The sequence below is a fragment of the Eurosta solidaginis genome, chromosome 3 (genome assembly GCF_040869045.1).
Source record: "Eurosta solidaginis isolate ZX-2024a chromosome 3, ASM4086904v1, whole genome shotgun sequence".
NCBI classification, from domain to species: domain Eukaryota; kingdom Metazoa; phylum Arthropoda; class Insecta; order Diptera; family Tephritidae; genus Eurosta; species Eurosta solidaginis.
Genome location: NC_090321.1, coordinates 237,166,807 through 237,310,985, shown reverse-complemented (window position 1 = coordinate 237,310,985; position 144,179 = coordinate 237,166,807). Strand labels below are relative to the sequence as shown.

At 37.1% G+C, this 144,179-nt stretch overlaps 4 protein-coding genes across 7 annotated transcripts; 1 reads left to right on the top strand and 3 right to left on the bottom strand.

The window, feature by feature from the left end:
- The first annotated feature begins 24,681 nt into the window (after positions 1 to 24,681).
- On the top strand, positions 24,682 to 26,237 carry LOC137247032 (uncharacterized). The gene is made up of 2 exons (XM_067778098.1): positions 24,682 to 24,818; positions 25,613 to 26,237. The coding sequence occupies exons 1-2, from the start codon at positions 24,744 to 24,746 to the stop codon at positions 26,129 to 26,131; spliced, it is 594 nt and encodes a 197-aa protein (XP_067634199.1). The 5' UTR covers positions 24,682 to 24,743; the 3' UTR covers positions 26,132 to 26,237.
- A 21,433-nt stretch (positions 26,238 to 47,670) lies between these two features.
- On the bottom strand, positions 47,671 to 126,597 carry koi (klaroid). 4 transcript variants are annotated; one of them, XR_010951284.1, is made up of 9 exons: positions 126,355 to 126,597; positions 81,481 to 81,679; positions 66,292 to 66,843; positions 65,767 to 66,215; positions 65,486 to 65,674; positions 54,056 to 55,690; positions 53,875 to 53,987; positions 48,377 to 52,406; positions 47,673 to 48,324 (listed from the first exon to the last, which is right to left on the bottom strand). XR_010951284.1 is itself a non-coding variant. In XM_067775620.1 (8 exons), the coding sequence occupies exons 2-8, from the start codon at positions 81,630 to 81,632 to the stop codon at positions 52,194 to 52,196; spliced, it is 3,303 nt and encodes a 1,100-aa protein (XP_067631721.1). In that variant the 5' UTR covers positions 81,633 to 81,679; positions 126,355 to 126,597; the 3' UTR covers positions 47,673 to 52,193. The 4 variants fall into 4 exon arrangements, 3 of the variants coding, with proteins under 3 accessions (XP_067631722.1, XP_067631723.1, XP_067631721.1); XM_067775620.1 differs by having other exon boundaries at positions 47,673 to 52,406; XM_067775621.1 differs by lacking the exons at positions 81,481 to 81,679; positions 126,355 to 126,597 and adding an exon at positions 78,917 to 79,042 and having other exon boundaries at positions 47,671 to 52,406.
- Positions 102,911 to 105,340, bottom strand: LOC137245262 (uncharacterized). Its single transcript, XM_067775623.1, has 5 exons — positions 104,804 to 105,340; positions 103,929 to 104,213; positions 103,551 to 103,863; positions 103,422 to 103,489; positions 102,911 to 103,240 (listed from the first exon to the last, which is right to left on the bottom strand). Exons 3-5 carry the CDS (start codon positions 103,639 to 103,641, stop codon positions 103,055 to 103,057), a joined length of 345 nt encoding a protein of 114 aa, XP_067631724.1. The 5' UTR covers positions 103,642 to 103,863; positions 103,929 to 104,213; positions 104,804 to 105,340; the 3' UTR covers positions 102,911 to 103,054.
- A 16,640-nt stretch (positions 126,598 to 143,237) lies between the features above and the next one.
- Positions 143,238 to 143,941, bottom strand: ATPsynF (ATP synthase, subunit F). The gene is made up of 2 exons (XM_067778097.1): positions 143,760 to 143,941; positions 143,238 to 143,633 (listed from the first exon to the last, which is right to left on the bottom strand). Exons 1-2 carry the CDS (start codon positions 143,836 to 143,838, stop codon positions 143,389 to 143,391), a joined length of 324 nt encoding a protein of 107 aa, XP_067634198.1. The 5' UTR covers positions 143,839 to 143,941; the 3' UTR covers positions 143,238 to 143,388.
- Positions 143,942 to 144,179: the final 238 nt, after the last annotated feature.

Genomic DNA, 144,179 nt, shown 5'->3' with positions numbered 1-144,179 from the left:
TCTTCGAGTCCAACACAGCCGCCGACAGAAACCACAACACAACAGTGTCCGCCAGATGACGTGCCTCGTGAAGCTGAACCTTCCACACCACAGGATGCAGCTAGCCTCAATCATCCACCACGCACTCGCTCTGGACGTGTAATTAAAACACCCGCAAGGTACCGCTGAAAAGGAGGGATGTCGGGAACGAGCCTATCATCGGTTCAGGAACACACATACAATCGATTCACAATACACATTCCTATATATACATATTACTGCACACCACTTTTATTGTACACACTTTGAATATACATATTATTGAAGATTGTTCTAGACGCTAACTATAATAAAACACGTGCCTTCTCAATGGTTCTATTTTATTTAACAAAAGTAATTTGTACCAAAGTTAAGGTACATTACATACATCATACAAATATTTGACCTTTAATCCCAAGTAATAGAAATAAAGTCTGACCACTTTTGATTTTCGGTTCGTGATGGACATTTTTTGGGATCCGCCCATATATACACAAACAAACAAATTTTGTTTTGAAAAAGAATAGCAAAATGCGTAATTTCATTTCGCGAGAATATCAATAAATATGTATGTACGTTTAATTTGTTATTTTGATAGAACAAAATATGTTTGTTCAGCTAATTAAAAAAAGATGAACAAAAACAAATTAAGGGTGTTTAGGTTTGGGTGTAACCGAATTTTATATACTCAGCGTGAGTTTGAATTGTACTGTTCATTTCAGATAAATTAGTTTTTCGAATTTTGTTACGAGGGATTTATTTTTTTATTGAGGCTCTAGAAATGTTCTGTAATGTTTGATCGGAATAGAGGCGTTGCACCGCTCATTAAAAAAATGCTCCTAATTTCTTCTTACAATAAAACTTGGTAAGTGAAATATCATTGATACAAAACTATTTTTCGCTAAGTTATAACATATTATTCCATTCTACGACCCTTGTTATTACGATCCTTTAACTTTTCTTCGAGTTATGGCTCCCGAAACATAGAAAATTGTTTGATCATAAATTAAAAGTTCTTCCTTTTCTTTGCTATAATTTCGCATGAAAAATGAAACACCATTATAAAAATCGGCGTGGCCCGATTTCCTTAATTTATCTTCGAAACATTCTTTGTAGTAAAGGAAAGCTCTATGTCGAATTTTGTTATGATAGGTTCAACGGTTTTTGATTTATGATTAATAATATATGTAAAATTTATTTTATCACAAGTGGGAGGTGTAACGCCCATTTTCAAAAAACATCAGGAGTCTTAATATCAGTTCACACATCAAATTTTAACATTCTATATGAATTCTTTATTAAATAGTCAGGTTTCATGTCTTTTCCAAAAAGTTATATACATATATGTAAAAAGTGGGCCTGGTTACCATCCGATTCCATCATTTTTAATAGTGATGGGAGATAAGAGCCAAAGAACCCATATACCAAATTGCAATATTTTATTCTCAATATTTACTCAAGTTATCGTGTGTATCGACCGATAGACGCACGGTTGGATGGACATGGCTAAATCTATTTCTTTTTTCATCGTCAGCATTTTGATATATGGAAGTCTATATTTATCTCAATTCGTTTATGCCCCTTATGTTACCAAAATTAATACAATCTGTGTGCAAAGCACGCTGAGTATAACGAGATTGCGCTTGTGTAGCTTTAACTTTAATTTAGATGTGTTTTTGTTATTTCAAATTCCTGGAATCTTATTTTTTATTTACAGGATTATTAGGTATAAATAGCGCCCACAAAATTAATATCGCTGTACTTTATACTTTAAAAGTGGTAGAAAAAGTTTTAATTTGAAATGAATTTACAAAATCAGTTCACGCTGCCGTTTTTCCTGCTTATCTGCATTTTAACCAATACAACTGCGCAATCTGAAGTTGGCCAAGGGTCACAGGAAGTACAGCAAGGTACACAGGAAAGACAGCAACCTCCAGCACCTTCGAGTATAGTAAGAATATTTAATTTGGACGCCTGTCTTGGCACCGGTTACTTAGTCAGACCTAAAGTGGTGATTACAAGCGAGCGTATTCCAACAGACATATTTTTTAACCATCTCACAGTTCTAGCTGGTGGGCAAACCCGCCATGTGGAGGCAATTCATCGTTATTATGTTCGTGATCTTGATTATGAGATAGCTGTTGTTAAGTTGTGTAGTGAATTTGTTCTGGAGAATGGACTACAAACAATGCGAATTTCCAATGTTCCAATACAAAATGTGAGAAACCCAACAGTTCGAGACTTTATAAGAAATGCGGCTTAGAAATTGTCTGTTGATTGGAATATCACCCTAACTCGACTGAGCGCCGAATTGCGAAACATTTTTAGATGGGCGTTTTCGAAACAGCAGTTTAGATATGGTGATATTCCGCTCAGCGGTGAAATTCATTATATTTATTTCTCGTATCATGTAAGAATAAATTGATAAAATTGTGGGAAACTAAATATTTTTTATTGTATGCAATGAAAGTGTGACGCATGTGAATGAATTAAATTATGAGACCAAACTTTGATTTTTAAAGTTCCCTCGTGTATGAATAGATCATTAAGATGAAAACAAAATTGCGGAATGACTACTTTAAGGCCCTACCAAACTCCGTGTAAAACAGCTGATCCAACGAATTCTATGGAAATCAATTTAATCCGTTATTGAAGCCATAGAATAACGTCTTAGTCATAACGATACCATAGCCAACCAATTAGTTAAATATAAATTAAATAAATATAAATTTTTGCGTTGGCGAATTTATTCACACTTTGGGGATTGTATTTTTCGTTTGAAATTTTTCTTATTTTCTATTTTATGAAGTTATGACATTTTTTAGGTTAAAGCGCCAATAAGCGATGCCAATATACATTTATTAATGATTAAGTGAAAATATGGTTACGAATTGGGCGTTATGAATATGGCAAGTTTTCCAGGGCCTTTGAAGTGGCGATATTTTGTCAAAACAGGATTTTACTTTGGGAATAGGTATCACTGGATGTCGCACTGATCGAGCTTTTAAAAAAAACCCTAGGAGAACGGTGCCTCTATTTAAAAAAAAAATACTTTTCGCGTTTTACCTCGAAGGAAATTTAAGCCTAAAATTCACTTCCAATTGCCGTTGTGCTTGTTTTTACTTTATTCTACAAATTGGAGGGACGGAACCTACATGTATATTGCCGACAGAAATACACTCTATGTGTTTGCGAAACCACTGCTTAGGGGCGATCCCGCTTAGAAGAACTTGTTTTCCAATTGAAAAAACTTTTTTCTAGGTTGTTGATGTTGCTTTTCGAGGGACTTTATCCCAAGACTTTCAATGTGTTTGGCGGAGCACGTTATTACCATCCCAACATCTAATGTTCTCTAGTGCATCTCTAATCGAAAACTAGTTTAGAGAACCAGGTTAGAATTCGATTAAAGAACTATTTGGGAAACATTTGAATTGCGATTCTGTCAGAGTTATCAATTATTTGTAGGGCAAGATCACTCTTCCTTAGTGTTATACAAAAGTATGAAAAATAGTCAAAAGTTTCTCCAAAATTTTGGTAGTTTGTTTGTTTTGTTTAATGGTGTGTTCAATTTATGCTTAATATTTAAGAATTCATGAGCTTAACGCCGGAAATGAAGAAAGGAAATTTACAAAAACAAATCTACATAACACATAAATTAATATAAAGACAGAATGTCTCAATTGTGTTGTAAGAGTAAAAATGAGATAAACTGAAATAGGCAAGAAAACAAATACAAGAAGGATGACTAGTGGTTAAAATCTTCGTGGTTCGAATCTCAGTGAAACCTTTGATAACATTACGAAATTGCCTGATGATGATTACGTGGCGGTTTTCGTAATGGTCCCATCGCAATATGACAGTAAATGTTTCTTTCTTTTCAGTTTCTCTTAAACAAACATAATAATTGAATATTTAGTTGTTATAAGCCGGTGTTAAACTCATGAATCCTTAACTATTAAGTATAAAATATTGGTAGTTGCAAAACCAGTTTTTCAATTCTAATAATTAAAAATTGTAAGTGAAAATTTATAAAAAAAGTTAGAGTGAAACTGAGCAAAATGATAGTATACTATTTAACTGGTATTAGGAGGAAAACGTGCCCTCATCTACATTTCAAATCAATGCAGAGCTAAATACTGAAGGAATAAGTGACAGCGAATATTTCGTTTAGGTTAAGTCATGATCCACTCCAGGGTGTTATGCGGCACCGCGCCCGTTGTAGGTTTGCAGCCGGGAAGTTAATCAGGCTGTGTTTGAACGGAGCCTCTCTGATACCGGGCCGCCTCAGGGAGTATTTCCGTCTTACCGCGGTACTGCCGCGGCGGACGTCTCATTTCCCCTTCAAATAATACTAGACCCTTAGCTGGTCTCGTCTGGCGAAGGGTCGTACGACCAAGATGAATTCCAATAAAAAAACTAATAAAATTTCGTCCTCCTCCGCAAGGGGAAGAGCACCGTCGGCGCAACTGCCGAAGAGCAAACACGCCGTAAGGGCGCGAATACAACAGGGGTTAGGGGGGCCTCAAATAGAGGAAATAGCGACTTGGTGCGGGTTGGCACCAGTACGGCTGCGGGTGGAGTTGCGCTAGCAACGTCGAGCACCACCGCACCTGCCGATACCGAACGCCGAGCAAGCGCCCGTCTTCCCGCGGCTGGGGCAGGGGTCTAACGACCTGGCCACTCGAGCCAAGGGAAGAGGTAGCCGCAATTTTAAGTACAACCGGGGGACTGACCGCGATGGCAACTACGGGTCAGCTCTCCCCAAACCGTTGGAGGGCAACTTCAACAGGTTCAACAGCCTCTATCGACTCGGCGGGGGCCAGTACCAGTAAGACTGCGAAGGTAGTCGCGCCAGCAAGAGCGGACACCGAAGCGCCTGCTGCTACTGTGCGCCCACCAGACGCCAGTTCCGTTACCGTTCTCCCTGATTGCTAAGGGTAGACGGAGGCGGCAAAGAAGCCTCAAACCGGGAGAGCGACCGCTGGAGGAAGCTTCGGTTATGATAGATTCGGTATCGTACATGGGTTTCTTCTATGCAACCGCTATAAACAAATCCATGACTACTGGAATAGTGCCAGACATGTGGAAAATTTCGACAATAGTACCAATTAGGAAAGTAAAAGAATCAATAATGGCAGAAGAACTAAGGCCGATAAATACATTGCCGAACATAGAAAAAATTCTGGAAATCGTAATAAAAAATCAACTGCTTAATTACTTAGAAAATAATACAATCCTTATGAAGGAACAATCCGGTTTCCGAGAAAGGCACTCCTGCGAGACGGCGTTAAATTACGTCATATCTAGCTGGAAGGAAGAGCTGAGCCTAAAAAACATATAGTAGCAGTTTTCATTGACTTGAAAAGAGCGTTCGAAACAATTGATAGGAATATAATGCTCGATAAACTACAAAAAATTAGTATTAGGGAAAATGAATTGCAGTGATTTGGAAGCTTCTTATCAGACCGGAAACAAAGAACAACCTTCGAGTCAGTAGTCTCATCCGAGGCACAAGTGAACATAGGTTTACCACAAGGGTCGGTATTAGCACCAATCCTGTTCAACATTTACATAAACGATATATCATCAGCACTGAAATATAGTAAAGTCAGGTTGTTTGCAGATGATGCGCTACTTGAAGTAAATGAAACGGACATTTCAATAGCAAGGAGACAAATGCAAGAAGATTTGGACTCATTGTATAGATGGCTTTGCACTAATAAACTCAAGCTTAACGTTAACAACACTAAATTCATGGTTTTATCTAGGACGACCAATAGAGAATCACTTAATTTAGATCTAAAAATAATGAATACGAGCATTGAGGATGTCAAAATAATTAAATACTTAGGGATCCTGATTGACAATAAACTGAGGTTTACAGATCATATTGATTATATTGTTGCCAAAATGGGCAAAAAAATTGGATTTTGGAAGAGATCGTGTAAACTTATTAGTAAGAAATATAAGTTGAAAGTTTATAGATCCGTCATAGAAAGCTATGAGATTTATATTGAAAGTGAGGTACGACACTTCCATAAAGAGTATGCTTGATGCACTAAACTGTCTGAGCGTGAAACAGTTGATATTTTACCATAGTATGAAATTTGTATTTTATATCAAGCATGGTAAATTACCAGCCTACCTAAGTGAAAAACTTGTTTATGTGAATGAAACCCATTCTTACATAATCAGGGAAAATAATAATTTTAGATTAACTCTTCTCAAAACAGAAATGGACAAGCAAAATATATTTTACAAAGGCCTGAAATGTTTTAATGAACTACCTAATCATGTTAAAAATTGTGAAAACTTAAACACCTTCAAAAAAAGTTTATTAGAATATTGCAAAACCCTTCCAATAAGATAAAATATTTTGTATCTGTATTTCATGTTACTGATCCTTGAGCGTACACGGCAATCCAAATAGACACAGAGGAACCTTATGCATCAGGTCAAATACATATATCGCTCGCAATCAAATTAGGAAAGAATTCCTGAAAATATCGTCCCAGACAAACAGTTGGAGTGTTCATGTGAATCACGTATATTCCTACAACAATGATATATTATAATTAATTATGTTTACATAAAAGCTGGTACAGGGAGGATTGGAAACACGTCCTTTCCAACCGTCCGATAAGAGTGACTCATTCTGCTGAGCTGCTAGCTTTTGGGTTGACCGGAATAAAATGCATTCCGACAGCATAAATAATAAAACTGTGTAATCATACGTCTTGGAGTAGGGCAGGATTGAGAAAACGTCCTTTCAACTTGCCAATGATATGACTCCAAGACTCGCCCGTTGGGACCACCAGTTCCCGTGCTGATCGGAATCTCATGCATTCCGACACCCCAAACGCTAGAAATCCTATTATTATTAAAATGTATTTATAATTTGTAATAATCTAAGCTTTAGGCTTAAAACGCCGCAATAATAAATAAATAATAATAATTTAACGAATTTACTTGCAAATCCCCTTATTTGCAATCCTCTGCTAAGTTCGAATCACTAAACTGTTGAATAAATAACTCCAATATTGAATAATGGAAAAATGGCCTTTATTAAAGTACTTCACAATAACACTTATACTTTGCTACTCGCTGGCTTAATAACCAAACTGATTGATAACTCAAATGAAACTCTACTATTGGCCGCCAGATCGCGTGCTTAATCAAACTGATTGATAGCTCAACTCAAACTGGATTACTTCTTACTCGCTTGCCCCGCTTTTATAGTTTACGCTGCATACTTCTAGGCTCTTCGACTTCCAGAACTTACTAGTTGTTTCGGCTACAAAATCGCCAGCCACAACTACGTGCACAAATTATTGCTCTCTCTTGTGACAACTCAGATAAGATATATGCATGTGTTTGTGCATTGCCGCTCCGCTGCTCGTATACGTACATATGTGTAGACGCAATTATTTATTCGTTTATGTAGATACATATAGATTGAATTATTGATGTGAATGTTTGTAGTTTACAGTCTCTCGCGCGCACATGTCATATAAGTAAATGCATCTGTGTGTGACATCTCTCTGGGCTGCCTTATATATGTGTATACTTGATTTAATTATTAACGTAAATACTGCTTGGTATGGCCTTAGCATCGCCTTAGTGATGGGATAATTTAGTGATGCTAATATCTGTGACACTGCCCTCCACCTAAGTCTGATCGTCCCGATCAGACAAATCCCTCGATCTAAACGTTGCTAGCCTTTCCAAATGGACCACCTTCATTTTGGTTCGTCGTTTACCCATGGTTTGTATGCGGTACACTACATCGTTGATCCGTTTTACAACTTTGTATGGGCCTTCCCAATTACACTGCAATTTCGGGGACAAACCTTTTTTACGTTGTGGGTTGTATAACAGCACCAAATCTCCTTCCTGAAAACCTTCTGAATTAATTGCTTTATCATATCTGGCTTTCATCTTGTCCCTCATAATCTTTGTTCGTTGCCTTATCAGATCATGTATTTCTCTTAGCTCTTCTTCCAAATCACTAGTGGATTTCCTGACATTTCTCTCCGCATTGGCATCTATCCCAAACTTCAAATCAGCTGGTAGTCTAAGGTCATTGCCAAAAATTACTTTTGCAGGGGTTTGGCCCGTTGTCTCATGCACTGCTGATCGGTAAGCCATCAAGAATAATGGTATGCGGCTATCCCATTCTTTATGGTACTTGTCAACTACTTTCCTTAAGTGCTCCTCCAATGTTCTATTGAATCGTTCTACCATACCATCGGATTGAGGATGCAATGCAGTTGTCCGTGTTTTTCGAATGCCCAATGACTTACACATTTCCTGGAACACAGCTGATTCGAAATTCCTGCCTTGGTCAGAATGTAACTCCATTGGTACACCATACCTTGCAACCCATTCGTTTTTAACCACTTCTGCTACTATTTCTGCTTCTTGGTTTGGGATTGGGTATACCTCTGGCCATTTACTGAAATAATCCATAACCACCAGTGCGTATTTGTTTCCGCGGTTGCTAGTAGGAAATGGACCTGCGACATCCATGGCGATCCTTTCAAATGGCGCACCTGAGTTATATTGCTTCATCTGGCCATGACTTCGTGTTCTGGGCCCTTTCGCTCTGCTGCAAACCTCGCAGTTCGCAATCCACTCAGTGACCGACTGACGGCAACCAACCCAATAGAATCTCTGTTTAATCTTCTCGAGCGTCTTCGTGATTCCAAGATGACCTCCGCTTGGACCATTATGCAGCTCTCTGAGCACATCAGGAATCCTCTTTCTGGGAACAACTATCAGTTTATTCTTGTATTTACCATCCTCACTCTCCCATACTCGATGAAGGCAACCGGATATCAATTCTAAACTGTTCCACTGTGCCCAATATGACTTTGCAATGGGACTCTCTGCTGACATCTCTTCTCTGTTTGGTCTTTCATTTCGTTCGAGCCCTTGCATAACACGTGACAGATCTGCATCTTCTAGCTGGCACTTTCTTAGCTGTTCCTTGTCCCACTCATCTGTACATGTTATATTCATTAGCCGGACATCTATAATGTCTTCTTTAGCCTCGGCTTTTGAACAGTGCTTGCATTCCAAACTACATGGTCTTCGTGACATTGCATCAGCATTTCCATGGGTACTTCCTTTTCGATGCTCAATGGAAAAGTCGTAGCTTTGTAGTCGCTCGATCCACCGTGCCAATTGTTCTTCCGGATTACGGAACTGCAGAAGCCATTTCAACGCTGCGTGATCTGTCCTGACACGGAATCGCTGGCCGTAGAGGTATTTGTGAAAATGTTTAGTGCACTCTACCAATGCCAACAGCTCTCTCCGCGTAACACAGTAGTTCCTCTCTGGTTTTCCAATCGAACGGCTGTAATATGCAACTAACTTCTCCTGTCCATCGACCAGTTGTGATAAAACGCCTCCTATAGCATATCCACTCGCATCTGTATCTAGAATAAGTGTTGCTCCTGGAATCGGATATGCTAACATTGGGGCAGTGCACAAACGCTCCTTCAATGTTTGGAAAGCCACTTCTTGCTCCTTCTTCCATTCAAAAGCTTTATTTTTTCTTGTAAGCTCATGGAGGCTATGGGCTACGCTGGAAAAATTTTGTACAAATCGGCGGTAATATGTGCACAGCCCAAGGAAACTTCTTAATTCATGTAGGTTCTGTGGTCTTGGCCAATCCTTTACAGCCTCTATCTTTTCGTTCGCAGTGCAGATGCCCTCTGTCGTTACCTTGTGACCCAAATAATTTACTTCCTTTTTAAACAGCGCACAATTTTTGGGACTTAACTTCAGACCAGCGCCAGCTATTCTTTGGAAAACTTCCTCCAAGTTCTTAAGATGTTCATCGAAATTCTTGCCCAATACGATGATGTCGTCCAGCTACACCAAGCATGTTTCCAATGTAGTCCTTTCAATACCTGATCCATGAGTCTCTCGAAAGTAGCTGGTGCATTACATAGTCCAAAGGGCATTACTGTAAATTGCCAAAGACCATCTCCGACGCTGAAGGCTGTTTTCTCTTTGTCTTCCTCCTTTACCTCCACTTGCCAGTAGCCGCTTTTCAAGTCCAGTGTGGAAAACCATTTCGTACCAGAGAGCGAGTCCAGAGTGTCGTCAATTCTTGGCAATGGGTAGCTATCCTTTTTCGTAACGTCATTCAACTTCCGGTAGTCCACACAAAACCTCATTTTTCCATCCTTCTTCTTTACAAGTACTACCGGTGAGCTCCAGGGACTAGCTGATGGTTCGATGACGCCGCTGTCGCTCATTTCTTGTATAATTTGACTCACAACTTCCCGCTTCGCCAGTGGAACACTACGGGGAGCTTGACGGATCGGCCTCGCATCTCCCGTGTCAATTTTATGTTTCACAACGTTGGTGCGGCCTGGTTTAGAACCATCCTGGTCAAATATGTTCGCGTACTTTAGGAGCAGTTGTTTTGCCTTACTCTGATATGCTTCCTCTAGCCGCTGCGTCCATGCCGTGATGTCATTTGAAAGATTAGTATTACTAGCTGAAACGTGTTCCTGGAGCTGTTCACATTTAATAACTACTTCAGCCTCTTGGCATCTTCCCAAAATAGCTCCTTTAGTCAGTTTGAGTGGTGAATTGAACTCATTGAGTACTCTTACCGGAACACGTCCATCTTGTTTTGTCATAGCCAGGGTTTTTCCTACAAGTATGTTTAGTGCTGATTTGTTTGCTGCTTCGACAACCCACAATTTGTTTGTCCCACAATCTCCATCAACCTTTGCCCAGATGACTGCTTCGGATTTTGGTGGTATTCGCTGGCTCTCTTCCACCAGCACTCGTTTACTGCTGTAGCCTCTCTCGTAGCCGAAATTAAGTGGTACATCCATGTTCTTATATCGCATCGTCTTGCTTTGCATGTCGATCTTGATGCCCTGGTCGATTAAGAAGTCCACTCCAGTTATGATTTCATCAACAATCTCTGCCACTATAAAATTGTGTACTACCGTGACGTTCCCAATTGGACCTTCACATGATACTTCTCCTAGAACCGTGCTGTCTTCTCCAGTGGCTGTACGCAATCTTGCTCCATGCAATGGTGTTATCTTCTTGTTGACTAAATCCGCTCGAATGATGGAATGAGATGCACCCGTATCTACAGTCAGTAAACGTTCCTTTCCATCCACATGTCCTCCGACAGTAAGATTGTTTGACCTTCTTCCAATTTGTGAGATAGAGATTATGGGGCATTCAATTGAGGGAGCCAGCTGTCGCCCCTTGCGGCTGACTCGCTTTAGTTTAACGATTGAGTGGACTTGGAGATTTGCTCATCTCCTTCAGCTCTGCGTTTACGGCCACCCACATTGTTGGAGCTATTGGGACCGGTGCTGCAATGTCGTGCAATATGACCTGGGTTGCCGCACTTGAAACATTTAATAACTCCGGCATTTTTCTGTTGTGATCCCTTCAGTGCTTCCAAAATTGTGTCTACCCATTCTGGCCTTTCTACTTCTACACGATGAGCCTTATATGCTGGTTTACTTAATAGGGAGGCAGTTTCCTGAGTCAATGCATGTGATACCGTTTCAGCAAATGTCAGTTTTGGGTTCGCGTATGTAGCTCGCTTCGTTTCCACGTCTCGTATGCCATTTATAAAACTCTGGATTTTTACCCTCTCGGTGTATTCCACGGGTGCGTCCGCATTTGCGAGATGAGCCAACCTTTCAACATCTGAAGCAAACTCCTGCAATGTCTCATTTGCTTTTTGGTAGCGGTTTTGCAACTCAATTTGGAATATCTGTTTCCTATGCTCGCTTCCGTAACGTCTCTCGACAGCGGCCATCAATGCTTCATAGTTGTTCCGCTCTCCTTCGGGAATCGTCTGTAGGATTTCGGCTGCTGGCCCTTTCAATGCCACGAACAGAGCTGCAACTTTATCTTCATCATTCCAGTTGTTCGCTGTCGACGTCTTCTCAAATTGGAGCTTAAATACCTGGAATGGAACAGAACCATCAAACGTTGGGGATTTTACCTTCAGAGTAGACGTTGAAGTGATTGGACGGTTCAATTGTAACTCCTGAATCCGATCTTTCAAAGCATCCATCTCGGCCTCCACTTTATTTTGTCGTTCACTAACAGCCTCCAGCTGCGATGAGAATTTTGTTTCCTGTGCCTCCAGCTTTGTTGAGATACGTTCTTCTTGTGCTTCGAGCTGTAATGTTATGCGTGCCTCTTGTTCTTTTAATTGTTCTGCAATTTGTGACGCCATGTGTGTTTTCTGTTCTTCCAATTGTGATGCCATATATGTCTTCTGTTCTTCCAGTTGAGTTTCCATCTTGGATGTTATCTGTGTCGACATTTCTGAAATGCGTGCCTCCTGTGATTCCAATTGTGATGACATGTTGGTAGATATTTGTGATGACATTTCGGACATTTGTGCCGATATTGCAGCCAATATCATGTTCAGGTCTGTGTTCGCCATTGTCTGCGGTGTTTCTTCCATTTTTGTTATTTCCTCGCCATCAAGATGAAAGTCATACTCTTCCACATCAATTCCTTCTGCTTCCATTGCCTCTCGTAGCCGTGCCTGAAGTTCAAGTTTAACGCCGCTTGTATTCAATCCACGGCTCTCCAACTCCTTCTTTAGTTGCTGGATCTTCAATTCACTGAACTTTGCCATGTCCTTGTTGTCCTCTGGAATTTATTCAACAATCCCACTTCTGACACCAATTGTAACGAATTTACTTGCAAATCCTCTTATTTGCAATCCTCTGCTAAGTTCGAATCACTAAACTGTTGAATAAATAACTCCAATATTGAATAATGGAAAAATGGCCTTTATTAAAGTACTTCACAATAACACTTATACTTTGATACTCGCTGGCTTAATAACCAAACTGATTGATAACTCAAATGAAACTCTACTATTGGCCGCCAGATCGCGTGCTTAATCAAACTGATTGATAGCTCAACTCAAACCGAATTACTTCTTACTCGCTTGCCCCGCTTTTATAGTTTACGCTGCTAGTGATGGAACGATATTTCGCTATTGGTGATTGCATCGCCGCTATTGACAAATCGCTAATAGCTATAGCTATTGCAATCCAAAAATATCAGTGATTGACGATTTTCCTTCATTCGATTCTTTTGAATGGCAATCACCTCTGGCAGAATATCGCCAATAGCGATTATAGCGATTGGCGATTTTCCTTTAGCATGAAATTCTAATACTAATATTGATAGCGGGGATGCAATTATCGATAGTGAAATATATTTCATCACTTCTGATCTATGTGCTTTGCTTTCCGACTAGAGTTGTGCTTTTTCGTTCATTTCAGAGATTCGAATCTTTAGTTCTTTTTCTGATGAACGAACAAGTTGTTCTTTTTGTTCATCTGTTCTTTTTTTTTTCAAGCAAATTTGATCACTGCTGCTCGCACCCGCGAAAAAAGCCAACAAGTATAGATGGGGGTGTGTATTCAGCAATGCTTTGTGTAGGTATATTTAAATGTGTTATGAATAAATAAGTTAATATATATATGTATAACTAACTTCAAAAAAGTTACAAATTTCGGAAGATCCAGGAAATTGAAAGAGTACAGACACAAATTGTAAATAATAACTTTCCAAGTTTATTAAATGTAATAATTAGTTTCTTACAAAACATGTTTTTCATAAATAGTCCATACATATATTGTTGTAGCAGTGCCACACACAAAGAGGACCACACATATCTTTAGTGTAAGTGGCATTATCGACATTCGTGCTCACTGTGAATTTCTGCGTATGTATGTATGAATTTACAGTGTTCGCGAACGGGAAGAGAGAAAAAATAACATTAGATAAAACGAACTAAAAGAACAAATGAACTAAAAGAACAAAAAGAACCAAAATCGAAGATCTAGTTCACTTGTTCAGTTGAGAGACCCGGTCAATTGAACAAGTTCAGAACGAAACGACCCAACTCTATTTCCGACTGAGTAAAAAAGTTTATTGGCGACAAAAAGGAATAATTTTCTCGAAAATTGGAAAAAATATACTTTTACAAAAGTTTGCCAGTTATTATCGAAAAATGGGGATAGTCGTCTTAAGAACTGCACAACGAAAAAAATTTCTCGTCAACAGATAGTGGTAAATAAGGGCGAAAAAAGTATGCTTTTTGTACAGAGAAATTGTGGAAACGGCGAACGGAACAAAGCAAACTTATGCAACAACAATTTTGACCACGAAGTGATGTGCAATAATTGCAAAAAATAGTTTTGCAATGGGCATGGAAGCACATCCTGATCCCAAATTGTTAAACTTTCGGTGAGGGCTAAACATAGGGAAGTTACCCTACATTCTGAAGGTCCACTTCGAGAAACAGTACTAAAATTTTACCCGTGTGGCGTACGTAATGTATATGAATTGGGATCAAGAACAATGGAAGCCAGTTATAACTGATCGTTCGTTTTTGCCGTGGTTTGTTAAGGTGCCTACCGAGCAAGAGCAGTGGCGTGCACGACAAATATCAGCAGCACAAATAAACAAATTAGAGGGATTATGGAAGGAAAATATCGATGCAACATTTCAGGATTTAGAGAAGCCAGGTATAGACACTGAACCATCACAAGTGATATTGCGTTATGAAGATGGTTATCAATACGAGATAGTTTTTGGTCCACTTGTGGGCCTAGAAACAGAATACGATAAAAATTTAAAAGGATCGCAAACACAGGAGGGTATAGATATAAGATGGGACGTTGGCCTAAACAAAGAAACAATAGCATTTTTTCGCTTGCTAAAACTGATTCGGACATGAAACTAATGCATGTGTTATTCATAAGTTAATACTTCTAGGCTGTAGCGGTTAACAGTTTTATAAAATAAAAGAATTATAGAAACATATATCACTCGTCTTATTGTAAACAGATTAACTCAAAATTTAAGTTTTTTGGGAGAATGCAATTCAAGCTTTGTCATATGGTTTGTATATGGTTGAATTCTCCGGCTAATTTCTAGGGCACTGAAGTGGGTGGCTAATTTTCTGCTAAAGAATATTTGTATAATAGTTTGAACAATTTGCTATATTTTTCCTCTGTATTTTTCATTAAAAATTGATTCACTTTACTATACAAATATTATGCAGCCGAATACAACTTTCAGGATAAATTCATACGGAGTATTTCTGAATACATCGGTGTAGTATAATATAGTAAATAAATCATGTTTTTATGGTGTTACATATACAGATTTATTTTGGGTTGATTCATCTTACATTTAAAAATCAAAGCATTTTCAATTAGCAAAATTTATAAAACAAAGATGCATAGACATCTATTTCAACTAGTTTCATCTCATTGAGTGTAATACGAGACTGAACATATTAGAATTTCACATTACATCAGTTTACTATAAAAGGTACATATTTTCGTCTTTTTATTCCAATTTTGGTTCATATATTCTGTATACTAAATTAAATTAATGTATAACATTCAATCTACTCCGGTAAACAAACTTAAACATTCAATTTTTATATCCAAGTATACAAATAATTGCAGATTCGCTTATCAAAGATAAATGAAAGCGATCGCCATAGCTGTAAAAAATAGCCATATCTATATTCACTGATAGCTCAAAATCGCTGTATCGCCCATCATATCTTCGGTATAAAATCGCTTGTTAAAATAAAGCGATCGCTATAGCTATAAAAAATAGCCGTGATTCAAAAATAGCCATATCTATTTTCACTGATAGCTCAAAATAGCCATATCGTCCATCACTATACGCTGCACACTTCTAGGCTCTTCGATTTCCAGAACTTACTAGTTGTTTCGGCTACAAAATCGCCAGCCACAACTACGTGCACAAATTATTGCTCTCTCTTGTGACAACTCAGATAAGATATATGCATGTGTTTGTGCATTGCCGCTCCGCTGCTCGTATACGTACATATGTGTAGACGCAATTATTTATTCGTTTATGTAGATACATAAAGATTGAATTATTGATGTGAATGTTTGTAGTTTACAGTCTCTCGCGCGCACATGTCATATAAGTAAATGCATCTGTGTGTGACATCTCTCTGGGCTGCCTTATATATGTGTATACTTGATTTGATTATTAACGTAAATACTGCTTGGCATGGCCTTAGCATCGCCTTAGTGATGGGATAATTTAGTGATGCTAATATCCGTGACAATAATAATAACTCTGCCAGGGATATTTCTCCCGGTGGCCGGGATAAAAAGCGGGCCGCTAAGGTCCTTAAAAATTATGAAGGGGTACCGCTGGACTCGCTGCACATTAGGGCGGGTCGATTTAAAAATCGCTCATTGTTTTGTGAAAATCGTATTCTAGGGATCAAAATAAGAAACTTTGCCAAAGGAACCATACCTCTAAAACGAATTCTGATGTCCCCCCTTTGGGTCGAACTTTTGGGTAGGGGCAATTTCAATTCTACCTGCTGTGTCTTGTGGTGGCTTAAAAAAAAACACAAACAATTTTACCGTCTGCAATTGTGTCACAGTGATACCTTCATTTTTTAAAACGGTTGAATAAAAAACCCACACAACTATGTTTACGACATGCAAATGCATCACAGTGATGCCTTGGTTTTAAAAGGGGGTTGTAAAAACGCTAATTTCTAATAATTTTTTTAATTTCTTTTCTATTACTAAGTTAAATTCATTTTTTCATTTATATATGTTCTGACTAAAAAAAATTTCTAAAGAGAAAAATAAACTCTAAAATGAATAAACATAGGCATTTCAAAGTGGGATTTTTCAAAATTTGCCCCTACGACCCAAAGGGGGCGACATCAGAATTCGTTTTAGAGGTATGGTTCCTTCGGCAAAGTTTCTTATTTTGATCCCTAGAATACGATTTTCACAGAGCAATGGGTGATTTTTTTGCCTCCCCACAAATCGACCCGGCCTACTGCACATAGTGCCAGGAACGCGGTGGAAAGGGCGCAAGCCCTGCTGCCGAATTTCCGAAGCACTCTCGTGCCGGCTGCAATCAGCGATACCCCCTACAAACACCAAAGGTCGGACGAAGATATCAAACCTCCTCCGAAAAGGTACCAACTGCACCCTGGGGTAGGTAAGCCCAGCTTTTCCGAGGTGGCCAAGGACAGGACCTTATAGGTATCCTGGACCGCGGAAATTACCGTGGAGCCTTCCCGAAAGACCGGTGGCCGCATGACCGGAACGAAATCGGTAACTCCGTTCTCGAAGTTATGATGGAGTCTCCGCACACCCCGCCACGTGGTACTAATGCGGGATGGTACCAGGGCCAGATCAAGGTCCTCGCTTGCGATGACGCAAGAAATGTTACTTTATATAAAGCAGCAGCTGCAAGGCTGGGCCCTATCCCGGGGCTAAGAAAGAGGTCTTCGACAGGAAGGACATTCTAGGTCAGGCCAAGGGCAGGAGCATAGGTTCCAGCAACTCCAGCTGAACCAGAAAGAATTCTGCGAATGCTGCAGGTCATGAACCCGGCTCTCCCGATGCACGACTGGAGTGTGATCCGAGTCGAGGACGCTGTTGGACCGAGGAGGCAGGTCGTCTTGGCCTCAATAAAGATGCTCTTGAGCACCGCAGTAGGAGCAATGGAAGGGTGTATTACGGCATCGAAGATGTCATAATACATGTATACAGTGGCGACGCGCAACGCGCATCCCTTTCGGCTGCCTCGATGACGAAGAGGAAGCGGAGCTTTCCGGCGCAGAGAGTATGGTTTCCGCCTAGTCAGATTGTGCAGTTGCTCTGGGCAATCCGACGATGGAGGGTTACCTGCTGAATAGCGACGGGGAAAGGCCGACGTTACGGTAGTGGAGGGAGGGGAGTCTGAATCAACTCACACTGACGGTGCTTCAGATAAACCTCCACAAGTCGAAAGCAGCCTTGGCTGCTCTCATTAGTCGCCTTTCTAAAGGCGACTTCGACGTGGTCCTTATCCTAGAAGCCTGGGTGAATAACTCCAGGATCTGCGGTTTGGTGGCCAGTGGGTTCAAGCTCATCCGAGCTTCAGCAGAAGGTAATGTTAGAACCTTTATCCTGGTAAAGTCTGAGCTAAACATCTTTCTTTTACCTAAATATAGCAATGAAGACATGACTGCGGTCAGCTTGGCAATTGGGAACACTGGCATAACGATGGCATCCGTGTACATGCCGTATGATGCTGAGGAACCTCCTCTGCATAGGATGGTGAAAGATCTGGTGGCCGACCTCAGCAAAGGCCACTTAATTATCGGAGCGGACGCAAATGCGCATCACGTCCCATGGGGAAGTTCCGATACCAACACTAGTGGTGAGTCACTTTTTGATTAACTACTAACCTGGTAGTTTGCAACATTGGTAACTAACCAACTTGTATTACTAAAAATCGTAGAGAGGTCATAGACCTCACCATTTGTAGTTGAAAGTATGTATGGATGTGTAAAAAATGGCGTGTTCTAGAGCAACACTCCTTCTCAGACCACCGCTTCATCGAAGTTGTGATAGACTTTTTGGTGGAACAAGCCATCGTAAAACGCAACCCGCGCAATACGAACCGGGAAACCCACAATTTTCTGTTATTTAGGGACCTACAGGAATTTCCCTCACAAAATCTTCAGCGGAGGAGCTTGAGGATATGGTAGCGACCTTTACAACGGCACTCTCTAATACCCGCGAACAGGTTTGCCCAGAGCCAAAACCACGCGGAAACCGAAAACCCCACTGGTGGTTCCATCACCTGGACTTACTTCGGAAATCCTGCAGGACACAGTATAACAGCCCAAAAAGCCTAGACAATGAGCCAAAATGGCTATTATACAAAGACAATTTAAGGGCATGCAATAAATCCCTAAGACAAGCGAAGAAAAATTCGTGGAGACACTTCTGCACAGTAGTAGAAAGCGTTAATGATACAGCAAGGCTGCGATGCTTGCTTGCAAAATCCCAAACTGCAATGAACTTTTGTGGAGGCATGTCGGTACCTGGACCAGCTCAGAAGGGGAGATTCTAGAGCTGCTTCTGGACACACATTTTCCTGGAAACCAGAATTACCCACCAGAAGTACCTATAACAAATCTGGCCGTAAATATACCCATAACGGAGGAGAGGGTTAAGTGGGCAGTTAAAAGCTTTAAACTTTTCAAAGCTGCCGGACCGGACGGGATCGCTCCCGCACAACTCTTTAACTCCTTGGAGGTAACAGCCAGATGGCTATGTCATATCTATTCTGCCTGTTTGGCTTTAAATTATATTCCGCATGCGTGGAGAAAAGCTACGGTCATCTTCATTCCTAAGGCTGGTAAAGCCTCTCATTACGAGCCAAAGACCGATTAGTCTTTCGTCCTTTGTGCGAAAGGCCCTAGAGATTTCATAAGTGTTTTCATCACGACCACTATTGATAGCAAGCTCATATCTGACTATCAACATGCCTACATCAAGTGCAAATCCACTAAGACTGCGCTGCACAGCCTAGTCTCTACTATAGAAACATCCTTGATCAAAAAGGATTTCTGTCTAGTGGCCTTCCTTGATATTGAAGGATCCTTCAACTATATAAGCCCAGACGGCGTCAATAACGCCTTGACGGATCTGGGCTCTTATGGAACGTAACGGTGAACTCGTTATTACGAGACACACGCTGGGGTGGCGGCAAGGTTGTGGCTTTTGCGGACGACCTAGCTTTTGCTTATAGGGGCAAATTCCCCCAAACCTTGTGTGACTTGATACAAGTAGCACTGCGGGATGTTTCCTTGTGGGCCTTCAGATGCGGACTCAGCGTCAATTCAGACAAGGTGGAACTTGTTCTACACACCAAACGGTACAAAATACCACCGTTAACCCTACCCGAACTAAACGGAGTGCGCCTTAATCTGGCCAATATGGCTAAACTCCTAGGCGTAGTTCTGGACAAAATGTTGAACTATAAAGTTAATATTATCCCCGAAACTTACTAGAAAAAGTGCACAGACCTATTATGATCTGCATAAGTGGTGCTCTGAGAACAACGCCAAGCGCTGCTCTTGAAATCATTCTTGACATCCTACCTCTGGATCTAGCAGAAGACCGCGCAGCTTCAACGTCAGCACTGCGGTTAAGAGAATCGTCCAGTTGGAGCACTAAGCCTACAGGTCACGGCAGCATACTGTGTAACTACGACTTCCTTCCAGGAAGTAAAGACCGGTGTGCAAACACAACAGTTGCGGACAGCAAATTTATAGTAAAAATTCCCATCAGGGAAGATTGGGTGGAGCCGGGCAGATTCCTGGATACCATAGGCAGCATTTTCATATTCACCGACGGTTCTAAGCTGGAAGGTAGGGTGGGAAGGGGCGACGAGGAAGAGGAAACGGTGACGCACCTCATCTGCAACAGCCCGGCGTTAAGTGGCCCCAGACAACGCCTGACTAGGCCACTCTGACATAATCGGTTTAAGGGCTAGCCGGGGAGATTTCATCGGCACAGTAATATTCTAACCCCCGCTGAGCGTGTTGTGCGCTGGGCTTGGGACCCGCCACGTAAAACCATACTCCAATGAAATATACCAGCAATCCTCGGATAAATACAGTCTCTATTGATGACGACCATGGCAAACGTTTGAAGGACAATGAATTGAGGGAATGCACCTGGAACGCCCACTCCCTGAATGGGATTGGTGCAGATGCCCGGCTGGTTGATGTCCTCGTCAAAGCAAAATCTGACATCACCGCCATCCGTTGGAGGAAGCAAGGAAGAAAGAAGATCAAAAATTGTGACATCTATTGGAGTGGCCATACGAATAAGCGCAGTTTCGGCGTCGGATTCGTGGTGGGAGAGAGACGTTGTCTCCAAGTTCTGGCGTTCACGCCTGTGGACGAGCGTCTCGCCTCTATCCGAATAAAAGCAAAAGTTTTTAATATATCATTCATCTGCGCCCATGCATCGACAGAGGGGAAAGACGAAAGGGTTTCCCCAGGGAAACGCGAGTCACTCTAGCTCAACTTCGTTCTGGATACTGTAACAGGTTAAACTCTTACCTATCCAGAATCAACCCCGACATACAAAATGTATGCCCCGCTTGCAATGTGTCCCCACATGACACCAACCATCTCTTTAATTGTAATGTGGAACTAACGCCTCTAACACCCCTTTCATTGTGGTCTACCCCTGTTGAAACAGCAAGTTTCCTTGAACTCCCGTTAGAGGATATTGATGACAATTTTGATGGTTTGTCGTCTCACCTTTTTAAGAATTGTTCAGCTCTCGCCTACCCAATATGGCTGCTTTTTAATAAATCTCTTGGGCAAGGTGTTTTCATTGATGCATGGAAAATCTCCTTTATTACACCAATTTTTAAATCTGGCAATAAAAATGATATTACCGTCCTATTTCTAAAATTTCGACTATCTCAAAACTTTTTGAATGTATAATAAAAAATTAAATTTTCTTTGCCATTAGTCGTCTCATCTCGGTAGATCAGCATGGTTTCATGTCGGGGAGATCAACTACCTCTAATTTAACAGTTTTCTCCGAATACTGCATTGAAGCTTTTAGTAACCGGGCCCAAGTTGACACCGTGTATACTGATTTTTCGAAAGCGTTTGATAAAGTTAATCATCGTATCTTATTATCGAAGTTACAGTGTTTCGGCTTCCACTCAAGTTTTTTAAGCTGGATCAAATCGTATCTCTCAAATCAATCTTGTTCAGTTGTAGTTGACGTACTCTTTCATTGCTTCTTCAGGCGTTCCTCGGGGAAGCATTTTGGGTCCAATTCTTTTTGTGATTTTCTTCAATGATATTACCAGTTGTTTTGAATTTTCAAAATTTCTCTTGTAAGCTGATGACATGAAGATTTTTAGTAATATTACGTGTTCCGCTGACTCGTTGAAACTTCAAAGTGATCTAGACAATGTTGTAGCTTGGTGCCAGAAAAATATGCTTCCCTTAAATATCAAAAAATGTTCCCATGTCTCCTATTCCAAATCCCGCTTTCCTATCCCTACTTTATATTATATTGCAGGCTCACAACTAAAAATTGTTTACAAAATCACTGATCTTGGGGTGGTCTTTGACTCGAAGTTCTCGTTTCAAAGCCATCTTAATTATATTATAGCTAAGTCTTACTCTATGCTGGCTTTTGTCAGACGTTTCTGCTCAGATTTCTCGAATCCGTATACCTTAAAAACACTTGAATATGCTGTTATTAATTGGCGTCCGTATTATTCCTGTCATATAAGTCGTTTAGAGAGAGTTTAGAAAGTCTTTATAAAGTACGCTCTGCGCCCCCTTCATTTTGATCTTCCTGTTCCGGCTTATGAATCTAAATGTATGCTTATTGACTCAAGACATTAAATTGTAGGAGAACCTACCTATCTCTCACTTTCATTTTTAAATTAATATATGTGGTGGTTGACTGCCCCTTTTTACTTGAACGTATATTCTTTCTTATTCCTAATATTTGTTTATGGAATCATGCCACATTTTACGTTGGGCTGGCGAGGACCAATTATGCGGCCAATGCTCCTGTTGTTAGAGCTCTTAAAGAGTTTAACTTGCTCCCAAATTCTTCAGTTTTGTAGTTTTCCTACTGTGAAAAAAGATTTAAAATGCTACTAAATGACATGTTAAATTAGTTGGTAGTCTATCTTTACCTGTAACTAGTCTGTAAGAAATGTAATAATTTCAAGACTAAATAAATATTGTTACGAATATTAGCAAACTAAGGAGTGCTGCTATCTCTAAGCCGATGCTAAACAGTGATATCATGCACATCCATAGATCAATCATTTGTCGTCTTTCAGTGAGTTTTACAGCTCCGGCTCACGCTCACTTCTCACGGGAATGCTCTGGATCATTGAGAGACTTGAAAAGCAGATGTCGTGAAATTTTCGCACACGTGAAATGTGATAGGCAGATGTCACCGCTGTTTTTCATTTAACTCATATGGCGAAAGGCTAAGCAGCGACATCTATTTTTGAAAAAGTAGGTTTATTAAAGGCCGCGTTGCCAACCTAAAAAGAAGTAATTAACAAATTATCTGGCTCACAAATTGAACCAGACTTCTATCTGGATTTATCTGGCTCAAATCGTTGTTGTTACATTTACATGCAAAATTATTTATCTGGCTCCGGATTTTGCCACCGGATGATAGCTATTATGTATCTACATAAACGAAACAATAATTGCGTCTACACATATGTACCATGTACGTATACGAGCAGCAGAGAATCAATGCACAAACACATGCATATATCTGAGATACTCCTTAAAAGTATGCAATGAGAGAAGCTATAAAATCGTGCAATTGTAGTTACAGCTGAGAAATTTGAGAGCTGATGGCAAGTAGTAGATTCTGGAAATGGAAGCGCCTAGAAGATGCGAACGTTGAAATCAGAGAGTATAAAAGGCAGCAAATGTAAAGGCGCTGGGATTCAGTTTGATTTGAGCTATCAAGCAGTTATTGATTAAGCACGCAATCTGTCGGGCAATAGTAGAGTTTCATTTGAGCTATCAATCAGTTTGGTTGTTAAGCAAGCTAGTTGCAAAGTATATGTGTTATTGTGAAGTACTTTCATAAAGGCCATTTTTCCATTATTCAATATTGGAGTTATTTATTCAACAGTTTAGTGATTCGAACTTAGCAGAAGGGCAAATAAGAACATTTGCAATAAAAAGCGCTACAATATTATTATTATTATTAATTTGTGATCGACCGCAGCTGTTAGGTGGGGCGAAGCACTGCTACAACAACAACAACAACAGCAACGATGAGATGAAAGACACTTTTTATGAACAATTAGAACGCACATACGAGCGCTGCCCCCGTCATGATATAAAAGTCGTGCTTGGGGACTTTAAGACCAGGGTGGGCAAAAAAGGTGTTTTTGGCCCTACAGTCGGAAAGTTCAGCCTACACAATCACCCTTATTGTCATTTCGATAACTATTGAGGACTATCGACACATGTTTGGTATTGGCTAAAGCGCCAAATACACGACACGAACATTTCCGCGAACATTCCGCAATCTTGTTCGCAGCTTTGGCCATACACCATACGAACTTTTGGCCGAACATTAGTTCTCTTTCAGACAGCGATGAATACGGACAACAATTGTGCTGCAGCAATATTGCTCGCTGTGGCAATTAAGCGTAAAAAAAAGAGAGAAGATCGCAAAAAAAGAATTTGGTGAAAAGAATGGTTTAAAAAACGAGCAGTTCTTGGACAACAACAACAACCGCCTTGCTTTACTTTGCGCTTTCTAGCTAGTGGCAATAGCTTTGAAGACTTAAAATTTTTGACAGCAATTGCGCCCCAAACTACTTATTTTTTTATAACTGTATCCTTTGTGGCATCAGGATCTACTTCTTTTAATTTTTCGATTAAAGTCGCATAATCATTATTCTTTTTAATTCTATTACAATAATCTTTGCTTTTTACTTGCCACAATGATGGCAAAGATTTATACATTTCAATAAATTCACTCAGAAATTTTTTATTGTCCATTTTAATTACTACGATTATGAGCTATTTCGCCATACGCGCACGAACAGTTCGCGCAAATGTTCGCCAAAAATTAAAATATTTTGATTTTTGGCGAACATTTGCGCGAACTGGCAAACACCACCATACACGACAGAAAAGGTCGCAGAAGCATGACATAACGGGAATGTTCGCGGAAATGTTCGTGTAGTTTGCGGGCGCAATACCGGCGTGAATCAAAAAAAAAGAGAGATAGTTAGAAGTCTGGTGCTGGTGCTGAGGATGAATATGTTCCTACTCTTTGGTGCTATGATTTGCCATGCTTTTTGAAAGATCACGAAGAACCTTTGGCAGGCTTACCACAATGCAGGATGAAAATACAAACACATTTGAGGTAAGAAAAAAAGTCAAAATTTTATTGTTTCTTTTTTTGTGAACACAAACATTCATTTTGTTTTTATTCCGTAAATGATTCACTTTCTTATATTTAATATATTGTTCTGCCACGGAACTGCTCCCACTGTATTAAAATAATTACAATATTTTTCTCGAGTAGTTTTTGCTAAATTGGATGCATTCTTTGCACTTGAAGCTTGAAGAGCTGTAAGTCCATGGTCATTATGCCAATTGGCGTATTCTATCGCTCCGGGATCTGTTTCTTCAACATCGAATCCACCTTCAAAATACGTCTCCTCATTTTCAACAATTCTTCTCGCCCGAGAAAGCCTGTAGTTAAAAATTATTTCTTCTTCCTTGAGTGTGTTGTGGCTAAATGGCTTCATGATATTTTCTAACAGGGGAAAAGCATCGTCAGCTACGAATACAAATGGTAGTTTTTCTTCGCAGTTTGGAAGCGGCTGAGGGTCAGGAATTTTCAATGTTTTATTTTTTAGAGATGAAAAAAATTTTGTTTCGCTAAAAAGACCGGCATCAGACGCTCTTCCATTTGTGCCAACATCCACCATCAAAAATTCGTAATTAGCATTAACCACTGCCATTAAAATGGTGGAAAATTTTTTTTTATAATTATAATAAAAAGATCCAGATATTGACGTGTTTTCCATCAATTGCGCCTATACAATTTGGGAATTTCCAGCGTGCATCAAAATTTTTCGCTTCTACCTTCCAATCTTTTTCTGTTTGTGGAAGCTGAAAAGTAATGAAAAACTTATAAATCTTTCTTTTTAGGAATTCACTGTTCGACCAAGCAAAAGAAAAGTTTCTGAAGAAGATACACTTATTAAAAATGCATGCGAGAGACTTGCCAACAGCCGCGAACCCACAGAAGGTGACTCCTTGGCTCAAGCGTGGGCTTCGCAATATAGTGAAATGGAGGCCTCTCAGAAAACGATTGCGCGAAAAATCATATCAGATGTTTTATTTCAAGGTTGCTTGGGAGCATTGGAATTTAGACACGCGATTCAAATCCAAAATGTTTTTAACCCAAGTCAAATATTAACACCAAATGTCATTCCGCAATACCCAATGCGCACTTCTACACAACTTAACTACGCGGTGCCCCAACACATGCAGAATTATACAATAAGAGTTCCGACTCCTTTAAGTAGCGGCTCGTCCATAAACAGTAGTAGAATGCCACCTCAAGTCACACAAAACGTGCGAATCGTTGAAGATACATCATCCATTAATTCGGGCTCGGTAGAAAACTTACAAAATTTCTTTGCATCGTTTGAAACGGACGAATAATTTATTTTTATTTTTACTTCAAAAAACCAATAATTTTCAGACACACATATCTACACATGAAACTTTTCTTGTTTAGTCGAAAACAAATAATATAATCAATAAATAATTAAAAAAAAAAAAAAATAAAATAAAAAAATTGCTGTCAAAAAATTTAAGTCTTCAAAGCTATTGCCACTAGCTAGAAAGCGCAAAGTTAAAGCAAGGTGGGGATGAGGGGGAATCGCTTCTCTCATTATTGTATCCCGTTTCGTTATGAGTGGCAAAATTTTTTGTAAAAGTTGGTCAAATGTTGCCTTGCTCATACGAACGTAATTTTTAAAATCATTTTGTGACGTGAATTCTAGTTTTTTAATAAGAACTGCTCGTTTTTTAAACCATTCTTTGCACCAAATTCTTTTTTTGCGATCTTCTCTCTTTTTTTTACGCTTAATTGCCACAGCGAGCAATATTGCTGCAGCACAATTGTTGTCCGTATTCATCGCTGTCTGAAAGAGAACTAAGGTTCGGCCAAAAGTTCGTATGGTGTATGGCCAAAGCTGCGAACAAGATTGCGGAATGTTCGCGGAAATGTTCGTGTCGTGTATTTGGCGCTTTAGCCAATACCGATTTGGTGTCGAAGTGACGACGACGTCCATACGATGTGATGTCGACTGAAAAACGGCGACGATGTCGACGACGACAAAGACAATAAGGGTGAATGAAACTTCTCATAACGGACTGAGGCTGATTAACTTTGACGGTGCTCGATACATGGTCATATCCAGCACGAGGTTCATGCATAAAAAGATACATCAAGCTACATGGCTGTCTCCTGATCGAAATACTCGCAATCAGATCGATCACGTTGTGATATACGGACGGCATGCCTCCAGTGTTTTAGATGTGCGCACGATCCGAGGACCTAACATCGACTCGGACCATTATCTCGTTGCAGCCAAAATACGCACCCGCCTCAGCGCGGCTAAAGCCAAGGAACAAAAAACGCAAGGAAAGCTAGACGTCGAAAAGCTTCAATCACAACAGACTGCCAATGATTTCGCAACTCGACTTTCACACCTGCTCTCTGATAGCACAACTCATCCTGAAGGAATACAGGAGCAGTAGGAGCATATCTCCAAAGCACTACGTACTGCCGCCGAGAAAAAAATTGGTTACCGACGGCCACGAAAAAACAACTGGTACGATGAAGAATGCCGCGTTGCAACCGAAAGAAAAGACGCTGCCTACAGGGCTACGTTAAAAACGAGTGTGAACGCTATCGTGAGTTGAGAAAGGAAGTGAGACGCCTTTTCAGGAAGAAAAAAGCAGAAGCAGAAAGGCGTGAGTGCGAGGAGTTTGAGCTGCTAGCCACCAGGAATAACGCACGAAAATTTTACCAAAAAATACGGCGACAGACGAAAAGTTTTAAGACCGGGGCAATCTCCTGTAGGAACGAAAACGGCGACCTTGTAACTGATGTCCAGAGAGTGCTTAGATTATGGAGGGAACACTTCTCTGCTCTCCTAAATGGAGGCAGCGATTCACCGCGCAGAGATGACGAACCCGATCCCGCAATCGATGATGATGGAATATATGTCCCCCCGCCCGATTATGACGAAGTTAGAACAGCAATAACCAGATTGAAATACAACAAGGCCGTGGGCGCTGATGGATTGCCTGCGGAGCTATTTAAGCACGGCGGCGAGAAGTTGGTAAGGCGAATGCAGCAGCTTCTTAGCAAAATATGGGCGGACGAGTGCATGCCTGACGATTGGAATCTAAGTGTTATATGCCCAGTCCACAAGAAGGGGGATACTGCAAAATGCACCAACTATCATGGAATCAGCCTTCTTAATATCGCATATAAGGTCCTTTCAAAGGAAAGATTGAAGCCCACCGTGAACCGGCTGATTGGACCTTATCAGTGCGGCTTCAGACCTGGTAAATCTACCATCGACCACATTTTCACAATGCGCCAAATCTTGGAAAAAACCCGTGAAAAGAGAAGCGACACACATCAGCTCTTCGTCGACTTTAAAGCCGCCTTCGACAGCACGAAAAGGAGCTGCCTATATGCCGCTATGTCTGAATTTGGGTTCACCGCAAAATTTATACGGCTATGCAAAATGACGTTGAGCAACACCATCAGATCAGTCAGAATTGGGAAGGACCTCTCCGAGCCGTTCGAAACTAAACGAGGTTTCACACAAGGTGACCCCTGGTCTCCGCCAGGTCTGGGAGCATGATATAAGGGACTTGGTAGCTTTTATCAGGTCCTCGACATGGCTGGAAGAGGGCTAATGGTGTCTTACTGTGGTACCACAACGGGCCAACTGATAGTGGCCTATGTGTGCCCATGGGGCAGCCACTATTGCCTAACCTAACCTAAGTCATGATGTAATATACCAAGCAGGCGAAGTCAATATTACAATAAAAAGAAAATAAAAACAAGTAAGGAAGGTTAAGTTCGGGTGTAACCGAACATTACATACTCAGCTGAGAGCTTTGGGGACAAAATATGGGAAAATCACCATGTAGTAAAATGAACCTAGGGAAACCCTGGAATGTGTTTGTATGACATGGGTACCAAATGGACGGTATTAAAGAGTGTTTTAAAAGGGAATAGTTCTATAGGTGGACTCCATTTCGCGATATCGCCATAAAGGTGGACCAGGGGTGACTCTAGAATGTGCTTGTACGATATGGGAATCAAATGAAAGGCGTTAATGGGTATGTTAAAAGGTAGTGGGCCTTAATTTTATATGGGAAGGCGTTTTCGAGATATTGACCAAAATGTGGACCAGGGTGACCCAGAACATCATCTGTCGGGTACAGCTAATTTATTTATATATGTAATACGAACAGTATTCCTGCCAAGATTCCAAGGGCTTTTGATTTCGCCCTGCAGAACTTTTTCATTTTATTCTACTTAATATGGAAGGTGTCACACCTATTTTACAAAGTTTTTTCTTAAGTTATATTTTGCGTCAATAAACCAATCCAATTATGTTTCATCCCTTTTTTCATATTTGGTATAGAATTATGGAATTTTTTTCATTTTTCGTAATTTTCGATATCGAAAAAGGGGGCGTGGTCATAGTCGGATTTCGGCCATTTTCTACACCAAGATAAAGTGAGTTCAGATAAGTACGTGAACTAAGTTTAGTAGAGATATATCGATTTTTGCTCAAGTTATCGTGTTAACCGCCAAACGGAAGGACAGACCGTCGACTCTGTATAAAAAATGGGCGTGGCTTCAACCGATTTCCCCCATTTTCACAGAAAACAGTTATCATCATAGAAGCAACGCCCTTACCAAATTTCACATGGATTGGTAAATTTTTGTTCGACTTATGGCATTAAAATTATTCTAGACAAATTAAATTAAAAAGGGCGGAGCCACGCCCATTTTGAAATTTCCTTTTATTTTTGTATTTTGTTGCACCATGTTACTACTGGAATTGAATGTTGACATAATTTACTTATATACTGTAAAGATATTAAATTTTTTGTTAAAATTTGACTTTTAAAAATTTTTTTTTAAAAAAGTGGGCGTGTTTGTCATCCGATTTTGCAAATTTTTATCTAGCTCACATATAGGAATAGGAGTAACGCTCTTGCCAAACTTCATCATGATATCTCAACGACTGCCAAATTACAGCTTTCAAAACTTTCAAATTACCTTCTTTCAAAAGTGGGCGGTGCCACTCGCATTGTCCAAGATTTTACTAATTTTCTATTCAACGTCATAAGGTCAACCCACCTACCAAGTTTCATCGCTTTATCGGTCTTTGGTAATGAATTATCGCACTTTTTCCGATTTTCGAAATTTTCGATATCGAAAAAGTGGGCGTGGTTATAGTCCGATTTCGTTCATTTTAAATAGCGATCTGAGTTGACTGCCCGGGAACCTACGTACCAAACTTCATCAAGATACCTCAAAATTTACTCAAGCTATCGTGTTTACAGACGGACGGTCATACGGACGGACGGACGGACATGGCTAAATGAATTTATTTTTTCACCCAGATAAATTTGATATATAGAAGTCTATATCTATCTCGATTAGTTTATGCCGTTACGGATTACCGTTATGCGAACAAAGTTAATATATCTACTCTGTGAGCTCTGCTCAGCTGAGTATAAAAATTCAAAAGCAGCGCATGACAAATTTGAAGTGAAACTTCGGAAATTCATTGCTTAGAAGTAGTGTACGAGGCTCATTGTAAATTTGCGAAATGCGTGCTAGAGATTGCAGCTGTTCTAATGTTTGTTTAAAGCAACGAAATATTCTGAGAAATAACCTCACGGGCACGCACACATATGGATAATGTCAATACGTGCTTTTTAATTAACAAATAAGTATGTACAATAAAAAAACTAATTTCTAATTTGAAATGATTGGTCGCTATGGGTTTTTTTTTCTCAAAGCAATGAGCCAAGCTTAACACGTGAAGCAAAGAAACAAAAAAAAAAACAAGTAAGGACGTCTAAGTTCAGGTGAAACCGAACATTACATAACCACCTGTACACTTTAAATGCTGTTGTTGTTTGTTTTGCGTGCTTAATAGTGCTACAAGGCTACGCTATAATACATATACATATGGTTCTATTCTAAACCAACTTTCGTTTAAAAGAAGCAAAAAGGATACAGAGGCTAACACCAATGACCTTGAGCGGGTAATAATGCAGTTTTCCTTCAGATATGGGGATTTCCCTACTGTTTATTTTAAAATAAAGATATAACAGAACAATAAACATAAATACACAAGTGCCATGGTACTTAAAAGCGTTATTACAAAAAAAAAAAACAAGTAAGGACGGGACTGTCTTCGGCTGTGCCGAAGACTTCATACCTTTCATGAATGGGGCTGAACAATAATCTTATCCCATTCGTAATCTCCGAATAATCGGATGTATAAGATAAGTAATATATAGTGAACAGATGTACATACCTAAACGATTTTTAAGATAAATATAAAATAAACAAGTAAGGAAGGCTAAGTTCGGGTGTAACCGAACATTACATACTTAGTTGAGAGCTATGGAGACAAAATAAGGAAAATCACCATGTAGGAAAATGAACCTAGGGTAACCCTGGAATGTGGTTGTATGACATGTGTATCAAATGGAAGGTACTAAAGAGTATTTTAAGTGAGAGTAGGCCATAGTTCAATGGATGGACGCCATTTAGGGATATCGCCATAAAGGTGGACCAGGGCTGACTCTAGAATTTGTTTGTACGATATGGGTATCAAATGAAAGGTGTTACTGAGCATTTTAAGAGGGAGTGGGCCTTAGGTCTATTGGTGGACGCCTTTTCGAGAAATCGCCATAAAGGTGGACCAGAGGTGACTCTAGAATATGTTTGTACGATATGGGTATCAAATGAAAGCTGTTAATGAGTATTTTGAAAAGCAGTGATCCTTAGTTCCATAGGTGGACGACGTTTCGAGATATCGCCATAAAGGTGGACAAGGGGTGTCTCTAGAATGTGTTTGTACGATATGGGAATCAAATGAAAGGTGTTACTGAGCATTTTAAGAGGGAGTGGGCATTAGTTCTATAGGTGGACGCCTTTTCGAGATATCGCCATTAGGGTGGGCCAGGGGTGACTCTAGAATGTTTGTACGATATGGGTATCAAACGAAAAGTGTTACTGAGCATTTTAAGAGGGAGTGGGCATTAGGTCTATAGGTAGACGCCTTTTCGAAATGTCGCCATTAGGGTAGGCCAGGGGTGACTCTAGAATGTGTTTGTATGGTATGGGTATCAAATGAAAGATGGTAATAAGTATTTTAAAAGGGAGTAATCCTTAGTTCTATAGGTGGACGCCTTTTCGAGATATCGCCATAAAGGTGGACCAAGGGTGACTCTAGAATATGTTTGTACGATATGGGTATCAAATGAAAGCTGTTAATGAGTATTTTGAAAAGCAGTGATCCTTAGTTCCATAGGTGGACGCCTTTTCGAGAAATCGCCATAAAGGTGGACCAGAGGTGACCCTAGAATATGTTTGTACGATATGGGTATCAAATGAAAGCTGTTAATGAGTATTTTGAAAAGCAGTGATCCTTAGTTCCATAGGTGGACGACGTTTCGAGATATCGCCATAAAGGTGGACAAGGGGTGTCTCTAAAATGTGTTTGTACGATATGGGAATCAAATGAAAGGTGTTACTGAGCATTTTAAGAGGGAGTGGGCATTAGTTCTATAGGTGGACGCCTTTTCGAGATATCGCCATTAGGGTGGGCCAGGGGTGACTCTAGAATGTTTGTACGATATGGGTATCAAACGAAAGGTGTTACTAAGCATTTTAAGAGGGAATGGGCATGAGGTCTATAGGTGGACGCCTTTTCGAGATATCATCATTAGGGTGGGCCAGGGGTGACTCTAGAATGTTTGTACGATATGGGTATCAAATGAAAGGTGGTAATGAGTATTTTAAAAGGGAATGGGCTTTAGTTCTATAGGTGAACGCCTTTTCGAGAAATCGCCATAAAGGTGGACCAGAGGTGACTCTAGAATATGTTTGTACGATATGGGTATCAAATGAAAGCTGTTAATGAGTATTTTGAAAAGCAGTGATCCTTAGTTCCATAGGTGGACGACGTTTCGAGATATCGCCATAAAGGTGGACAAGGGGTGTATTTTAAGAGAGAGTAAGCCATAGTTCAATGGATGGACGCCATTTCGGGATATCGCCATTAAGGTGGACCAGGGGTGACTCTAGAATGTGTTTGTACGATATGGGTATCAAATGAAAGGTGGTAATGAGTATTTTAAAAGGGAATGGGCTTTAGTTCTATAGGTGAACGCCTTTTCGAGAAATCGCCATAAAGGTGGACCAGAGGTGACTCTAGAATATGTTTGTACGATATGGGTATCAAATGAAAGCTGTTAATGAGTATTTTGAAAAGCAGTGATCCTTAGTTCCATAGGTGGACGACGTTTCGAGATATCGGCATAAAGGTGGACAAGGGGTGTCTCTAGAATGTGTTTGTACGATATGGGAATCAATTGAAAGGTGTTACTGAGCATTTTAAGAGGGAGTGGGCATTAGTTCTATAGGTGGACGCCTTTTCGAGATATCGCCATTAGGGTGGGCCAGGGGTGACTCTAGAATGTTTGTACGATATGGGTATCAAACGAAAGGTGTTACTGAGCATTTTAAGAGGGAGTGGGCATTAGTTCTATAGGTGGACGCCTTTTCGAGATATCGCCATTAGGGTGGGCCAGGGGTGACTCTAGAATGTTTGTACGATATGGGTATCAAACGAAAAGTGTTACTGAGCATTTTAAGAGGGAGTGGGCATTAGGTCTATAGGTAGACGCCTTTTCGAAATGTCGCCATTAGGGTAGGCCAGGGGTGACTCTAGAATGTGTTTGTATGGTATGGGTATCAAATGAAAGATGGTAATGAGTATTTTAAAAGGGAGTAATCCTTAGGTGGACGCCTTTTCGAGATATCGCCATAAAGGTGGACCAAGGGTGACTCTAGAATGTTTGTACGATATGGGTATCAAACGAAAGGTTTTACTGAGCATTTTAAGAGGGAATGGGCATGAGGTCTATAGGTGGGCGCCTTTTCGAGATATCGCCATTAGGGTGGGCCAGGGGTGACTCTAGAAGGTTTGTACGATATGGGTATCAAACGAAAGGTGTTACTGAGAATTTTAAGAGGGAGTGGGCATTAGGTCTATAGGTGGACGCCTTTTCGAGATATCGCCATTAGGGTGGGCCAGGGGTGACTCTAGAATGTTTGTACGATATGGGTATCAAACGAAAGGTGTTACTGAGCATTTTAAGAGGGAGTGGACATTAGGTCTATAGGTGGACGCCTTTTTGGGATATCGCCATTAGGGTGGGCCAGGAGTGACTCTAGAATGTTTGTACGATATGTGTATCAAACGAAAGGTGTTACTGAGCATTTTAAGAGGGAGTGGGCATTAGGTCTATAGGTGGACGCCTTTTCGAGATATCGCCATTAGGGTGGGCCAGGGGTGACTCTAGAATGTGTTTGTACGATATGGATATCAAATTAAAGGTATTAATGAGGGTTTTAAAAGCGAGTGGCTCTTAGATGTATATGTGAAGGCGTTCTCGCGATATCGACCAAAATGTGGACCAGGTGATCCAGAAAATCATCTGTCGGGTACTGCTAATTTATTTATATATGCAATACCACTAACAGTATTCCTGCCAAGATTCCAAGGGATGTTGATTTCCCCTTGTAGAACTTTTTCATTTTCTTCTACTTAATATGGTAGGTGTCACACCCATTTTACAAAGTTTTTTCCAAAGTTATATTTTGCGTCAATAAACCAATCCAGTTACCATGTTTCATCCCTTTTTTCGTATTTGGTATAGAATTATGGCATTTTTTTCATTTTTCGTAATTTTCGATATCGATAAAGTGGGCGTGGTTATGGTCGGATTTCGGCCATTTTTTATACCAAGATAAAGTGAGTTCAGATAAGTACGTGGGCTAAGTTTAGTAAAGATATATCGGTTTTTGCTCAGGTTATTGTGTTAACGGCCGAGCGGAATGACAGACGGTGGACTGTGTTTAAAAACTGAGCGTGACTTCCACCGATTTCGCCCATTTTCACAGAAAACAGTTACCGTCATAGAATCTATGCCCCTACCAAATTTGAGAAGGATTGGCAAATTTTTGTTCGACTTATGGCATTAAAAGTATTCTAGACAAACTAAATGAAAATGGGCGGAGCCACGCCCATTTTGAAATTTTCTTTAATTTTTGTATTTGGTTGCATCATATCATTACTGGAGTTGAATTTTGAATTAATTTACTTATATACAGTAAAGATATTAAATTTTTTGTTAAAATTTGAATTTAAAAAAATTTTTTTTTAAAAAGTGGGCGTGTTCTTCATTCAATTTTGCTAATTTTTATTTAGCACATATATAGTAATAGTAGTAACGTTCCTGCCATATTTCATCATGATATCTTCAACGACTGCCAAATTACAGCTTGCAAAACTTGTAAATTACCTTCTTGTAAAAGTGGGCGGTGCACGCCCATTGTCCAAAATCTTACTAATTTTCTATTCTGCGTCATATGGTCAAATCATCTACCAAGTTTCATCGCTTTAACCGCCTTTGGCAATGAATTATCGCATTTTTTCGGTTTTTCGAAATTTTCGATATCGAAAAAGTGGGCGTGGTTATAGTCCGATATCGGTCATTTTAAATAGCGATCTGAGATGAGTGCCCAGGAATCTACATACCAAATTTCATCAAGATACCTCAAAATTTACTCAAGTTATCGTGTTAACGGACAGACGGACCGACGGACGGACGGACGGACATGGCTCAATCAAATTTTTTTTCGATACTGATGATTTTGATATATGGAAGTCTATATCTATCTCGATTCCTTTATACCTGTACAACCAACCGTTATCCAATCAAAGTTAATATACTCTGTGAGCTCTGCTCAACTGAGTATAAAAATTTAATTTAAAGATTTTAATGGGCTCAATGCTATATAACCCTGGCTTTTGGCGAAGAGTGCAGATCCAAGATTCACCACTGCGTTATCCACTGTACACCCTTGAATTTTGTGAACTGATCTCAATCCGTGCGCCCCCTAGCGAAACTTTTTGTAATATATTTTATACTGACTTCGGCCTCTGAATAAAGTTTGAAATTTCAAGTCTTTAGCTCACAGAGAAGCTACTTAAAAACCGATCTCAAAATTCCAATTTTCCAACTTCTTATCTAATTATTTCGAACCGTGCGCCACCTAACGGCATTTTTTTCTACTTTTGTTGCATTGTCTCGGTGTCTTAACATATCTGTAAAGTTTCACGTTTGTAGCTCAATGAGAAGTTACTTAAAAATCGATAGCGAGATTTGTATTAAAAATGCGGACAAACATTCAACAGACCTAATATAAAGGAAATAAAAATATAATTAAATTAACACTAAACAAGTAAGCATGGGACTGCCCTGATGGGCACAGCCGAAGACTTCATACCTTTCATGAATGGGCCCGAACAATAATCCTATCCCCTTCGTAATCACTACATAGTATAAAACAAAGTCGCGTTTTCTGTCCATATGTCCCTTTGAATGCTTAAACCTTTAAAACAGCGCAACGGACTTTGATGCGGTTTTTATTAATAGATGAGTGATTGAAGAGGAAGGTTCATATGTATAATAACATCCATTAAATAGTGGAGAAATACTGTTATTTTTGAAGTTTCTAATGTGATGTATATATAAAAGAAAGTGGTATTGGTTACACTATTTATAACTCAAGAACGGATAAAGCGATTTGGCTGAAAATTGGTGGAGGTAGCTTAGAACAAGGAGACGGGCATAGGATACTTTTTATCTAGGGTCTTGAGATCAAAACGTGGACCTGGGTAATCCTGGTATGTGTTTGTACAATATGGGTATCAAATGGAAGCTGTTTATTAGCACTTTGATACGGGGTATTTTTCGTACCCCTGTGTGACTAGGGTCTCGAGATATAGGCGAAAACGTGGGCCCGGATACCCCTAGAATGTGTTTATAGAATAAGGATAACAAACGAAAGCTGTTGATGAGTGCTTTAGTACAGGGTAATTTTCATACATATGTGTGACTAGGGTCTCGGGATATAGGCCAAAACGTGGACTAGGATGTGTTTTTACATTATGGGTATCAAATTCAAGCTGTTGGTGTGTGCTTTAGTACAGAGTAATTTTTATACCGCTGGGTGGCTAGGGTCTCGATGTATAGGCCAAAACGTGGACCCGGATACCCCTTGCATATGTGTGTAATATGGATATCAAATTTAAGCTGTTGCTGAGAACTTTAAAGTAATTTTCATTGTGATACTCGATTTAGTCGCATCAATCTGAAAAAACTGATAAATAAGCATGCGAAGCCGAAATAAAGACATCAATTAATAATACCCACATACCTATTTACATACGTCCTATTCGATTTGCCTGAAATTTGGTATATAAGTATGCCTATATTAGTATTTACGATCCTTTTTTCCGGAAAGTAGACCAGAGACGGACTGGGACTGGGATTAGGCCTAGGACTGGGACTGAGACTCGGAGTAGAACTGCTACTCGGAATGGACTGGAACAAAATACATACCATCTTGTGGGGATGAAGAAGAATGAGAAGAGCTTGAGAGAAGAGAAAAGAGGGAAGGAAAAGGAGACTGAGAAAACGATAGAGTGAGACGAAGATAGAGATAGATGAAGCGAAAAAGACGAAGAGAGGAGTGAATAAAAGGATTAAGAAAAAGTGAAGAGGGGGAGAGGGTAGAGTTAGACGGAAAAAGCTTATTAAAATATATGCAGATAGACCAAATTTATGGCAGAACAACGTCTGACGGGTCTGCCAAATAATCGGCTGTATATTATAGTGAACAGATGTGCATACATACCTAAGCGATTTTTAAGATAAATAAAAAATAAACCAGTAAGGAAGGCTAAGTTAGGGTGTAACCGAATATTACATACTCAGCTGAGATCTCGTGAGCTCTGCTCATCTGCTGGGGGCCTACTCTGTATTGCGATGCGAAAGCAAAAATACGCGAAATCGCAAAATCGGTACTAAGTATCTTGACATTCGCATGCATATTTTGACTTTCGCATTCACATTTTGCCCATTCGCAATTTTTCTCCCTTTTCGCATTGCCGGCACTCTGTATTGCGAAAGCGAATGTCAAACAGCATTCATTTTCGCATTTTTCCTGCTACAAGTAATAGGCATTCGCATTGTACAAATATGTAAGTATTAATTGATGATTTTATAAATTGATATCTTTATATTCATTGTACATTCTTTTGAAAATATATAGGACAACTCAAAAAACAAAACAAACACAAAAGCAACAATTCAAACTCCTAGTGGACTTCATGGCAATACACCCAGATTTGGCCAAAGGGTTACTTAAAACACCCAACGCGAAAACAACGGCCAATAATTTGGAGTTGTCCCTTATAATCCTCCTATCAATTCTTTCTTCATTTAAATCGTCCCATAATGCTACAGAATCCATTTTTTAATTTGTTCAACAAAAATTAATCGTTAGCCGAAATTGTAATCGCCTTGTTTGTTTTGTTCTCTTTCTTTGACTTTGGTCAGTGATGCATACTCAAGCAAAAAATTAGCGAAAAATAAAAAAGCGACACTGTTAGCAATGCGATAGCGCTACAGAGTTCCAATTACCTTTCGCATCGCAATTTATTTTCGCATCGCACTGCCTTTCGCATCGCAATACAGAGTAGGCCCCCTGAGTATAATTATAGCTGCGTTGGTTTCGTAGATGGTTTATAAGTAGTTTTTAATTCCATATCACATAAGTTTGAGAAATATCAACCAAATTGTAGACCAAGGGTGACGTTTTTTGAAACGATTTTCATTCATCCTTTGTCATATAAGGGAAAATTACCATGAAATTAGGGCAACCCTGGAATATGTTTGTATGACATGGGTATTAAAAGAGTATTTTAAAAGGCTGTGGGCCTTAGCTCTATAGGTGGACTCCTTTTCGAAATATCGCCATAAAGGTGGACCAGGGGTGACTCTAGAATATGTTTGTACGATATGAATATCAAATTAAAGGTATTAAGGAAGTTTTTAAAAGGGTGTGGGCCTTAGTTCTATAGGTGGACTCCTTTTCGAAATATCACCATAAAGGTGGACCAGGGGTGACTCTAGAATATGTTTGTACGATATGAATATCAAATTAAAGGAATTAAGGAAGTTTTTAAAAGGGAGTGGCCCTTAGTTGTATATGTGAAGGCGTTTTCGAGATATCGATCAAAATGTGGACAAGGGTGACCCAGAACATCATCTGTCGGGTACCGCTAATTTATATATATATGTAATACCACGAACACGAATCTGCCATGATTCCAAGCGCTTTTGATTTCGCCCTGCAGAACTTTTTCATTTTCTTCTACTTAGTATGGTAAGTGTCACACCTAGTTTACAAAGTTTTTTTTTAACTTATATTTTGCTTCAAAAACCCAGTGCAATCACCATGTTTCATGGCTTTTTTCGTATTTGGTATAGAATCATTCATTTTTTCATTTTTCGATATCGAAAAAGTGGGCGTGGTCATAAGTCAGATTTCGCCCATTTTTAATACCAAGATAAAGTGTGAGCGATTTTTGCTCAAGTTTTCATGTTAACGACCGAGCGGAAGGACAGACGGTCGACTGTGTATAAAAACTAGTAATGGCTTCAACCGATTTCGCCCATTTTCACAGAAAACAGTTATCGTCATAGAATCTATGCCTAAATTTTTGTTCGACTTAGGGCATTCAAAGTATTCTAGACAAATTAAATGAAAAAGGGAGGAGGCACGCCCATTTTGAAATTTTCTTTTATTTTTTATTTCGTTGCACCATATCATTACTGGAGTTGAATGTTGGCATAATTTACATATATACTGTAAAGATATTAAATTTTTTGTTAACATTTGACTTTTAAAATTTTTTTTTAAAAAGTGTGCGTCTTGGTCATCCGATTTTGCTAATTTATATATTAATTAATATATAGAAATAGGAGTAACGTTCCTGCAAAATTTCATCACGATATCTTTCTATCAATTTCTACACCATTTTAACAGCTAGAAGCTTCAAATTTCACCAAATACTTACGTATATAGCATATATTGTTGTCAGAGAAATCATAGAAATCGATGGTATATATAGTATCAGCCCAATTCTAAACCAAAATTCCGTGCGAGTTTTTTCCCTTCTCCCATTCCTCGTATTCTAAATAAAAATTCCTTGTGAGTTTTTTCCCTTCTCCCTTTCCTCCTATTCTGAACAATGTTCGAAAAAGCGGAAACCGGTTATGGGAGAAAAGTAGGTATTATGAATGTGAGGGAGATTTCTCTGCCATTTCATAGGAGTTTTTTCACTTGTTAAATTAAAGGGAATGCATCAAAATAGTTAAAGGAAACTGGTTCTTTTAAGAAAGAACACTTATTTGTACAAATTTGTGCTAAAATATGTATTTACATTCTACCACAATATTCTCACTGTTAATACGACAACAACTACAACCACAATATTCTTTATTTTAAGTCGAAAAGTATATCATAAGCAACGGTAGAGCTCTTGGTATACATATTTGATGCAGCCATCCAGAAATTGCGCAAGGATTTTTAATAAGACTTAAATAGATTTTGGCATATGACGAAGGACGAATTCAACTCAACTTGGCCGCCAGAAAATTGCTTTGCTGAATGAAAGCAGGCAACTCCGGCAGATTTGTGTTATGTTCCGCTGTTGATGTTGCTGTGGCACCAATTCATTACTCATTTCAGTGAATACCACATGAAATGCAATAAATACTGTGCATTGTTTATATTTTATTTCTTAATTTCCAACAAATTTGCAACAATAATTAAACTTTTCAATTTTTTAAACAAAATAAGAAATGTGCAACGAAATTTCAATTGACAAAACAGCTGACTTCGAAAATTCGAAATTCCTACTCCCCAATTATTGTTCTCCCTAGGAGAACAGAATTGGAGGAATTTTTCCGCGGGAATAAAAAAATCCGCGGGAACAAAATTCCGCGAGAATATTTAGAATTGGTCTGTATATAACCTATATAAACTGTCATTTGTGTCCCCTTTTTAACGGCTAGAAGCTTCAAATTTCATCATATATGCTTACGTCATATATTCTTGAAATAAGTTATTCATGGTCATTGTTTTTTAGCGATTCGAACGTTAGCAGAAGGTTTGGAATAAGCGGGATTTCTCAAAAAATCGTTACAATATCAATCTTAAAAATGGCTTAGGTATGTACATCTGTTAACTATATATTTCTTATCATATACACCCGATTATTTGGATTATTGTAATTTAGCCTCAAAAGAACGAAATTACTTTTAATATTTTTTTTGGGGAAGTTGAAATGTAATAAATTCCTTTGCTGTGCAGAACAAGAATTGGTTACTTTTTCCAATTACTGAGGAATGTAATGGAATTGAATATACCCAGCTCTGACGAATACTAACCGTCATTTCGCTTATTAATAAAAAATAAATGTATGCTTACCTCTGAGTCATATCGCAAGTAGTTAAAATCGTATTTGAATTTGTTATTTCATTCATTCTTCAATTTTACATACTTACTTTTCATTTCAGATATTGGCAAAAAAAATTTAAACCTTGGTTTTTTTCTTTTATTTTTGTTTAAACATTTGGTAAACACGAACTTTAGACATCTTACAACTAATACATTTGAACATTTGAATTAGTTTAAAATAACTACTTAATAGATAAAGTTTAGAGAGGAAGTTTTTGATAAATATGAGGTTAAAACACTGGAGCACTTAATTAGAAGACTAACACGAGTTGCCTTTAAAATATAAAGATATAAGATATACATATCTGCCTTTACATACGAAAAAGTTATTAAGTGGAGAAAGTTACTGACCGAAAAACTATAACAGAGTCTTATATAAGTAGCATAAAATAAATTAGCAAACAATATTGGCCCACTAAAAGTAATTAATACTTACTTATTTGTACAAATATAATTTTTATTTTATTTATTATAAATTTGTAAGTGAAATATAAATAGAAGTTACTTAAGATATGGTTGTTTGTTTAATTTAATATATCCTGTTTTTTTTCTCCACCTGAAAGCAGCTTAATTTAACATTTTACTATTAAATCTTATGAAATTATTTAAAAATATTATTATAAATAATTTTTTAAAACTATAGGATGTTGACTCATTTCCGTGGAATTGATTTAGAAAGCGAAATATGACTATAAATAGTTATATTTCAAATATATAAATAAAAGCAGGTTCCGTCAGAGCAAATATTTTATTAATATATAGTTATTGTTAGTTATATTAGGGACGATGAGCGTAAATATGTTATAGGTTTAAAAATATGCGATAAACGTATTTAAATACGAGATAACCTTGTTGAGAATTACTGCGCTGATTAAACAAAACAAAAATGAGAATACTTACAACATTTGATGTAAAGGAAATGTTTTCCTGGGAGATCGCTCAGCTGTGGAGTCCTCCCCCCATTCTCAGTTTTCTTTTTTTTTTTCAAAAACGCCTTATCTCAAAATTTTATTCAAAAACTCTTAGCAATTCACAAGGTATCCTATTTGTTGTAGGTTGTGTGCATTAATCAAATTTCATATTGTAAACCATGGAAACAACTCAAATCTTAAAATACATGAATACAACACTCTTGTGAATTGCTCATGACGCAATAAAACCAGACAGGTGAAGTTAGACCTACAACAACAAAAATTTTACGGCCCTTATAATACTGTCACGAAGTTGAAGGGATGTCAGAAAAGTAAATAGAACACAAGAGGAAAACAGAGAGTGAGAGTAATAGCGAGAGTTAGACTTGGAAGAAAGCAAGAGCGGAAAGAGTAAGTAGAAAAGCAGGAAGATTTACGGAAGAATGAAAGTGATAGGGAAATTTAGCCGATTAAAGTTAACTAGAAAATGCAGAGGGGAGAGGAAATAAGAAAGGCAGGTGGATAGATAGAGAAAGTCAGAACAATGTCTGTCGGGTTTGATCCTACGGCTTGGAGTATATTTGTTTTATTAAGGAAATATAGGCGTTATTTTTATGCACGTTACTCGTATTTTAGAAAAGCCTAATTGTAGTATTTTTTATGACACTGAAAAACTCAATCAACACTTAAATTTCTGAGGGCGAGTATTGTCAAATGCGACTCCATTTCAACTGTCTGGGTTATTGCTATGATTCAATCACAAGATGTTTGCTCGACAGACACATTTTTTGACAATTGCAGCCATTTTGGTCCCAAATCGAATTGACATCCATTAACTGTGATGTTTCTTTGCGAATTTTTGAAAAATATTAGTGGTAGAAATAGGAAGCAATTAGTTTACAAATACCCGATAAGTACTTAACTGCATAATTCCTTAGAACATTTATTTTAATTGTATGATGAATATATTAACTATGCCATGATCTATTAGTGTGGCTGAACATAGGTTTATGAAAAGTACGGACACCAAGGAATCGTGCACTTTCGTAAACCTATTAACATACGAAACCTAAACTAATTCAAAATTCATCGTTTAACGTCAAAACCTCGACTATTAAATCGTCTCACGTAAAAATGTCATTAGTAAATAATGGAGATGCCATAACGAAATGTACTCATTGGGCATGTTACCTTATTCAGGTAAAAGTCTAGAAGAGGAGTCTACTGCTAATACGCGTCCAAAAATATCGAGAGAGGTGACCTCGACACCGATAATCCTAAGGCGGAAGAGGAAAATTGTATCTCTGTCCGGAGATATTTGCAGTTGAAGTTGGCAATTTTTATGTGGTTGATGTAATGTTTTTGTGCAATGAAAAAGATTTGTGTACCAAGGGATTTTGCACGCATTTAATTTTGATCCCACCTTCTTGGTGGACCGGCCAGGGTAATTTTTTATAAGCTCGGCTGAAGGCCGCCAAAGCAACCCGGGGTAATTTTTCGGTTTTTCGTCAATATATTTTGAACGAGCTAAAATTTTGATTTCCGCCTTCGAATTATTGTTATCGAGGTCAATACACGTCTTTTGATATTTCTCCCGATATTTATGGGCGCGTATTAAAAGTCGACCTTCTGTTCTATTAATTCCGTATGTTCGGAACATTCGTCTCTATTTTAGAATTTGGAGAATCGGTTTATATTTGGAATATTATGCATATTCGGATCTCGTGAGGTAGTATCAAATGAACGTATTCCGAATATTATAAATTAACGGTTTATCCGGAACGCTTCCATGAATACTTAACGGAAAAAAGCTTTCCGAAATTTCAGAATAAAAAGGTGAATACTCCCTGTGTAGCAGGACCGAACAAAAGCTTAACTCTTCTGTCAAAGTCAAGGTAGGTATAAAGTTCTAAGACAATAAGCCATTTTCTTTTATTTTTATTGGAGTTAAGTAGGCTATTTGACCTATTTTGGTTTTCAGTGCAAATAAAACATTTTACTTCACTGTCACTAGTCACCCTAGCATCTTCAGGAGCGAGATCTATATTCAACAACAAAATCATTATACATATTTTGCATTACATTTTGAATTTTAACAATTAAACATTGAGTTACATATGACAAAAACAAAAACTAAAAAACTTACATCATTTGTTTATATTATTAACTAAAAAATTAATTAATTATTAGTACCGCGCGCATTGGGTATCATTGTCATACTAAAGTGCTTATAGGCATAGTAGGTACGCAGAGGCAATGTCAGCTGTGTCTTCCTTTTTATTGACTGTGTTTTCCCTTTGTTGTAATATTCGTAAGCTTTCCAAAGTGTATCTCGCTCTCCCTCGTTTGTTTTTGTCCAATATTTTTGTGTTTGTCAGATCAGCTGGTTGTTGTGTGTTGTGATAATGTGGTGTTGCTTTTGTTTTCTGTATGTCGGCTTGGTACTCTGCTAGTCGTACTTTCAGTGACCTTCGGGTCGTACCGATGTATAGCTTATTACATTCCTCGTTCTCTTTTCCTTTGCAGGTTATTTGGTATATGACGTTGCTTTGTTGTAGGGGTTCGATGGGGCTTTTTGTTTGTGTGAATATATGGGATATAGTGTGGTTCTATTTATATACGAGAGCAATGTTTTCTTTGTTTTTTAAAATATTTTTGCGAATGTGTTCGGTGAATTTCGGTATGTATGTTACGCTGTGATATTGCTTTGTTTTGTTTTCAGTTTGTGTTTGATGTTGGTTTTGGTTTATTTTCATAGTTTGTTGTTGTAATAAACTTGATATTGTGCTATCAGGGTAGTTGTTGCTTTTAAGTGTTTGTATTATTTTGTGGATGTTGCTGTTATGGAACTGCTCATGGCTTAGGGACAAAACTTTACTTATGAAGTTTTTAGCAGTGTTCATTTTATAGTTTAGGGGTTGAGAGGAGTAGAAGTTAATCATACGCCCAGAGGAAGTGGGTTTTGCGTACCAGTCGAAAATTAAAGCATTGTTTATTTTGTATATTTTCACATCCAGAAAGGGAATGCAGTTGTCCAGCAAACAAAAACAATAACATTGTAAATGAGCTATTACATTAGCGCAAGAGAAAAACAACAGCTATCGTGCTCGGCAGCCAACGCTCCGAGACTCTACGGATTACCGAAAATCCACATGCCAAACTTCCCCCTGCGCCCCATTGCATCATCAGTGACTGTCCCGTGCTACCACTTATCCAAGTATATAGAAAATACAATGAAAGCCATAATAAGCGAAGAGTATAACGTAAGAAGTGCGTTTGATTTGGAAGAGAGACTTAAAGGCATGCGGGTAAACAACGATGAAGAGTTGGTATCTTTCGACGTTGTCTCTCTGTTCACCAACATCCCAACGCACCTTGCTATTAATATTATAATGAAGAAATGGGACAAAATACAAAATGTAACAAATATCCCCAAAAACAAATTACGCGACTTACTCAAGTTTTGTCTGCTGGACAATATCTACTTTATGTATAATAACAAGATATACACCCAAACGTTTGGTATGCCCATGGGAAACCCCCTCTCCCCTACAATAGCGGACACCATAATGGATGACCTCATTGAAAACTCTTTTAATACATTAAACCAGCAACATAATGTACAAATTAAATTTTTAGTCAAATATGTGGACGATATATTTGCGATGGTCCGACGAAATGATGTGCAAATAATCTTAGATACCCTCAACAGCTACCACAACAAACTACACCTGACGCTTGAAATAGAAAAAGAAACTGCATTCCCTTTCTGGATGTGAAAATAAACAATGCTTTAATTTTCGACTGGTACACAAAACCTACTTCCTCTGGGCGTATGATTAACTTCTACTCCTCTCAACCCCTAAACTATAAAATGAACACTGCTAAAAACTTCATAAATAAAGTTTTGTCCCTAAGCCATGAGAAGTTCCATAACAGCAACATCCACAAAATAATACAAACACTTAAAAGCAACAACTACCCTGATAGCACAATATCAAGTTTATTACAACAACAAACTATGAAAATAAACCAAAACCAACATCAAACACAAACTGAAAACAAAACAAAGCAATATCACAGCGTAACATACATACCGAAATTCGCCGAACACATTCGCAAAAATATTTTAAAAAACAAAGAAAACATTGCTCTCGTATATAAATCGAACCACACTCTATCCCATATCTTCACACGAACAAAAAGCCCCATCGAACCCCTACAACAAAGCAACGCCATATACCAAATAACCTGCAAAGGAAAAGAGAACGAGGAATGTAATAAGCTATACATCGGCACGACCCGAAGGTCACTGAAAGTACGACTAGCAGAGCACCAAGCCGACATACAGAAAAACAAAAGCAACACCGCATTATCACAACACACAACAACCAGCTGATCTGACAAACACAAAAATATTGGACAAAAACAAACGAGGGAGAGCGAGATACACTTTGGAAAGCTTACGAATATTACAACAAAGGGAAAACGCAGTCAATAAAAAGGAAGACACAACTGACATTGCCACTGCGTACCTACTACTTATCTGAAATTGTAGTCACTGAAAGGGATTTTTCAATTTGGGAGTGTCAAAGATCTGTCATCATTGAAGAACTAACCTCTAGTAATTGAATCATCGGTTATTGCATCATTCGAATTGCCCATCAATTTTAAAAATCGATTGAGAAACGTCATAATCAATTTTTGTTTGTTTAAAACGTCTTGCCTGTGCTTAATTAAAATGTGCAAAAGAGGAAACGTGTTATGAGATAAGTCATTCATCAGCCGATTTTAGCCTAAGGCCCTTGCTGCTATGGCTTTATAGCTATATTATAATTTTAGCTTTTGAATAAATAAATAAAATACATACAAACATATAAGTAAAGCTAATATAAGGGTGTTGAAAAATTCGATTCAAAGGTATTAGACAAGTTATACAATTGCATGAATCTAGCCTTACAAATATTTTTCCTATGTTGTAAATAAGTTTCAAAATTAAAAGGTATTTTTTTTTCAGGAAAGCTCAAAATAGGACCAAGAAATTCACACTTTCGTTAGAAGGAGCTATATAGCCTCTAAGGGCGAAGTAATGGTATATCAATTTTTAAACTCTCCAGGTCAAATACCCAAGTTAAAATAAAAAATAAATAAATAATAGTTTAAAAAAAAACTAAAAAAAAACCCGCTTTTATAGCTAACCGAACTAAAAAATAGAAAATAATTTTCAATTAAAAATAGTTTATATAACAGTAGTAGAAGGTCAAACAATCATTTATTGTTAATAACCTCAAAATAAAATTATAATAAAATTTAAGTTATTAACAGAATAATTTAATTCACAGTAAAAAGCGTGGGGTGCATTTGACTACAATTCATATCTTTCCTCTCAGATAGTTGCCAATAGAATGATTGTAACATTCAATACCAAGCACCCCATGCTTTTTACTGTGAATTAAATTATTCTGTTAATAACTTAAATTTTATTTTGAGGTGATTAACAATAAATGATTGTTTGACCTTCTACTACTGTTCTATAAACACTTTTTAATTGAAAATTATTTTCTATTTTTTAGTTCGGTTAGCTATAAAAGCGTGTTTTTTAGTTTTTTTAAACTATTATTTATTTTTAATTTTTTAGTTCAAGTAATTTTAAAAGTTTTAGTCGAGAGTGATGAAACCTCGAAACGCCAGCGGTCCATGGATGAATCCAACCCCACAGCACCGAAAAGGGCCAAGACGCAGGGAGGCTGGACGCGGTCTTTCGCCGAAATTTCCAAGGGTCGGCACATCATTGGCATTATAGACGAGAGTAGCGAAGATGGCAGGATCCCGAAACAACAGTGGAAGTGGATCGAGGCCGCGCTCGCTACGGTGGCCGTTAAGGTTAAGAAAGACAACCCTGGTCCTACGCCATCTTGCACCGATGCAGGGTGGTTCCAGGGCAATGTCAAGCTAATTGCGTGTGACGACGCCAGGTCGATAAACCTCTATAGGGCCGCCGTCACGGTGATAGGGGTGGTATATCCGGGCGCGCGCCACACGGTAGTGGAGGCGCGTGATATCCCCTCACGACCAAGGGCTAGAGCCTGGGTTCCAGTGACGCCAACGGACCCAGCTGACATCCTGGACCTTATGGCTGTTGACCTTATGTCACCACAACATGACATTAATGCATTGTCATCGAGCCTTGATACGTGTGCAAAGTTTCAATCAAACTTATGGCCTTTCAAAGTGGTAATAACGCCAATTGACCTTATGGCCGTTGACCTTATGTCACCACATCATCACATTAATGCATTGTCATCGATCCTTGATACGTGTGCAAAGTTTCAATCAACCTTATGGCCTTTCAAAGTGGTAATAACGCCAATTGACCTTATGGCCGTTGACCTTATGTCACCGGACCATCACATTAATGCATTGTCATTGAGCCTTGATACGTGTGCAAAGTTTCAATCAAACTTATGGCCATTCAAAGTGGTAATAAGGCCAATTGACCTTATGTCACCAAAACACCACATTAATGCATTGTCATCGGTCCCTGATACGTATGCAAAGTTTCAAATTAATTAGACTTCTAGAAACCGGTGAAAATTAAGCTCAAAAATTCCGTTACATACAGGCCAAGCTAATAAAAGCGTGTTAAAAACACATTTCAGCTGTATCTGCGAGATAGATCGTTCTTCAACCGAATTCTGAGATAGTTAAACTTATGGCCATTCAAAGTGGTAATAAGGCCAATTGACCTTATGGCCGTTGACCTTATGTCACCGCACCATCACATTAATGCATTTTCATCGATCCTTGATACGTGTGCAAAGTTTCAATCAACCTTATGGCCTTTCAAAGTGGTAATAACGCCAATTGACCTTATGGCCGTTGACCTTATGTCACCGGACCATCACATTAATGCATTGTCATTGAGCCTTGATACGTGTGCAAAGTTTCAATCAAACTTATGGCCATTCAAAGTGGTAATAAGGCCAATTGACCTTATGGCCGTTGACCTTATGTCACCAAAACACCACATTAATGCATTGTCATCGGTCCCTGATACGTATGTAAAGTTTCAAATTAATCAGACTTCTAGAAACCGGTGAAAATTAAGCTCAAAAATTCCGTTACATACAGGCCAAGCTAATAAAAGCGTTTTAAAAACACATTTCAGCTGTATCTGCGAGATAGATCGTTCTTCAACCGAATTCTGAGATAGTTGTTTTTGAAACAAATTCTGAGAAAGTGCGTTCTACACAGGTTTTCTGAGATAGGGCGTTTATGAAACGGCAGCTGAGATAGTTACAATCCAATCAACTGTCGATATATGGAATATTCAAATGGACAAAACTGACCGACCTAGCTGTGTTTTGAATTTAACTTTTATAATGAAGCTGTATTTAAAATTGGAATTATATCTGTTTACAATGAAATATGCGTCATATTCACATACGATCTCCACGAAATTTATATGCAGTTTTTCATTTCATAAAAATTTAATATTTTTTTTATAATTTTGAATAAACTTTCCATTTACAACTTCAGTGCTTATATATATTCAATACATTAACAGGCTTAAGCATTTGTTATTAAAGTAGTAATAAATATTAATCATTGGCAAGCAAATATTTTGTATCTAAAAATATTTTACGAAATTAGTATATTAAAAGTAATAGGTAGTATTTAATAAACACTTTTCCTTAGTTAAATATCAAAACTAAAATTAAAGTTTTTTAAGTATTTTTAGAAGTAATAGGCGTGATTCCATCTCAAATTGAAATCGAGCAGCTTCGATTTGAACAAATTTTCGTAAAAAACAATTTTTGAGACCTACTATGAAAAGTGCTGCCAGTTAAACAGCATTTTCAAATCTGATAGTGAAAAAATATCGCTTTATTTCAGAATTTTATTAAAAATCATCTTCAGATTTTATTCAAAAACTACCCATTTCAGAATTTGTTTCAAAAACCTACATACATACATTTTCAGATGAAATAGAGAGTGGTTGAAACAAAGTTCGAGACTCAGTCCAATTATTCGACCAAATTCAGAAAGTTTTTGAACAAAATATGAAGGTTGTTTTAAATAATTGTTCTGAGATAAGGCGACTTTGAAAGCCAACCGGCATAGCCGATATTTTTTTCCGCAATGTGGAAAACAAAAATTTCGGAAACTATTGAAAAATATGACTTTAACAGACAGGTCTAACTTTTTTCCGATAATTAAAAGAAATGAATGGATTGCTTAACAAAAACTGTGTAACCGAATATCGAAAACGTTTTCGAAAATTCGAGGAATTTTCAAATATTGTGAAAATTTCCAAAATTTTATTAAAAAACGTATTGTTCTATGCTATTTTGTGACCCAAATGACTATGTTCGGAGGAAAATAAGTTGTCAAAAATCATTGCGAGTTCTGAGACTGCGAACTTCTATTTAGTCAGACTAAAATGGATCGGACTACAAAACTGTATATATACAAAATAACCCGAAATTCTATACAAAAGTTGGGAAATTTTCAAGATTTTTGAAAGCATTCCGAATTTTCTAATTTTTTCGTAAACGTTTTCGAAATTGGTTTAGATGGTCGTTTCATGATTAATACAGTTTTTTATTACAAAAATAAGTGATAAGCTATAAAAGTAGTTTTTGCTTTTTTATAATAGACGGTATTTTATATATTACTTCTAATTGCTGTTTTTATGTACAGATCCCTTTTTCGCTCTTATTTGGAATCCAAAATTATTTTTGGTTGTAAAGATGGGAATTCATGTTATCAGCCAACTTAAGGCATTATTAGTCGTAGTGCTTTTGTTTATCTATATTTTGTTAAAATAATTTCTTAAAAATAAACGATTGTGAGCACACAAAGAAATCTATTTGTACTATGGCTTGTGAATATATGATTAGAACCAACACTGCATTACCGGCAGTTGCTAACATTCGCCAGATGGCTTGCACTGCCATTGTTTTTATTGATAGATGATTGATTGATAGAACAGCTGATTTCTGTTGATATTTGATATGAGACTTTTATATGTGTTGCGCAAGATGCGCAGTTTGAAAAAACTGAAATTTAACATTTTAACTGCTTCGTCGACTGAGTGGAATATCATTTTTCCACGATTTCAGGTCGCAAGACGTCGTTAGGAAAAATAGTTTTACACTGAGTTTGTTAGAAATTCAATGTATGAAAAGGCATTTAGAGCTTGAGCGATTCCGATTTATTTGCTCAGATAGCTAGTTTTTGAAACATTTCTTGCTCTGGAGATTTCGTAGGTTTTTTGAGGAACAGTGTGCTCCAAAAAAATTAAATGGGTAATACAGAAATTTGCTTATTTAGGACGGTTTTGAACTGGCAGCTGACTACTTTATACACATGAAAGTTCATCAACTCGTCCAAATCGAAAGACATTAATTTTAAACATTTGCCGGTTTCAGATGGATTTCCCCATAATATAAGCAATAACTTTTCTACCAATAAGTTTTAATAAAAGCAAAATCCAACTTACAAGTAATTACTTAAAACTAATTTGCCTCATTGTTGTTAAATTACCAGCTATTACTTAGTTTTAGAAAACTTTTCACTTAAGCATAAGTAGGTACAATTAAATATTAAGTATTCTTCACTGTGGCAGCAATTATTTTCTTTGTTTATTTACAATGTTAATGTTTAAAAAATGAAATGGATTTTTGAAAGTAGGAAACGGCCAGTTTTGCAATAAAGGTGGACTTTACTACTCTCGAAAAAAGCAGCTCAAACTTTATTTCTAAAACTATATAGTTTTTAAAATTTTAATATTATATAAGTATATATGCGTGTACGTGTGTTTATTAGTAAGTGAGTGAGGTTATTATTTTAAGGCCTGCTATTCTAAATGATTGAACTTTGCTGTTATGATTAGTAGATTTCATTTCTTATATTTTAAGGCACAAAATTTACATTTAGATATTAGTTTGTAGTTGTAATTACACGATAGTTTAGAATTCAAACATACTACTAACTTAATTTTTACAATAAACTGTACTCATAAATATACTTAATAATAGTATAAATTAAATTAAAATTTACAAATTTATGCTTGCTTGAATTACGCTGCTGGGGGTTTACCATGCACACGGAAGCGATAGAGGCATGTGTAGAGCGCATGGCCATGATTTGATTCGATGCGTAGCTCCACAATTTCATATGGCCGCTTTATTTCCTTATTTTGTACCGGAAAATATTGTAGGGAAGCATCATTATCCTCATATTCATACTTACCAAAGAGCACGGGCTCATAGTCCTTTTCATGCTCCAAGCCCTTGGTGGGAAGAAAGAGAGATAAGTAAAATGTATTAGACAAAAGTCGGTATGGGCTGCCATTTGAAATGTATCTCCCTTTTGCGTTTTAGGTGTTGGGTTCAGTTCTTGGGGAATATATTTCTAAAACGCAATAGCACGGAATAAAATCCGAATAACACCTGAACGCCCAAAATTCGCTTGAGCACAGTGAAAGGAAATTTTAAAGCCATAGCCATTGTTCGTCCGATATTCGGCAGGACGAAATGAATGCGTTTTATTCTACTATCCGTTCATCTTCTGAAAGCAAGTAAGGAAATAAATGAACACTACGGATGTATGTTCGCCTTAAAATGCGTATAAACGGTCATAATTCACTCCTATCCCGGAATAATTTATGCGAGAGATTCGATGCACAAACGAATGCGTGTCATACGATTATCAATTTATCTAGCAAAGCGGATTACTGACTTAAGATACAGATATTTATTTATCCTATGTCTGATCATAGAGAACAAGTAGCGGATAACAAATAATCGGATAGAGCGGATAACTAAATTGTATGGACATCTGAATAGTTTCGATGCTAAAACCTTTGTGGACCTTTCGATCCTGTTCTTCTTGTAGCTGCGCCAATAAAGACCCACAAATTGAAATTGTGAGGTTGAAACTGCAAGTGTCCTTGGACTTTCGTTAGAGAATATTGATGACAATTTGTGAGCATGGAGCGAAGCACTGCTAAAACAACAACAACACTATCAACAGTTACATCAACTGTTACGTTAACTATAGCTACTTAGAGAATCCGTATAGCCTAGTTTTGAACAAGACCATTTTCGCCGTAAATAAATCCTATGGATATCCAAATGTCAGAGAAAGCTTTCCAACGTTGTTAGACCTTGCGGATTAACTTCTATTGGAATGTGTGGCCTGTCAGGCCCGGGCCCAGACTTTGTGAGCCCAATAAATTCGGCAGGCCGTCTACCGCTCACTTCCAACCGGAAGGGCTAACTAATCTATCTTTTTGTTGTTCTTGTTGTTGTAGCGATAAAAACACTTCCCCAAGTTTACGGGCAGGGTTGTCGATGTCCCGAGAATGACTAAATATGATCACATTGAACCTTCTAGGCCTGCTAAATATATGTATTGTACATCCATATTTTTGACAGTGTTCCCCTCAGGTAGGTGAAGTTGACAATTGGGTTGAAGAAACTGTTAAGCCATAAAGCTTTGTATTGCGCTTATCGCCCCTTGAACTCGCTTAGCTGACTTGGTGCAATCGGACACTCCCAGACAAGCCTTCATCTCACCACAGCTCGGTATATAGAAGCAGAAGCGGTATTTAAGTACCGTTGGAGATATCAAAATCAAATCAACGAAACTGATATGAATTTACACAGCTCTGTTACATTTACACGTTATCAGAAAACCAACCAAGTTTACGCAAAGAATTCAGCGTCTTCAACTCGTTAAAACTCTTTCAAACTCACCCAAACTGTAAAATTTCTTGGCGCTGAATCAATTCGTCCATTTGGCGAAAGCGAGCGTGGAATATGCTCCAAAGTGAAACCAGTCACATAAACGAATGAATTAAGTTTCAGAACTGTAAGTATAAAAAAATACATAAATATATTTATAATAACAAAATGTACTCATACAGCACAAACTTACCTAAAAATCCTGGAAAGCCTTGGAATGCCCAACATTCTCCAGGTTGCACTTGCGGCGAAATGGCTATACGTGGCGTATTCGTGGGATACCATAACGGTATACCAAAAACTGAGATCTGCGCCGATTTTGTTTGATAATTTTCTGTGCAACGCGTTGAGAGAATTTGTCCGCCTGCAGACTCTAAAGCAAAATCAACTAAACCTGTTTTGTCTGCGTCATAAATGGCCAGCACCGATTTGACAATTTTCTGTACTTGCTCCTCAGATAACGCCGATGTAATTTCACCTTTTAATGTCACTGCGCTTTCGTTATGTTTAGCCTCAACCGCAATTAGCACCTCACGCTTCAGACGTTCGCTGATGTCACGCATTAACAGCATACCCGAACGGTCGATTTCATCGCGTATTTTATTATCGGTGCCTTTATTCAAAGCTAGCAAACGTTCTTCGAGATAATCTTTGGCAACAAACATATTTCGTACCCAATTCTGCAAATCAATATCTTCTAGTTGTGCGCCGGCTGGTGTGCGTTCTTTGAAACCGAGTATTTCCACAAGTGTGAGTTTGATTTGTTGATTTAGAAACTTGAACTGATCATCCTTGAGTGCCGCCAATTTACTTTCGATCTGAGCCAGCAAACCGCTGAAACGTTTATCTGCGGCCAATTCATGTTCCTGCATTCGTTTGAGTAAATCATCTTGCGTTCCCTTCAATTTACTTATCGACTGATGTAGGCCTTCATTCTCGGAGAGCTTATCGGAGAGCGCGAGCTTAATGAAAGCAATCTCTTTGTTTAGATCATTTATAAGTTGTTGTTGCCGTTGACTGATACTTTCACCAGCGCCGGAACCTTCACGCATCTTTTCTATTGCAATTGCCTGCCATTGCTTGCTCTCGAACGCCGTCGCTATACGTGCATCGACATATTTCGCCAGTTGAGGCGCACTTAAAATGCGCACTAAAAATTCATCTAAATCAATGCGTTCCAGCAGCAGGGTATAAAATTTGTGTTCATGCAATTCCATGTGCTCAGTTATTAGCCGCTTGATATCTGCCAAATTTTCACTTGACAACGGCACAGGACGTTCAGCCCATCCGCTAGCTTCGAGCCGTAAGCGCACGAGCTCAGCCAATCGCAACACTTCCGCTTCACTAAACTCAGCCAATTTCACGTAAGCTTTATCTTGTTGTTTTTCTAACGCTAAACGCTCTAAATTTTCACGCATCAATTGCACTATTAATTTGATTTGCCCTGGACTCAATTCATCTACGCGCGCCGTTTGTACGCGTTTTTCTTTCTCAAATTTCACATTGATCAGCTGTTGCACATAACTGTTTACGTGATTTAAAATATTCTCATACTCTTCTGCGGTTAGAGCTTTTTGTAAGCGTTGTTCGATATTGTGTAGCTGTGCCTCACCATCGCCGCTACCAGCACCAGCTCCACCTACATAACTGCCATAAAATTGATTGAACGTGGTTTTGACGTTAACGGGTAGTTCGAGAACATAGCCTTTAAACGAGTTTCCAGTTGTATATAACGCGCTCTGCCAGCTGGCAAGTAGTGAGAGAGGCACCAGAGCCTCGCTGCGTGGAAGATAGTATGCGCGCTCTTCTTCGCTGAGCAACCACCAAGCTGAAATTGTTAAGAAAAATGAATATATGATTTAATTAATTCTTCTGTCGTTACAATTCGATTCGCAACCATATAAAGACCATACATATTGCTCATGAATAGGGAACAAGGACGGTTGAACTTGAATTTGGTGAAGTCTTGAGGTAGTCCGACATCCCCACGCAATTCACCAAGTAAATCGTCTGTGAAGCAACGTGGGAATTGGGTTGACTGAGGCATAATGTACCATGCTGTACCGCGGATATGTCCTCAGCCTAATTGTTGTGTTTTGACGTAGCTTTGGAAGGTTCGCTAACTTCGACCACCACCCATCTAATAGTAATCTCTGAGTAGTTGGTTTGGGTTAAGCGCCCATTTTCCGTGTTGTTGTTGTAGCGATAAATTTGCTCCCCGAAGGCTTTGGGGAGCGTTATCGATGTGAGGGTCCTTTGCCAGATACAGATCCGGTACGCTCCGGTAACACAGCACCATTAAGGTGCTAGCCCGACCATCTCGGGAATGTTTTATACGGCCACACTAAATCTTCAGGCCATCCCTCCCTCGCCACCGGAGCCAGAGTCTCGTCTGTTAGTGAAAAAGGATTCGCCGCGGATAGGTGAGGTTGACAATTGGGTTTGGAGAAGCTATATATTGCGCTGGCAACCTGAAGGGTTGCGCTACACAGCCCATTGAATCTGGTATTTTAGTCGCCTCTTACGACAGGTAACCTACCGCGGATATATTCTGACCCCCTAACCCGCATTTTCCGTGTCCAATCTGGTTAAGTAAAATAATAACCTGCCAGAGCTGGGTTGTGCCAGGGCACTGACGTTTCAGTTGTTAAATCAGTACTTCAATCTGCTTAACGGACACGTCCGCTAGGAGCATCCAGGTCTTCAAGGAAATTTCTAACAGTTTCAATAGAGCTGAAGCATAGCAGGACACGTGCACACTCCAGAGGTCTAGTTCTGATAAGAGTTTTACTGTCAATCATATAGTCTCATGTCTTCTTTAGTGGGTCGAGAGCTTACAAAATCTTAAGATGCCGTCGATGGCCTGTAGATCAAAGGTATGTGTTACGGCGGATCTTAAGATGATGTCCTCTTAAAAGCCCAGGAAGCAAGCTTGGGTTAAGCATTGTGTGATGGTCTGTCCCGGTTGGAATTGTCTTAGTATGTCATTATGCCCTTTAGAATTTACCTTTTTTGTCTATGTAAATGATATTGCGGATACATAAGGGCACAAACCGCAGCAGATTTGAGTGTAGTTTTAATAGCCTTCTAGCTGTGTCCCTTAAGTGCAGCACCCACAGTAGGAGGCCTGCCGGCCGACAAAGTCTCTTTGGTTAGTAAGTGCTGGAGACAAGTGACGTGAGTATTTTGTTGCCTGTCTGCCTTGCAGATTCCATTAGGCGTAAAACATGTAGGTCCTCCTTGGAGGTATATCGCACCTTCCATTTATTTTTTATGTTATATCATGAAATATTTCACTTTCTGACTGAGATCTGAATTCAAGAGTTGATAATATGCGGGCCTTGATGCACTACGACCTTTCATAAGATATATTTTGCTCTACTTTCAGCCTATAACCGTATGAGCAGGCTTTTATTGTTTTTATGTACCTCTTCCAGTCTTTTCGCTCATTTACTTCAATAGTGTCATAACTCAAAAAACAAAATTTTCCAGGAGAGCCATGCAAAGATTTTAACTGCCATATGTTGCGCATATAAAGGCAAATTTTCATTTTTATAGCACGTGGTAAATTTTTAACTGATCGCAAAGGCTTTTTTATACAACATAGATAATGGTATTGGGTACGTTTATATGTTATTAACTCAAAAGTCGTGTTTTTTGAGTTATGACACTATTGAAGTAAGTGAGCGTTTTGTTCTATATCACGCTTATCTTGAGGGACTTAAGGGTCACGACACCTGGGATAGTTTTTTTCGCAGTATACAGATGAGCTCTGGACCGTAGAATTCTGCTGTAGCACCCTGCTTGGCTAGGTAGTCTACTGTTCAGTAGCTTCATGTCCATGATGCTCGGGAACCCAAGCTAACAAAACCTTGTAAGACTACAATGCATTCATCCACAAGCTTAGAAGTTGTTGCGTAAGACTACAAAGCACGCAAGGCTGCCAAACTATCTTACATTATGAGGATACTCGTCGAGGATAAGCCTCTCCGTATACATTCGATAACCCAAACTTCTATTGAATGGATTTCTGCCTGAAAAATAGTGGAGTAGCATACTATTGGCATCAACTTTTTTAAGTTGGACCCATAGATACCAACAGGAGGTCATCATTTCGTTCTGTCCGTGAACCAGACATCTGAGTCAGGGTTGGTGTATACGCATTCCTTTCCTTGTTTCCCAAAGAGCTTTGTCCACCATGTACACCTCAAAGTTCCGTGAAATTCTGAGCGCAGGGGTCATTGCAATATGGGATTTTCTCTGAGATTTCTTACTACCCTAATATGGCCTCTCATGTTTCCGATCTTTGGTTCAAAAATATTTTGAAGTGGTAGTAGAGCACATGTTGACTATTTCTATAGAAGGGAGGTATTCGCAATTAGGTTCTAAATGCATCAGCAGGGGACATTATCATCGCATCCATCATGCAATACAAACTAGTCGATACAGTTTTCTTAATTTTTTTATTGCGGGTCGTCGGTGCTGCTATGTCTGAATTTAAGTTCCCCGCAGAGTTAGTAAAAGAATCTGCCAAATGAGGTTGAGCAACACCGCCAGCTACGTAAGGATTGGGAAGGGCCCTCCGAGCCATTCGAAACCAAGCGAGGCTTCAGACAAGGCGACTCCCTTTCGTCTGATTTCCTTAACATATTTCTAGCAGCAGAACTAATCCGTGATGGTACAATCTATTAGAGATATACTATATTATAAGAGCGTACAATTACTGATTCAAGGGATTGTGTAGCGCAACCCTTTTAATGGGTTGCCAACCCTATTGTCAACCTCAACCTACCCGTGGCGAATCCTGTTTGTTTAACAGCCGAGGCTCTGGCAACCCCAAGTTCTTCATGGATCTATGGGAGGGCGTTATGACCTAGAAGGTTTCATGTGGTCATATTAAATCTTTCCAGAGATGGTCGGGCTAGTACCTTAATGGTGCTTGTTACCGTAACGTACCGGATTCTGCATTCGGCAAGGGATCATCAACATCGATAACCCAAAGCCTTCGAGGAGTGTCCTTATCGCTACAACAACAACAACAGCGTACAATTACTAGCGTATGCTGATGATATTGATATTTTGGCCTGAACAACAAACGCGCTGTGAGCTCTAGTTGGTCTTGCGGTAAATATGGACAAGACGAAGTACTTGCTGTCGTCCAAGAAAGAGTCGACGTATTCACACCTTGGCAGCCACGTCACTGTTGACAGATATAAATTCGAGGCTGTGAAGGATTTCCTCTATTTGGGAGCCAACATTACCAGCAAAAGCAATGTCAGCTTAGGAATCAAACGGAAAATAACTCTTGCCAACAAGTGCTAATCCGGACTATTTGTTAATTGAAAAGTTATTTCCTCTCTTGACAATCAAAAATTACGCTATACAAGTCGTTCAACATACCTGTCCTGATGTTTGGCTGGAATCATGGATGGTGTCGAGAGAAGATGAGATGGTTCTGTCTGTCTGTATAATGATGACCTTTATGAGACTTACACATATTGACGATAGTGCAGCGAATAGAGCTCACAGGCTTTTCTGGCCACATCTTGGTATGCGAATGGACGAAGACATTCAAGGAAGTATTGCAGGCGACACCGCAGTTTTCAAGCAGAGGAAGAGGGAGACCTCCACTGAGTTGGGAGATGCAGGAGGAAGACTTACCTCCCTTGGTGCTCCCATTTGGCGTCAATTATCGCCAAACAGGGATAGCTGGAGTGACTTGTTACGAAACAGTCAAAATTGATTTGGCGGTTAAGCGGAAATTAATGATGATGAGGGTCGTTGATAAGAAAATGGGTTATTTTGTGTGTAGATTGAGAGATTTTGAATAGGTGCCTTCTCTACAAGTCTCTTTCTGCTATTCAGTGGACGAAGCATGGGGCATATGAAATCGAAGTGGTAAAGGATTTGTAAAAGCTTAAAAGTGTCTTGGACTGGTGTATAGCAAGCTTTTATAAATCCTTGCTTCGCTGGGGTCGCTCTTAGCTTACTAGCCTAACGAGGCGCATGTATTTCTTAATTGTCTTCTCGTGGCTTTTAAAAACATTTTTACAAGCTTGCCAAAGTCCACTGCTAAACTAAGGAAGTTTCGCAATTTCTTCCCGATAAAAAGTCCGGGTAAGTCGCAAGAAACGCATAGCTATTCTTGTAAATCAAATTCACTTAAAAATAAAAATTAAATTGAACTCATATCCTTCTTCATTAAAGGATCAAACCAAAAAATTAAGGCATCAGTACAAAATTAAGTTAAATACTTCAGGAGTATTCGAGGAAAGATGCTAAAGGGCTAAGGTTAGGCAATATTTAAAAAAAAAAAAGTAAGAACGAATTAAAAATTAACTTACTGACTTTGATCCAAATGAAGAAGGATAGAGAATATGTACAATGTTTTTATCTGTTTAAGCCTTTTTAAAATACCAAATCATTTACACCACATGTTTAAGAGTGAAGTAGAAGGCATACTCACCTAAATTTGGGGGAAATTAAGCTGCACAACGCTAACTCTTAACATAGTAAAACGCGTTTTGAAATTTCGTTGTTGTTTTTGTTAACTTTATTGTTGTTGCTTAATACGAACAAAGTTGTTTTCATTAATATTATTAGATACATCAAAATAAACGCGCGTGTTACGTACATATATATATATATATATATATATATATGTATATAGTATGCATATTACATAAGGATATGATTCAAAGATGAATGGAATATTTGAAACTGTGGTACATTTATTTAATAAAAAAGTATTGAAATGTTTTCAACAAAATCTAGTTATTTGAATTAAGAAATTGAGTTTTAACAAATTAAGAGATTGGTTTTTGAAATTTGACTTTTTTTCGACTTTACACTGTAAGTTTTTCATATCACGAGTATTTCTTTTTTAACACTTTCTTTAGGTAAACTGAAATTACTATTATTGCGTATTGTAGGTGTATGTATGGCTAAGTTGATGTTGATTACAGACTAAAATGCAGCTTGTTTCTCTATCCTTCTCCAAATGGTCAGCAAACAGCAAAAGCGCAGAAAAATTTATATATGGTGAATTTCTCCAAGCACGAAATTTCGGTGTATACATTTAGGCGCAAAAGGGAATTTGGTGATGGATTTGGCGGTTGAAATTGAATTTAGGACTTGTGTGTGAGTTTTCATAGGAAAGGGATCAAAAATGATGCCCGAAATGCAATGAGTTTTGTACGTTAAGAAATATTTAGGTTGCTTGTAATTAACTACAATATTACGTATTGAACGAAATTTCTAAACAATTCGTTAATACAAAACTAACATATTTTTGTACATTTGTTCTTATGCAAAATATAAATTAAAGACTAAAAAAAGAGATTGTTAGACTGTTTTATGTTATGAAATTATGTGGAAATTTGTTTTTTAACTTGTCTTTATATAAGCCAAGAAAAAAAAAAGTTCACTTAAACTTAATTCACGTAGCTGGCTATATAACCAAAGAAAAAGAGTTAAGAATAATAAATTATAAAAAAACGACTACGCAAATATATAGCACAAAATTATACAACAATAAGTAAAGGAAAACAACTATGTAAAACAAAAATCAAACGAGCTTTAACAAGAAAAAAAAATCAGAAAATCACAAAATATACACATTTTATCATTATTACTACATATTTTCCTAATGCAACGTATTCTAGTTGTGATTTATGCCTCTGTAATGATTCGTTGAATTAATATAGCCCCATTTGGTTCAAAACAAATTATTTGCTTTGCAAAATTTAATCTAAAATTACGAAAAATTTTATTTCAAATTATGAAAAATTTTATTTTAAATTGCAAAAATTTTAATGAAATTAGGTACGGAAAATTTAACTTTCAAAAAAGAAAAACAAAAACGTAAATATCCACTATTTTATAAAAAGAATTAAACAGATTAGTTGCCCTCTTTTCTTTTACGAGAATAACTGCTGTAACAGCTCAAAACACAATTGATAAATGAACATTTCTATATCAGTATCATGTCTAAAAACGTCCCAAATGTTCCTCTCGTTGAAAGTATTTTCGCCCTTCATCCAAAATATTACTAGAAACCGTACGTAAATACATAACATAATCATCGGTCCAAGTGCGAAAATCATCTAAACGATTATAAGTTCTCTCTCGCAGGGCAGCATAATTATCTTCATTGAAATATTCGGACATATTGATTTTCGAAAACTCTGGGAGTGCGGGTAATGTGAAGGTCATTTCGGAAAAGTGACGTGGTGGAAAAGGTTCATTAGGATGAAGATAATAAAAGAGGCCTGTACAAGTAAAGATATTTTGTTGTTGTTGGGATACAAAAGAAATGAAAAAGAATATTAGTAAGATAAAGGTCCAATAAATAATATAAACTCATATGATTACATGTATGTCAATGGACCGCGTTGAAGGGGAATTTACGAAGTGCATATTAATTTTTGCACGGAATGGTGCATAATATCAAAAACAAAGTAAAATACCTAAATATCAGAGAAAATTGGAGTCATAGAGAACCGCCTAGAATGGTGGGAAACAGTAAATCATCACATCGCTGGTAGGTAATCCACCACTGAGGAAATGTACATAACTTCAAATTCGCCATTTTTAACGCTAGAAACACTTTAATTTTGATATCATAATCACGATTTAACTATTTTGTAACTCGCACATTAACTTCTTATGAAACTTTAGCCAAAACACCACACACAGCGATTATCTTCAGGCAGGTTCAGTATGTTTCCAAGTTTTGCGCACAAAAATTTCCGCAGGAACGGTATAAGACTAATGGCGTCTCCCCTTCTGAAAAAAAAAATGTTTTTCAATTTTTTATTTATTTCTTTTTTTTTCATTGTTTTTTTTTTAATATTTCATTTAAGTTTTTTTATTTGTTTTTTTTTTTTAATAATCTTATATTTTTTTTTTTACTTTTGGTAGTTTTTTATTTTAATTTAAATTTTTTTTTTAATATTTCATTTAAGTTTTTTTTTTTTTTTATATTTTTTAATTTTCTTTTTTCATTTATTTACTAATCTTATATTTTTATTTTTGGAATTTTTTTATTCTAATTTAATTTTTTTTTTAATTTTTTGTTTTTTTGTTTGTTTTCTTTTTACATTCTTTTATGCATTATTTTTTTTTTTTAATTTAAAAATAAAATTTAATTATTTTTTAATTACCGATTTAGTTATTTTTCAAATCGTTTTTTTAAATGTTTTTAATTTTTTTCTGACAGTTTTGGGCAAAGTAACATCAAAAATTTAGAAACAAGGGTTTTCTAAGCGGGGTCGCCCCTCGGCAGTGATTTGGCAAACACTCCGAGTGTATTTCTGCCATGAAAAACTACTCAGTAAAATCGCATCTGCCTTACAGAGTCGCCGTAAAACATGTACATATGTAGGTCCCTTACAGGCAATTTGTAGGAATTGAAAGGAGCACGACGCAAAGTCTCTTCTGAGGTTATCGCGCCTTGCATTTATTTATTTTTTTGTTTTAGTATTAATTTCTTTATAAATTTTTTCTATTTATTTTTTATTTTTTTAATTTATTTTCTGTAAAGTTTTTTAATATTTTTTTTGTACTTTTATTATTATTTTATTTATTTTTTTTTTATTTTATGAAATTTGTTACTGAAATTTTTTTATTTATATTTAATTTTCTATTTTATTACAGTTTTTTGGGTGTTCGTTAGGGATTTTATTATACTAAAATTTTTAATTTAGATTATTTCCTTATTTTTTATTGTTTCTCCTATTTCCTTTGCTGCTTTATTTATATACATCGTTTGCATCTATGAATTCTATTTCGTTTCAATTTTTCGTTTGATTTCTTTTTATCAGATCGAGTGGGTTTTTAGCAGCAGACAAATCGCGCAAACATATTTCTGTTCATTAATATTGGATTTGTGTGTACACTTGTATATATGTATGTTTGTACACAGAAAGCTACACACCTTGCTCTTGTGCAAAAAGGCCATTATTTATAATTAAACTTACTCTATTTTGCTAGACCGTGTCACTATCACTTTTACTTTAACATTATTTTAAAATAATTTTCTTAATTTTAATATATTTTTTTTCATTAATTTATTTTTGTGCATTCTTTCATATCGAGCGAATGCCACACCGTCCTACCTGTTGTATGAAATACACGCTTCTGTTACTCACATTGGTATGGCTCAATAAGGAATTTTATTTGCCGCCCTCTCGGTTATAGGGGCTATGTTAAATGTTAAAGCCTTCAAAGATAAACCAGGCAGCGGTTAAAATTTTTGGAGGAAGAAACGGTCGAGGTAAAAAATAGTAACAATTCTATTCTTTAAGTAAGTAAGTAGTAGTGAACAGCGGAGGCATTGTTAAATAAAGCGCTTCTAAAAATCCAATGTAACTAGGCTCGGATGATGCGCGCCTGTAAATATACTACACAATTTGGACTAAAAAACATGATTTGTGGATTGCATTCCATTGCATTAGCATTGCATTCTCCAAAAATTATATACGGCTTTGCATTTGCTACGTCATGGCAAATACGTAACCTCAAAAACCATAGTTTATTTTTGTTGATGCGTTGCAAACATGTGATATAAGTTATATATATGACCGATTTTTTTAGACAACATTTTTTGTAATATATGTAAGCATTGTTTGAAATTCGAAGCTTCTATCTGTAAAAATGGGGCAGAAATTACGAAAAGTACCAAAAAGTACCCTTATATACCCAATATAGGGAGTTCAGGATTTTGTGCAAATGGTCTAGAATCATTGCATTGCAAACCTCCGTAGCATATTTATTATAGTAAACTAACAAAATATACGGCTTGGCATTTGCTGCGTCATTTCAAAAACGCAATATCAAAAACTGTAGCTTATTTTTTTAATAATGAATAGTAAATCAATAACTGTCAAACAATTCAAAATCTCACAGAAAAATGTTTATTTACAAAAATTGCGCACGATCCGTACCATATATTTGCTATATCAACATTTCCAGCGTCAAATATACAAAATTTTGAACTCCCTTATAAATTTAGTTTTGTTTTCTTTCTGATTATAATTACATATTTCTGTAAATATTTTGAACACAACATTCCATGGCAAATATGTACATATGTATATTCATACTTGCTTCTCGACACCTGTAATCGCTAAGCGAGTTTACTAACACATTAAGCCCCGTTTATCAATGTTTGTGAAATTTTCCACACGTGACAACCGCAAAAACAGTCAACAACACGTTCGTGGCAAACTACAAATACCTGTCTCTATATACAATTATGCATACATACATATGTATGTAACTACAAATGTACCTACATATATACAAATAGTGAAAACGAAATGCTTGTACTGGCAGCATCAATAATTCTACAACAATTTTCAAATTCACTGCCATGCTCACAACACTTCACGGTCAGCATGTCTGACAATTTATTAGAATTTCAAATTCGTTCAATGTCAAGGACTAGGCATGTGTGAATATATAGACGTATATATGCTTGTACATATATACACATTTACCTATGTATATATGTGTTTGTTAATGTTTATCTACCCACGTATTACTTTCAATATTTTTATGCCGAGTCCATTGACATATTGTAACCTTCATATAACAGTAATAGATAATACGTAGTACTCACCGCCCAATAGCAACAATGGCAATAAAATCAATAGTAGTAACAGAAATCGTTTTTTGCCACGACCATCGGCATTAGACGATTGTAATAGCCAAGTATCCAAACAAAGTACAGCTGAAATCAATAGATAAACATATTGAAATATCCGAGATATAGATGATGATATGTAATGCGCAATGGAGCCAAAGAAACCTGAAAGCAAAAGATAAGCATAAATTTATGTTTTAATGTAAATGAGGCTGTTATTGGAGTTTTTTGTTTTTTGTTTTTTGCATGTCACTCACCGCGCTCCACTTTTTGCCCATATTTAGTTCTATATAAAGAACTATCATAGTGTTTAGGCGTCCCACCACCTCCACCACTCAATGTCGTCCACGCGTTAGTTATTGTGGTTATAATGGTTGTAATTATATGCATATACCAAGATTCCTGTTTCTCTGAATATCGATTGTACTGTCGTTTGCGGTAGCTATCAAGTTGATAATCTACCTCATCACCCGAATCATAGGTAAGCCTCTCCGTATCTTTGCGGTTTTGTGCGAAACGCGACGTTTCATAACGACGCCGTATGAATTCCTCTTGCGCGGGATCACGTTCAATCATGTAATTGATGCGATCAGAATGATTTTTTAATCCATGGCGCGACATATTCGGCATAGCAATAACACCAGGCGCCAATTCGCGTCGATACGGCGAATGCTCAGAGTAGGTATAATCTGTCTTTGGCGTAGTGCTAGAGCATTAAAAATATATATAGATAATGTATAAAATAAAGAGTTCTAAATACATCCATAAAATCAAACACTCACTTCCAATACTCCCCGGCACGTTTGTACTCCAGATAGGCAATATGATCGCTAAGATCTCCATTATTTGTAGTATTATTCAATATGCGACTATATGATTTATTGTTGCTATTATTGGCACCGAGTATTGGTGAGGCAGCTGCCGATGCAGCCGCTGCCGCCGACCGTTCAAATTCTGCATTTAAGACATTTTGTGTGATTTCTTTGTAACGCTGTGTTGTAGCTTCGGCGCCAGCACCACCAGTGAATTGTGAGGCAAAACTGTCTTGTAAATAATTTTGTATGATGCCTTTGGGCGTTGATGTGGCAGCACCACTGATACTACTGCCACCGATGCGTTTGCCCTTTGTAATCACTGTTGTGCTGGAGGTGGTAGTGGTGGTCCTATTTGTTGAGGACGACGACATTTGTTTGGATTTATGTGTTGATTCCTCAATGTATTTATTTGTAGATGTTTTAGATTTAGTCTCTGGACTATTGTCCTCACTGGAGTAATCCGATGTTTTGGCCTTTTGATTGGTGGATGATGTCACCTCAGATTCCTCAATTATTGTTCTGGTGGGAAGTAAGTGTTTTTTTTGCAGAGAGAAAACAACATAAGATGTAAAGAAAATCATATTAATAAGGATTTTTTTTTCCGTTATTAAAAAAAAAAAGAACTATGTACACCAATCTTGAAAACGTGTTCGAAAATTCGATACGTTTTTGAAAATCGGTGTGAAAAATCGTATTTTGAATATATTATTGTATATATTTTGTATCTAGAATACCATTCGGAAGAAATTTGTTAAAAACCAATGCTAATTTCGAGCCTGCAAAATTGAACTTTTGATCGAAACGGCAAGTTCAAAAAGTTTCCTGAAATTTTAAATTAATTTTCAAGACTTCTGAAAAATGTTGGAATTTTCCAAAATTTTCGAAAACGTTTTCGAAATCGAGGTACATAGTTATACAATTCGTTTGTTTTTTTCTTTTTATTTAACGAAGTAAAAAAAAAAATATAACTTATTTAATTTGCAAATCATTTTTGCTGCATCTTTTTTACTCGCAGGTGTAAAAAAAAAATTTTAATTACATAACCTCGTTTTTGTTGGAAAATTTGTATCAGAGGTGTACACGACACCTTTACGAATTTCTTGAAACGAAATCGTTAATTGAAACGTAAAATATCTGTTTCAGCATGTTTCGAACCTACATCCTTCATATCAGGTCTGAGTGTTTTATTAATCTTTCAAAACCAAAATTGATCAGCACTAAGTCTATGTCAAATACAAATTTTCTGCTGCGTTTAGGTTCATTTATATTGAGGAAGTGCTTAAAGATTACCGCCCCAACATCCTCCCCCCTCTTCACAATTTTAAAAATCGATCGACACTTGGAATCCTCGTGTGAGTTTTCTTATTATTTCAACCGGTGCGCCATCTATCGGACATTTTTTCCTATTTTTCTAAATACCTCGATTCGTGCAGCTCCTATCGGAAGTTTTTGTGATATACATTGCACTGAAATATGTACGTTTAAAATTTCAAGACTCTAGCTTCCTAGAAAGTTACATAAAAACCATCGAACGATTCATAATATCTTATGAATTTTCTAATTATTTCGTCCCTTGCGTCTAGGCCGAACTTTTTTGTCTCCTTTTATTGCATTGTCTCTATCGTATGAGCTATGCGTCAGCTTGCACGGTTTTGGCTCAAATAGAGGTTTGTTTATAAAACTTGATCGCAAAATTCCATCGTTTGGTACAAAATTTCCAAATATCTCAACCCGGGCGTCACCTATCGGAATGTTTCCTCTTATTTGAGGCGCTGTCATCGGATTCTACGTGTGGGGTGTTCAGTTTTTAGCTCAATAAGAAGTCGCTCAATAATGTATCACAAGATTTGGATTTGCACGATTTTTCTGAGTAGCAGATCCGTCCGACACCTAGCGAACATAGGAAGCTTCTAGTATTTGCCAAGAGGACGGAGTTATTCTATAACATAGGTCCTGGTTTTTGATAGGGTTTTTCAGTTTGGTCGTTAAAACAAACTTCTGGTAACACTACGGACCCAATCAGTCTATGTGAGGTCCTCATGGACTGGCCAGTTCAACCTAACCTAACCTTGCTGCGTTGTCATGGTGCCCTGAACTACAGCAGCGAACAGAGAAATAGCAGGGGCAATTTTTATCAAATTTCGCCACTTAAGTTCTTTTTTATTTTTCATATTCTAGGAAACAACATCTATGAATTTGTAACTGAAATAGAGAAAAGCAACCTCAAAAACTTTTTCTAAAAAATTGGAGAATTCGAGAGTTTTACGAAAATTTCGTACTCATGATTTCCGGTTTCGTGAAGTTTTTTTTAGTAGGCAGTATTGTAGCTCCATCTACATATTTTAGCATAAAAAAGTACAGGTATGTACATTAGGGTGGGTCGAAAAAAAGTTCCATTAGGCATAGCCAAACAAATAATTTTCGAGCCTGCGAAATGTATTTTTTTGACTTTTTTTCGACTTTGATTTTTAAGGTTTTTTTCATGACCTGAGATTTCGCATGCTCGAAAATTATTTTTTTTGGTATGCGTAGTGGAACTTTTTTTCCTAAGCCTAAATCCTATCGAAAAATCGATGGCGCGATATCGGTAAATAAATCGAACCAGTTTAATGTACATATAAAGATATACATATGTACATATATATGTAGTAAAGGTCTCACAAAACTCGCATTGAGTTCTGAGATTTTTTTCCGAAGCGTTTTATATTTTCTTCCATACAAAAAGATGTTCACACTTTGTATGGAAGGAAACCTAAAATTCTCTTCGGAAATAAATTGTCAAAAACCAATGCGAATTTTGAGAGTCATATAACTTGTACTAGAGTTGGCAATTGTTCATGCACTTGTGATCCTGTCACAGCTACTGACAGATCATAGTAAATTTCAGCTACAGCTTGAAAGGAGCAACCGTAGCTGACTGACTGTGATAGTTAGCATCTGTTTCCTGTTTCCAATCAGGCTTTCCAATAACACCAATAGCAGACTCAAACATAGTTTCGTGACAGGAACTATTCGGTGCAATGCTATGAACCAATAAGCCAGTTAATTAAACTGCGACTGAATAATACAAAATAGATGATATCAGGGACGGAAAATAATATTTTTTTTTCGGAGTCGAAAAGTCCTGGGCAAAAAATTGTCCTAGGTGCAAAGGTTTGAGTTCCCAGGTATCCCTATAGCAATATCACGTTGAATCATGCATCCTTTTTATTTTTCGAACTTTTTCCATTAAAGTTCACATATAAAAGTAAAATCTGTATTTTTATTTTTTGAGTCCGATAGAACAAGTTAAACTCGGATTCGGAAAAAAATTTTTAATTCGGATAAGCCGTTTCTTTGTTATCAAGCGGGACTTTTATTTCCGGACTCTTATTTTTAAAAGTCCGAGTTTAACTAGTTCTATCGGACTCAGAAAATAAAAATCCGAAAATTTTTATCTTGAACCAAATATATCTAAAGTCCAAAATTAATAGTTTTGCAAGGAATTATACAGACCAATTCCTAATATTCTCGCGGAATTTTGTTCTCGCGGATTTTTTTATTCCCGCGGAAAAATTCCTCCAATTCTTTTCTCCTAGGGAGAAGAAAAATTGGGGAATAGGAATTTAGAATTTTCGAAGTCAGCTGTTTTACCATCTGACAGTGCATTACGCATTTCTGCTTTTGTTTAAGAAAATAAAGTTTAGTGTCTTTTGACGAATTTATCGTAAATTAAAGAAAAATATACATAAAAAATGAATAGTATTGCATTTCATATGGTTGTGAACGAAATGATTCATGAAGAAGGTTCCCAGCAACACCAACAGAGGACTATAAGAAGAAGGTTGCGCGATAGTACCAATCCGTGGGAGTTGCCACAATCGTTGTAAGTATTAGAACATCTTCTGTTTTGCTTTTATATTTCATTAAATTTCTGGAATTTACAGGTTTCAAAAGTATTATAGGGTTAACAAACCTGCATTTCGGTATTTGTTGGACTTTCTCACATCGCACACACAGCATCGCAAAAAACAATTTGCGATATCGCCGCTTATGAAACTGAGTGCAGTTTTAAGTTTTTTTGCTGAAGGTGGGTATCAAACAGGAATCGGAAAAGATTAGGACGTTTCTTTAGCGCAACCCACCTTCAACAAAGTTCTGGACGAAGTCGTTGAGACCTTGTGAGCTGTGCGAAAGATGGATAAGTGTGCCAATGAGCAGCGACGAAAGAAGAAGAATTTCACGTGTATTTTACGTGAAGCATGGGATTCCCAGTGTTATCGGCTGCATTGATGGAACTAATGTCCGTATCATCGCACCCGCGGAAAACAAGCATCTCTACTACAATAGGAAGGGCTACTACAGCTTAAATGTAATGTTGGTAAGCTATTTATAATAGTTCAATTGAAATATATTTGACTATGGCGTTGTATTTTCTTAGATGTGTGACGATGAGCTGAAAATTCGGTACGTTGATGCTTCCCACCCCGGTGCCTCGCATGACTCCTTTATTTGGAATGTGAGTGAATTGAGAACTCACCTTGAAGACCAGTATTTGCAACGTGAAGCCAATTTTTGGCTACGGGGTAATAATAAAATATTCAAAATGTAAATATTTGTATTGATATAAGACTTTTTAAACTAGGTGATGCCGGGTATCCTTTAGAACCATGGCTTATGACACCACATCGGAGTCCAGACGAAGGCTCTATACAGATGAAATTTAATGAAGCCCATTCGAAGTGTCGCAACATTATTGAACGAACCAATGGGGTGCTGAAAAATCGATGGAGGTGTCTCCTTGGTGCAAGGGAATTACATTACACTCCAAAAAAAGCAGCAAAAATTGTAAACGTGTGCTGCGCGCTGCACAACATATGCATACATTTCAAGGCATACACAGATATGACAGAAGTACAATCCACAGAAGAGCAGGCAACTCAAAACAGAAATCAAGATTTAATACCCTTGACTTCGCCTCAGTATTTGAACGCAGCGCAAAACATACGAAACAACAATTGGAAGCTCGCTATAAATTTTAAGGAATGAAAACACGTACTTTGAATTTAATATTTTATTTTCTGTTTTAAATTCATTTTTTCTGCATTTAAATTCAGGTATCACAATTTAGTACATTTTACTTAATTACCACTAAAGAGTTTCAGTCTCATTTTCTTACAAAAAATAGAAATACCACAAATAGTTTTTTTTGCTCGTCATAACACAGTCTTAAATTAAGTAATATTATAGTCTACAAAATAAAAATAGTTCACGTAAGCATGTATAATACTGATATTAATACTACTATGAAATAAAATAAAAAATAGTTCATATTAAAAAAATTTACTAGTCTTATATTTTAGTAAATATTAAAAAAAGACTATTAAAAAATCACAAATTCAGGTAGCTTGCTATATACAAGTGTCATGCGACTAGGTATTTTTCTATTATTTTTCTAGCTGGCGGAGCATAAGATTTTCCATTGCTAAATTATGGCTTTTCAATTCATCTATTTCCTCTCTTTTAATTTTTCCATTTCCTTATAATGCTTTTTATTAATTGCATATATTTTGTCAATCGCCCTATATATTTTTTTAATATTTTCTTTTTGATCAGTGGAATCTGACACTGCACCTTTTATGGTATCACAGAGCTCGCGTTGAATTGACAATTCTTCTTGAAGAATGTCAGAGGAAGATCTCTTAGATGGCACTCTTTTTGAGGAAGTGGGCCTTTCAATCAAAGCATTTGGGGGGCTCTCATTCATACAAACACTAATAACTGGGTCCTCATGCAATACCTCACAATCAATCCCTACCACAGTCTCACTCAATACATCAAATCCGTTAGCTAACTCACATTCACTCACTTGGACAATGTTGTCCACAACACCACTTTCCCTAACTGTAGTTCCATCTTCAATTTGAATGTTGCCATCAATTTGCTGCAATATCTTCTTCCTAGATGGCAGTCCAAATTTATTTCCCACTCCCTCCACGGATTCCTTCATACCGATCAACTCAAATATTGCCCTTTCTGTTGTGGAAAACTTGTATTCGTTATTTGGGCCACCGCCAGTGCCTCTGGAATTCTTATGGTTGTTCGCTGCTTTTTGACGCACGTATTTTTTTTGATCAGCCCACACCTAGAACACATAAGTTTTAGTCAGCTTGTATGTATACAACTTTTTCATGAAAATAAGCACCTTTTTCCATTCTGCAATGCATTTTGCTGGTGGTCCGGCTGAGTTCAGCTCTTCCTCAGCTTTACGCCAAAATCTGTGTAAGGCTTCTTTGCCTCCTTTAAAACAACCTTGCGCAATTGCCGGATGACTTTGCATCAAATCGATTAGTAGTTCTATCTGTTGCTTATTTGTAGTTTTAGACCTGAAATCAAGAGTAATATCAGAGAATATTATTTTATTTATTACATACCTAATAAAATAAGTAATTTTCAATTCAAAAAATACAATTTACTTACATTTTTATGAAGCGTTCCTTTCAGCTTATCAAGTGAACAATTTCTTTTAAAATGAAGGAAAAATCTCCCTCTCACTCACATTCATAATACCTACTTTTCTCCCATAACCGGTTTCCGCTTTTTCGAACATTGTTCAGAATAGGAGGAAAGGGAGAAGTGAAAAAACTCACACGGAATCAACGTGACATCAGGACGGACAAGGCGACAGCTGTTTCGATTATACCTTGTAGATCTCTTCAAAGCCTTTTCTCCCGGGAGTGGGATTTAAACCCACACTCCTACGATGGTTGAAGTGTTACAAACGCATTCAGCCACGTCATGCCTTAGTTGTTGTAAAGTTTTTCCCAATTGAGTTCTTTTGCACATTTTTTTCTTTTACACACTACATACTTCGTATGTAATTATGTGTTAAAGTTATGCTTGTTGGTATGGCGGTTTCAAAGAAACTGGGATTGTTGCTGTTTTTGTTCTATTTTTAAAGGTTTTATTTAGCTTGACTTGACAGGCCGGCCGCACGGCGCCTGCACGGCCGTTGTGAACGAATTTTGTAATTGAAATTTAAGTAACTTCCCGATAAGCTACAAGCTTGAAACTAGGAATATAGTTCAGAACCCGATTACAATGCAATAATAAGAAAAAAAAACTCCGATAGGTGGGGGCATGGATCGAAATATTTTAAAACATCGTATTTGTGGTCCGATTTGGCTCATATTTGGAACACATAATACATACATGAAAAAAATCGCCGCTAGGTGGCGCAAGGATCGAGATATTCAAAAAAATCGTATTTGTGGTCAGATTTGGTCCATATTTGGAACACATAATATATACAGTCCGGTAGAAGTGATATCAAAATATTTTGTAGCTCGAGGAGGGACAAGCATACGTGCCGCAGAGTCGAGTAAAGTCTTTGGAAGGATTGGTATGTATTGAGGACTTAGATTGTAACAAATTGTCAGGAAAGAGTCCTTGTAATAATAGGTCACTAAATGAACTAAATAGAATGAGAAATAATAGGCAATTAAATAAAGACTAAAAACTTGAAAATAAAATAATTAAAAAAATTTGTTTAGTTAAACGGTTTTATTGAAAAAAATACTTACATGAAGTAATAATAATACTAAAAGCTAGAAAATAATTAGGTAGGTCCGAGGTACTAGTCATCACACTCCTCATCAATGTAGGGCGTTAATCAGGCAATTGAATAAAAGCGTTGGACGCGTCAAATTTCTATTGATAGTCATATATAAGACCAACTGAAACTTAATAAGGTTATGCTACGCCTCACATTTTTAGAAATTTCACGCGCCCAACTCTTTATTTAATTGTATGATCAACGCCCTAGATTGATGAGGAGTGTGATGACTAGTACCTCGGACCTACCTAATTATTTTCTAGTTTTTAGTATTATTATTACTTCATGTAAGTATTGTTTTCAATAAAACCGTTTAACTAAAAAAATTTGTTTAATTATTTTATATAGAACTACAACGAATTAACCAATGTTGTCTTTGTTGTTCTTTGAAACGCGTTGTTTAAATTTTTCCCAAATTATTAAATAAAGTAAATAAGTTTTAATTTATTCCTTTCAGTGATATACAAGGAAAACTTTTATAAAAAAAACTAGCTGCCACGTATATGGTAGCATAACATCTAAAGCTATATTAAACGAAAATCTCAAACAAAGGTTTTGCAAAAAAGGTGAACCAATGTTTTGTTTTATTATAAATTAAATTTATAAATAAATAAATATAAATTAATATTCCGTTGAATGTCAAGTAGTGAACTAAGTTAAAAATTAATTGTTTGGAAAAAATTTAAACAACTCGACATCAGGACGGACAATGCAAGAGCTGTTTCGATTATACCTTCCAAATCTCTTCAAAGACTTTTGTCCCGGGAGTTGGGCAAATGGGCATTCCCCGCTTTGCAATAACAACAACTATCATACATATCTGTTGTTTCTCGTTCTCGACAAAAAATACAAACAGTTTCCTAACATCTAGTGTACAAATTTTAAGTTCATCTTAATTCTCTGATTACAAGTAATGATATAAACGTTTTCCTTTAAGCCTATGAAAAATTATTTTGGCTGTTATGGCTTGTGGCTACAAAAACGTCAAAGTAACACTTACGCTATTTACATATATGCTGCTAGTGAAAGCGTGTGCAGAGAATGTTCTCTAGGATTTTACTGCGACATCTAGTGCTAATTATTCGCAACACAAGCAGCAAGCAAAAAAAAGGAATTGATTTAATTCAGTCGCAGTCACGGACTCTGACTGCAGAGACAATTTTAAGATAGATATGTTGCAGGGACGAAAAATAGTGTAAAGCAAGCTTCACAAAAATTTAGTAGGTCACATTCACCACTCACCACAGTAGAATTTGTTAAACTACCACTGTCTCTATTTATTATTTAACAATTATTTTTACATTTTTTATTCAGCTAATCTGTTCAGAATTTAAACTTTTACTTTCTAAAACTCCAATCAGTGTATTTTGTGTGCTTAAATTATGTTAACACTTGTGTTAAAGTTTGTGGTGTGTTGGAAGTGACCTACCAGAATTTTGTGAAGCTCCGCTGCTTTCCACCGAAGTTCGCGCCTGCAACATCTCTATCTTAAAATTGTCTCGGCTGACTGAGAGGTCACAGTCACAGATCATCAAAGTCTCGGGATCGGCCGATAATACCTTTTTAGAATAACATAAAGCGTTTTTAGTATTGTAAACAAGTGTAATTTTCAATTTAAATTGTTTGGGAATTAAAATTCAAAGGAATCTATGTTCGCTATTTGCTTAGTTGGGGATTCTATAAAGGTTAGCGCAATATCGTCAGTTGGTTATATTGGTCTACCATAAAATTTGATTTTGAGATGAATCAGTTTACAAGAAAACAGGCGATATTGTTTCATTCATATTTGAATTCATCAGTATGTCCTTATGTTCGTGAGCTCAATAAAAAATAATTTTTTTTTTCAAATAAAATAAAAAACAAGTAAGGAAGGCTAAGTTCGGGTGTAACCGAACATTACATAGACAGCTGAGAGCTTTGTAGACAAAATAAGGGAAAATCACAATGTAGGCAAATGAACCTAGGGTAACCCTGGAATGTGTTTGTATGACATGGGTATCAAATTGAGTATTTTAAAAGGGAGTGGGTCTTAGTTCTATAGGTGGACGCCTTTTCCAGATATCGCTATAAAGGTGGACCAGGGATTACTCTAGAATTTGTTTGTGCGATATGGGTATCAAATGAAAGGTGTTAATGAGTATTTTAAAAGGCAGTGGGCCTTAGTTTTATTGGTGGACGCCTTTTCGAGATATCGCCATAAAGATTGACCAGGGGTGACTCTAGAATGCGTTTGTACGATATGGGTATCAAATGAAAGGTGTTAATGAGTATTTTAAAAGGCAGCGGGCCTTATTTCTATAGGTGGACGCCTTTTCGATATATCACCATAAAGGTGGACCAGGGGTGACTCTAGAATGCGTTTGTACGATATGGGTATCAAATGAAAGGTGTTAATGATTATTTAAAAGCGAGTGGGCCTTAGTTCTATAGGTGGACGCCTTTTGGAGATATCGCCATAAAGGTAGACCAGGGGTGACTCTAGAATGCGTTTGTACGACATGGGTATCAAATTAAAGGTATTAATGAGGGTTTTAAAAGGGCGTGGCCCTTAGTTGAATATGTGAAGGCGTTTTCAAGATATCGACCAAAATGTGGACCAGGGTGACCCAGAACATCATCTGTCGGATACCGCTAATTTATGTATGTATGTAATACCACGAACAGTATTCCTGCCAAAATCCCAAGGGCTTTTGATTTCGCCCTGCAGAACTTTTTTATTTTCTTCTACTTAATATGGTAGGTGTCACACCCATTTTACAAAGTCTTCTCTAAAATTATATTTTGCGTCAATACCAATCCAATTACCATGTTTCTTCCCTTTTTTAGTATTTGGTATAGAATTATGGCATTTTTTTCATTTTTCGTAATTTTCCATATCGAAAAAGTGGCCGTGGTTATAGTCCGATATCGTTCATTTTAAATAGCGATCTGAGATGAGTGCCCAGGAACCTACGTACCAAATTTCATCAGGATACCTCAAAATTTACTCAAATTATCGTGTTAACGGACGGACGGACATGGCTCAATCAAATTTTTTTTCGATACTGATGATTTTGATATATGGAAGTCTATATCTATCTCGATTCCTTTATAAGTGTACAAACGTTGTCCAATCAAAGTTAATATACTCTGTGTGCAAAGCACGCTGAGTATAAAAACACCCAAATAAAAAACACCTCACTTCAGATTTCTTAAATATTTAGAAAATTTTGTTATTTAAAAAGGTATGACGGGCACGAAGAACGGAAAAAGCCAAGTTATAAGTGCTTCCAACATAATTTATGCGTAACGAACGAATTATATTTAATTAAAATACACATTACAATAAACGTGCTACGAAACAAATTTCGAAACAAAACGAAAACAAATGTAAATAATAACATTCAGTTTTCCATTTTTTCTTTATTCGAGTTTAACCTTCAATTAACTAAGTAATGAAAACAAAATAAGCAAATTTTATTTGCTAAGCTCATTTAGAGCTGGAAATTTATGACCAAACAAACAAATATACAAAAAAAAATATACATATAAAAACAGGGAGTGTCGTCATCGTTTAAAATGAAAACGTGATACATACTATATTTAATAGGTGTAATGAGTCGATTCAGTAGTCATACAATAACACTTAGAATAATTTTGGGCATATATTACTCTTTAGCTATACAGCAGCGAACAGAAAAATAGCAGTGCAATTTTTATCAAGTAACGTAAATTAAATTGTTCTTTATTTTTTTTCTATATTTTTATTTAGCATATTTTAAGAAAAAAACTTCTATGAAACTTCTAACTGAAACAATGCAAATCAATCTCGAAAACGTTTTTGGAAAAATTTTGAAATTCGAGAAAATTTTGAACTTTTTATTTGAAAATCTCTGAATTGTTTGTTTATACAGTTTTGTAACCTAATTATTCTAGCCTAACAAAGTACAAGTACAGGGTTTCTTCAAATTAGCAGTAATTTTGGCAATTTCTTTTCCGAAAAGTTTTTGTGATTTTATTTCAAGTAAAAAAAAAAAAACCAATTTTCAAACTTCATATGGCGGAAAATATAAACCACCCTTTGTAAAAAGTTCAATGCGAATTTTTAGAGACCTATAACTTCTACTGGGTTAGACTAAAATTGATAAGGCTTCAAAACTGCATACTCAAGAATACTCAGAAAACTTAACATAAAAACTTCGAAATTTTCTTGAGTTTTTAAATATGTTCTAAAAACGCTTTTATAGATTGGTTTACTTAGTTTAAGTTACAAAACTCGTGGAAAGTTTTTCTTCAAATTCGAAAATATAGGCTGCAAAACTGCATACTCAAAAATATTCAGCGAACTTAACATAAAAACTTCAAATTTTTTTAGTTTTCGGAATTACCTTCAATTTTCGAAGTTTTCTTTAGTATTCGAAATGTTCAAAAAACATTTTTCTATATTGCCTTACATAGTTTCAGTTACAAAACTCATAGAAAGTTTTTCTTAAATTTCGAAAATATAGGCTTTAAAACTGCATACACATTTTTCCAAATACATAATAAAAAGAAAGAATTTACATAATTGACGAAACGCCACTGCTTTTTTTCTGTACGTTGCTGTATGAAGGTTTCTATAACACACCACTTTTCGTGGCCAGCGAGTGTTAATGGCAAAAAAAGCACAAACACAGGTAAGTAAACAAAAATTATAACAAGCTTACACATTCACTGTCAAATTTCTTTTTTTTTTTGTAATAATAAAGTTGGCGGTGACGATTGGCCTTCTTGAACCCAACTGACAATTGAGTTGGCCGTTATAAATCTCAAGTTTTTTTATGCACAATTTATTATTTGTTCTTTGTTTCTATTATAAGTTACTTTGTTATTGCATATGCCCAAACAACCAAAGTGGAATAAAAAGCGCGCCAAAAATGCAACCTCTTTGGAATTCAAGCTTATGCGGCGTTGTGTGAGAGATATAACAAACTGACACAAAATAAGTGAACGAATAGCGAATATGGAGAAGAAACTAACGTGATAAAACGCCACAAATTTACGGAGACAAAACAATCCGCAAAAAATACGTTCAGCTCGTATAAAGCCCGGGCACAATATGAGAGCAGCATCACATTTCAAAAACTCAATTGCGTTGAACGTTACAAAAAGTGGCAGCGCTGCTAACCGACCACCACAGACGACTGCGTATGCTTCGGCTATCTATTAGATGTTAGCTTTTAGTTTATTGAATGAGAACAACCAGCTAATAGCTAGAACGCTCGCTCGCCTTGCCTGCGCGCATCTGTCGCGCCCCCGTTCCCCATCATTGGGTCATTGAGCTGACTAAATAGCTAGGCGGTGACGACATGCGCCACCACAACAGCAAAACCAAATCAGCAACATGACGCGTCAGTCGGCAAAGCTTTTTAGTTTTATTATTGACTTGTAGCTTCTTTTTTGGTATTTTTAGCGTTTTAGGTTCATTATCTTGACGTCGGTTTTCTTAATATGTTGTTGTTTGAAAGAAATTAGAAATGGGGAAATTAAAAACAAAAAGCAAAAATCTACAATAGGCTGCCTCATTAAAAAATGAAGCGGCTTTCCAACAAAATTATAAAACTTAAAGTAGTAAGGCTGGTTGGATGCTGTGCTGCCCAGCCAGCGAGACCTTTCTTTCTTGAGATAGGTAAGTATTTCAATTTCTATTGATGTAGCGGCCGATGTACCCCGACTGCGTCAGTGATGTCTACCGATAAACCGACATTTGCTAGTTAATCCGCTTTTTGCGCTCTATACTCCTGGGACCTGGCATTTGCGCATCACTTTCTTACAGTTATAGACGGCCTTTGAGAACGTGAGTGGTGAGTCCAACGCCATCAGCGCTGCTTGTGTGTCTGTGAGTATGCATACTTCTCGACCGATTACAGAGTTCTGCAACAGTAAACAACAGGCCTTTTATATTCCTGGTAGCTCTGCTTCGTGGAGGGTGGCGCCGTGTGTAGAAGTCCACGAAAGTGGGGAAAGCTTCTGACCGCCATTCACCTGGAAATGGCCAGAGCGATTCTTTTGCATGCGGTTCAAGCAGCTCACTACTGCCGGTCGCTTGCGGCCAAGTATCCTCTGGGTAGCCTCTATTGATGACGACCATGGCAAACGTTTGAAGGACAATGAATTGAGGGCCTGCACCTGGAACGTCCGCTCCCTGAATGGGACTGGTGCAGATGCCCGGCTGGTTGATGTCCTCGTCAAAGCAAAATCTGACATCACCGCCATCCAAGAAATGCGTTGGACGAAACAAGGAAGAAAGAAGATCAAAAATTGTGACATCTATTGGAGTGGCCATACGAATAAGCGCAGTTTCGGCGTCGGATTCGTGGTGGGAGAGAGACTTTGTCGCCAAGTTCCGGCGTTTACGCCTGTGGACGAGCGTCCCGCCGCTATTCGAATAAAGGCAAACTTTTTTAATATATCATTCATCTGCGCCCATGCGCCGACAGAGGAGAAGGACGATGAGGTGAAAGACACTTTTTATGAACAATTAGAACGCACATACGAGCGCTGCCCCGTCAAAGTTCAATGTAAGCAAAAGATAATCTGTTGTCGAATGTACATAGGGTATCCTTCTTAGGATATCATTGCTTTTTGTTCCAGCATTTACACTCCCTTTGTCTGATGGCTACTACCTCTAGCTGTAAGGCGTATGTGGAGGCCCAGTGGCAGCTGGTTAAGGATAACATTTAGCACGTTCGTTGGACCAACCTAAGTGCAATGTGTTACATCTGCACAGGCAGCCCGTTGTACTTTGTTCAGTTTTTTAATGTTGTAGTGCCTGTCCAGGTATAGCCACCACACTACAGCTCCGTGGGATAGGATGGGCCTTATGACTGCTGTAAGTTTTTGGTCTAAGGCCTGTGAACTATTCTCTTACACGAGTAGTGGGGGATGTAAACCTTCTCTACACTTCTTTCAAGAATGAATTTCCAGTTTAGCTAGTTGTCTATTTCGACTTCAAAGTATTTAGCCCTAGTTGAGGGCGGGAGCCAGTGCCATTGAGTGAAGACAGGCAAATTTGGGTTTGTTGCTGAAGAGTATCAGCAGGCTGGTCCTTACAACAATTTTACACAGAAACTTAATGTTATAATTAGTTTTTCTTTTCACACAGGGCCACTTTCTTCATTAACGAACATCCGTCGAAAACTCCCAAAAAAAATAGATTTAACAAATTTTTATTTTGTACAATCAATAAGGAATTTAACTTGAAAGCTTGACAAATTGTTTCATTTGTCCTCAGTGATAAATTGATATTATCTGTACTTCATTTCCAATCGTTTTGGAAGACAAATTCCCGCTTTTTCAACTTCAAAAAATCAAATTTCGTGCCGCCAGCGGGACCAAATCGATCACTGTGCGTGTCTGAATTGCGTGCAAGTGGTATAAATATTTCGTCTTCACTCTTAAGACAATCTAATGCACATAATTATACAAGTATTTAGCCACTCGAGATAATACGAAAGTAGCCACAATGACTAGCGTGTTTTTCTTCTTTTTTCATTCAATAATTCTAATCGATTCTAAGTATGTATATAAATTTAGATACTTACTGAACATTGGGCGCCTTCTCCTTTTGGTGATGATGATGATGTGCATGCCCCTCCTCACCAACGTAATCGCAATTTTCGTGATCGCAACTCGAACGTAAAAACGGTGTTTTAGAACGCGAACGTCGACGCGTTTCTATTTGATAATCGCTCATTATGCTTAATTACGTTGAATTCACTTTTGAAATCAGGTCAATCAACTCTAATGTAGAGAAAGAGAAATAAAAAAAAAAAAACTTTTGTTCGGTAAGAATGCAAATGAAAGTGAAGGTGCATGTGTCACAGGTAGAAAGTGATTATTCACTGAACTCTTCAGTCGTTATTTCGTAAAATTAATGCTAATATAAATATATACACAATTAAGTACGAGTAATTAAGTAATTAAGTATTCCAGCAAGTCGAATTTTACCGAAGTACATGCAGAATTTTTTTTAAAAAGAGCTTTCAGAGAGTCAAGCAAATATCTACTAAAGTGAGGATATCAAAATATTTCCAAAAACTTTTGAATGCTGCATTTTCAAAAATCCAAATTTTTTACTTCTTCATATTAAGCTCGTTTCATGTTTTTACTAAATTGGGGAATCTAGCAATCAATTTTTGAAAACATACTTCAAAGCCTATGGCAATGTAACATGAAGGAAAAAACTGTCGCTAGGTGGCGCAGTGAAAATTCCATTTTTCGATATTATCTCTATTATCTAGAGACCTGAAACTTGGAACATAGCTTCGATCCCTTTGAAGTTGTAATATTTTGGATGAAAAGTGTTTTCTAGATGGAGCAGGGATCAAGAAATTTAGAAAATCTATTTGGAACATGTGGAATACTGTGCTCGAAAAAAAGTCCGCTAGGTGAAGCACATGTCGGGATAATTAGACAATTAATATAAGTCTTGGAACTTTGAGATCGGCTTTAAAATAACTTCCCGATAACCTAGAGACCTGAAACTTAGAACATAGCATTGGACCCTATTAGGTTGTAATTTTAAAGTAAAAATATTCATCTAAATGGGATCTAGGGATCGGGAAATCAATCGTTGAAAATCAATTCAGAACAATCAAATCTTGCGATCCATTCTTAAGTAATTTCTTCTTGAGGTAGAAACCGAAAACCTTACACCGGGACAGTGAAACGAGAGAACGAAAAGTTTCCGCTAGATAATGCGAACCGGCGTTTCATCCTCCGCTCATAAAGCGACAGATTTGTGTATCGGATGAATTTAACTTGCCTACGTGATATCGTAGAAAACAGTTTCTCATATAGCCTTTGCCCTGGACATTCAATCCAGTTTGTCTGAACTGCTTTGTTTCCCAGGTTTTAATGGGTTCTGAACCATAGAATGTTGCTAAAGCACCCTGCTTGGTTAGGTAATCTGCCTGTTCATACCTGATGCCCGGGAACCCATCCTAAAAAAACATTGTTTTGGGCTCCCGCATCATTTAGAACTGCAATGCAATGAAGACTATAAGTACCTAAATTTATCATCGATCGATTAAAAAACATTTGAATACTCAAACCTGTTAGTACACTTTATGACTTTATGTCAGGGGCAGCGAAATAAATCAGCTAATTTCTGTCTAGAGATCTATCCTGATTGCAGAATTTACATCGACGAGAGCATGAATATTTAAAATAAGATGATTCATGAGTCACTTTTGCTTCAGGTATTTATTGAAGCTGATTTTTTCTAAATTGAGATTTGCACACCCACTTACATATATAGTAGAGATATACGCCGCCGACAAACGCCGCCGCCGCCCCCGATTTTGGTCGTTTTTCGCACGCCGCCGCCGAATGTCAAAAATATCGGCGCGGCGGCGTCCGGCGCGTTACTATATTTTCTACTCGTTTAAGACTGTTTAGGGCATTTATTGTTCATGTCGAAAATTGGTCGGACATGGTCAAAAGTGGTATCAACGGATGCGCATGTTGTTGTTGTAGCGAAGGCTTTGGGGAGTGTTATTGATGTTGATGGTCCTTTGCCGGATGCAGATCCGGCACGTTCTGACCATCTCGGGAACGATTTGTTATATAACCACATGCGACCTTCTTGGCCATCCCGCTCTCCCTACCCCTACATCCATGAGGAGTTCGGGGTTGCCAGAGCCTCGGCTGTTAATGAAACAGAATTCGCCACGGATAGGTGAGGTTGACAATTGGGTTTGGAGAAGCTATATATTGCGCTGGCAACCTGAAAGGGTTGCGCTACACAACCCCTTGAATCTGATATTTTAGTCCCCTCTTACGACAGGCATACCTACCTCGGGTATATTCGACCCCCTAACGCTGGGGGATGCGCATCACTGCCAGTTATAAGAAACTAATTGCGAAATTTAACTCTTTCTAACTGTTCAAAAGTTATGTAAAACAAGTAAGGAAGGCTAAGTTCGGTGTAACCGAACATTACATACTCAGTTGAGAGCTGTGGAGACAAAGTAAGGGAAAATCACCATGTTGTAAAAAGAACCTAGGGTAACCCTGGAATGTGTTTGTATGACATGTGTATCAAATGGAAGGTATTAAAGATTATTTTAAGAGGAAGTGGGCCATTGTTCTATAGATGGACGCCATTTAGGGATATCGCCATAAAGGTGGACCAGGCCTGACTCTAGAATTTGTTTGTACGATATGGGTATCAAATGAAATGTGTTAATGATAATTTTAAAAAGGAGTGGGCATAAGTTCTATAGGTGGACGCCTTTTCGAGATATCGCCATAAAGGTGGACCAGGGGTGACTCTAGAATTTGTTTGTACAATATGGGTATCAAATGAAAGGTGTTAATGAGTATTTTAAAAGGGCGTGGGCCTTAGTTCTTTAGGTGGACGCCTTTTCGAGATATCGCCATAAAGATGGACCAGGGGTGCCTCTAGAATTTGTTTGTACGATATGGGTATCAAATGAAAGGTGTTAATGAGTATTTTAAAAGGGAGTGGGCCTTAGTTCTATGGGTGGACGCCTTTTCGGGATATCGCCATAAACGTGGACCCGGGGTGACTCTAGAATTTGTTTGTACAATATGGGTATCAAATGAAAGGTGTTAATGAGTATTTTAAAAGGGCGTGGGCCTTAGTTCTTTAGGTGGACGCCTTTTCGAGATATCGCCATAAAGATGGACCAGGGGTGACTCTAGAATTTGTTTGTACGATATGGGTATCAAATGAAAGGTGTTAATGAGTATTTTAAAAGGGAGTGGGCCTTAGTTCTATGGGTGGACGCCTTTTCGGGATATCGCCATAAACGTGGACCCGGGGTGACTCTAGAATTTGTTTGTACAATATGGGTATCAAATGAAAGGTGTTAATGAGTATTTTAAAAGGGCGTGGGCCTTAGCTCTATATGTGGACGCCTTTTCGAGATATTGCCATAAACGTGGACCACGGGTGACTCTAGAATGTGTTTGTACGATATGGGTATCAAATTAAAGGTATTAATGAGGGTTTTAAAAGGGAGTGGCCCTTAGTTGTATATGTGAAGGCGTTTTAGAGATATTGACCAAAATGTGGACCAGGGTGATCCAGAACATCATCTGTCGGGTACCGCTAATTTATTTATATATGTAATATCACGAACAGTATTCCTTCCAAGATTCCAAGGGCTTTTGATTTCGCCCTGCAGAACTTTTTCATTTTCTTCTACTTAACATGGTAGGTGTCACACCCATTTTACCAAATTTTTTTCTAAAGTTATATTTTGCGTCAATAGACCAATACAATTACCATGTTTCATCCCTTTTTTTCGTATTTGGTATATAATTATGGCATTTTTTTCATATTTCGTAATTTTCGATATCGAAAAATTGGGCGTGGTCATAGTCGGATTTCGGCCATTTTTTACACCAATACAAAGTGAGTTCAGATAAGTACGTGAACTGAGTTTAGTAAAGATATATCAATTTTTGCTCAAGTTATCGTGTTAACGGCCGAGCGGAAGGACAGACGGTCGACTGTGTATAAAAACTGGGCGTGGCTTCAACCGATTTCGCCCTTTTTCACAGAAAACAGTTATCGTCATAGAATCTATGTCCCTATCAAATTTCACAAGGATTGGTAAATTTTTGTTGGACTTATGGCATTAAAAGTATTCTAGACGAATTAAATGAAAAAGGGCGGAGTTACGCCCATTTTGAAATTTTCTTTTATCTTTGTATTTTGTTGCACCATATCATTACTGGAGTCGAATGTTGACATAATTTACTTTTATACCGTAAAGATATTAAATTTTTTGTTAAAATTTGACTAAAAAAAATTTTTTTTAAAGTGGGCGTGTTCGTCATCCGATTTCGCTAATTTTTATTTAGCACACATATAGTAATAGGAGTAACGTGCCTACCAAATTTCAACATGATATCTTCGACGACTGCCAAATTACAGCTTGCAAAACTTTTTAATTACCTTCCTTTAAAAGTGGGCGGTGCCACGCCCATTGTCCAAAATTTTTCTAATTTTCTATTTGGCGTCATAAGGTCAACGCAACTACCAAGTTTCATCGTTTTATCCGTCTTTGGTAATGAATTATCGCACTTTTTCGGTTTTTCGAAATTTTCGATATCGAAAAAGTGGGCGTGGTTGTAGTCCGATTTCGTTCATTTTAAATAGCGATCTGAGATGAGCGCCCAGGAACCTACATACCAAATTTCATCAAGATACCTCAAAATTTACTCAAGTTATCGTGTTAATAGACGGACGTACAGACGGACGGACATGGCTAAATGAATTTCTTTTTTCACCCAGATCATTTTGATATATAGAAGTATATATATATCTCGATTAGTTTGTGCCGTTACGGATTACCGTTATGCGAACAAAGTTAATATACTCTGTGAGCTCTGCTCAGCTGAGTATAATAACTGAGGGATATAGATTATATCAAGATTAGATTACTACTTCTGTTATCTAATGTTCACGACTCGCGAAACACTGGAAAAACATAGCGTTCGAAAATAACGTATAAAATGGAGAAAATTTATAATTATCCAATCGAGCTTCGATTAATGATTTTGGAGTTATTAAATACCGAAAGGATTCCAATCCAACTGGGAGTTACCAATTAGCAGAGCTGTAAGAATTTAAAATCACTTTGATTTAAAATCAACGATTGCCCTGCTTATTTAATAGCAACTAAAATCAACTCGATTGCAATCACAACCTGGTTGGAATGAATTTAGAGACGAAATCAAATACTATGATTGCCATCATTAAATATGCTTTTTTCGTGATTGTAAAATATTCATGGTAAAATGAACTCACTTTTAAGCACTTCGTTTGCAATTAACCTAATTGCAATGAATTCAGAGACGCAATGAAATACTATGATGGCAATCATCAAATATGTTTTTTTCGTGATTGTAAAAATTTCATTGTAAAATAACTCGATTGTAATCACTTCACTTGCAATCAACCTGATTGTAACCTGATATTATGATTGCCATCATCAAATATGTAATCATTTGGAACTTGGATAGTTCATATGCACTTCTGTTACTTTGTAGGTACATACTGACGATTAAGTAACTTAGAAATACACTACATAAATGGTTCTTGTGAGTACTGCGAAATTGTTATTACTGAAGTGCAATAGCTGTTTAAAAGAAAGTGTGCGATTCGATTCACTGTAAAACAAAAGAAAAACTTTTAAAACAATTTTTTTTTGAGAGTGATTGCAATAATAATTTTGGAGAATCAATGATTGTAGCCGAGAATGCCTGCAATCAATAATTGCAGAAGAAACCTGCTTGAAATAAATGAATGTTACAGAAAAGTGATTGCAATCTTACATACAAATGATTGTATATTGTATTTCTTAACAATCGACGATTGTAAGCAAAACGTGATTGCAGTCATATAAACTGGAGTGATTGTAGATTATAATGTTTACAATCATTGTAATATTTTTTGTACTTTGTGATTGCAATCATATTTGATTGCAATATTTTACAGCTCTGCCTATTGGTGCCAGTAAGCTAAAAAAAAGCATCAACTGGCGTGCTTTGTATGACGGTTAAGTACAAAATATATATTTATGTATGTAGGTAAATAGAATTATGTTGATGGAAAGTAACTGGCTGCTTAACGATAAAAAGCTTTTGCAATGTGCTAAAGCACCAAATACCTATGTATTATGCAAATGTATGATAATTTCATAGGAATTCTTCAAGTTTTTTATTTACAACATTGCTCCCTCTCTCACCACACTTCGATTGACTCAAAAGTTTCCGGCGTAAATGAGTGCAATGAAAGACGTGCTAACGTCATAGTACAGGTTTACAAGTATGATATCTATGAGAAGGAAACAATTCCTTTCTCTTTCTAACACAATGCCGTTTGACACTTCGGTCAGTGTCAAACTATTGTGGAACTCAGTGGAACCTGCGTGGAACATGCGTTTGACACTTAACGAAGTGTCAAAATTACCTGGGTTGCTGTCGTGCAACAAGGTGCGGAATATGAAATGGGTTGCTGTGATGGCAAATTTTTTTGAACAAATTTAGCATGAAAATGTAGTGCACCTATACGGCTCCTACATAAAATTATACAAAAGTCTTGAATTGGGGTATCTGAGGACGCGTAGTTATTCCAGTATTAAGAATACAAACACGGGTGCTAAGTTTTTCTACCCGTTCAAAAGTTTTCCGCGAAACACAGTTTGAAACCGAGGTCGACCCGTCCAAAAATGTGGAAAGAGAAATGAAAAGACGCGTTTTGTCCTGTTATCAATAGTCCAAAGGCGAAAAAGTATTCGAGTTATTGGAAGTGAGGCAAAAATGCATCTATTAATACTTCCCCCGACGGTTTTGGTCGTGGTTTAGCAATCATCCCCGGTAATAAAGTATCACAATTTGTTAGTTAAAATTGTCCAAAACATATGGATTTTAAAGCGAGATGTAATTAAGTGCTCGTTTAATAGTAAAAAATAATATTTCTTTGTAATTTTACAGTAAAAATTTTTACACAGTTTTCGTTAGCAGCTACTACACTTTTCTTGGATCTAAGAAGTACAACAATGCCAAATAGCATCCACAAAAAAACGAACAAGAACAAGCATTTTATCAGGTGAGCGTGGCTGTGTATGTGCGTGCTGCTACATATCCTACTTGTAGACCTTTACAATGTGCTAACGTAACGTATATTTGGTTTGTAGAAAGCAGAAAGTCAAACAATGAAAGATTTATTTCATAATTGTAAATTGAGAATGTAGCATTCAAGCGATGAAGTACATGAAGAAAACAAAAAACCAAAAACAGAAATGTACACACATGTGGTATAATTTGCCGGGGGCGCAAAGCGAGAAGGAAAAAAAGCGCAAAAAATACTAACCAGAAGGTCTTGAACGAAGTGCAATCAAGTTTGGTATATAAAAGTAAAATAATGAGCATAGTGGTATATGTATGTATTTGTTTCAACTACATTCATAGGAACCAAAATGAATCATATAGATTTTACAATGGAATAAAAAGTGACGTGAGCAATTTATGTATATGAATTCAGCAATATTCTTAAGTACTTTTAACTTTTACACTGATAAGGTCCCATAAATTGTTATATTAGTGTATTTTTGTTTTCTTTGTTAAGGGGTTTATAACGCAAATATCACATCGGCCAAATGTTAGCACTTTGACTGACAAACCTGGCGACAATTTTTATTGCGCGAAACCTATATACATACATATATAAAAATATATTTAAGTACATATATACATATGGACAACTTTGTAAAATTTACAACAAAAAAATATGGAATAGTCATTCTGTTCTATCCATTCATGAAAATTTTAGAGATATAATACAGCCCGATTCTAAATATTCCCTCGGAATTTTGTTCTCGCGAATTTTTTTATTCCCGCGGAAAAATTCCTCCAATTATTTTCTCCTAGGGAGAACAATAATTGGGAATAGGAATTTTGAATTTTCGAAGTCAGCTGTTTTGTCAATGCATTTTCGTTGCCTATTTCTTATTTTGATTAAAAAATTGAAAAGTTTAATTATTGTTGCGAATTTCATGTGGTATTCATTGAAATGAGTATGAATTGGTGCCACAGCAACATCAACAGAGAAGAAGAAGACGGCGGGATAACACAAATCCGCCGGAGTTGCCTGCTTCCATTCAGCAAAGCAATTTTCTGGCGGCCAAGTCGAGTTGAATTCGTCATATGCCAAAATCTATTTAAGCCTTCAAAAAAATCTTTGCACAATTTCTGGATGGCTGCATCAAATATACCAAGAGCTCTTCCGTTGCTTCTGATATACTTTTCGACTTAAAATAAAGAATTTTGTGGTAGAATGTACATATTTTAGCACAAATTTGTACAAATAAGTGTCCTTTCTTAAAAGAACCAATTTACTTGAACTATTTTGATGCATTCCCTTTAATTTAACAAGTGAAAAAACTCCTAAGAAATGACAGAGAAATCTCCCTCTCACTCACATTCATAATACCTACTTTTCTCCCATAACCGGTTTCCGCTTTTTCGAACATTGTTCAGAATAGGAGGAAAGGGAGAAGTGAAAAAACTCACAAAGAATTTTTATTTAAAATACGAAGAATGGGAGAAGGGAAAAAACTCGCACGGAATTTTTCTTTAGAATTGGGCTGATAATAGTTTTCAGTCGACTGTTAAACGCGGTAAAGTTAACAAACGGCAAGGTTAAACCCCTTGATAGCAGGAAACTGTTATTGCCTCAAGTAGCATTTGTTCACAAGGCAGTAAGTGGACGCACTCAATAAAGAAACAAACAAGCCGATATTCCAGCTGCTTGGTAGGAAATCAGCAATAGAAAATTTATTGAAAAATATAATTATGTATAAATGTCTTTTTTCCGATGCATATTTATGGATTCAAGCATCGATTACAGCTGTAACGTCTCGACACCGATGTCGGGCAAATAGTTCGTCTTAGGTGGTTTAGGGAGAGTTTGACGCAAATCAATCCTCAAAGATAAAGAAAACAGGGAAATTGGCCAAATCTAGAGGAACTATTGCTGCAAGGATATTGTAGAAGGGCGCATTTATAATTTACGCATAACCTTAATAAATATTTATATCAGAAAAGTTTGTTGAAGTCTGCTGAAATCCGTACAAATGAGCCAAAGTCTCCTATGTTTAATCGTTTGATTATTTCAGCCTTTCCGTGTGGGATTCAAGGGATTGAAAGCGCACATTATAGCTTCTCCAAACCAATTATCAACACAACTACACAACTTTAAAATAATTCCAAAATAGTCACAAATGTTCCCGCCACAATTCCGAAATAATCTACGGATAATCTTGACACGATCTCAAAATGAGGTCGAAATTCTGTAGAGCATATTTTCCGACAATATTCGACATTACTTCGACTTTTCATTCTGAACTAGATCGGGATTGATTTAGAAATAATTTCCGTAAAACTTTGAGACTATTTAGGGAATATATAAGAACATCTCCACATGATGAATAACTTCCCCAAAGCAATCCCAAAAAATAAGCTAAAACATATCCCGAAATGTGTCGGACATAGGCTCGTGATTCCGGAATACTCCGACAATATTCTCAAAACGATCTCAAAAATAATAACCATAATCCAAATACATGATGATGATTTAAAGAAAATATTCAGTTAGCTTGCATTTTATCTCTTACCAGACAAAATATTGATCGACTTTGATTAGATCAATTTCAATTTCCCGAGTAACAAAAAAATGTGTTTAAGGTAGGATGGATATTTTTTTCAAAAACATATTCAGCCCATTTCCAAACAAAAATTCCGTGCGAGTTTTTTCCCTTCTCCCATTTCTCGTATTGTAAATAAAAATTCCTTGTGAGTTTTTCACTTCTCCCTTTCCTCCTATTCTGAACAATGTTTAAAAAAGCGGAAACAGGTTATGGGAGAAGAGTAGGTATTATGAATGTGAGTGAGAGGGAGATGTCTCTGCCATTACTTAGGAGTTTTTTCACTTGTTGAATCAAAAGGAATGCATCGAAATAGATAAAGGAAATTGGTTCTTTTAAGAAAGAACACTTATTTGTACAAATTTGCGCTAAAATATGTACATTCTACCACAAAATTCTTTATTTTAAGTCGAAAAGTATATCAGAAGCATCGGAAGAGCTCTTGGTATATTTGATGCAGCCATCCAGAAATTGCGCAACGGTTTTTTAAGAAGGCTTTAATAGATTTCGGCATATGACGAAAGACGAATTCGATTTGGCTGCCAAAAAATTGCTTTGCTGAATGGAAGCAGGCTCCGGCGGATTTGTGTTATCCCGCCGTCTTCTTCTTCTTATGCTCCTCTGTTGATGTTGCCGTGGCACCAATTCATTCTCATTTCAATGAATACCACATGAAATGCAATACTGTGGGTTGTTTATATTTTATTTCTTAATTTCAAACAAATTCGCAACAATAATTAAAATTTTAAATTTTTTAAACAAAATAAGAAATGCGCAACTAAATTGCAATTGACAAAACAGCTGAATTCGAAATTCCTACTCCCCAATTATTGTTCTCCCTAGGAGAAAAGAATTGGAGGAATTTTTCCGCGGGAATAAAAAAAGCCTGCGAGAACAAAATTCCGAGGGAATATTTAGAATTGGGCTGGTTGTATTCTTGACTTAAGATCTCTTATTTTTCTTTTATTGAGCGAACCTCATTGAAATTTTTGTAGAATAATTTATTTATTTTATTATTAAATACCTCGTAATTTTTAAAGAGTTTCACATGCACCTTGTCAGCATAATTAGAATTTTACAACATTCATATTTTAATTTTATTCGTGTTGATAAAATTGTATGTATTATTTCTATATTCTCTTATTTGTTTTTTCTAAATGCATTTTTATAAACGAGGACACGCTCATAAACACAATTACATAACTGATAGCAAGGTGCCAAAATATTCAGAGAATATTGTGTTCAACTACAATAACACTATACTGCAAAATCAAATTTTTTCTAAGACATTCTTTGTAGATACTGACCCATAAATAAAAAAGTACTAGTTACTAGGTTACCAATGATCCAAAACATACATAAACAGCTATGAGCCTTCGAAGTTCGAAATTCATTCTTCTTACAACCATTTGGGAGTCATAAGAGAGACAGAAAGGATTCCTAAATTGGAGCGTTTACGCTCTTTATGAGGAGTGTATTTCCCTTCTTGCGATGGTCGTCTGATTGTTTGAAAAAATATGAATATGTATTTCTTCCTAATGCCTATATGACACTACTTTGTTTTCGTGTATGTTTTCCTCAATTTTTTATCGCACTCCCTCATAATACAGCTTCAGTACTGGTGTAAGTGTGTAAATTTAATTCCAAAAAAATACAAGAAAAATACAATCTAGTTCATTAAAAACAAACAAGCCAGTTTGTTTTTCGATATGTTTTTTTGGCATTCGGCCGTTTTTTGTTTATTTTTTTTTTTTGACAAATTAAAATTTTATTTTTATTTTGAAAATTTTTTGTACAAATATGTAACGAAAATCCATGATTCAATCACAAACAACTGACAATTTTTTGACAATTGTAGCCATTTTGCTCCCAAATCGAATTGACATCCGTTAACTGTGTTGTTTCTGAGCATAGGTAATTTTATGAAAAGTACGGGCACTAAGGAATCGTGCACTATCGTAAACCTATGAACACACGAAACCTTAACCAATTTAAAATTCAACGTCAAAAACTCGACTAGTAAATCGAATCACGTAAAAATGGCATTAGTAAAGTGGAGTTGCCAAAACGAAATGTACTCATTGAGCATGTTAACTTGTTCATTCCGTATGTTCGGAACATTCGTCTCCATTTCAGATCTTGTGGAATTGTTTTATATTTGGAATATTATGTATATACTTATTTGGAATATTTGGACCTCGTTAGGTAGCATAAATAGAACGTGTTCCAAATATTCTAAATTAACGGTTTATCCGGAGAACTTCCATGAATACTTAAAGGGATGAGAGCTTTCCGAAATTTCAGAATAAAAATCTCAATAAAGCTTAACTCTTCTGTGAAAGTGAAGGCCGGAATATAAATTTCTAAAACAATAAGCCATTTTCTTTTATCTTTTTATCAGTTCATTGCGGCTGCTGAGTAGAGTATCACCCCATATCGACTGCCTGTTCAAAATATTTTTCAAAAATCTCCCATTTCAGGATTTGTCACAAAAACCCCTTATACATATTAGAATTAGATTGAAGAACGCCTTATCCCAGAACGGTTTTCATTAACTCCCTCTTATGTCAAAATACATTGAACTTATACTCATTTAGGGAGTTTTTGAAACAAATTTTTAGATAGTGCATTTTTGAATAAAATTCTATTGTACGGCATTCTTCAAACAAATTCTGAAAGAATGACCAAACCAACATAACTCTTTATTAATTCACGAAATATTTAGTAGAAAATGAATTATTTCCCCTAAAACCTGTTGGCATTTACAAATTTATTATCACTACTAATATACCAATAAAGGTACTTTTCTACTACAATTTTCGCTGAAAGGGGATTGAATTAATCCCCGTTTTCCTTGCTTCGTAAAAGCAACCCGTCCAGATTTTTCAATTTGGGAGTGTCAAAGCTCTGTCATCATTGGAGAACAAACCTCTAGTAATTGAATTATGGCGAAAATCAACGTTCTTGTGAAAAAAAAACAACGAAACGATCGTGCAATATATTTTACGGCTATATTTTCATAGTTTTATTGTGAAAAAATTTGGTGAAAAATGAAATGAAAAAAAGTCAACAATAACATGTCAAACTTATTCATTTTGTGGGTAATATTGGTCTCCCTTTCTCTCGTTGGAAATTGTTTTTGCATTTTGACTTTCCGATAAAGTTTCGTCAGTATTTTAAGCTTGGAATCCAAGCAAAAATAAAGTAGTGTCATATACATAGGTATAAGTTGCTTTGTTTATTCAAAACTCTTCGCATACGGCTCATAATATTCATCATGTAGGAGTCATAAAAGTCATATTTCTGAGTCTAATATTTCTTACATATTTTGGACTCATTTCGGAGCCTAAAATTATGAGCGCTCCGATAACGTTTGAGGGGTTTTTATTTTTTTTATTTAAGTAACGTGTTAGATAAAAGTAACAAAGAAAGTGTAAAAGTGGTAGTTATTTGCCATTTTTTTTTATTTTAATGTCATAATTTTTTTTGCAAGTTTGTATAACAGGTGTTTTGCGAAGCATATATTACTAAATTTTTTCCTACCTGTCTTTATAAAAACTCCCTTGGTGTGACCAATTGGCGCCAGTTGGCAGAGTGAAGAAGCGACTGCGCGCCTTGTTGGACGTCCATAACCGTTTAAACGGTTAAGCGCCAATTAAATAAGTCAGTAAGATCGTCAAAGAAAAAACCACCCTTTTTTGGCAAAACCTTACGCTTACAAGTCTTCCTGCATATAATGATACATTATTATTGACCACTTCTATGATTGCCTTGTGCAGTTTTAGCGACTTTAAATACAAATATTTGCTTTTACTAGGTTACTGTATACTTCTTTTTTTTAGGCTCTTGTTCAGTGTTGACAGAAAAAAATTTCTTTGGGGCTAGAATCCAGAAAAAAGGCCAGATAGAGCTAAATTTCTTCAAGAAAATCCAAAACCCGTTGCAAAAAGAGCTAAAAGTATATGCATATTTTTCAATGTAAGTTTTCACATTTATTTCAAATCAAACTTAAACAAAGTTATAAAAAAGTTACATTTGGCGGTAAGGTATCGTTAAAAGGTAAGCAGTATTTTTCACACTGCTACGATGACGGCACGGCTATAGGTTCGAAAAAAATACGACTTTCCAAAATGGCGGGAGATGGAAATTAATTTAGATTTTTTTATTAACTTTTCAACATCTTACGGGTGTACGAATCATCATCAAAATACTCGTGTGCGACATAAAAGTTTATGTTGGGACGAAATATTTATGAAGGGCCTAAGACTAAATCTATTACTTCGTCAGCAGAAGATGAATTATTATTATTGCAACATTCATAAGTATTTTTTGTGTCCATTAATTTTAAGAGATCGTTGTTTATTTCAAAGTCACGACAGCGTTTATTTACCCGTTTAAGACCATTTCTTATTGTCAGAAGTGAATTCAATATAACTATATTCAATTTGTTTCAATGTTTGCTTATAAGCAAACGCAAACAATATCTTTCCATATCTACTTTTTGTGCGCGCAAAATTTTCGTCATTCAGGGATGGTACTCTTGACACAGTTTATCGATTAAAGTTTTTGTTAAAAGTTGAGTACCGAGTTGCCACATCATACATAACGAAACAAATAAAATAAAACTTCGACACACATAAAACCCATTACAAGTTTCACAATACGAGTTGCCGAAATAGATTTGGAGTCAAAAGCGGCAAACATTTTAAAGAGGGCCAAAAAAGAGCTAGGGGATAAACCGGAAATTTTGGAGCTAAACGCAAAAAAAGGGCCAGACCTGGCGCCAAAAGCACAAAAATGGCAACACTGCTCTTGTTCTTCAACTCGTGATAATATTGAAAACTAGATTTGTAAAGAATCTAATAGATAATAGAAATAGAATATACTAAACTCTCTGACAGTGCTTTATGCATAATGATCCGATATACACACATATAGTGTAGTACTTATACCCGTAGGGAAAAGGAACAAATAAAAATATTACAAACGCAAACTTCAAAAAACGGATAAACGACTTCTTATCTTATGTCTCAATTAGGGCGGATGACGATTATCTAATATATAAAATTCTTCTGTCACGGTTTTAGAGGCTGAACTCCTCCGAAACGGCTGAACCGATTCTCATGAAATTTTGTGAGCATATTGGGTAGGTCTGAGAATCGGCCAACGTCTACCTTTTTTTTCGCTACGTGTCTAGGGTCTTGAGATCAAAACGTGGACCCGGGTACCCCTAGAATGTTTTTATACAATATGGATATCAAATGAAAGCTGTTGATGAGTGCTATAGTACAGGATAATTTTCATACCCCTGGGTGACTAGGGTCTCGATATATAGGCCAAAACGTGGACCCAGATACCCCTGTTGTTGTTGTTGTAGCGATTAGGTTACTCCCCGAAGGCTTTGGTGAGTGTTATCGATGTGATGGTCCTTTGTCGGATACAGATCCGATACGCTCCGGTAACACAGCACCATTAAGGTGCTGGCCCGACCATCTCGGGAACGATTTATATGGCCACATTAAACCTTCAGGCCATCCCTCCCTCCCCACCCCCAAGTTCCATGAGGAGCTTGGGGTCGCCAGAGCCTCGTCTGTTAGTGAAACGGGATTCGCCGCTCGAAGGTGAGGTTGACAATTGGGTTGGAGAAGCTATATATTGCGCTACACAACCCCTTGAATCCCCCCGGATACCCCTAGAATGTGTTTATACAATATTGATGTCAAATGAAAGCTGTTGATGAGTGCTATAGTACAGGATAATTTTCATACAACTGGGAGGCTAGGGTCTCGAGATATAGCCCAAAACGTGGACCCGGGTACCTCTAGAATGTGGTTATACAATATGGATATCAAATGAAAGCTGTTGATGAGTGCTATAGTACAGGATAATTTTCATACAACTGGGAGGCTAGGGTCTCGAGATATAGCCCAAAACGTGGACCCGGGTACGCCTAGAATGTGTTTTTACAATATGGATATCAAATGAAAGCTGTTGATGAGTGCTATAGTACAGGATAATTTTCATACAACTGGGAGGCTAGGGTCTCGAGATATAGCCCAAAACGTGGACCCGGGTACCCCTAGAATGTGTTTATACAATATCCATGTCAAATGAAAGCTGTTGATGAGTGCTATAGTACAGGACAATTTTCATACAACTGGGAGGCTAGGGTCTCGAGATATAGCCCAAAACGTGGACCCGGGTACGCCTAGAATGTGTTTTTACAATATGGATATCAAATGAAAGCTGTTGATGAGTGCTATAGTACAGGATAATTTTCATACAACTGGGAGGCTAGGGTCTCGAGATATAGCCCAAAACGTGGACCCGGGTACCCCTAGAATGTGTTTATACAATATCCATGTCAAATGAAAGCTGTTGATGAGTGCTATAGTACAGGATAATTTTCATACAACTGGGAGGCTAGGGTCTCGAGATATAGCCCAAAGCGTGGACCCGGGTACCCTAGAATGTGTTATACAATAAGCTGTTGATGAGTGATATAGTACAGGATAATTTTCATACAACTGGGAGGCTAGGGTCTCGAGATATAGCCCAAAACGTGGACCCGGGTACCCCTAGAATGTGTTTATACAATATGGCTGTCAAATGAAAGCTGTTGATGAGTGCTATAGTACAGAATAATTTTCATACAACTTGGAGGCTAGGGTCTCGAGATATAGGCCAAAACGTGGACCCGGATACTCAGAGAATGTGTTTATACAATATGGATGTCAAATGAAAGCTGTTGATGAGTGCTATAGTACAGGATAGTTTTCATACAACTGGGAGGCTAGGGTCTCGAGATATAGCCCAAAACGTGACCCGGATACACATAGAATGTGTTTTTTCATTATGGGTATCAAATTGAAGCTGTTGATGTATGTTTTAGTACAGAGTAAGTTTTACACCGCTGGGTGACTACGGTTTCGAGATATAGGCCAAAACATGGACCCGGATACACCTAGAATGTGTTTTTATATTACGGGTATCAAATTGAAGCTGTTGATGTGTGCTATAATACAGAGTAAGTTTTACACCGCTGCGTGACTAGGGTCTCGAGATATAGGCCAAAACATGGGCCCGCATACCCTTAGAATGTGTGTGTATTATGGATATCAAATGAAAGCTGTTGCTGAGAGCTCTAAAGTTCATTGTGATATTCGATTTAGTCCATCAACCTGGCAAAACTGATAAATATGCATGCGAAGTCGAAATAAAGACAATAATTAATAATACACACATACCTATTTACATACGTCCTATTCGCTTTGCCTGAAATTTCGTATATAAATTTGCCTACATTAGTATTTACGATGCTTTTTTCCGGGAAGTATACCAGAGACGGACTGGGACTGGGATTAGGACTAGGACTGGGACTGAGACAGACTCGGAAAGGGACTGGAACAAACTACATACCACCCTCTGGGACTGGCAATAAGAGATGAAGAAGAAGGAGAAAAACTTGAGAGAAGAGAAACGAGAGAAGGAGACTGAGAAAGAGATATAATGAGACGAAGATGCAGATGAAGCGAAAAAGACGGAGGGAGGAGTGAATAAAAAGATTAGGAAAAAGTGTAGAAGGGTAGGGCAGAGTTAGACGGAAAAAGCTTATTAAAATGTATGCAGATAGGCCAAATTTAGGGCAGAACAATGTCTGCAGGGTCTGCTAGTGATGCATAAAAAATTTCAGCGTTATAGCTTTAACCGTTCTACGCAAAGCTTTTCTAAAAGATTTGAGCTGCCTTAGTAGGCGTTGCCTTGCCCATTTTTAAATTTATTAAATACGTATTTTAATTATGAGATAGTCCTTAGTAGGCGTTGCCTTGCCCATTTTTAAATTTATTAAATACGTATTTTAATTATGAGATAGTTCTTCAAAATTGTTAGAATTGTAGCTTTATAAGTTACAGAGATATCACGTTAAATGTGTCTAGAACACGGGTTTTTATATTTTTATATCAAATGTTGGCGTGGTTATCAGCCGATTTTCGTAAATATATCCAGGGGTCATTTTTGAATGGAGAGGGCTTTTACCAAATTCCATCACTATATCTTTAACCGTTCTCTAGATACCGCTACCGTAAACCTTTTTTGAAAATTGAGCGTTGCAAATCCCATTTTTTAAATTTTGTAGCAGATCGGAGCAGCTAAACACACTGTGTAGTGTTGCAGTAGGTACATTGGAATCCAGTATGGCAAATTTGAAGAGAACAGTTCATTTTTTTACTGAAATATCGACGAATTATATTTATAGGAATTATTTTACACTTAAAAAAGGTGTGGTTATATTCCTATTACACGTTTTTAGTATGAGCGCTACTTGTGGTCAAGCTTCATTAAGCCTATTTTATTTAAAACAATACATGTAAGGATGACTCTTATACAGGCTAACCTAATATAAACGCACGCAAGTCATTTTCTGTCAAAAATGTCTCATGCACATACAACTTGTATGAGAGCAACCCAAATTGAATTTTCTGCGTGAAACCTAACTCGATTTCCAATTTTTGTTTTGCGTGACATTTAGATTTGACGATTACTGCCAGCTGACGTTTAGTTTTTATTTTACAAATTGTAATTTTGTTTCGTGCTAAAATGGAGGTAAGAATTCATTTTCGTAAAAAATTATATATTTTTATTAAATTATAACCTTTTTGGATTTATTTCAGATTTGTAATGAGCAGCTTATTACTGCCGTGCAAGCGCACGTTTGTTTGTACAACAAATCCTCGGCGCTTTATAAAAATAAAGCTGCAAAGGATGCAGCATGGGAAGCAGTTGCAGAAGCAATCAACAGCAATGGTAAGTAAATGCTGGCGGTGGTTTATTTTTGTATTTTAATAATTATTTTATTGTGTTTCAGCCTATAACTGCAAAACACGCTGGCGGTCTTTGTGCGATCGATATAGGAAGGAGAAATCCGAGGATGCAGGGCGGTCGGGTGCTGGCACCAGCTTTAGAAAGCAGTGGAAGCTGTTCAGCACGATGCAGTTTATTGAAGATTCTGCAGAGGCAGGAAGGTAAGAAAATTTTGGTAATTCTTTACGACAGCATGACACTGTTAATACGCGTCCAAAAATATCGAAAGGTGTGTCAAAAGGCGCGTATTGACCTCGACAACAATAATCCGAATGCGGAAAATAAAAATTTTATCTGTGTCCGAAGATATTTGCAGTTGAAGTTAGAGATTTTCATGTGATAGTTGTAATTTTGTACCCACAAAAAAAATTTTGAACCTAAGTGTTTTGCGCGGTTATAGTTTTGGTCTCCAAACCGGTGTTGGACCCACACAGGGTAATTTTTTATAAGCGCGGCCGAAGGCCGCCAATGCAGAAAGGTGTTTAAAATACTACGGATCCCACCCCCGTTTTCGGAGGTACCCACGGGTATTTTTTCGGTTTTTCGTTAATATCTTTTGAAGGAGTTAAAATTTTTATTTTCCGCCTTCGGGTTATTAATACTGATGTCAATACGCGTCGTTTGACATCACTCCCGATATTTTTGGACGCGTATTAGCAATGTCATGCTTTTGTAAGGAATTACCAAAATTTTGTATAGTAAAGTAAATATTTGTGCCTGAGTGTCGCTAATGTTTCCACTAGTATATCGACTGCTAAAACACCTTCAAAAATGTCGGTAGCGTAAAATCAAAAGCAATAACTGTGCCTGTGAAATGTTTATTACCGTTTTTGAATTGTTGAAACCGACATTTGTGGATGTATTTTAGCTGTCTATCGCGGTCGTAAAGTACTCTAGCATTTAAGTGAAAGTTTCGATGTCCAGACGTTTGTCTTTGTGATTCAATCAAATATTTCATAACGAAACCCAGGGCAGTTTTAAATATCATTGAGTTTTTTGTTTTGTCGCGGATCGATCCGTAATCCCTCCGCAAAGCATCCGTCGGATATCGTAACAAGCACGAAAATCTTTCATTAAAAAAAAATTTCCAATTTTGAGGCTTATTTGGGATCATTTACAAAAATTTAAATTGCTATATACTTTGAACGCCTATAATAAACTTTTATTAAATCTTTTTTTCTACTTCCAGTCCAGTTACCAATGTAGATTCTCCTAAGCCACCAGACAAACGCCCTTCACCTCGTGAGCCGCCGAAGAAGAAAAAGGTGGATGACCTTTTTGAAGACGTTTTGATAAAGATGCGAGAAAAGTACTCTGCGGCTAATACGCAAGAAGACGAAATATTTTTCTCCTTGCTTAAATCTAAACTTGCAAGGCTGTCTCAATCGCAAAAGGACGAGTTGAAAGCAGACATCTTAGCACTTGTTTCAAACAAATTGAAACATTATAATTTATAAATTAATATAAAAGTTATCATTCTCGACTGATTCATACACCTGAGAAAAGAAAAATAGCAGTGACAAATTTTATCACTGAATTGATTTGAGTATGTGGTTTTGTAGCCCAACAAAGTACAAATTATAGATCTCTCATAATTCGCCTTGATTTTTGACAATTTTTTCGAGGGTATTTCAGATTTTCGCCCATAAAATGTGAAAAATTTTTTGTTGGTTGTCCTAAAATTTATTGGGCTACAAACCCACAAACTCCAAACAATTCAGTGATAAAAATTGCGACTGATATTTTTCTGTTTGCATGTGTACAGAGCCGGTAAAATAATAGCAGTGGTATTTTTTATCATATTTCGTCAATTTATTTCTCTTTTTTATTTTTGATAATTTATGAAAAAACTTTTGTTAATTTTGTCGCAGAAACTATGCAAACCAATCTCAAAAACAGTTCCAAAAAATTCTAAAGCTCGAGAATTCTACGAATATTTCGAAGTTTTCGATTTAGAGCTTTCAGATGTTTGTTGAGTATGCAGCTTTGTAGCCAATTCAAAATAAAGTAAATATTTGTGCCTGAGTGTCGCTAATGTTTCGACTAGTATATCGACTGCTAAAACACCTTCAAAAATGTCGGTAGCGTAAAATCAAAAGCAATAATTGTGCCTTTGAAATGTTTATTACCGTTTTTGAATTGTTGATACCGACATTTGTGGATGTATTTTAGCTGTCTATCGCGGTCGTAAAGTACTCTAGCATTTAAGTGAAAGTTTCGATGTCCAGACGTTTGTCTTTGTGATTCAATCAAATATTTCATTTTACTTTAAAGAAGTGCAAGTTTCAAAACGATATTGGCCAACGTTTAGTTTTGAGAATTTTTTTGTTGATGGCGTTGCTCATTTTCTTCCATATCATAATTCATTATATGAAAGAAAACGATGGTCTTAAATCCTAATTTTCATTAAAATAAAATTTAATTGGCTAAAAAGCTGCATACTCAACAAACATCTGAAAGCTCTAAATCGAAAACTTCGAAATATTCGTAGAATTTTCTCGAGCTTTAGAATTTTTTTGGAACTGTTTTTGAGATTGGTTTGCATAGTTTCTGCGACAAAATTAACAAAAGTTTTTTCATAAATTATCAAAAATAAAAAAGAGAAATAAATTGACGAAATATGATAAAAAATACCACTGCTATTATTTTACCGGCTCTGTATATCCGTAAAGTACAAAATACGTAACAAAGATGTGCCATTTGTTTGTAAAACCTTAAAAAATATAAACATAGATACAATAAGTACAAATTCATTAGTATTTAAAACAACGGTTGTTAGTATCTAATTTAATTAATTTTATTAACATATGGGGATGTATAGATATGTGGATGTCTGGATATGTGGATGTCTGAATATGTGGATGTCTGGATATGTGGATGTCTGGATATCTGGATGTCTGAATATGTGGATGTCTGGATATGTGGATGTCTGAATATGTGGATGTCTGGATATGTGGATGTCTGAATATGTGGATGTCTGAATATGTGGATGTCTGGATATGTGGATGTCTGAATATGTGGATGTCTGGATATCTGGATGTCTGAATATGTAGATGTCTGAATGGCAAGTTTATCTATATTCATTAATGTAATTACACAAAGTGTTTTGCAATGCTTGTTGAGTGGAAGCATTTGATGTGTTCAAAACTTCGCGACTAATGCTGTTCAAATTACTTGGTGGATTTGGGTCTTGTTCTCTTGTATTCACTTTATGAAAACGAAGAAAATTGTGAAGTACAACCGTTGCTAACACAACCTAGGATTAAAAGGTGTTAAAATATAGTATTTTAGTATGGGAAGTCTGTCAGAGATTCAGAATTGTTGCCAAATTATTTCTATTTTTTCAAGTTTTTAAATCATCGGTAAAAATGCTCTTGGCTCAAATTCTGATTCTGACAGTTTATTCCAAGTCTGAATCAGCAGTTGCATTTTTTTACTTTTTTAGCATTTTCAGGCATAAGATTAATGGGGTTCTGAAATATTCTCCATTGTGCCGCCAGTATACCTGAAATAGATTGTAAATTTGTATAGAACGTAAGGTATATAATATATATATATATACTAACCGAATGCTATTTCGATACGTATACGACCACGAGAAATATGCTTGTTGTACTTTCCTTTCTCTGGGTTAATATCCCTTGCGAAAGGTTTCATTAGGTTGCTCTTAAGTGGGAAAGCTGCATCCGCCACTAAATAAAAGGGGAATGGTGTTTCTGTTGACGGCAAATTGCAAGGAGGTGGAATTTCCAGGTCGTTGTTTAAAAACTTCCTAGCAAAACACGAGTTTCTGAAAACGCCCTCATCACTTTGGCTCCCACTGGCACCGATGTCAACAAGAGTGAAAGTGTAATTGCTGTCGCATACTGCTAGCAAAACCTGAAAAGGATGTGAAATGGGCATATAGGTGCATTTATATTAAAAAGTCATGCAATGAAACTTACGATGCTGAAGTATTTCTTGTAATTAAAATATTGGGAACCACTGTTATTTGGGCACACTATTCGGATATGTTTCCCATCCAACGCTCCGATGCAGTTTGACAGTCCGGTGTCTTCCTCAAACCTTCGAGAAATTTGTTCCCACTCATCTTTGTTTGGAACACTTACATACAATCTTGCAAGGTTATTCCTTCATCTCAAGTTTCCAACACAACGCGTCTTTCAGTTTCTATTCCAATGCGAAACTGCAGCGATAGACTATGCAACGAGCAGCCTTGTGCTTAAAAACTGCACAAAGTACAATTTGTTAATTCTCAAATGAATTCGCGGTAACGTTTTACAAGACGGTGCACCATCTAATTTTTATCGAAAATTACTAAAGGTGGTATCAAAAGACACGTCTCGACCTCCGTTTTAAGAATCCGAAAACGGAAATCTTTCTGTCGAAAGTTATTCACAAAAAACCGTAAAATGACCCAGAGCGGGTACGAAATATGGGACCTGATCCATAGTTTTTTTGGATAGAACACCTTTCTGCGTTGGCGGCCTTCGGCCGCGCTTATAAAAATTGCCCTTGTTGGGTCCGACACCCTTTTGGGGATCAAAGCTAAATGCACGCAGAACACATTTCTGCATTAGTGTGTAAGTGTGTGCAACAAATCTGACGAAAAAACAACAACCACATGAAAATTAGAACCGATTTTTTGCTTATATCTTTTGAAAGAAATACAAATTTTAATTTCCGCTTCCGGATTCTAAAAACGGAGATCGAGACGCACCTTTTGATACCACCTTTGATAATTTTCGATAAAAATTAGGTGGTGCACCGTCTTGTAAAACGTTACCGAATTCGCAAATATATTTTTGTATATGCTTACAAAAGCGTAGCAAAAAGACGCTGCTCTGGATCTATTGCAGGCCTACGAGATTCCTTTAGCAAATATGGTTCCAACAGTCTTAAAAATGTTTCGAATAGGTCGCAAGACATCCTCATGGACTTATAAAAGAGGTCTGGATCTTTGCGCTTCAGAATATCATAGCCAGTCGCTTGGAATCCAAATTCAAATAATTGGCGTCTACATCTGCGTCCATGCTGCCTTTGATACATTTCCCTTAATAAAATAAGGTCTTCCATGTCACTTAAAATGTGCATTATCTCTTTTTATTTTCTTTGTTAAATTGTTAACCAAACGTATTAAATTTGAACTTGTCAATATTTTTACAAACAAATTTGACAGATATGACAGCTCAGTTACGCACGCACGCATGCTTATTTGGGTTAAGGCAAAAAACGCCGGTTGTTTGCGTGCGCTAAAAAAACGCAGTGCGCTTTTATTAGGTTGGCCTGATACAGAGGTGTGTGAGTAAAACTAAAATCATCTTATTTGTGGTGGTTTAGTTGTTGATGAAAAATAAATGAGGTAGCGACAACTAAATACGAATAAAGACGAAAGAGAATAATAATAACTACGTGTGAAGTGGCGCCAATAATTATTAAACTAAATGGTGACGATTGCACTTAAATCACATTTACACTGCACCAAATGTGTCATTTTAGGCGAAAAATTCCATATCCTCATTCGAATCGCATTTCTGAGATGACTCATTTGAGCGCATTTCATCGCATTCGGCTTGACAGTTTCTTACTAAAAGCAACCCGGCACGAACACGAATGCTTTAAGCCGGAGTCATTGGTGCCGTATGTCGTATCGCTGTATCCGTATCCCTAACGTAATCAGCTGTTTATCGTTACGACGGTAAACCAAAACCCAATTGGTTGGCTACGATACGGTTACGACCTTAGCGGCACCAATAATCGATTGCATTGATTCTCATAAGGTTGGTCGAATCAGCTGTTAAAAGGTTACCGATACGGTTACCGATAAAGCACCAATGTCTCCAGCTTAAGCAACGTATCGTCAGCTTAGTGTACCAGAGTTATAAATAACAGTTTCCACTTTTTTTTAAAGCCAAGCTGTCAACTCTTCCAGGAACTGCTTTGTATTTGTGATATTTTTTTTATACCCAGAGTGCTTTGCACACAGAGTATATTAACTTTGATTGGGTAACGGTTGGTTGTACAAGTATAAAGGAAAGGAAAATCATCAGTATCGAAAAAAAATTTGATTCAGCCATGTCCGTCCGTCCGCCTGTCCGTTAACACGATAACTTGAGTAAATATTGAGATATCTTCACCAAATTTGGTACACTTGCTTATCTGTACCCAGAATAGATTGGTATTGAAAATGAGCGAAATCGGATGATACCCACGCGCACTTTTTATATATATGTATGTATAACATTTTGGAAAACACAAAAAACCTGATTGTTTAGTTAAAAATAATTCACCTAGAATGTTGAAATTTGACGTGTGGACTGATATTGAGACTCTTGATAAAAATTTATACAAAATGGACGTGGCACCGCCCACTTGTGATAAAATCAATTTTACAAATATTATTAATCATAAATCAAAAATCGTTAAACCTATCGTAACAAAATTCGGCAGAGAGGTTGCCTTTACTATAAGGAATGCTTGAAAATTGAAGAAAAATTAACGAAATCGGTTTGTATCAATAGAATTTTACTTTCTAAATTGAATTATAACATTAAATTGGAAAACACTAAAAATTTTGAAAATGGGTGTGGCACCGCCCATTTTATGACTAAGCAATTTTCTATGTTTCGGGAGCCATAACTCGAAGAAAAATTAACATATCGTAATGAAATTGTGTACACATATTTTCCTTATAGCAGAAAATATTTCTAGTAAAAATGGACGGGATCGGTTAAAGACCACGGCAACTTAGATATAAAACAAGTTTAAAAGGGTCGTAGACTAGAATAATAAGCTATAACTTAGCAAAAAATAGTTTTGAATCAATGATATTACACTTATCAAATTTTATTGTAAGAGGAAATAAGGGGGCCTACTCTGTATTGCGATGCGAAAGGCAGTGCGATGCGAAAATAAATTGCGATGCGAAAGGTAATTGGAACTCTGTAGCGCTATCGCATCGCTAACAATGTCGCTTTTTTATTTTTCGCAAATTTTTTGCTTGAGTATGCATCACTGACCAAACTCAAAGAAAGAGAACAAAAGAAACAAGGCGATTACAATTTCGGCAAACGATTAATTTTTGTTGAACAAATTAAAAAAAGGATTCTGTAGCATTATGGAACGATTTAAATGAAGAAAGGATTGATTTAAATGAAGAAATCCTCCCAGTTCAGAAATTGAACTGGAAGAAGTGAACGTGATAAATACAGAAAACGTGGAAAATCATAGAATGGGAAATATTGCTAGTTGTATCAGAGAACAAATAAAAAATGACATGATTTCAAATAGAAATGCTTTATAAAAAAGTGGTTTCGATTTAATTGTTATTTATTTATGTATTTTAAGTCCACTAGGATTACAAATTGTTGCTTTTGTGTTTGTTTTGTTTTTTGAGTTGTCCTATATATTTTTAAATGAATATAAAGATATCAATTTATAAAATCATCAATTAATACTTACATATTTGAACAATGCGAATGCCTATTACTTGTAGCAAGAAAAATGCGAAAATGAATGCTGTTTGACATTCGCTTTCGCTTTACAGAGTGCCGGCAATGCGAAAAGGGAGAAAAATTGCGAATGGGCGAAATGTGAATGCGAAAGTCAAAATATACATGCGAATGTCAAGATACAGAGTACCGATTTTTCGATTTCGCGTATTTTTTCTTTCGCATCGCAATACAGAGTAGGCCCCAAGGAGACATTTTTTTAAACGGGCGGTGGCCACGTATTATATAGAAAAGTAATTTATCTGAAAGGAAATTTACAATTGAAGCTCACGCTGAGTATATAATGTTCGGTTACACCCGAACTTGGACACCTTTACTTGTTTTATCGTAATATTAATTAATCAATTAGAACAGTGCGATGATTTCAAATAACTTATTTGGAAGGACGGATATGCTGACATGGATGAAAAAACTGATTTAATTTTTTTTTCGGTTGAGTCTACTGATTTCTTTTATACGCGATCAAGCACCCGAGTGCCTTATTACTCGGGTAAAGAAGCCATCCTGATAGCCGATTAACATTAACTCTAGTCTCAATCTCTTACAAAAAAATAGATTTTCGTCCATTAACCAACCGCATGTTGTATAGTGTAATAGAAATGAATATGTTGGGTAAATAAAATGCGTTTTGAAATTAGGCCAGCACACAATCATTTTCGCATTTTAAAAAAGTTGTTAACATGTAGCACAACAACATGAAAGTCCCCGGGAAAATGTTTAAAACTAAAAGCAAGAGAAATAAAGTAGGTTATCCCGGTAAATAATCTACTTAGCTTTATTGGGAAAGAAATAACAACATATGAAAATAAATCACAAAATTTAAGGCTCAGTTGCAAACGGCGGGTTAACTCTTTCACTCAGAGTTAACCTGGCATGAGGGGTTAGACTTATACATTTTTTAAAATTTTTTAAAATTAAGTCTGAGCTAAAAAAAACCTTGCCGTTATGCATAAGTATCAGAAACGCAGTTGAATTAAAAAAGAAAATCATTAATCATTTATTTAGTACGATAAACATTCAATACATCATATGGTGAAAGGTCATATCATCGGGAATTATGGCAACATCAACTTTCAAACATGTTGCTAACCACATGGTGAAGGAGGAAAGTGTGTTAAAAGCAACTTTTTTATACACAATGTGAATGGCTGGTGCCATCTGATATTGAAAAGTAGCCATCTCCCAAATTTTGTTCCAAGCAAATCATAAGAAGAATTTGACATTTGCTTTGGCTAAGGGTGTTGGCACACTTTGCAAGTGAAATTATTTTTCCCACTGGTTGGTAAATTTTCTAACATTTTTCGCAATTAAAAACTGCAATATAACAATCGAATACGACACATGGAACTTGGGGTGGGTAGGGAGGGATGGCCTGAAGGTTTAATGTGGCCATATAAATCGTTCCCGAGATGGTCGGGCCAGTACCTTAATGGTGCTGTGTTACCGGAGCGTATCGGATCTGTATCCGACAAAGGACCATCACATCGATAACACTCCCCAAAGCCTTCGGGGAGTAACTAATCGCTACAACAACAACAACAACAACACAAAATATGTTAGCAAGTATTTTTGTTCTATAAGGAGAATGTTTATAACAGTGCTTCGCCAAATTTTGTATGTGAATGGGTAAGGCGTAATAAACTTCAATTGCCAAGTCTGAAGTTCCTTCATATTTACAAACGCAACATCTTGGTTGATTGTGGCGATGTTATTGGAATGCATAAGCTTGTGTTAAACGCATCTATATGAAAAATGTCATTGTGCCGGGGCCTTAACAAAATTTCCATACAATCAATTGACTGGCTGTTTCGCATAGTTAGCATACGTAAAATCATATAAAAGTTATATGAATCGATGCGTGTGGATCAGCCGCAGTGCATAGACCTGTTTTTGTTAACAAATATTTGTTTATAATTAATAAAAAAAAAAAATGTTTCTAAATTCGAACAATCTCTCCAAATATCGAAATTTACTTTCGTGCACAAAAGGGCACCATCTGTAGGACCAATTATGTAAGTGCTCTAAGACACAAACCTACATATACATAGCTAATTTTTAAGGCTAACTCTGTAATATATTTTGCTTTTGGAAAAATTACCTATTTTAAAATATGCTGGCAGAAAAATAGTGGCATAACAGCTTAAGTTCAATCAACAATTGAAAATCTCCACCAAGTGATTTGTAAAAAACAGGCTAATTTCATTGTTGCCACTTACCTATAGTGGCCTCTACCAAAAACCTGAAAAATTGTTCCAAAATAATTTGTAGCGTACAAAAAAATCTTAAATAGAATTAATTTTTGAGCGGCCCATTTTTTGTGGCAAATTTCACTTACACGTAAATACATAGGTCTTTATTTAACATATTCTTTGTTTTTTATTTTAGTTGCTTTCAAAAAAACATGATATCACAAATAATGAGTTAACTTTTGTTGAAACCAACTAAATTTATTTATAACAATTAATGGCAAATTTGCCCGAAAATGTTTTTGCATTTGCAGATTTAATCCTCATTTTAGGTAAAGTACGTCTTATACTGAACAAAAAAAAAATAAATTTGTTACAAAAATATAAAAAATTTTTTATATTGAATTTAAGAAAATACAATCAAAAAGTATAACGTCTTAGATCAAATTCAAAATTTTAATGAAAAATTTAAGTAATTTAGACGAGTTTGCTATATTTCCACTCACTGCTTAACTATTAACGCATTATTGCACTACCCCCAACACTCGATGCATAGACTGAGTTGAAGAAAAATACAATTTGGTCGAATTTCGACCACGGGCGATACTAGATCCTAGTAAGCGGCATTCCACTCTTAACGCTTATGCAAAATACGTTCCGATGAGTGCATGGCTTCGTATTGAAGCGATAACTCAGAATGCAAAGTGAGTATCGAAAAATGAGGACTCAATGACGATTTTAAAACAGGACAACGAATAAGAGTCTTGCCGATCCGGTACTATTGGAGAAAATGGTGAGCCCTCCTTCGTTGAGAAAAATAGGTGGATAATTACTAGAAGTCTATGGTGTTTCCAGTTCCTATCATTAATGGAAAAGGGGGGTTAGGTATCAATTAATGAATGATGATGAAAACTTAAAAATCTACTCGTATATGTATTTGGTCAAGAATATACTTAAGAATCCAAGTGATACCCATACTTCTATTGATGTTTAAACACCTTAGCTAATGGTATGGGGTAAGCCTAAATGTAACCGTAAGTGTAGTCACTATACTGTAGCGTAATGTAGCAGCATGGGTGTCGTAGAGCGCACATACAATGTTTTTGGATTTTGATATTACCATATTCTGATTTACAATATATTCCAGACTGTCCATACAAAGCTTTTTTCGTGGGTGCGAGCAGCAGTGAACAAATTTGCTTGAAAAAAGAAAAGAACAGATGAACAAAAAGAACAACTTGTTCGTTCATCAGAAAAAGAACGAAAGATTCGAATCTCTGAAAAGAACGAAAGAGCACAACTCTATCCGATGACATGTTTTCGTCCGCATGCTACGAATTTTCAATACAAACGGCGCTTGATGCTTTCTGCTTGTGTGGTGGCTGGGCAAGCGACAATCACCCGATACGCACACAACTACTCGTTGCTATGGTAACCATCAAGCAAATTTTGTGCGTTGCCCGGTAGCTGAAAACTTGCTTTGTTTATGATTTGAATCATAAAGTAACTTTTAAAATTACAACTGAAAATTCAGTTCGAGTTGTGAATCACAAAAGCGACATTACATATTTGTGGCTTTTAGTGCGACCGAAGCCGACGGTAATGGCTAGTTTATCCTAAAACGCTTAATAATTTGAACATAATAAGAGAGGTGGCAGCTCCATTTTCCACATAGCTTGGTAACTGTTAAATATAGGTGTATTTTTTTCAAGCGAGCTTGAAGAAAACGCTTCAACTAGCTAAACAGTTTCATTATGCCAAAACCATACAGATGGTGGAGGTTTATCAGGGAATTGTTACTTTTTTTCGCTGCTATGACAATTCTACTTCCAGCGCAGTATGTTTTTGACACTCAACCAGAGAATTACAAAAACAAAATACATGAAATGCGTGTGTTTGTTTGCATGCATGTCACCCTGCCGCCACGCTGTTATTTTGTTATTTTTGTTATCTGCACATTCGTATGTTCATTTCATTCGCTCATTCACAATAGTGCCCTATTTTTGAATATGCAACACTATACAACACTATCAATCACGTCGACAATTACCTAAGCGGTTTCAACTGAAAGCGCTTAGCCAACTCAACTCGATTACTTTTTATTGTTGCTTTCCATGCAATTCGGTAAGCTAGCTAGTGTTTTAATTGTACTAGTTAGCAACGAAATACAGCTTATGTATTATGCAAGATGAGCCGTGTTGTTGATGATGCCATGGCGGAACGATATAAGGTGGCAGCATGGTGACATACCTACAAACATAAATAAAAATTCCATGTACTATGTTTTTGTAGCTTCGATGGACAAATGTCAAAATCGTCCTGCGCCGGAAGTTGATGACTCAAATCAAATAAAAAAGTTTATAATCAGCTGTCCCATGCTGCCACCTTGTATCGTTCCGCCATGGATGATGCTTACAAATATTCTCTCTTTATCAATCTTATGTGTGTTTGTATATTATTCTCTTCCTGTGTTCTTCGGCCCACATACCTGCACTTGATCGTCCCTCTCCAAGTACTTAAATGTGCAAAGCGTGCCCGTATGAGCAAAAGGCTTATACGAGCCGTTTTGACCATCGCTGGCATAGTAAATTTTACCAAGTAGCACAACTAACAGCTGATCGGTGAAATTCGCACATTCACACGCACAGTTCTCGACTCAGTTTCAAAAAAAAACTTTAGATTATTTAGCTTAAATTTTAAAGAGAGATAATCCTTACCAATTGATATATATATAGAATATATATGGCGTTTTTGATGTTATTAAAAGAATCTTTTTATTTATATTAAAGCTTTTATCATTTTTTTTTTAACTTTATTTTAACAATTTCATGCGATTTTAAAGCATTTTCGTGCATATAAATACAACCATGTGCATATACGTTTTGACCATTGTTCAATTATGTACAGGTTTGGCTCATCTCATCAGCTGATTTTATTTATGTCATTGCATGGTCGAAGGGATTGTCAAAAGGAGATGGCAAACTCAAAATGAAACCAACACATTGGCAACATTTTACTTACACATACAAAAACTGCTAAGTTTTATGTTTCCATTCCATACCATTCGCACCAACACCAATATACAAATTTTGACAATTTGAACAGACATATTTTGTTGCTTTACAGATGAGCCAACCTGTATATAGTTGAACCATGGTTTTGACATTACATCTCATACACGCTTGTATTTGCTATTCTCATTGTTTCTAAATTCGTAAAAAATGTCTGCGGATATTCTGTGTGATTTTTCGAAAAAATGTATCATTTTTGTGAAATTTTATACTTAATCTGTGGTATTGTGGTGGTCAAAAAGCTTTTATGCAAAAATACTTAGCCTCACAACGCGACATTAGGGGGACTAATGATAGCATATAAACTTATAAGGTGTAAAATTATATCCATTTACACACGCGGTTATATGAACGCACCTAGTAATACTCTTGATAAACTTGATTGTTTATCAGCTGTATTATTGCCAAACAAAATTCTTTTTGATTGTTATACAAATTAAAAAATACCATGATTAAGTGAAAAATCAAAACTAAAACGCCTGTACTTGCTGATGTTGGATATTTTTGATGAAAATGCCGTCTGTAATGTCTGCAAGGTTGCATTCCTTTGAGTTTACCGCGTTTACACAATGAAATGTGCGCGTAAATTTATACAAATTGTGTAAATGATTTTTCATACAAAATTTGACAGCTCCTGCGTAAACTAGATAAATTTATACGTTTACACACTTTATAAGGCATTTATACGGTTACATGAGTCCCCCTAATGTATTTCGTAATGTCGAAGTACTTATATGTATATGTATTTGTTGTGGAAGCTTGCATTTTAGAACACGGTTGCCACTTCAGTCCATTCCCTTCCGCCCCTATATGGTCCACTGGTCCCTTTTTCTCAATTTTGGTTCTTTTTCGGCACGGTTTTGGTACTTTTATATCTTTTTCACTGAAAAAAATTCAAAACACTGCTAATACGCCAATTACACGGCTCAAGTATCCTTGTGCCAATTACCAATTTGCACAAGGATTTGCCCAGTGTGTGCACTGGTTGCGCTAATTGCGCAAAGAACTGCGCTAAAATCAAAACGATTTTGATATTTACGCATGTCTGCAAATATTGCACATGCTTTTTTCTTCGTGTGTGGTAAATCTTACACAGTTTACCTGGGGTTCCTGATAATATAGCATCGGTAATTATTGCTTAAAAATGTTAATATCGAAGGCGCAAGGACCATCTCTAGCTTGTAACAGGAATTCACACAAATTCAATAATAAATAATAATTTTTTTATACAATTAGAACACATTAGCTACTTTAAAAATTAATATTGCGCAGTGTTTTTGAGCCGTGTATGTCAAAATTTTCATTTGCACCAATTTCGTCGTTTTATATTTGCGCATGGTTTTTGTGTCATGTATGGGCCGTATAAAAAAATTGCCGCAAATCTATTACCCACATATAATTTTCAATTTACTCCAATGGAATTCTTACCACGAAAATTGCTCTATCAATAAAATGTAGCAGAACAATGACATTTCACTTGGGAGATAATTTAGGCGAGGCATTAAAAATGAAGTGTTGAATGTTCGGACAAACACATTGTCATTAATTTTTGATGAAACAACGCACTTGTCAGAAAAGTACTTGTTTTAGTGTTCAGATATTTCGATCGGCATTCAATTGTTATACAGTTGAAACTTTTAAGACGCTCCATTTTTAGTCTGAGTTCAAAACTCACAGTTACTGAATCTAGGCTCTGGTATGAAATTTAAACTATGAATGAAAATGAAATCTATAAAAATAGCATTAACACAATTCCCTAGTTTCATTTACGATTTATTGAGTTTGCCACAACGCAAATTTTTTAACCGTTCCTTTCTAAAACCTAACTGCGCTATACATTTTATTTCATTGCAATCAAGCAAAACTAGGTTCACAACGTTAAGCGCCAAATACACGACACGAACATTTCCGCGAACATTCCCGTTGTCATGTTTCTGCGACCTTTTCTGTCGTGTATGGTGGTGTTTGCCAGTTCGCGCAAATGTTCGCCAAAAATCAAAATATTTTAATTTTTGGCGAACATTTACGCGAACTGTTCGTGCGTGTCTGGCGAAATAGCTCATAATCGTAGTAATTTCTGAACGGAACAGACGTGCGCGGAAAAGTAAAATGGACAATAAAAAATTTCTGAGTGAATTTATTAAAATGTATAAATCTTTGCCATCATTGTGGCAAGTAAAAAGCAAAAAAAAACTTCTTTTTTGCGATCTTCCCTCTTTTTTTTTACGCTTAATTGCCACAGCGAGCAATATTGCTGCAGCACAATTGTTGTCCGTATTCATCGCTGTCTGAAAGAGAACTAATGTTCGGCCAAAAGTTCGTATGGTGTATGGCCAAAGCTGCGAACAAGATTGCGGAATGTTCGCGGAAATGTTCGTGTCGTGTATTTGGCGCTTTAGATTGATGAAAGACCTAGTCTTATCCTAAAAATTTGAAAATGTGATACCTAAAGGTACACTTTATTTTTGTTTGTGCAGTTTGAACTAAAGCCAAGTGTCTCCTTTATTAAAATTTTATATAGGACACCCCTGAAACATCCTACAATTTTCGCTTTTTACAAAAAAATCCGATACTCTAGTAACTTGCCGAATTGTTTGTATACCAATAAAATAAAACTAAAATTTGGTCCTTTTTTCGATAAATTTTCGTCCCAAATGACAACATGGTGTGGCAACCGTGTTTGAGAATGCACGTGATAAGGTTGCATTTTTCCGAAGTAAATTTTTTTTAAATAATGAAATAGTAGTATGCAAGCGACTGCCATAGTAGTAGACATGTACATGAATATTATGAACAAAATTTAAAGCTAAAAAAAATGTCTTTGAAATATAATTTAAAAGAACAGTCTTATTCGGGCAGCCGCCTTACGCAGACGTGTTTTTCTCGCAGCGCAACTAAGTCTATAGACACTAGTGTGTGTTAAATAAGCTTGTATTGTACTTTTCTTATACGCGACCGTTAGTGTATATATTATTTCTAAGTGGTTGTGTTAAAAACTACATATTTGGTAGCTGAAATCAAACAAAATGAAAGGGGCTAACCCCCCTCATAGAAATAGGTTTAAGCACCTAGATCCGGACGAGAATATATCTCTTCCTACAACCAAATCTAAAAGACCAATGGAAGGGGATTTTGTACCTCTACCGCCAATAGCACAAAATGATAACCATATACCACGATACATCATAGCCACCGCCATCGCCCAAAACAACACTGAAACCCGACCATTAGCATCCTATAACGTTTTCCAAATAGAAAAAGGGCTTAAACACATAAGTTCCGAATACTCTGAAGTAACAGAGCTTAAATCTGGTGACATGCTGATAAAGGCAAATAACCTTAACGCAGCAGAAAAATTAATCAAAGCAACCTATATTGATGTTGTACCAGTTAAAATATCCTTTCACAAAAACCTCAATTCAACGCAGGGTAGAATATTTTCCAAAAACATTATCCACCTTACTGAAAAAGAGCTATTGGGAGGCTTAGCAGACCAAAAAGTAATCGAAGTTAGGAAAGTCATGAAGGTAACTAACGATACACCAGCACCAACAGGAGCAGCAATTCTAACATTTAATCTAATCCGGAGACCAGAAAAAATTAGCTTGGGCTGGGAAAAAGTCGCAGTTCAAGAATACATTCCTAACCCTATGAAATGCAGAAATTGCTTGAAGTTGGGGCATACAAAAAATAATTGCAAAGGTAATCAGCTGTGCAAGCAATGTGCGACACCTCCACCTCATGATACCTGCTCGAGAATCTTCTGTGTAAATTGCAATATTGACACACATACCTCTGAAGACCCCTCCTGTCCTAGCTTCAAGCATAAATCCATCAACAAAATTAAAATTGAACGTCGGTGTACTGTAAGAGAAGCTTGGAAATTGTACAACAGTAACCCCACTGCTTTCCAAATAGAACCCAGAAGCAAGCATACAAACAAGGCTTCGTATGCACAAATTACAAAAAATAATAACTTCGAACGACCGCTAAAAGAAAATACCAAACAGGTCACCGCACCAGCTCCACAACCTTCAAATAACATTCAAACCAAGAAAACACAAACCAAACACAAATCAGTACAAAATCACCTCAAAATAACATTCAAAAGACAAGTTCAAACTCCAATATTGATACATTGATTACAAAGATAACAGAAAAAGCTAAACAAAATACAACAACAAACGCACTAGCTAATAATACAAACGCAGAAAGTGGAGACATAGAAATGTCACCTTGCACAACAACAAACAATAATAATTACCACTCAACTCCAATACACTCAATTAATAACAAAACTCACAACAACTCTAGCGACTACACCCAACCGCAAATATACCAATCACCTATAACTAATTTAACAAAAGGCCTAATAGAAAGCAATAACTACTTCGTCCAAACAAAACAATTTGACAGCGACATCTCTGATTTTGAATAAATAAAACAATTTAAACGTTTAAAAATATGGATATCGGACTTAACTTTTCAATCCTCCAATGGAACATTCAAGGATATATCAATAATAAATATGCCCTTGAATTACTAGTTAAAAAACATAATCCCGATATCATTATATTACAAGAAACATACATAGTGCAAAAGAATCTGCATCTACGACATTTACCTAATTATAGAACGTTTCATCATAATAAAGATTTTCAATACGCCAAATCTGGCATTACCTTCTTAATAAAAAGTACTTTAAACGTATCAAATCACGTGGTATCTAGGAATAACCTCCTTCATCAATCACTTACCGTACATGGATTGACGGATCTCCACATAACTAATATATATAAAGAAGTAGATGTATATCTTACTTCACAACTGCTTGACAGCATTCCATTATACAGCTGTGGGCATCATCTACTGCTTGGTGATTTGAACTCACACAACACACTATGGGGATCACAAACCACGAACCGTACCGGGAAAATATGGGAAGAATTCGCAAACTGTAGAAACTTAGTCTTCTTAAATGATGGTTCGCCAACGCTGCTCAACACAAAAAACACTCCGACGGCTGTAGATGTAACTATGGCTAGTGCAGAACTGGCAGGCATCCTAACCTGGAACTGCTATCCAGAAGGAAATGACCACTTCCCAATTTTGATTTCCAACAACATCACACCCGGTTTAAAAAAATTTAAACCGGGTTTTGTAGATGCTAAAGCAAATTGGGAGATCTTTTAAAAAAAAACCGTAAAAGTAAGTGGAGAATTTAAAGTAACGGCCAACATTAACCAAGAGGCAGCCAACATAAAGAAAATTATCAGGAAGGCTGCAAATGAGTCCATGCCAGTAAAAACGAATACAAAGCCACGCAAAACCCCCGTATGGTTTAATGCCGAGATAGCCAAATTAATTGCATTAAAGAACTCCGCGTGGAAGGTCTATAATCTACTATGGATACAAGGACAATATGGAACAAAATTAAAAAAGTCAAATCGCCACAATAAATAAGCTTTCCAAATATTTTTTTAGAAAACGAGTGCCTTACTCATCCCCAACAGATAGCAGATAAATTTGCAGAAACATGGAGTTTAATAGGCTCCGACAATTCGTTTGCTACACAAGTTATACTGGCTAAACAAAACTATAAAATTGACTCCCCATCCGGGGAAGCACTCAGTCTTCATAAATAATTTTCCAATATAACAATCGATGACCTTAATGTAGCAATAAAAAATTCAAAAGGCACAACACCGGGAATTGATAAAATAACATACTCCATGATACAACATTCGGACATCTCGCTGAAGAAGATAATATGCAAGTTATACACGGGAATACTCGAAACTGGAACTTATCCGCACTACTGGAAGGTAGCAGTTCTTGCTCCAATTCCCAAACCAAATAAAAACGCAAATCTGGTGGAAGGATACAGACCCATTTCGCTAATATCGGTCCTAGCTAAAGTATTTGACAAAATTCTTGCGAGGAAAATTAGAGAACACTACAAATCGCACTTTCTCCCAGAGCAACATGCCTTCCTCCCACAGCGTGGAGTACATACATTGTGTCACGCATTAGAAGCAAAAATAAAAGACAATCTTAAAGCAAATAAACACAATGTTATATTTTCAGAAGACATAGAAAAGGCCTTTGATAGAGTTATTTCATTTGTTGTAATAAAAGAACTTTCTTCCTGGGGTGTTCCGGCACTAGTGCTGAAAACTATACATTCCTTTATGTCGCATCGTAGAATTACAGTTCGAGTAGATGGTTTTTTATCGAAGCTTCTCAATCTAGACAATGGCCTCCCCCAAGGATCTCCACTGTCAGTTATATTATTTGCAGCATATTGCAATACGCTTATTAAAAATATTAGAAACATAAATGGGGTGGACTTTATTGGTGTGTACGCTGACAACATCTTTGTTGTATCTTCAGGCTCAGCAGAACAAATAAATAACAGCCTCGGTGAAGTAAACACCAAAGTACAAAGGTGGGCAGAAGCAACTGGTGCAGTAGTACCAATGAATAAGGCAGAAGCTATGCATGTATGCAAAAAACAAAACTGTGATATATCCTCATTGAAAATAGGCAACCAAGATGTTCGGTTGAAACCCCATATATCAATCCTTGGCATCACTTTCTCCAGAAATGCACTATGGAATGAGCATATCAACAAAATTTGCGAAAAACTAATCAAGGTTAATAACCTACTAAAGATATTCTGTACGAGGAACAAAGGACCACACATAGACACTGCCATATCAATCAGTCGAGCTATATAGACTAGAAGCGCGGTACCACGATATCGATTGGCAACTACAAAGAAGGTCAGCTGGTCTCGCAGCGAAAGCTTTGACACTGCCAGATCACCCATTACACGAGCATATGTGGGAGCTACAATCAGCCAATAGAAGAAAAGTAGGCGGCAGAAACGCTAGCGCTCTGGAAAATATTATACGCTACCTTAACACCAAAAAAACACCCATACCAACACAACCACTAAGGAAATCACCTAAAATAAAATTCCATACGGATATGACACTCAGCGAATTCAAAAAAGAAAACACAAATGCTAACATCTTTAAAACCTTCTACGCAAAAATAAAAAAATGAATTCAACCCAGAACTTATCTTGTTCACTGACGGCTCTAGGCAGTGCGACACCTCAACCTATGCTTTAGTAGAACAAACTTCAGTTGACTCCTTTAAAACTCTGAAGCAAAGTCTATTACCGCTACATGCAGGAATTTTCGATGCAGAACTTGCAGCTGTTGAACAGGCAATTATATACGCTGCTGAAAGAAAAGCAAATATGTTGATATGTTCCGACAGCCAAAGTGTAGTCAAATACATTGGCTCTACTGCATATAAAGGACCGGAAATCCAAAGACCTAGAGAGGATCAATTAATAAAAATCCTTTGGGTTCCAGGCCACATAGGAATCAAAGGAAATGAAGAAGCTGATCACATAGCAAAAGCAGCGCTCCGGTTACCATTAACTGTGGAAGTACCTTGCTATAGCAGTATTATAAGAAACCATTGTTATAGTTGTCAAGATGTTGAAGAACAAGAAAAATGGAAAAGTTCAAATTTATTTCTTCTAACACACAACCCGGGCACAAAGCGGCCAAACTACAATATAAACTTTACCAGGGATGAATGTATAAAGATTGCAAGAATGAGAGTTGGAACCACGCTGTTCAGCATATCTCATCATTACAATGATAATGGCCCGATTCAATGTTCGACATGCTCCACTGCATTGACTCCCGAACACATGATGCAAATTTGTCCGTTGACGAAAGTATCAACCCCCATGGATGTTGCACTAGATTGCAGTAAAACGGAAACGATAAACACTGTCAATAACGCCTTGAAAACCCACAACGTCTACCACACTACTTAACACAGCAACAAAAATAAATACCCTTTAAGTTAAGACAAGACAATATACACTTAGCTTACATACCCATATGTTTAATTGCAGGGAACCATATGGTCTCAGTAACCAGGTACCCTAACCAAAAATAGTTTATAAATTTATTTGTAAACTATGAAGAAAATAAATAAATAAATAATCTAAAAGAAGATGGATACGAGGCGTAGCTTCATAGACGCGTATTAGGCACAGCATAAGCAATCTTGAGGTGTAGAGAGATCTTAGCTGCATGCCATATTTTTCAGGCGTCTACGAAGCTACGCCTCTTGTGTATCTTGCCTAAGTTCAACTTTTTAGGAGATCCAACATTTTTAATTAATATTGATAAATAACACCTAAAGCAAATACGCTTAAGGTGACTTTTGCGTCGTTTTGGCACTTGCGTTGCGTCTATATCTGACTTTGAACACACGTGCTTTAATTGCTTAAGGTGACTTTTGCATAAGTCACGCAACGTCAAAGCAACACACAAATAATTAAAAACTTACGTTCTTCTTGAAGTTTCTTGCATTTTAGAAAAAAAAAAACGATTTTCTATCGTCGTTCAACTAAATAAAAAACATAATTTTGTATTCATGTCGATTTCGTAATCGTTCAGGAGAGACGGTGGAACATATCCTCCTGGAACGTGACGCAATCGGATGAGGGCATAATAGATCAACGGTCGCAGTGCAATCCCCAATAAATTTTCTATCTATCTTCATGTTATAAAAATATTGGTATTTCATTTTTCCTCATGTGACAGGGGAACTTTTAACGTCCGTTATTTTAAAGTAACCCTTATTTGACGAATCACTGAACGATTTCTTTCAAATAAAGTGTTTGTTAGCGTTCACCGAAGATGGTGACAACGGCCCCTGGAATTGTTAGCTTATATAGGCAAAGAAAGTTAATTATAAGCAAAATTTAGTCAGCACAAAACGAATAGTTAGAGAAAATTTAAAATATAATGCATATATATATTAATTTAGTCCTGCTACTTTTAACACATTTCTAATATTTAAGAGCATTTAAGAAGTAAGAAACATGATTAATGCTTATATTAATACGTGTTTCATTTATTTTCATTTTCATTTCATTGAAATGAAATAATATTTAAGAACATTTAAGAAGTAAGAAACATGATTAATGCTTATATTAACACGTGTTTCATTTATTTTCATTGAGGAATAAGTTCGTAAAAATAAAAATCACGTTTTTATATAGTGCATGTGAAGCTCCATAGATAAAATGAGTAATAGAAGGAACACTGGTTTATATATTACATTTTTAAAGTGAAAATCTCCTGCAAAAAAAGTAATAGAATGAACATTGGGTTGTACATTACATTTTTAAAATGAAAATCTCCTGCTAAAAAAGGAACAAAACCTAACTACATTTTTTTCATTTTCGTACTTAACTACACTCCCTTTTGTGATTCAGGATTTCGGGCAAATTTTGAAAAAACTCCGAACATTAATTCCTTCATTATATGACATTCGACTGCCTAGTTCACTCCCTTCCACTCTATTCGCAACATAAGCTTTATTTAAGCTGCCAAACTATATAGTAAAATGATCGCTGGTCTAGAGCAACGGTCGACTGCAAACACACGTCCAAAAAGGTCGAGAAGCAAACGTTTTTTGAATACGTTATCAATAACCCAAAGGTGAAGGATAAAGTTTTAATTCTGTCTTGGGATGTTTGCACAAATAAAAATTCATTTTCATATGGTTGTTGCAATTTTAATGGTTTTGATATACACACACTTTCGGTTATTTATACCACGTTCAATACGCTTTTTCTAACAGCTCTCTCGATATTTATGAAGGTAATTCTTTACTTTAGCTCACAACTGCTAAAACTCGTCCAAAAATATCGGGAGAGGTGTCAAAAGACGCGCTTTGAACCCAGGATCAAGAATCCGAAAGCGAAAATTGGAAATTTTATTTATTTTCGTAGACAGGGGCATAGCTAAACTTTCGGCTATTCCTAAAATGTTTGAAAAGATCATCACCTGCCAAATTCAATATGCATGTACTTCTTTATTATCACCCAGCCAACATGGTTTTGTGTGTAGAAGATCAACCACAACCAACTTGTTTGAGTTCACCTCTCTAGTCATGGATGGATTTTTATCCAATAAGCAAACCGACGTTATTTATACCGACTTCAGCAAAGCATTTGATTCTGTTAATCATGAGCTTTTAACTCATAAACTTGACTTACTGGGTTTTTCGAAGAATTTATTACTTTGGCTTCGCAGCTATCTCTTAAATAGAACTCAGCGAGTTATGTTCAAAAACAGTCTCTCAGAGTCGATAGAAGTAACTTCTGGTGTGCCTCAGGGTAGCCATCTGGGTCCATTACTTTTTACCCTCTTTATAAATGACTTACCAATGGTTATCTCGTATTCCCGTGTTCTAATGTATGCAGATGATGTTAAACTATGCTATTCATACTTGCCTTCTGACTCTTCCCGTTTGGATTTACTTCAGGCCGATTTGGACTCATTTCAATAATGGTGTACAGTAAATCTACTAGTTTTAAACTGCTGCAAATGTAAACTAATGACATTTCACAGAGTCAACCCAGTTTTAAAATCCTATATGCTAGATAGTGCTCCCTTGGAGCGTATATCTGAAGTATGTGACCTAGGTGTTCTTTTTGATGCGAAATTGAGCTTTTAACATGCATATTTCATCTATTGTAAACAAGGCATCGGGTGTACTCGGATTTATTAAAAGATGGGCTAAAGAATTTGATGATCCTTATTTAACCAAGACCCTTTACACATCTTTGGTTCGCCCAATACTTTAGTATTGTTCCTGTATTTGGTCCCGGGGTATACAAATCATATAGATCGGATTGAATCGGTACAGAAGCAGTTTCTAATCTTCGCTTTACGCGGTCGTAACTGGGAATCAAATCAACATCTTCCACCTTATAGAAATAGACTTCTTCTCATTAGTTTGCCAACTTTAGAGAATAGAAGAACATTACTCGGGGTAATGTTCCTTCATAAACTGATTATCGGTGAGATAGACTCCACTGACCTTGTAAGCAGACTGAATTTTTCCGTTCCTGCGAGAACTACAATACACTATGTACTCTTTCATTTACCCATTCTACGGCGTAATTTTGCCAAATATAGCCCTCTTCGCAATTGGTGCTCGCGCTATAACGAACTGTACAACTGCTTTAGTTTTGAGTATTCGATTGCTGCTATCCGTAAGGAAATACTCTCACGTCTGGCATGATATTTTTAAAGATTTTTAAATAAGGTTAATTTTATTTCAATATTAATTTTAACTAATCTTTATTTTTGATTTGATTTATGTATTAATTAAAATTTAACTTAATTAATTTGATTATTATTTAAGTTTTTACTTTAAATTTAGTTTTTTACGCTTATGTTTTCTTTCCTTGTTATATGTATTGTATCTTATATTCAGTAGTCGACCGCTTTGTGTCTGTGTTGACTTTAACAAACAAATAAATAAATAAATAAATAAATATTTGCAAACAAAATCGAAAATTTTCATGTGGTTGTCGGAATAGTGAAATGCACATTTGAGCTGGGGATAATACGCACACATGATACACAATTTACTATCATTTAAATTAACAGTTTGAGTTTTGTATTTATCGTTTGGGTAATTTTATACGACAGGATGACACTGCTAATACGCGTCACAAAATTTCGAGAGAGGTGTCAAACGACGCGTATTAATCTCGAGAACAATAACCCGAAGGCGGAAAAGAAAAATGTTCTGTCCGGAGATATTTGCAGTTGAAGTTGGCGATTTTCATGTGGTTGTTGTAATGTTTTGTACCCACAAAAAAATTGTGAACATAAGTGTTTTGTGCAGATATTCTATGGATACCACCACCGGTTTCGGAGGTACCCGCAGGTCTTTTTTCGGTTTTTCGTTAATATCTTTTGAATGAGTTAAAATTTTAATTTTCCGCCTTCGGATTATTAATACTGATGTCAAGACGGGTCGTTTGATACCTCTCTCAATATTTTTGGACACGTATTAGCAGTGTCATGCCGTCGTAAAAGTATAGTTAAGCGGTCGACTGCTAATACGCTGCCAAAAATATGGTTTTGGTAATTCTTTACTTTAGCTCACAACTTTTAAAACTCGACCAAAATATCGGGAGGTGACAAAAGACGCGTTTTGATCCCAGGACCACGTATCCCAAAGCGGAAATTCAAAATTTTCTTTCTGCCAAAAGACATTTCCAAAAAACCGAAAAATGGCCCGGAGCGCTCCGAAACCAGGGAGGGGTTCCATAGTATTCTGCGCAGAACACTTTTCTGCATTGGCGGCCTTCGGCCGCGCTTATAAAAAATTACCCTGGGTGGGTCCAACACCGGTTTGGAGACCAAAACTATATCAGCGCAAAACACTTTTACCCAGTTTTTCTTGTGGGTACGACAAAATCATCAAAATTACGGTAACATACTAGATGGCGGTGCACCACCTAATTTTGGGCCCACATTTTCGAGTGTGATATCAAAAGACGCGTCTCGGCCCCCGTTTCAAGAATCCGGAAGCGGAAATCAAAAAATTTATTTCTGTCGAAAGTTATTTACAAAAAACCTTAAAATGGCCTCGATAGGGTCCGAAATAGGGGGCCCGATCCATCGTTTTTTTGTAAAGATCACCTTTTTGAGTTGGCGGCCTTCGGCCGCGATTTAAAAAAATAACCCTGGGTGGGCCCGACACCGGTTTGGGGATCAAAACTAAATACGCGCAGAACACCTTTCTGTAATAGTATGTGTGTGTGTACAACAAATCTGGCAAAAAAAAAATAGCAACCACATGAAAATTTGAACCGATTTTTTGCTTATATCTTTTGACAGAAATAAAAAACTCGCTTGCGGATTATTAATACGGAGGTTGAAGCGCGTCTTTTGATACACCCATTGTCAAATTTTGACCACAATTAGGCAGTGCACCGTCATCTAGTAAATTACAACCACATGAAAATTTTCAATTTTGTTTGCAAATATCTCCGAAACGAAATAAAATTTTGATATTCCGCTTTCGTATTCGTGGTCCTGGGATTTTTGGTGGAGTTTTAATAGTTGTGAGCTAAAGTAAAGAATTACCATGGTTTTCTATACGTGATTGTATAACACGAAACGGGCCTAGAATAAATTTCATGTGGGCTACAAAGCTAAACACTGTGGAACTGCTTATATGTGTGTACATGTGCCAGTATAGCTTTTTTTTCCCAAACTTATAATTAAAATTCCCAACTATGGCAACCCGCTTTCCATCCCCCTTCGTTAACAACTACCAAAATCCAAAGACGTTAGCGTGGACAGCGACGGCGTCATACCGAAAATGAAAAGCAAACTTAATTAAGTTTTAATCATCGCATCACACCTTAAAGTAAGATTTTGTTGCTGAATTATAAAATAGAACCAAAGAGACGTCATTTCATACTTTTTGCGAAATTTATTTGTAATGTCCCATTTGAGGAGTAATTTTAAATTGTTTCTACACATTTTCATGAGGTATTTTTGATTGTTTTAAAGGATCGTATTAATTAAGCAATTCATCCTCTTTCCAACAATCACAATATATATTAATATAAACTTCTTAAAAATGTGTAGAGGGCAATTTTCTAACACCCACCAATTAGGTACATTACAAATAAAAATTTAAATGACGTCTCTTATTATATCTTTCCTCTCTGATAGAACTCACAGATTTGATGGCTTCGTTGTAGCGTTGAAATGGATTTGTCGCCCACACTTTTCTTGTGAATATGTACGTTCTTTTCAATTTCCACACAAATTGTTACTAACTTTAAGAACTTTCACACTTTATTTTACATTTTTTCTTATAAATATAATTTAAATAATGTTTTCACTTTAATTTTCAATTTAGCACACAAAAAGTACACTTCAATATTCCGCGCATAATTGGAAACAATTTTTCTCAACAGCCAAATAACGAATGACAGCAAAAGAAGAGAAAGTCAAAATTTATGGTAATGTTAAATTCACGCCAGAGGGCGCCGCTGTTGGGTAAGTCTCGATAGATGTCGCCAAATATTAATCTAACTGGTACGAATTTCCCATGCAAGAACGCAATTGGGTAGATAGCAAATGACATCCGTGGTAGAACTACACGAACGGTAAAAAAAAGACTCCACATGAAGGCATTCCTAGGGGTTGATAAACGCAAAGCTTTATAACTTTACAGCTGAGTAGTGATGGACGATATGGCGATTTTGAACTATCAGTGAAAATAGATATGGCTATTTTTGAATATCGGCTATTTTTTATAGCTATAGCGATCGCTTTATTTCAACAAGCGATTCCATACAGAAGAGCGATTTTGAGCTATCAGTGAATATAGGTATGGCTATTTTTTACAGCTATGGCTATTTTTTACAGCTATGGCGATCGTTTTAATTTATCTTTAATAAGCGAATCTGCAATTATTTGTATACTTGTATATAAAAAATGTATGTTTAAGTCTTTTTATCAGAGTAGATTGAATGTTATACATTAATTTATACTAAATTAAATTTTATTAGAATATATGAACCAAAATTGGAATAAAAAGAAAAAAGTATGTACCTTTAATTGTAAACTAATGTAATGTGAAATTCTAATTTTCTGAGATGTTATGATATATATTATTATTGGCTGACGACAATATGTTCAGACTCGTATTACACTCAATGAGATGAAACTAGCTGAAATAAATGTATATGCATCTTTGTTTTATAAATTTTGTTAATTGAAAATGCTTTGATTTTTAAATGTAAGATGAATCAACCCGAAATAAATCTGTATATATAATACCATAAAAACATGATTTATTTACTATATTATACTACACCGATGTATTCAGAAATACTCCGTATGAATTTATTCTGAAAGTTGTATTTGGCTGCATAAATTTGTACAGTAAATTGAATCAATTTTTAATGAAAAATACAGAGGAAAAATATAGCAAATTCTTCAAACTATTACAAAAATATTCTTTAGCAGAAAATTAGCCACCCACTGCAGTGCCCTAGAAATTAGCCGGAGAATTCAACCATATACAAACCATATGACAAATCTAGAATTGCATTCTCCCCAAAACCTTAAATTTTGAGTTAATCTGTTTACAATAAGACGAGTGATATATGTTTCTATAATTTTTTTATTTTACCATCAAAAACACAAATTTTATAAAACTGTTAACGGCTACTGCCTAGAAGTATGAACTTATGAATAACACAGGCAATCAATCTTAGGCCAAGTCTAAAGACCCATGTCTATTTGGCATCACATAGTGTAATTAAAAACAAAAAAAATTCAGTCATTCCATTTCTTTTATACATTTCATGAAATTAAAGTTTTAAAATTAACTTATATTGCTTGTTTAATATTTTGACAAATATTAATTATTTTATTATAAATACTTAAATATAAAATCAAAATATAACGAATTTTATATTTTATGATTGGCGTTTAAAAAGATAAGCATTTTAGCCTTTTCATCATCTAAGCGCATTCTTCTCTCGCTTAAAATAAGGCCGGCTTGAGAAAAAAGTCTTTCACAGGGAACCGATGTTCCTAAACACCCCAACTTTTCGCGAGCTATAGGAGATAGATTGGGATACTTGTAATTGTTTTTCTGCCACCATAAAAAAGGATCAGCTTTTCGTGCAATTACAGTTTCTTCTATATACCTCTGCACTTCGATAATTGCTCTTGAATGAGTTGTGCCTTGCGGTCTCTTTGATCTTTGCATTGATTATTTTTGAGTTCGATCTTTCGCTTGTTTGTAAAAATTACCCAAACCACGTGGTTGCTTTTCTAGCCGACTTCACAATGTCGTCGTTCTAGTTGTTGCACAAGTTTGCTTTGTTCCGTTCGCTGTTTCGGAAAGTAAAGCACACAGATGAGCTATGATGAACGATATCTCACTATCGATGATTGCATCGCTGCTATTAGTATTAGAATTCCATGCTGAAGGAAAATCGCCAATCGCTATAATCGCTATTGGCGATATTCTGCCAGAGGTGATTGTCATTCAAAAGAATCGAATGAAGGAAAATAGCCAATCACTGATATATTTGGATTGCAATAGCCATAGCTATTAGCGATTTGTCAATAGCGGCGATGCAATCACCAATAGCGAAATATCGAGCCATCACTACAGCTGAGTTAAATCACGTGAACTGGACCCCCATTTACCACTTGATCACAGAAATAATGTCCATGTATTTTTTTCATAAGTAGATACCATGAAAAATTGAACCCCAAAATATTTTAAAAAAATTTTTATTTTAAGGGTACTTTTTTTTTAAAAGAAAATTTTTGGTACTTTTTGTTCAAAAATTAATTATAAATCAACCGTGAAAGATAAATTGATGAAACTTTGAGGGTTTATTTTTAAACGTTCATATTTTATTAAAATATTTTTTATCTTAAAAAAATTTTCTTATTCACATTTTTAATTAACTTTGAAAATTTTAAAAGAAAATTTAACTGACTTCGCGGCCTCAGAATTGATATTCTTTTTATGAGTTACATGCGATATTTATTTAATATTAATGTTCCAAAAGAAAATTTTGATGATCGCTATTAGTTTAAACAATGTGAATTTTTCTATCACAGCACCTCGCACGCTAGAACGGTGCACGACCAGACGACATGCTACGTTGCAGTATAAAACAAAAACAATGTGAAATGTTTACCACAGCATGTCTGTGTTGCAATCGTCGCGAGGATACAAACTAAACCAATTTTAGTATGTTTTTCTTTTATTTCAGCGTATTAAGTGAACGAGTTAAGACGTAAATGAGATTAGGTTGCGTAAAAATATTATTGCTATAGTTTTGGTGTTTTAAAATGGGTCAAAAAAAGAAGTGTTGCAATCCACTGAATAAAAAAAACCATAAGAACATTATAAAAGACTTAGTTTTTATTACAGCTAATCGAGCAAGTGATTTTAAGGGTTTTGTCGGATGTAACATGTGCAAATCTTGTGTCAGATCAAATTATCTAGGCCGCAAGTCTGCAATACCAGAAAATTCTGGCGAAAATCCGTTAAATAACAATCTAAATATTGATGTGTCCAAAACAGAAAATAATGAGATCCAATATGATAACAAGAAAGACCCAACCTTCAAATGTAATACTGTGGATAATCAATTAAAAATTGATAACGTTAATAAACTACTTTTGGAGATCGGGGAGCCACCAGTAAAATTGAGACGAATGTCGAGTGTCTCTGAGTGTAAAAGAGCTGTTGTAACTTCTGTGAGGAAATTGAGTGGTAGAGATATTAATCATAATAATTCAAATGAAGCTCTTTTAACCAATTTTAAGTCTGCTTTTAACAAAGCAAATACTAGATCCGAAAAAAGTGTTGACTACTCTTCCGCTGGATTGGCCAATAAAAATGATAAAACGTGAGTTCAAGGTTTCAAAAAGAATGGTACAACCTGCAAAAAATACTGTCACGGATATTAGCATCCCTAAGCTATACCATCACTAAGGCGATGCTAAGCGATGTTTACGTCAATAATCAAATCATGTATACACATATATAAGGCAGCCGAGAGATGTCACACACAGATGCATTTACTTATACGCCTATGTGTGTGCGAGAGACTGTAAACTACAAACTCACATACATCTGAGAGACGCTGAAAAGTAGAAAATTGTAAACAAGTAGAAACTATATGAGAACTATAAACACTCGAAATAGTTGGTAAGTTCTGGAAATAGAAGAGCCTAGATGTATGCAGCGTAAACTATAAAAGCGGCACAAGCGATTAAAATGTAATTCAGTTTGAGTTGAGCTATCAATCAGTTTGATTAAGCACGCGATCTGGCGGCCAATAGTAGAGTTTCATTTGAGTTATCAGTCAGTTTGGTTATTAAGCCAGCGAGTAGCAAAGTATAAGTGTTATTGTGAAATGTTTTAATAAAGGCCATCTTTCCATTATTCAATATTGGAGTTATTTATTCAACAGTTTAGTGATTCGAACTTAGCAGAGGATTGCAAATAAGAGGATTTGCAGAAAATTCGTTACAATTGGTGTCAGAAGAGGAATTGTTGAATAAATTCCAGAGGACAACAACGACATGGCAAAGTTCAGTGAATTGAAGATCCAGCAACTAAAGAAGGAGTTGGAGAGCCGTGGATTGAATACAAGCGGCGTTAAACTTGAACTTCAGGCACGGCTACGAGAGGCAATGGAAGCGGAAGGAATTGATGTGGAAAAGTATGACTTTCATCTTGATGGCGAGGAAGTAACAAAAGTTGAAGAGAAAAACGAAACATCGCAGACAGTTACGAGCACAGACTTGAACATGATTTTGGCTGCAATATCTGCTCAAACATCGACAATGTCATCACAGATGGAATCCCAAGAGACACGAATAACATCGAAAATTGAAGCACAAGAAACGCGTATGGCAGAAATGTCGACACATATTACATCAAAGATGGAGACACAATTGGAAGAACAGAAGACATATTTGGCATCTCAACTGGAAGCGCAAGAGGCACGTATATCTGAAATGTCGGCACAAATTTCGGAACAGGTATCAGCGCAGCTCTTTGTGAAACTGGAAGAGCAGGATGCAAAAATTTTACAACTCGAGGACAAAATTGATGCCGAAATAGAAGCGTTAAAAGGTCGTATGGAGCAGTTACAACTAAACCGCCCAGCTGTTTCAGCGAGTAATCCAAAGGTAAAGACACCATCCTTTGACGGTTCTGTTCCTTTTCAGGTCTTTAAGCTACAGTTTGAGAAGACCGCAGCAGTGAACCAATGGAATGCTGAAGATAAAGTTGCAGCTCTGTTCGTGGCACTGAAAGGGCCTGCCGCGGAAATCTTACAGACCATCCCAGAGTACGAGCGGAACCACTACGAAACATTGATGAGCGCTTTAGAGAGACGTTACGGAAGCGAGCATAGGAAACAGATATTCCAAATTGAGTTGCTGAACCGCTTCCAGAGGCCTGGTGAAACATTGCAAGAGTTTGCGTCGGATATTGAAAGGCTAGCACATTTAGCGAATGCGGACGCACCCGTGGAATACACTGAAAGTGTAAAAATCCAGAGCTTCATAAATGGCATACGAGATGTGGAAACGAAGCGGGCTACATATGCGAATCCAAAACTAACATTTGCTGAAACGGTATCACATGCATTGACTCAGGAAACTGCCTCCCTATTAAGTAAACCAGCATATAAGGCTCATCGTGTAGAAGTAGAAAGGCCAGAATGGGTAGACACAATTTTGGAAGCACTGAAGGGATCACAACAGAAGAATGCCGGAGTTATTAAATGTTTCAAGTGCGGCAACCCAGGTCACATTGCACGTCATTGCGATCTTGGTCCTAATAGTTCCAACTATGTGGGTGGCCGTAAACGCAAAGCTGGCGGAAATGAGCAAGAGCGTGTCGAATGTAAAGAACGAAAACTTGCCCCGTCTGTTGAATGTCCTGTGATATCTGTGTCGCAAATTGGAAGGAAATCAAGCAGTCTTACCGTCAGAGGGAATGTGGATGGTAAAGAGCGTGTACTGACTGTAGATACGGGGGCATCTCATTCCTTGATTCGATCTGATTTGGTCTACAGGAGAGTAAAGTCATTACCTGGAGCAAGGTTGCGTACGGTAACAGGCGAATATAATCAAGTCCAAGGCGAAGTGGTATGTGAGGTATTAATTGGAAAAGTCATGGTTCTACACAAATTCGTTGTGGCGGAGATCGTTGATGAAGTCATATTGGGAGTGGACTTCTTGGTTGACCATGACGTCAGGATCGATATGCGGAGAAAAATTATGCGCTATAAGAACCAGGACATACCACTTAACTTTAGTTTGGAAAAAGGGTTCAGCAGTAATCGGGTACTGGTGGAGAAGACTCGACGAAGGCCACGAAATTCAAAGGTAAAGGTTGATGGAACAAATGGGTCAAACAAATCCAAACCGAAGGTACCTGTGAGAGAAACACTGGCATTAAAAAGCCCTAACGGACGTACTGAAACGAAGAAAGAATGCAAGGGTGGTTTCAAGCCAAGGCACACTACTGTTGTGAAGCGTCGGAACGATACTGATTATGCAAAGGAAATCCGTCCAGCGCAAGCTCTACGAAGTAGTTCTTCATTGGTCAAGCAACAGAGTGCGAGGGAACGATTCAGGATAATGAGTAGTAAGATGAAACACAGGTGCGACAAGGAAAATAATTCGAAAGGTTTCTTGGCGGGAGATTTGGTACTGTTATACAACCCTCACCGGCGGAAAGGTGTTCCATCCAAATTTCGGTGCAGTTGGGAAGGCCCGTACAAGGTTGTGAAGAAGATCAGTGATACCATCTACCGCATACAAAGCATTGAGAAACCACGGAGTAGAAGAGTGGTACATTTGGCGATGCTAGCAGCGTTTAGATCGAGAGATTTGTCTGATCGGGACGATCAGACTTAGGTGGAGGGCAGTGTCACGGATATTAGCATCCCTAAGCTATACCATCACTAAGGCGATGCTAAGCGATGTTTACGTCAATAATCAAATCATGTATACACATATATAAGGCAGCCGAGAGATGTCACACACAGATGCATTTACTTATACGCCTATGTGTGTGCGAGAGACTGTAAACTACAAACTCACATACATCTGAGAGACGCTGAAAAGTAGAAAATTGTAAACAAGTAGAAACTATATGAGAACTATAAACACTCGAAATAGTTGGTAAGTTCTGGAAATAGAAGAGCCTAGATGTATGCAGCGTAAACTATAAAAGCGGCACAAGCGATTAAAATGTAATTCAGTTTGAGTTGAGCTATCAATCAGTTTGATTAAGCACGCGATCTGGCGGCCAATAGTAGAGTTTCATTTGAGTTATCAGTCAGTTTGGTTATTAAGCCAGCGAGTAGCAAAGTATAAGTGTTATTGTGAAATGTTTTAATAAAGGCCATCTTTCCATTATTCAATATTGGAGTTATTTATTCAACAGTTTAGTGATTCGAACTTAGCAGAGGATTGCAAATAAGAGGATTTGCAGAAAATTCGTTACAATACTATAAAAAAATCGGGATTTGCGTCACAGCCTGAAACTAAAAAAAGGCAGAAGTCTGGACAATTCAACAGTCGATCGCGTAAAAAAAGTATCAACAAAGATTTGAGCGAGCACTAACTATAAAAAATACTCGTCAATTCCATAATTATAAGCCGCTAAACGATGAATCACCGCAATGCAAGCTGGTATCAGAAGATGAGAAAGTTTATGTAAATAAAGTTTTAAAAAAACATTAACCTTTATTTTTGATTTGATTTATGTATTAATTAAAATTTAACTTAATTAATTTGATTGTTTATTATTTAAGTTTTTACTTTAAATTTTGTTTTTACGTTTATGTTTTCTTTCCTTGTTATATGTATTGTATCTTATATTCAGTAGTCGACCGCTTTGTGTCTGTGTTGACTTTAACAAACAAATAAATAAATAAATAAATAAAAAAAAACGAATGTATATAAATTTAAAAATTTAGTGTCTAGTTCATTCTTTCTCTTTTTAATGTATTGTAACGAATTTACTTGCAAATCCTCTTATTTGCAATCCTCTGCTAAGTTCGAATCACTAAACTGTTGAATAAATAACTCCAATATTGAATAATGGAAAAATGGCCTTTATTAAAGTACTTCACAATACCACTTATACTTTGCTACTCGCTGGCTTAATAACCAAACTGATTGATAACTCAAATTAAACTGAATTACTTCTTACTCGCTTGCCCCGCTTTTATAGTTTACGCTGCATACTTCTAGGCTCTTCGATTTCCAGAACTTACTAGTTGTTTCGGCTACAAAATCGCCAGCCACAACTACGTGCACAAATTATTGCTCTCTCTTGTGACAACTCAGATAAGATATATGCATGTGTTTGTGCATTGCCGCTCCGCTGCTCGTATACGTACATATGTGTAGACGCAATTATTTATTCGTTTATGTAGATACATAAAGATTGAATTATTGATGTGAATGTTTGTAGTTTACAGTCTCTCGCGCGCACATAGGCATATAAGTAAATGCATCTGTGAGTGACATCTCTCAGGGCTGCCTTATATATGTGTATACTTGATTTAATTATTAACGTAAATACTGCTTGGCATGGCCTTAGCATCGCCTTAGTGATGGGATAATTTAGTGATGCTAATATCCGTGACACTGCCCTCCACCTAAGTCTGATCGTCCCGATCAGACAAATCTCTCGATCTAAACGTTGATAGCCTTTCCAAATGGACCACCTTCATTTTGGTTCGTGGTTTACCGATGGTCTGTATGCGGTACACTACATCGTTGATCCGTTTTACAACTTTGTATGGGCCTTCCCAATTACACTGCAATTTCGGGGACAAACCTTTTTTACGTTGTGGGTTGTATAACAGCACCAAATCTCCTTCCTGAAAACCTTCTGAATTAATTGCTTTATCATATCTGGCTTTCATCTTGTCACTCATAATCTTTGTTCGTTGCCTTATCAGATCATGTATTTCTCGTAGCACTTCTTCCAAATCACTAGTGGGTTTCCTAACATTTCTCTCCGCATTGGCATCTATCCCAAACTTCAAATCAGCTGGCAGTCTAAGGTCATTGCCAAAAATTACTTTTGCAGGGGTTTGGCCCGTTGTCTCATGCACTGCTGATCGGTAAGCCATCAAGAATAATGGTATGCGGGTATCCCATTCTTTATGGTACTTGTCCACTACTTTCCTTAAGTGCTCCTCCAATGTTCTATTGAATCGTTCTACCATACCATCGGATTGAGGATGCAATGCAGTTGTCCGTGTTTTTCGAATGCCCAATGACTTACACATTTCCTGGAACACAGCTGATTCGAAATTCCTGCCTTGGTCAGAATGTAACTCCATTGGTACACCATACTTGCAACCCAATTGTTTATAAACACTTCTGCTACCGTTTCCGCTTCTTGATTTGGGATTGGGTATACCTCTGGCCATTTACTGAAATAATCCATAACCACCAGTGCGTATTTGTTTCCGCGGTTGCTAGTAGGAAATGGACCTGCGACATCCATGGCGATCCTTTCAAATGGCGCACCTGAGTTATATTGCTTCATCTGGCCATGACTTCGTGTTCTGGGCCCTTTCGCTCTGCTGCAAACCTCGCAGTTCGCAATCCACTCAGTGACCGACTGACGGCAACCAACCCAATAGAATCTCTGTTTAATCTTCTCGAGCGTCTTCGTGATTCCAAGATGACCCCCGCTTGGACCATTATGCAGCTCGCTTAGCACATCAGGAATCCTCTTTCTGGGAACAACTATCAGTTTATTCTTGTATTTACCATCCTCACTCTCCCATACTCGATGAAGGCAACCGGATATCAATTCTAAACTGTTCCACTGTGCCCAATATGACTTCGCAATGGGACTCTCTGCTGACATCTCTTCTCTGTGTGGTCTTTCATTTCGTTCGAGCCCTTGCATAACACGTGACAGATCTGCATCTTCTAGCTGGCACTTTCGTAGCTGTTCCTTGTCCCATTCATCTGTACATGTTATAGTTATTAGCCGGACATCTATAATGTCTTCTTTAGCCTCGGCTTTTGAACAGTGCTTGCATTCCAAACTACATGGTCTTCGTGACATTGCATCGGCATTTCCATGGGTACTACCTTTTCGATGCTCAATGGAAAAGTCATAGCTTTGTAGTCGCTCGATCCACCGTGCCAATTGTCCTTCCGGATTACGGAACTGCAGTAGCCATTTTAAAGCTGCGTGATCTGTCCTGACACGGAATCGCTGGCCGTAGAGGTATTTGTGAAAATGTTTAACGCACTCTACCAATGCCAACAGCTCTCTCCGCGTAACGCAGTAGTTCCTCTCTGGTTTTCCAATCGAACGGCTGTAATATGCAACTACCTTCTCCTGTCCATCGACCAGTTGTGATAAAACGCCTCCTATAGCATATCCACTCGCATCTGTATCTAGAATAAATGTTGCTCCTGGAATCGGATATGCTAACATTGAGGCAGTGCACAAACGCTCCTTCAATGTTTGGAAAGCCACTTCTTGCTCCTTCTTCCATTCAAAAGCTTTATTTTTTCTTGTAAGCTCATGGAGGCTATGGGCTACGCTGGAAAAATTTTGTACAAATCGGCGGTAATATGTGCACAGCCCAAGGAAACTTCTTAATTCATGTAGGTTCTGTGGTCTTGGCCAATCCTTTACAGCCTCTATCTTTTCGTTCGCAGTGCAGATGCCCTCTGTCGTTACCTTGTGACCCAAATAATTTACTTCCTTTTTAAACAGCGCACACTTTTTGGGACTTAACTTCAGACCAGCGCCAGCTATTCTTTGGAAAACTTCCTCCAAGTTCTTAAGATGTTCATCGAAATTCTTGCCCAATACGATGATGTCGTCCAGGTACACCAAGCATGTTTTCCAATGTAGTCCTTTCAATACCTGATCCATGAGTCTCTCGAAAGTAGCTGGTGCATTACATAGTCCAAAGGGCATTACTGTAAATTGCCAAAGACCATCTCCGACGCTGAAGGCTGTTTTCTCTTTGTCTTCCTCCTTTACCTCCACTTGCCAGTAGCCGCTTTTCAAGTCCAATGTGGAAAACCATTTCGTACCAGAGAGCGAGTCCAGAGTGTCGTCAATTCTAGGCAATGGGTAGCTATCCTTTTTCGTAACGTCATTCAACTTCCGGTAGTCCACGCAAAACCTCATTTTTCCATCCTTCTTCTTTACAAGTACTACCGATGAGCTCCAGGGACTAGCTGATGGTTCGATGACGCCGCTGTCGCTCATTTCTTGTATAATTTGACTCACAACTTGCCGCTTCGCCAGTGGAACACTACGTGGAGCTTGACGGATCGGCCTCGCATCTCCAGTGTCAATTTTATGTTTCACAACGTTGGTGCGGCCTGGTTTAGAACCATCCTGGTCAAATATGTTCGCGTACTTTAGGAGCAGTTGTTTTGCCTTACTCTGATATGCTTCCTCTAACCCCTGCGTCCATGCCGTGATGTCATTTGAAAGATTAGTATTACTAGCTGAAACGTGTTCCTGGAGCTGTTCACAGTTAATAACTACTTCAGCCTCTTGGCATCTTCCCAAAATAGCTCCTTTAGTCAGTTTGAGTGGTGAATTGAATTCATTGAGTACTCTTACCGGAACACGTCCATCTTGTTTTGTCATAGCCAGGGTTTTTCCTACAAGTATGTTCAGTGCTGATTTGTTTGCTGCTTCGACAACCCACAATTTGTTTGTCCCACAATCTCCATCAACCTTTGCCCAGATGACTGCTTCGGATTTTGGTGGTATTCGCTGACTCTCTTCCACCAGCACTCGTTTACTGCTGTAGCCTCTCTCGTAGCCGAAATTAAGTGGTACATCCATGTTCTTATATCGCATCGTCTTGCTTTGCATGTCGATCTTGATGCCCTGGTCGATTAAGAAGTCCACTCCAATTATGATTTCATCAACAATCTCTGCCACTATAAAATTGTGTACTACCGTGACGTTCCCAATTGCGACTTCACATGATACTTCTCCTAGAACCGTGCTGTCTTCTCCAGTGGCTGTACGCAATCTTGCTCCATGCAATGGTGTTATCTTCTTGTTGACTAAATCCGCTCGAATGATGGAATGAGATGCACCCGTATCTACAGTCAGTAAACGTTCCTTTCCATCCACATGTCCTCCGATAGTAAGATTGTTTGACCGTCTTCAAATTTGTGAGATAGAGATTATGGGGCATTCAATTGAGGGAGCCAGCTGTCGCCCCTTGCGGCTGACTCGCTTTAGTTTAACGATTGAGTGGACTTGGAGATTTGCTCATCTCCTTCAGCTCTGCGTTTACGGCCACCCACATTGTTGGAGCTATTGGGACCGGTGCTGCAATGTCGTGCCAAATGACCTGGGTTGCCGCACTTGAAACATTTAATAACTCCGGCATTTTTCTGTTGTGATCCCTTCAGTGCTTCCAAAATTGTGTCTACCCATTCTGGCCTTTCTACTTCTACACGATGAGCCTTATATGCTGGTTTACTTAATAGGGAGGCAGTTTCCTGAGTCAATGCATGTGATACCGTTTCAGCAAATGTCAGTTTTGGGTTCGCGTATGTAGCTCGCTTCGTTTCCACGTCTCGTATGCCATTTATAAAACTCTGGATTTTTACCCTCTCGGTGTATTCCACGGGTGCGTCCGCATTTGCGAGATGAGCCAACCTTTCAACATCTGAAGCAAACTCCTGCAAAGTCTCATTCGCTCTTTGGTGACGGTTTTGCAACTCAATTTGGAATATCTGTTTCCTATGCTCGCTTCCATAACGTCGTTCTACAGCAGCCATCAATGTTTCATAACTGTTCCGTTCGTACTCTGGAATCGTCTGTAAGATTTCCGCTGCAGGCCCTTTCAATGCCACGAACAGTGCAGCAACTTTATCTTCTGCATTCCAGTTGTTCACTGCTGCGGTCTTCTCAAACTGTAGCTTGAAGACCTGGAAAGGAACAGAACCGTCAAATGATGGTGTTTTTACCTTTGGATTGCTTGCTGAAACAGCTGAGCGGTTTAGTTGTAACTGCTCCATACGACCTTTTAACGCTTCTTTTTCGGCATCAATTTTGTCCTCGAGTTGTAAAATTTTTGCATCCTGCTCTTCCAGTTTCACAAAGAGCTGCGATGATACCTGTTCCGAAATTTGTGCCGACATTTCAGATATACGTGCCTCTTGCGCTTCCAGTTGAGATGCTAAATATGTCTTCTGTTCTTCCAATTGTGATGTTATACGGGTTTCCTGCGCTTCAATCTTCGATGTTATGCGTGTCTCTTGGGATTCCATCTGTGATGACATTGTCGATGTTTGAGCAGATATTGCAGCCAAAATCATGTTCAAGTCTGTGCTCGTAACTGTCTGCGATGTTTCGTTTTTCTCATCAATTTTTGTTACTTCCTCGCCATCAAGATGAAAGTCATACTCTTCCACATCAATTCCTTCCGCTTCCATTGCCTCTCGTAGCCGTGCCTGAAGTTCAAGTTTAACGCCGCTTGTATTCAATCCACGGCTCTCCAACTCTTTCTTTAGTTGCTGGATTTTCAATTCACTGAACTTTGCCATGTCCTTGTTGTCCTATGGAATTTATTCAACAATTCCTCTTCTGCCACCAATTGTAACGAATTTACTTGCAAATCCTCTTATTTGCAATCCTCTGCTAAGTTCGAATCACTAAACTGTTGAATAAATAACTCCAATATTGAATAATGGAAAAATGTCCTTTATTAAAGTACTTCACAATACCACTTATACTTTGCTACTCGCTGGCTTAATAACCAAACTGATTGATAACTCAAATTAAACTGAATTACTTCTTACTCGCTTGCCCCGCTTTTATAGTTTACGCTGCATACTTCTAGGCTCTTCGATTTCCAGAACTTACTAGTTGTTTCGGCTACAAAATCGCCAGCCACAACTACGTGCACAAATTATTGCTCTCTCTTGTGACAACTCAGATAAGATATGTGCATAGGTTTGTGCATTGCCGCTCCGCTGCTCGTATACGTACATATGTGTAGACGCAATTATTTATTCGTTTATGTAGATACATAAAGATTGAATTATTGATGTGAATGTTTGTAGTTTACAGTCTCTCGCGCGCACATAGGCATAATATGCATAATAAGTAAATTCATCTGTGTGTGACATCTCTCTGGGCTGCCTTATATATGTGTATACTTGATTTAATTATTAACGTAAATACTGCTTGGCATGGCCTTAGCATCGCCTTAGTGATGGGATAATTTAGTGATGCTAATATCCGTGACAGTATTATCCATTATTTTCATATCATAAATAAAGAACTGTGTTTAATAATCATGTAGGTATGCTCGTTTTTATTTGTTTGTTTGTGGTTGCAACGTAGCATGTCGTCTGGTCGCGCACCGTTCTAGCGTGCGAGGTGCTGTGATAAAAAAATTCATATTGTTTAAACTAATAGCGATCATCAAAATTTTCTTTTGGAATATTAATACTAAATAAATATCGCATGTAACTCATAAAAAGAATATCAATTCTGAGGCCGCGAAGTCAGTTAAATTTTCTTTTAAAAATTTCAAAGTTAATTAAAAATGTGATAATAAGAAAAATTTTTTTAAGATAAAAATATTTTAATAATATATGAACGTTTAAAAATAAACCCTCAAAGTTTCATCAATTTATCTTTCACGGTTGATTTATAATTAATTTTTGAACAAAAAGTACCTAAAATTTTCTTTTTAAAAAAAAGTACCCTTAAAATTAAAATTTTTTAAAAATATTTTGGGGTTCAATTTTTCATGGTACCTACTTATGAAAAAAATACATGGACTTTATTTCTGTGATCAAGTGGTAAATGGGGGGTCCAGTTCACGTGATTTAACTCAGCTGTAACCCAATTGTCAACCTCATCTATGCGAGGGAAATCCTGTTACAAATATAAATGTATAATCCGTATGTTTAGCCTTATTCGATAACAGCCCCAAAACCTTCTGGGGGTATCATTACCGCTACAACAACAGCTTCCACTGTTAGTTCTGGTTTCCTATAGACAAAGTATTTCATAGTTTTCAATTTATATACAGCCGATTCTTTTGTCTAAAACATGTTCTTGTTGTTGTTGCAGCGATAAGGTTACTCCCCGAAGGCTTTGGGGAGTGTTGTCGATGTGATAGTCCTTTGCCGGATACAGATCCGGTACGCTCCGGTAACACAGCTCCATTAAGGTGCTAGCCCGAACATCTCGGGAACGATTTATATGGCCACATTAAACCTTCAAGCCATCCCTCCCTCCCCACCCCCAAGTTCCATGAGGAGCTTGGGGTCGCCAGAGCCTCGTCTGTTAGTGAAACGGGATTCGCCGCTCGAAGGTTTGGTTGACAATTGGGTTTGGAGAATATATATTGCGCTGGCAACCTGAAAAGGTTGCGCTACACAGCCCCTTGAATCTGGTATTTTAGTAGCCTCTTACGACAGGCATACCTACCACGGGTATATTCTAACCCCCTAGCCCGCTGGAGGTTTGTCTATGACATCATGTACTTCGTCTTATCCTCGTTCACTGCAAGACCAACTTCTTTTGCCTCTTTCTATACATGAATATATACGCACTCATTAAGGAGTCAAGGAAAAATTACTTTCCTATATTCGTTACAGGAGGGAGTGGGCTGTGTCAATAGTTTCGAAACGCTTATATGAAATGGTTGACGAACACTTCAGCTCTTCGAGGAGCTTTCTTGCCATTAATACAATCAGGAATCTTGGCCGTTAAGACACTGCAATAAACCCGCAAAGCATGCCGCCGGAATGTGCCGGAATGATATTCGACCAAAGACCATTATCATCGATAATACACCTCAAACCTTCGAGAAGTGTCTTTATGTTACGAAGAACAACTTCGCTGCGATTTGATATGACCAAGTCGAAAACTCTATGCAACCCCTTCAAGTCACTTTTCCTACGGTAAGAAACTTTGGACGACAGAAGACCATCATCATCTATAATGCTCCCAAATCTTCGGATAGTTTCCTTATGCTACAAGCAAAAGATGCTAGCCCGAAGAGATTTGATCACAGGAACTGGCATACTATATTGAAGAGCTGAATAAGCTGAGTAACTATAAAGTTATAAATTGCGCCCAAACAACTCCCTCAATCCCAATAGAGGTTGATAGTGAGAAATTAATGAGAGTTCCGTGATGGCGCGCAAAACTTAGTATTGCGCAAGTGGTCGGTCATCCACCATATAGAGCCCTACATTTATCATTACCAATGTATTAACTTTCCTCAAACTTGTTGGAAACTTTGATGGACAAGATTTTACTGAGCCTGTGCGCTTGAATACTATTGGTTCCAAACCAACGTCGTGCAGATGAATGAGGCTTGATCTCACCGCGAGGAGCTTCTCCAGGAAAGCTAGAGCTGGAAAAGTATTCCTAGTTATTTAGTTTCGGTATGCACTTGATCGCTTAAGAGCAATTCATTCGTAGAAACTTTCTAATCCAAATCGGGAGCAAAGTTCAAATAACCCTATATGTATAGTTTGATTATTGCTTTCACCGTCTCCCCGGAAAAGCTATTAGTTTTATGCCACTCTTAAACAGGGCCTGATCACATGAACTTTCAGGAGCTCACAATAAATAAAAGTTTCCGCTTTCCGTAAAAAGTTATAATTCTAGTTGTAGAGCTATGCCAATTACTTGAACCAAAAAAATAACAGCCACCTGTTACAATGTTGTCCATACACAGCAATTCTCCCTGGTACGCATGTCAACTAGAGACTTTCTGAGAAAAGCTCACCTATCCGTGCCGGCTCTTGTTTCTTTAGCAGCCGAGGCTATGCCGCCTCAAGTTCCTCATGGAAGTATCAGATAGGGGGCAATCAAAAATCGCTCTCGAGATGGTCGGGCTTATACTTTAATGGTCCTTGCTAACAGGACGTACCGGATCTATATCTGGCAAAGGACCATCAACTTCGTTAACACTCCCCAAAACCTTTGTCATCTTTGTCAGGCATGTGAGGAGTGCTCCCCATTATGCAAATATAACAAACATCCCGTGAAGTTTAATTTTATTTTATTTATTCCCTATTCATTACGGAATCGCTATAAATTTTTTTTTCAGTTTTTGTATACCTTCATTTCTACATTCGTGCATTAACTCCGTGATATTAAGGCTAAACAAAATGAGTCAATTATGTACGTTATGGTTTAATGGTATTTGTAATTTCTATGACGGCGAATCTTGCCGTAGTTAATGACATAGAAGAAAATCATGCTACTAACAGCAACCTGGAAAAATGGTGCAGCACCCGAGCGTTTGGGCTGAACATACTTATGGTTCCAACGCCACCAAGCACGGCTAACGGCGCCCATGATGGCCTGTGGAGATTTGTTACGACGGGCCAGCCAGGCGCCGATTTCACCAACCTTTACTTGACCAAATGGAACATCAGCTAGAAGGAAAGAGAAATGACTTTATATTTTATAACTGGAAACAATAGTGTATTGAAAAATTTCGAGGTAGACGTCATTACGTAAGTTGAAATGTGCGAATTTGCTAGCGCTTGTTTTTCACAAACCTTTGCCATAGTAACGTGCTGGATCGTATGGTCCATGAACCTGTGGATTATACTCTGCTGGATAATCGCCGAATGCCATTTTTTTCCTTAAAATATGCGGACAAATAAATAAAATTTAACAGTACGAAAGGCAACTAACTTTTTCGTTGACTGCTAATACCATAGTGTACCTATACCAAGTGTGTTCACTAAGCGATAAACGTCAAAAATACAAACAGCCTCGCTCACCTGATGGAAATCTCAGGTCTAGAGTCGCATTTTTGGTCTCAACGACAACATTTTTGACTACCAATCGTATCGACTTTTTCAATTTTTCAATCATTCGGCGCACTCGGTAATGGTATCCATTTTGAATTCGCTGTCATTCCGAATCCAGCGAGTGCCTGTCAGAATGCTTGACATATAAGTCAACACACTTGT

Bases quoted from the DNA above. Each gene is read 5' to 3' on its own strand.
- LOC137245262 (XM_067775623.1), bottom strand. From the start codon at position 103,641: ATGAAACCTTTCGCAAGGGATATTAACCCAGAGAAAGGAAAGTACAAC. The intron at 103,490-103,550 runs GTTAGTATATAT...AATCTATTTCAG, and splicing joins ACGTATCGAAATAGCATTCG to GTATACTGGCGGCACAATGG. The intron at 103,241-103,421 runs GTAAAAAAATGC...TTTTAATCCTAG, and splicing joins TGCCTGAAAATGCTAAAAAA to GTTGTGTTAGCAACGGTTGT.
- ATPsynF (XM_067778097.1), bottom strand. From the start codon at position 143,838: ATGGCATTCGGCGATTATCCAGCAGAGTATAATCCACAGGTTCATGGA. The intron at 143,634-143,759 runs GTTTGTGAAAAA...CTTTCCTTCTAG, and splicing joins AGCACGTTACTATGGCAAAG to CTGATGTTCCATTTGGTCAA.
- koi (XM_067775620.1), bottom strand. From the start codon at position 81,632: ATGAGCGATTATCAAATAGAAACGCGTCGACGTTCGCGTTCTAAAACA. The intron at 66,844-81,480 runs GTAAGTATCTAA...ACTTCCCACCAG, and splicing joins GAGAAGGCGCCCAATGTTCA to AACAATAATTGAGGAATCTG. The intron at 65,675-65,766 runs GTGAGTGACATG...TTTTGCTTTCAG, and splicing joins TGGGCAAAAAGTGGAGCGCG to GTTTCTTTGGCTCCATTGCG.
- LOC137247032 (XM_067778098.1), top strand. From the start codon at position 24,744: ATGCTTTTTGAAAGATCACGAAGAACCTTTGGCAGGCTTACCACAATG. The intron at 24,819-25,612 runs GTAAGAAAAAAA...CTTTCTTTTTAG, and splicing joins AAAATACAAACACATTTGAG to GAATTCACTGTTCGACCAAG.